This window comes from Manis pentadactyla, chromosome 7 (assembly GCF_030020395.1).
Source record: "Manis pentadactyla isolate mManPen7 chromosome 7, mManPen7.hap1, whole genome shotgun sequence".
Lineage (NCBI taxonomy): Eukaryota > Metazoa > Chordata > Mammalia > Pholidota > Manidae > Manis > Manis pentadactyla.
Genome location: NC_080025.1, coordinates 22,082,855 through 22,226,239, shown reverse-complemented (window position 1 = coordinate 22,226,239; position 143,385 = coordinate 22,082,855). Strand labels below are relative to the sequence as shown.

At 40.9% G+C, this 143,385-nt stretch overlaps 4 protein-coding genes and 1 non-coding gene across 12 annotated transcripts; 3 read left to right on the top strand and 2 right to left on the bottom strand.

Moving 5' to 3' along the window:
* Positions 1-6,135: 6,135 nt before the first annotated feature.
* On the top strand, positions 6,136-24,848 carry RNF122 (ring finger protein 122). Of its 2 annotated transcripts, none has more exons than XM_036894370.2 (6): positions 6,136-6,564; positions 11,354-11,510; positions 21,951-21,996; positions 22,304-22,345; positions 23,435-23,514; positions 23,758-24,848. In XM_036894370.2, the coding sequence occupies exons 1-6, from the start codon at positions 6,540-6,542 to the stop codon at positions 23,870-23,872; spliced, it is 465 nt and encodes a 154-aa protein (XP_036750265.2). In that variant the 5' UTR covers positions 6,136-6,539; the 3' UTR covers positions 23,873-24,848. The 2 variants fall into 2 exon arrangements, with proteins under 2 accessions (XP_036750265.2, XP_036750264.2); XM_036894369.2 differs by having other exon boundaries at positions 6,137-6,564; positions 23,432-23,514.
* A 19,438-nt stretch (positions 24,849-44,286) lies between these two features.
* Positions 44,287-55,891, top strand: TTI2 (TELO2 interacting protein 2). Of its 4 annotated transcripts, XM_036894149.2 has the most exons (8): positions 44,656-45,766; positions 46,846-47,032; positions 47,556-47,648; positions 49,346-49,533; positions 49,610-49,753; positions 51,475-51,637; positions 52,546-52,671; positions 54,314-55,891. In XM_036894149.2, the coding sequence occupies exons 1-7, from the start codon at positions 45,138-45,140 to the stop codon at positions 52,648-52,650; spliced, it is 1,509 nt and encodes a 502-aa protein (XP_036750044.2). In that variant the 5' UTR covers positions 44,656-45,137; the 3' UTR covers positions 52,651-52,671; positions 54,314-55,891. The 4 variants fall into 4 exon arrangements, with proteins under 4 accessions (XP_057361161.1, XP_036750042.2, XP_057361162.1 ...); XM_036894147.2 differs by lacking the exon at positions 52,546-52,671 and having other exon boundaries at positions 44,292-45,766; XM_057505178.1 differs by lacking the exons at positions 47,556-47,648; positions 52,546-52,671 and having other exon boundaries at positions 44,287-45,766.
* Positions 44,294-44,400, bottom strand: LOC118917010 (small nucleolar RNA U13). Its single transcript, XR_005026636.1, has one exon. It is a non-coding gene; the product is annotated as a small nucleolar RNA U13 (small nucleolar RNA).
* On the bottom strand, positions 50,617-61,197 carry MAK16 (MAK16 homolog). The gene is made up of 10 exons (XM_036894150.2): positions 61,083-61,197; positions 59,253-59,302; positions 59,053-59,162; positions 58,879-58,943; positions 58,537-58,688; positions 57,751-57,805; positions 55,085-55,159; positions 54,245-54,358; positions 53,406-53,471; positions 50,617-53,244 (listed from the first exon to the last, which is right to left on the bottom strand). The coding sequence occupies exons 1-10, from the start codon at positions 61,095-61,097 to the stop codon at positions 53,053-53,055; spliced, it is 894 nt and encodes a 297-aa protein (XP_036750045.1). The 5' UTR covers positions 61,098-61,197; the 3' UTR covers positions 50,617-53,052.
* A 5,771-nt stretch (positions 61,198-66,968) lies between these two features.
* On the top strand, positions 66,969-141,635 carry FUT10 (fucosyltransferase 10). 4 transcript variants are annotated; one of them, XM_057505175.1, is made up of 6 exons: positions 66,969-67,080; positions 80,228-80,579; positions 82,702-82,992; positions 121,738-122,573; positions 136,175-136,332; positions 139,878-141,635. In XM_057505175.1, the coding sequence occupies exons 2-6, from the start codon at positions 80,309-80,311 to the stop codon at positions 139,957-139,959; spliced, it is 1,638 nt and encodes a 545-aa protein (XP_057361158.1). In that variant the 5' UTR covers positions 66,969-67,080; positions 80,228-80,308; the 3' UTR covers positions 139,960-141,635. The 4 variants fall into 4 exon arrangements, with proteins under 4 accessions (XP_057361158.1, XP_036750238.2, XP_057361159.1 ...); XM_057505176.1 differs by lacking the exon at positions 66,969-67,080 and having other exon boundaries at positions 80,361-80,579; positions 82,698-82,992; XM_036894343.2 differs by lacking the exon at positions 66,969-67,080 and having other exon boundaries at positions 80,326-80,463; positions 82,698-82,992; positions 136,175-141,635.
* The last annotated feature ends 1,750 nt before the right edge of the window (positions 141,636-143,385 follow it).

The window sequence follows — 143,385 nt, the reverse complement described above, 5'->3', positions numbered from 1 at the left end:
GCGGCCTCACCACCAGGAGGGGCTCTGGAAGGAGCGCCAGATCCGCCCTCAGCAAGCAGGTAGGGGACCCGTTTATCTGCAGCAGCCGCTCCCAATGATCTGCAGTCCGCTGGGTGGCAACTCCCTTCCCCTAGGTAACTTTCCCTGGGGCGGGGAATTCCTGAGAGTGCTGAGGTTAATTTGGGTAGGGAACCACTGGAGAGGAGAGGCATAGGCCCTGGGGCTCACTCACAAGCTGGATCAGGGTTGGGCCGGGCCGCATGCGCGCCTAGGACCCTAGCTGAGCGTGAGCCTTCATCTCCGGGGAGGCCAGTGGCAGCCCAGGGGAAGCCAAGGCTAGCGGCGCAGTAAAGTATTTTTTACTCCGCCTAACCAAGGGCGGAGACAGTCCTCTCCAAGAATCCACGTCCCCACCGAGGGGTGGAGCACACGCTAAATTGTACCATCAGCTCAGAACAAGCTTGGCCTCTGGTCCAGGGATGGGGATCCTCGCTCGCATTAAGAGAAAGGAGAGATGTGTCACAAGATCAGGAAAGGGACACGAGATGAGCTGGACAGCGCAGCCAGGGCCCATTCCATCCCCTCCGCCAGTGGACGGCGGCACCACCCGCTCCCAGCTGCTGGCCGACAAGGCTGTGGTCCAGCCCAGCTCGGTGCCCACAGGTGAACGGTCACAGCCCCTAACGCGCCAGGCCTGGAAGGAACCCAGGAGGACTTCTCCTTGGGTGGTGTTCTGACGGATCTTCCCGGAGCCCTAGTAGTTCAAATACCTTTCCCTGAGGCCCTGATGCGGAGGGAGGCAGGGGAGAGAAACCCTGTGGAGACTCAAACAGAGCAGCTATTTTCCTCTCTCTTATGCATGCCCTTGCTGTTTTAAATATTTAATATTATAAAAGAGATTCTGCTACCAATGAAGAAGAGGTTTGAAAACCACCGGTTTTATCAAATCCTTCACTTCATACACGAGAAAGCTGAGCGCTGGAGAGGTGACCTGGTAAAGTCACAGAGAATGCAGCAAGGCCAGGCCTGGGGATGGGGAGACTGTCCCATGCCCGCCAGAGGCCATCCTCCACCTCTTCCTGCTGTTAATAGACGCCCCCTGAGCTGGAGTAGGACTCGTGACAGGTCCCATAAAGACCCCAGCCTCCAGCTCCCTTTGCAAATAGGACCATGTGACTTTGCAAACCATGTGACTAAGTTCTCACCAATGGAATGGGAGCAAAAAGAATGCTGTTTCCTACAAAGGAAATGCTGTTTCTTACTCTTTCGTACCCTCCCTGGGTTGGAACACAAGCCTGGTAACTGGCAGGCCAGCTTCTACCATATGAACAAGGAAAGAGAAAAGAACCTGAGTCTCTGTGTGGCTTTGTGGGGTTTCTATATGGCTCTTTGTCTTGCACCTCCTTTCCCTGGAATATTTATAAGACACAAATAAACTAGATTGTCTGGGATTCTGTATTTTTAAGTCTCATTACAGTACTTGTGTTATTTAACTATTGCTAAACAACAAATTAGCCCAAAATTCAGTGGCTTAAAATAGCAAACATTTGTTGTCTCAAGGTTTCTGTGGGTCAGGAACTCAGAAACAGCTAACCTGTGTGGTTTTTGCCTCAGGGTCTCCCATGAGGTCGCAGCAAAACACCTACTTCCACGCTTATCCACAGGGATGTTATCGGAGTCCTCCAGGCCCCACGGCACATGTCTCCATAAGCTGGCATCTTTGCAGGCGTTCAGCCCAATCTCAAGGCCGTGGTACTGAGGCTTCACATCTTAAAGGGAGGACAATCAAGGAATTGTAGTCCTATTTTCAAAACCACCACAGTGATTCAGCCTGCATTGTAATTAATACACTAGAGGTGCGGGTTTCTTTCTGGTCCAAGGCTGCTTCTGAGCCACGATGTTTCATGATGTCGTTTGATGATAATAAACATGAACATTTACTGGGGGCTTTTTGTATGCCAGGTGCTTATCAAACCTCTTGTCCCCATGTGACCCTCTGCAGTAGATTCTCCTACTGGCCCTCAGTTTCCCACCAAGGAACTGAGGCCTAGCATAGTTAATACTGCAGAGCCTTCACTCCTACCACTGCACTAGTGTTGGGGAAAGAGCATGTTTTGTGGGGAGAATTTGGCTAGACTTCTGTCACCAACAATAAAGAGCTCTGTGCTTTTGACTAAGACCTAACCTTCTTGGGCTTCCATTTTATCTGATCAGAAAGTAGAAAATACTAATACCTGGAGGCCTGTGATGCAGAATAAATGAAAATATGTGATGCATTAAACACAGGCTTCGGAATGCAGTGGGTGGGCACTTAAAAGATGGCTCTCTTCCCTTTGCTTGATTCTCGAATCTCCACTCCCACACATGAACTGGCTCAGCTCTAACCTAGAGTATGGCTTTGTTCCAGAAATCCTAAGACATAGCAGGACTCTGCAGAATTCCTGGGACACCAGGTTAGCCTGAATCCCATAGCCAGTGTTTCCTTCCAGCCTCCTCTGATACACAAGACAGGCACCAGGGGATGTGTAAGAGATACTTAAGGAAAAACCCCTGGCATCATGCCAGAACTGGCCCAATGTCCGGAGAGAGAAGGGAGATATGGCCCCAGAGCCCCAGCATTGCCTTCTCTCCTCCTGGACTTCCCCCTAGGCTGGAGCTGGGGGAGGAGGCAGGGAAAGTCTGCCTTACTTTCCTGGAAAACCACGCACCAGGACCTGGGGGCATTGCGGGGAAGATTTTGAACACATTTGGCCAAGAGTTGTGTCAACCTCTGAAGACCATCTTGGGACAGAGACCTGCAGGGTACCTGGGCAGAGGAAAGCCCGAACTTTAAAGAATCAAGAATCAAAAGAGGGAAGGGCCTCATTTGTCCAAATGTACAATGAAAGCTCTCAACCCCTTCAAACAATTGCCATGTTCCTCTCATGAAAACTGTTCTATTAAGAAATGAAAAGGTTTGGAGAAAATGTTACGACAGTCCATGTAATTTTGAAGTGTGATATGCTCAGTTGGGGTTGATTACCACTTTTTAATTGTCACCGTGGTTAGCATTCTTTTCCCAGTTTTTAGGGCTGGGTTTGGAGGCACATGGAACAGAGTCTCTTACCAAAGGTGAAATGGGGCAATTTTCACATCCAGGCCCCATGCTCCTCACGAATTAGCTGTCTCTCCCCCAGGCATTTCTCTGGCGCCTGCAAGGCTTAAAGTGAGGGGGGCTTGGGTGGGATGGGGGGGCAGTAACAGGATGTGGGGTGGGGGCCAGTGGAAATGAGGAGAATCCTGGCTCCTTAGAACTTTTCCTGGAAGCTTAGTATTTCCTTTCCCTCCTCCTATGGAAGATTTAGAAACAATTCTACTTCAGATTTCTCAAGTGACTTTAAATATACAATCCGTCATCTTTTTTTGACTGTTTCAGTGTCTTCCTCAATAAAATAGCCAGATTTGTCTTCCTGACTCACAAGAAGCGGGGACTTTAAACCGTCATCTGGTTGGGGGCCAGTCGGGGGAGACTTCTCTTAATTGTGTTGACATGATGTGGGAACTGAGCCTGTCTTTGACAGGACTTTTCAGTCTAGAAAAAGGCTGGGACTGAATCACCCTTTTCAAGGTTGCCCTAGACAGAAGCCCTTCAGCCTCATCCCCAATCTAAGCCATCATCGGAGGCATGGCTCTGCAGCCACACTGGCCAGGATGGGTGGTGGTGAGGGGGGAATATTGGGAAGGGACACGTGGGATTTTCCAAATTATAGTCCTTCCGTGCCTCAGGAGATCTTATTGAAGGCTTCATATGTCATCTTAGAACATAAATTGTTACAGAACATTCTGTCTGACAATAGTACTTGCAGGACCACGGACGTTCATGGTCCTGATTGTGCAGCTCCAACTCCATGAGAACCTCCACTGTGCCTACCTTCAAGGTGTCTTCCCACCTTGGGACTCTCTTTAGTCTAAGTTGGGGAGGTAGGTAATTCCTCACTTCCTGTCAATTTTTCCTTCAAAGTTGAAAAATGTGTGCCCTAGAGGCACTTAGCACCTGGCAGGAAGTCCTTAATGTTAAGTCCTCACCTATCAACTTTTCTCCTGAGCCAATGAAAAGAAAGAACAATTGGTTAAGTAACAATTATACACATTTTGAAATCCTCAACACTGTACCTAGACCATGGCTTAAACTGTATGGTAACTTATGCATATGCACATGCAAATAGCCATACCGAAAATGTTTCCTGAACCAGACATCGAAAGGACAAAAGTGGTTCATGTCCTGGAAAAATCTCTTATGAGGAGGGTTAGTGAGGAGAGCAAATTCAGGAAGTCATACAATTATAAACCCATAACGAACCCATACATTGTACATGAGAAATGTTGAAAGAGACACAGAAAGGGAAGCGATGACAATGGTGAGCCACTGAAGACGTGAATTTCTAGCCCAATGTTACAAAATGTCAGGCACAGAAAGAAAAAGGGCGTTCCAAATATAAATGATACCATGGACGAAATCACAGTCAAGAAAGAATATTATGTGTTCAAGGAACAACAAAACTTCCTGGCTGGCCAACAGTGTGTATGGAAGAAGAGTGCATTGGCGTTAGGGAGACAGGCAAAGGCGGGACTGAAAGGGTGGGAATGCCACCCTCCAGAGTTAGTCTTTATCCTGTAAACACCAGAGACCAATAAAAGTTATTCAGCAACATAAATAATGATCAGATTTATGTTTTAGAAAGACAACTCTGAGCCCTCAGAGAGGATTGATTTAAGAGTAAGATGAGAGCATTATTTCTCTCAACATAACTGCATGAGACTTTATGAAGAGACAGGGCTTGTTAGATTTAATGAGGCCCATGCTTTGCTTTCAGAATCTCGGGGCTGGAGGCCTGGGAGTCTGGGGAGGTAACATCTCTAACATAACGTGATTCTTGGGCTCTGAAGTCTCAGACTGACTCGAGTTAGAGGCCAGTTAGGAAACGTTTGCCACTGTCCAATTAAGAGATGAAATGAGTTGGGTCTGTATGTGATTCCAATCCTCCAGACTAGCTCACAAAGAAGAACCATTGTTTTAAGACAACTATCTAATTAAGTCCTAAAGTATGTGATACACAGACTGCTCTGTGATCTGCGCCAAGTTGTCTAATACCGTATCCATAATGCTTTTAATTGGCGAAGTACCATATCCCTAATGTTATTTGATGTCAAGGATTAGGGAAAGCTGTCACTCTGTTAACAGATTGTTTCACAGGAAGATGAGACCAAATCAGTCTCCTTTGTTTGCTGGCTTGTTTGCTGTTTCCCCGGGCACTGTAAATCCCTGGAGAGTAGAAACCTCGCTGACTCCCGACCGCGCTGATGTCTCCGGTGCACGGTGAATGCATTCTGAATAAATGAAAAAGGGAGAAAGACAGAAATAAGCAAAGGAACTTCAGGTACCAGAAAGCGCAGAGGACGGGCAATTAAGAGCTTCAGTCTTTCTTCCAACTACTATTTATTCGACACCTCCGCGGAGTTGGATGCTGAGGATCATGCCCTTAAGGCACTGCCTGCGTCGATTTCTAGTTTTGATTCCGCTACTCAGGAGCGTGGCGCCCTGCCAAATGTCTTAAGCTTAAACTTCAGGCCTTGGATTCTTGTTTGTAAAACAAGGGGCTGGCCAAAAATGAAGTGACAACTAGAGCTCTTTCCAGACCTCACTTTGGTGATTCATCTGCTTCCCCCTCCTGCTAAATGCCCCTTTTGCACCGAGCAAAGGAACATGCTGGCGGCCACCCAGGACCAAGTTCTCGTCCTCCGAGCAGAAATGCAACCCCTCCCCAGAACTGGTTTCTCTAAGAGCTGTAGAAATGCCAAACGTCTGGAGGTGGATAACAATGTGGCACTAATTGTTCGGTTTCCTCCGGGTCCCCCGGGGAGGCTGGCCCCCGCCTGCCGCGGACAGCGCTCGCGCGGCGCGCTTCTCGGGATCGGAGTTTCCCGAGCCCTGGGAAGGTGACGCGGAGGCGCCCCCAGCGCACCGAGGCTCGCTCCTCGGAGGGGCGGGCCCGCAAATGACACCGGAGGCCAGGAGGAGGCTCCCATTGGCCGGAGGGCGGGCGACAGGCGGGGACGGGGCTTCCGGAGGAGAAAAAGGGAGGGGCGTGCGCAGCCCATGTCAGTTTCGGAGCCAGTGGCCGCACACCTTCGCCTCCCGGGGCTGAGCCGCGTCTCCAGCAAAGGGTTCTCCTGCTCCGCGGACCACGAGCCGCTGCGGCCTGGGCGCCCCCGCCCCTCCTGCGACATCCGCGTTCCCCTCCGACCCCGGGGCCCTTCCTGCATTTACTCCGCGGCGCTTTGGGCAGGGGGACTTTCTGTTTGTTTTCTCCTCTTTCCTCTTTGTTGCTCTAAAACCGAAGCCCCCCACTCCGCAGGGAGCTGCCTCGCGGAGAAAGGCGCCGCTGCGGACTGGTACCACCGGCCTTTCCTGAGGACCCCGCAAGCCGGTGCCCCCACCCCGCCTGCCTTACTCGCCTCCTGCGTTCGTTCGCCTGAGGAAGGGTGCCGAGAACTCATTGATGCACCCATTCCAGTGGTGTAACGGTGAGTCCCGGGCCGGGACGCCGAGGGGGCGCCAGGTTTCAGACCGGACGGAGGGCTCGTGCCCCTCCTTGAGCCAAGTTTCTCGTGAAATTGGACTGGCGAGAAGGCGTCCCGGCGCCCGACTCTGTTCTATACAGCGCGGAATTGGGGTGGCGGAAATCCAGGTTTCAGTCAAGGGCCAGGAAGGGTCTCCGAACGCGCGGCGGGCTGGGGGCGTGAGAGCCGACGGGTTCGCGGCCTTTGTGTAGCTGCCTCGCTCTTCTACCCCCTTCCCCTGCCTTTGTGCGCTCAAACTCCCGTCTTTGTTGTGGTTGTTAGATGAGAAGTAAATCCGCGCTTGGGTTAGAATCTCCTAGAGGGAGCTCAAGTTCCCGGCCGAAACTTTGCAGGCTATTTAAAATATGTATACAATGTAGCGTGCGGGACGCGGCGCGGCGCGGGGGCGGATTCCCCTGTGTCTTTGTTGGTCTGCTTTGGCTGCCGGGCGGCTTTGTGCCTGCGCAAGACACCGCATTAAAGAGCCTGGCTTTATTGACTTGATAGAGCCTTGCAGATAGCTCGGCTCCCGGCTACCCTTGGGTGTATGGCTAACCCGGTGGGAGCTGTGCTCTGTGGTCGCCAGGCCAGACTACCGCGCTAGCTCCCCGGGCTCCGGCGTTGGCAACACCTCGGGACCCAATCGCCCCTCCCACCCTTTTTCCTACCCCCGCTTCCTGGCCTGGGTGATGCCAGATTGATTCATCTTACCTGGGGCCTTTTAGCGGTTCAGGTGATAAAGTTTGGGCGTGGGTCTGACTCCTCACCCAAGCTACTGAAAGGGCATTTCTGAATGGGTCAGTCCAAAAACCTGGACTACTAATATCCTTCAGTGACCCTAGGGTCAACTGCGTCCTAACGCTTGGAGAGTTTCTAAAGAAGGGGGTTAAAAGCAGCTGGCTTTATCCCTGAGTATGGTGGGCTGGCAAGTTAGGGGGGAAAATCCATGCTTGAGAGCAGACTCCTACCAGATCTTCGATTAATTATTTCAAGACGCTTGTGTTTTAAGGCAGAGTTTGGGCAGCATGTGTATGAGCGCCCCCCCCCCCCCACCTCTTCCTCTTGCTGGTAGGATCTAATTTCCTGAAAATGAACCAAGCTGTGTGTGATAGGAGGGCATTTGCGGGAGAGGCGGGGAGCAGGAGGGTGAGGAAGGACGGTGCCTGCCTGCATCTGGGAAAGATACCCGTTGGCTGGGAAGGAGGAGCATTTCCCAGATCCGCTGGTCTTTCTTGGCGGGCCCTTCTCTTGACGTCATTCCAGCTCCCAGGCTGCTGCGCTGAGATGAGACATTCTGGTGTCAAGTCTTTCATAGGTCAGCTGAAACAACGCAATGGACCCTTCAGGAGAAGAACCCGGGCAGCTGTCAGTAACCCTGGCCGTTCTACTGGGTGGCCCTCTTTCATATGAGACTTATGAACCCAGAGGACTTGCTGCTGGTGTTCTTCGCTTCTTGAAGTGACTGAGAGATTCTTCTCGTGTAATTCCGATGAGGAGCCAATGCCTACCCCTATCGCTCTGAAAAATGTTTGGAGCCCCTCTTTCCTGGGGTTGGTATTTTGTTTAAGGGGAAAAACTACATTGTCAGCTTGTGCCAATTCAGGTATTTTTTTCCATTTCTTTTTAACTGTAACACAAGCAAATAGATGGTCTCTTCTTGGCTACGGAGCTCTTCTTAACCTACACCCCCTCATCACATAAAGTCCCAAGCTCACTGACTCAATCCTGGAGCCCCAGGGACAGCTTCTATCAGACCAGATAAGCTGGTCAAGATAAACTGATCAGAGGGCTGCTGAGGTGAATACGTACACGTACCCTCTGCAAGGTCCCAAAACAGGAATCCAGATTAAGTTCCTTGCGACCCTAAAGACACCTGGACCCAGCTCCTAAAAGCTGCGCGCGGAACCAAGGCAGAGAGGGGGTTCCGCCCTCCTATAGCACCAAATGCTGCTGAGGCAGGCATGTGGAGCCTAAAAATTTGCTTCCCGTTGGCATAGCAAAGTTTAGTAGCTAATTGTTTAACTTTTTTCAACTCAATTGAAGCCTTTCACGATAAGAACTACTACTTTTATTCTTTGTTGCCCCACAATGTCTAGGTCAGTGACCAGGCCCTCAACAATACTTGCTGGTTGACTGGCTATTCATTAGCTGAGGGCAGTTTCTGGGCAGTTTTCCCAAACATCAGTCTCCTTCTTTTGAAGTGGGAACTTTTGCCAGGGGTAGCAGGTTGTCTTGAGAAAATTGAATTACTTATGTGTTAACTGGTTAACTGAGGACAAGCCGAATGCCAGGTGAGGTGCGGGAGAATATGTAAAAGTCCAAGCCACCATCCTCAGGCCTGGGAGCATGCAGGCTTGTGAGGGCTCTCATCTCATCTGTGGATGCACCTGCACTATGGTGCCTCACTTTGATGATGAAAACCTTTGTCTCTCTTCTTCCCTAGACCATAAAATAGTCCAGTCATTCTTCTTTTACATGTCCCATGTCTATCATGGTACTTGTTATATAATCAAGAATCCAAAATGGATTCTTGGAACAACTGAGCAGCGTTAAGACAATTACTGAGCGTGCAGGAGCCAGACGTGAGAGCCAGGCTCTGAGCACACTGTAGACGTCAGGGAGGGGTAGGGTCACTGGAGTATCACAAAGGCTTGATGAAGTTAGGGAGCAGAGAGAGAGTTTCAGGCAGGGAAAGAGGCGTGACCATAGGTACAGAAGCCAGTAAGGACACGGTTGAGCAGGAAATAGACTGGCCCACATGAGTGATGCTGGTGGACCCTGGACAGGGCAGTGGAGAGGAGTCCTGTGCGTGCATGTTCAGGAGCACTAGAAGCCGGCATGAGTTTGGGAAATACGTGATAGAAACTGAGTGGGCGGATATGTCAGACATGTCTGCTAAGTTAGAGGAGGGCCTAGACCTCAGTTAGGTGTCTGGGATACAGACTTGGAATAGAATTGGGCCCCAAATTTGTTTGGAATAGAGACTTGACAATAGAATTGAGCACAAAATCTGAACGAGTTTTGGAGGGACACTTATTGTACAGTCACTAGATTGATGTAGTGGATGACGAGTGACGAGGTGTATGGATGTCAAAGATGACTTCCAGTCATTCAGGCCAGCCACTCTTCTGCTGAGTTGTGGCAGCACTGATAATCATCATGTGGAATTCTGAAATATATTCAAGGGTTCTGGCTTCTAACCAAGATGTCAGGAAAGCACTTAAAACTCATGTTGAAGGCTTGAGTACCCAAGTCTTTGGACCAGGACTTCTTAGCCGTTTGTGGACAGGTTATTTCCTAATTGAGTCTTGTCCCCATTGTTGGGGAAAGTAATGTTTCATCGTGGCATTTCAAAGGTTAAATCGGTGGCATGAGAATGTGCTTGGAATGTAGCAGGTACATAGATGGTAAATTCTAGTTTTTCATCTCACCACTTTCTGAAATTCAAGAAATATCAGCTTATCTTTAGGATCACTATGATTTTTTTGCCAGCAAGCAGGAAAAAACACTCAACTGGCTTTTGTTTATATCCTGGTCTGTTTTATTCCCCTTATGGTTTAACATTGTAGAAAATGTAGTGCCCATCAGAACCAAGACAGAGAGTGGCTCCAGGATTGGTTAACCCAGCAATTTAACTGACAGTCTTCCCTCTTTTCTCCTTTCCCTGTGCCCTCTGCCACTGTCTGCCATTGACTTTCTATTGAACTGCTCTCCTTCCAGCTATGACTTGGCTGCCGCTGTTCAGGTGTTTCAGGGAGATGTGACCCCCCCACCCCCCTGCAGAAAAAAAAAAGAAGAAAAATCTTTCTTTGTCTAGCAGACCTGTTGTTTATTTGCCAGAACCGGGTCACATACCTACCTCAACACCAAACCCTGGCCAGGGGAACTCCCATGATTGGTAGACCATCAGGATTTACCCTGAGTCATGTGAGAAGGGGAAGCGTCTGCTGGCTGGCCCGTGCTTCCCACACATGCAGCAATTGCCGATCATACAGCAGTTTGCTAATGACCTCGTTAAAGTGTGGGTTCGAGTTCATTTCATCTGGGGTGTTTCTGAATTTCTAATGCTGTCACTATGGGACTGCACATCAAGGCTTTGAGCAGAAAGGGGGAAGGTGGGCAGTAAAAGGAAGCTGCAAACTCCCACCTCCTTGCCCTCCTGCCACTTTCTGGAATGCTGGCTCAGCTTTAGAGGTGAACAATTTCTATCCTGGTGAAGCTTGTCTTCTGGAGCAGGTGGCTTAATAATGACAAAGGACCTTTCTGACTGCACTTTGCAATTTACAAAGCATATTTCTCACACCATCATTTTCAGTCCTCTCTGTATTCGGCTTGTTTTCATATGGCAAAGTGATGCCTAGAGAGGTAATTTCTTAAAGGTCACATAGCCAGGGAAAGGGGGAAATTGGGATCCAAATACACGTGGCTGTTCATTTCACTGTTGGCACTATATGGGCTTCATTGGAATTGAATTTTCCATTTTCTGCCCATTGCCTGAATGTTGGATCCCCTAGATGGGGGTGCTGTTTTAAGGGCTATGTGTAGTATCCCATTTCATATATTGGTTAAGTAATTTCCCCAAGAACACATAGCTGGTAAGTGTTAGAGCTAGGAAATAAACTTAAGCCCCTGAGTCAGGTTTTGGAGCCCCGAGCCTGCCCTTTCTCTCTCCATCCTTGATGACATAGACTACCACCAACCCCCATGGTGAATTGCCAACTCTAAAATTCTTTTTCCTTCCCCTTTCTTGCAGGGTGTTTCTGTGGCCTGGGACTGGTTAGCACCAACAAGTCCTGCTCGATGCCACCCATCAGTTTCCAGGACCTTCCTCTCAACATCTACATGGTCATCTTTGGTACAGGCATCTTTGTCTTCATGCTCAGCCTCATCTTCTGCTGCTATTTCATCAGGTGGGCAGCTCACTGGCCGACCTGTGGTGGGGGGAGTGGGGAAGGAGGCGGCCAACCCACCAAGGCTCCCATAGCAGAGTCACCAGCCTCATACCAGGGCCACTGCTTTGAGAACAGAACTCAGCCTGCCCTCCGCTGGGCCGCTGAGGCCTGGGGTTTCTATTTACATCAGCCTATCAAGTTGTCCCAGAGCATATAAGGTCACCACAAGTTGGGCTGCATCCTGCCTCTTGGCCAGTTATTTTTATTCTAAGATTGTGTAGAATTACTGCCTGACCGAGCTACATCATTGGTGGCCCCCCAACTGTCTCTCTGCCCCCGACTCACAACCTCTGGGTGACCAGAGATGGGTGGGCACCAGTTAAACCACTGACGTGTTCCTCTGCTCTCCTGGGGAATCCTGTTCACCCTCCAGATGCTAATATTAGCCGGCTGGTATCTGGAGCGCTCTTGTTTATTCTGCCTTGTAAGCTCTTATTTTTGAGAGTCAAAAAAACCTAAAAATGTCATCTAATTCTTGCTGCATAGAGATCCAAAGAAGGACTTGAGCTTGGCAGGGCTAGCCAAGCTCCAGGACCTGTTACTTTACCTCCTGTTGAAAGACACAGGGACCAATGCCTGTCTTGTATGAAAAACTGGGGACATGACTGGTATTTAGAGTGGAAATTAAAGCAGTGTTTCTGACTAGGACTTGCTGTTGGTGTTACCAGTTCCCTTCGCTCAGGACTGCCCTGCACACTGGGGAAGGTTGAGCGTCCCTGGCTTGGTCCTTGGGGCCACGGTGATAACCAGTCCCCCTCCCCACCACCACACACATCACCAAATGGCTGAGCTGGGGTCCAGGCTATGGTCTGATCAAAGCATTTAAGATTAAATTCAGATGAAGGAGGAAGGGGTTCTGGCTCCCACCTGAGGTGTCCCATTGATTTGAGGGTCCACCTGGAAGGAGGCTAGAGGGAAGGCAGACACTTGTCCCTACTCCTGTGGCTGGAAGAGGAAGCTCCTCAGCCCCTGCTTCCCAGCACTGCAGTGGGCTGCCTTGAGCCTCTTCTTTCTCAACTTCAAAAAGTCCCTAGGACTGGAATTTGCAGACAGGGTAGTGGTTTATTTTCTCTTCTGTACAAATGAGTCTAAAATTTGCTTCTAATTATTTAGTAGGGGTGAGGGTAGATTTCTGGTTTCTCTCCACCCCTCCCTTTTCCCCAAGCCTAAGTTTCTTCCTGACCACAAGCCACCCCCATCTCCCCATATGAAGCGATTTATGCAATTCCCCAGAGACCAAAGATGGCCCCATACCAAATACCAAAGATTTATGTATGATTCTGGGAGGACTCTATAAAACCAACTCGAATACTTGGTACACACACACACACACAGACACACACAGACACACACGTGCGCGTGCATGCACGCCAAACTACAAAGGTAGTCAAGGAGGAAAAAATCTAGAAAATCACTCTGGGCCAGTAAGTGGGTAACCAGCGTTCATGCCCTGATTCTGCCACTAATAGGTGAGACTATAGGTTTTAACTGTTCTTTACCTGGCACACACCTTCTGTGTGCCAGGCATGAGGGTCAGCATTCTTAAGCTCCCTTAGTCCTCAGAACATGCAGTTTAGGTATTAGCCCCCCTTATAAATGAGGAAATCCATGCTGAGCAGCAAAGGATTTGCCCACAGTCCTGTTTTAGGGAAGATACGGAGGTGGGCTAGCCTGGTGACAGTCAGTGGTCTCCCAGCTGCCGTCGGTTCGCCTTCTCTGATTCTTGATCCGAGACTGGGAAGTGGAGGAGCAGCTCGCTGGCCAGCCCCTCACAGCTAGAGTGAGATAGGGGCCCTGTGGAAGGACAGGCTGAGGAGCTGGGTAAGGCCGGTTTATTTTTGTTTGTCTGGAGTAAGGGAACAGGAGAGTAACCACGTGACACCAGCAGCTTTCCCCACTGTGGGGCTGCTGGGCGCCACCTGTCCCTTCTGCAGTAATCTGCCGCTCACCCCCACCCTCTGTTCTGCAGCCTGCCCGAGCCAATGACCCCGGAGCCTCATGGTTCCAGAGGCCCACTGGTGTGTGGCAGCCTGTGGGTGTCTATATATAGAAAGACACACAAGCCCAGAAACCACTTCCTTTCACTGCCTCTTGGTTTCCTCCCCAGCCAGAATAGGACCATGACCCCCTCCCAGCCAGTGAGCTCATGGGCCAAGGCCAGCTTCGCCTCCCCAGCTCCCCCTGCTCACTCCCCTCTCCCCCAAGGAGCTGACCTCTGCCCTACACAGGATGGAGGGGCCAGGCAAGTATGAACAGGCAGGAAAGAAACAATGACTTTCAGGACCCAGCTGCATTGTTTGCTCCAGAAGGGAAAAAGAAGTCAGGGGTCGCTATTAGCAGTGGCTAGAAATGGTCTCATTGAAATCAGGTTATTTTTAGTAGCTTTGCTCACCCAGCAGCTGAGAAGGCCACCTGTCCAAAGTTGTAGGCACTAAATCCCCCACTGCGGTGGCCCTTGGTCTGAGCTTTCTGCTTTTGTTTCCCTTGCAACCTTTTGGCCCCATATTTTCAGGAGCTCTACTTCCCTGATCTGGAAATATACATTCAGCTAAGGGTGCAGCTCTGAAACCTGTCACTGTTATCATAGTCCAGGGCTCTGCAGGTCAGCCTTCTGGAAGATCCTTGACTCAGACCATTAAATGGAGCCCAGCAGACAAAAGGGACAAGAGTGGGGAAGGGCGTACCGTGGACATCCATGATACAGCAAGTAGGAAGTACACACATGCTACATAGTTATAGCCGTGTTGCAGGTGAGGTGGTGCCAGCTCAGAAGATGTGTGGCATCCCCTCATTCTGGATTAAACAGCAGGCTGCCCACTTCCTCATTCACTGCACATACCTGGTACTGCAACAGGGTCTCCCTGGGAAGGCAGCTGTGAGCACCCTGACAGTGAGAACACTTTCTTCCTTCCCCAGTTTAATTCCACATTGTCCTGGTTGCATGGTTCATTTAAGCTCTGGATGCTTCCTTCCCTGCCCATCTCATGTCGAAGTGAGGACAGAGATGCATGTGTATACATGAAAGCCTTTTTTAAAAAAAATTGAAATGTAGTTGATTTTCCAATGTTACAAGTGATTCCACAATTATATGCATTACAAAATTCTCATGAGTAAGTATAATCTGTCACCATTCATAGTTATTACAATATAACTGACTATATTTCCTATGCTATACTTTATATCCACATGACTTATTTATTGTATAAATGAAGCATGTACCTCTTTGTCCCCTTCACCCATTTTGCCCATGCCCCCATTCCCTCTAGTTTGGCAACCACCAGTTTATTCTCTGTATTTATGAGTCTGTTTCCTTGTCCATTTGTTTTGTCTTTTTTGATTCCTATTTCACTTAACATAATACTCTCTAGGTCCAACCATGTTGTGAAAGGCAATATCTTATTCTTTTTATGGGTGAGTAATATTCCATAGTAGATATGTACCACATCTTCTTTATTCATTCATTCATCAATGGACAATTTAGGTTGCTGCCTTATCTGGGCTGTTGTAAATAATGCTACAATAAACATAGGGGTGCATGTATCTTTTCAGATTAGTGTTTTTGTTTCTTGGGTATATACCCAGAAGTAGAATTACAGGGTTGTATATTATTTTCATTTTTAGTTTTTTGAGGAACTTACATACTGCTTTCCAGAATGGTCATTTTTGCATGTAGCTGTCCAGTTTTCCTAACACAATGTATTAAAGAGACTTTTTCTCCCATTGTATATTCTCACTTCCTTTATCATAATTGTCCATATAAGCATGGGTTTATTTCTGGGCTCTCTATTCTGTTGCATTGATCTGTGTGATTTCTTTTTGAGCCAGTACCATATTGTTTTGATTATTTTATCTTGTAGTACAATTTGAAATCAGGGAACATAATACCTCCACCTTTGTTCTTCTTTCTCAAGATTGTTTTGGCTATTTTGGGTCTTTTGTGGTTCCATACAAATGTTAAAATTATTCTAGTTCTGTGAAAAATGCCTGTGGTATTTTGATAGGGATTATATTCAATCTGTAATTGCTTTGGGTAGGTGGCCATTTTAACAACATTAATCCTTCCAATGGCTTAGTATTTTTTTCCATTTATTTGTGTCATCTTTGATTTCTTTTATCAGTGTTTTACAGTTTTCAGAGTACAGGTCTTTCATCTCCTTGGTTAAATTTATTCCTAGGTATTTTATTCTTTTTGATGCAATTATAAATGGGATTGTTAATTTCTCTCTCTGCTAGTTTGTTATTAGTATATAGAAACACAACAGATTTCTGTATATTGATGTTGCATCCTGCAGCTTTACTGAATTCATTTATTCAAATAGTTTTTAAATAAGACTTAAGGGTTTTTGATCTATAATATGTCATCTGCAAATAGTGACAATTTTAATTCTTTCTTACCAAGTTGTATACGTTTTATTTCTTTTTCTTGTCTGATTACTATGGCTAGACCTCCTAGTACTGTGGTACTGTGTTGAATAAAAGTGGTGAAAGTGGGCATCCTTTCCTTGTTCCTGATTTTAGAGGAAAAGCTTTGTGCTTCTAACCACTGACTATGGTGTTAGCTGCACACTTGTCATATATTATGTTATGTTCCCTCTGTACCCATTTTATTTTAAGTTTCACCATGAATGGATATTGAATTTTGTCAAATATTTTTTCTATACCTTTTGATGATCATATGGTTTTTATCTTTTTGTTAATATGGTGTATCACATTGATTGATTGGTGGATATTAAACTATCCTTGTTGCAGTTCTGGAATAAATTTGGTCCTGGTGAATCATTCCTTAATGTATTTTTTAATTTGATTTGTTAATATTTTGTTGAGGATTTTTTCATCTATATTCATCAAGGGTGCTCATCTATAATTTTCTTCATAGTGTCTGGTTTTGGTATTGGGGTGATGGATTTGGCCAGCCAGCCCCATAGAATGAATTTGGAAGCATTCCTTCCTTTTCTATATTTTAGAATAGTTTGGGAAGGATAGGTATTAACTTTTCTTTAAATGTTTGGTAGAATCCACCTGTGAAGCTATAAAGTCCTGGACTTTTGTTTGTTGTGAGTTTTTTGATTACCAATTTGACTTTGTTACTGATTGGTCTGTTCAGATTTTCCATTTCTTTCTGGTTCAGTCTTGAAGATTCTAGAAATTTACCCATTTCTTCTAGATTGTCCAAATTGTTGGCATATAATTTTTCATACTAATCTCTTATAATCCTTTGTATTTATGTGGTATTAGTTGTTATTTCTCCTTTCTCATTTCTGATTTTGAGTCCTTTTTCTCAATGAGTCTAGCTAAAATAAATAGTTATCAATTTTGTTTAATATAAAGATTAATAAAATTTACAATACAAAATTAATAAAAAATCTTTTAATTTCTTTGATCTTTTCTGATGTTTTATTTAGTCTCTATTTCATTTATTTCCACTCTGATCTTTATTATTTCCTTTGGCTTTGTTTTTCCCTTTTCCAGTTACTTTAGATGTAAAGTTAGACTAAGAGTTTTCTTGCTTCTTGAAGTAGGCCTGTGAGCCAAAGATTTTGAACCATTGTGTTTCTGTTATTCAGTGTCCTGGGTATTTTTTTTATTTCCTCATTGATTTCTTCACTAACCCATTTATTGTTTAGTAGCATGCTATTTAGTCTCCACATGTTTGTGTTTTTCTTATAATTGATTTCCAGTTTCATACCATTGTGGCTGGAAAAGATGCTTGATGTGGTTTCAGTCTTCTTAAATTTATTGAGACTTGTTTTGTGACCTAACATGTGATCTGTCGTTGAGAATATTCCATGTGCACTTGAAAAGAATGTGTATTCTGCTGTTTGGGGATGGAATGTTCTATATATATATATTTAAATCCATATGGTCTAATGTTTCATTCAAAGCCACTCTTTCTTATTGATTTTCTTGTCTAGATGATCTATCCATTGATATAAGTGGGGTGTTAAAGTCTCCTGCTATGATTGTATTAATGTCAAAGTCTCCCTTTATGTCTGTTAATATTTGCTTTAAATATTTAGGTGCTCCCTAGTTGTGTGCATAGATATTTACAATTATTATATCCTCTGGTTGGATTGATCCCTTTATCACTATGTTATGCCCTACTTTGTCTCTTGTTATAGTCTTTGTTTAAAAGTCTATTTTGTCTGATATAAATATTGCTACCCCAACTTTTTTTTTTTGCTTCAATTTGCCTGAAATCTCTTTTTCCATCCCTTCTCATTCACTCTGTATATCTTCAGATCTGAAGTGAGTCTTGTAAGCACCATATAGATTGGTCTTTATTTATTTTTTTCAGTCACCCACAGTCTTTTGATCAGAGCTTTTAAACCATTTTTCATTTGGAGTAATTATTGATAACTATGTACTTATTGCCATTTTTTTCACTGTTTTCTGATTGTTTTTGTAGTTCTTGTCTTTTCCTTTCTTCTCTTTCTTCCTTATGATCGATGACTAACAATTTCTTTAGTGTTAGGTTTGAATTCCTCTACTTTTTGTGTATCTATTCTAGGCTTTTGGTTTTTGGTTACCATGAAGTTTATATATAACATCCTAAGTATATAGCAGTCTACATTAAGTTGATGATCTCTTATATTCAAGCACATCCTAAAAGTACTGCCTTTTTATACTTTCCTCCATGTTTATGTGTATGATGATGTCACAGTTTACATCTTTTATTTTGTGAATCCCTTTACCTAAGGTATAATTGATGTTACTACTTTTGTCTTTTAACCTCAAACTAGCGTTTAAGTGGTTGATCTACTTTTACTATATGTTTGCTTTGTCAGTGAAATTTTTTCATTGTTTTCTTAATTCTAGTTATGGCCTTTCTTTCATGTTTAAAGAAGCCTCTTTAACATTTCTTGTGAGGCCTGATAGTGGTAATGAACTCCTTTCACTTTTGTCTGGGAAACTCTATCTCTCCTTCAATTCTGAATGATAACCTTGTTGCTGGGTAAAGTGTTCTGGGTTGTATGTAGTTTTTATTTCTTTGCAGCTCTTTGAATGTATCGTGCTACTCCCTTCTGAACTGTGAAGTTTCTGCTAAAAAATGAGCTTATAACCTTATGGGATTTCCTTATAGCTTCATGGTGTTTCCTAAAACTTTTCTTTTGTACCTTTTAAGATTCTCCTTATCTTTAATCTAAGTCATGTTAATTATTACGTCTCGCTTTAGACCTCTTTGGGTTCATCTTGTTTTGGGTTCTCTGTGCTTCCTGGACATGGATGTCAGTTCCTTTCCCACATTAGAGAAGTTTTTCAGCTCTTAGTTCTTCAAATAAGATTTCTGTGCCTTTTTCTCTTTCTGGGACCCTGATAATTCAAATGTTAGTATGCTTGATGTTGTCCCAGAGGCCCCTTAACCTAGTCTTATTTTTTTTTTACTGTTCAGCTTTGGTGCTTTTCATTACCTTGTCTTCCAGATTGCTGATCTGTCTTCTGCATCCTCTAATCTGCTATTGATTCCCTCTAATGTATTTTTCATTTCAGTTATTGTGTCCTTCAACTCTTACTGGTTCTTTTTTATATGCTTTGTCTTTATTGAAGTTGTTATTGTGTTTATCAATTCTTCTCCCAAGTCTAGTGATGAACTTTATAATCATTGCTTTGAACTATTTATAGGCAAATAGCTTAACTCCATTTCATTTAGTTCTTTTTCTGCAGCTTGATCATGTTCTTTTGTTTGGAGGGTATTCCTTTCTCCCCTCATTTTGACTTTCTATTCTTTCAGTGAATTAGGCAAAACAGCTGCCTCTCCAGTTCTGAAGGGGTGGCCTTTTGTCAGATCATGCACTGTGTAGACTACATGTGGCTGGTGGCTTTGGCTGGGTGGCTGGAGCTGTAGTGGGCACAGGCTGGGGTCCCTGGATGTCCTGCCCTGGGGCTGCCCTTGTAGGATGGCCAGGGCTGAAGTGGATATAGGCCAGGGGATCCCAAAGTGCTCTGTGCAGGGTTGCCTCAGTGGAACAGCTGGAGCCGAAACAGGTGTGAACGAGGGGTTTCCAGGGTGCTTTGTGTCTGGGTCATCTTGGTGGGATGATTCGAGCTGAAGCAGATGCTGGTCAGGGTCCCTGGAGTGCTCTGTGCCTGGGCCACCTTGATGAACTGACTGGAGCTGTGGTGGGTCCAGGCTGGGGGTGTCTTGGTGTGTGCCATGCTGGTGCCACCATGGTGGGACTGCTTCAGCTGGTGTGGACTAGGGGCAAGGGCTTGCTGATGCAGCAGGCTAGCTAGAGCGCCCAGACACTGTCCCATACCTCCCGCCCCCGTGAGTGTTCTGACAGTTCCCTGACTACTTGGTGGAGGGCTCTAATGTCGGTAACTGGGTTTCCTTTACTTGTATTCTAGTTGCCCTTTAAACCGTGGATTTTTTTCCTATGCCTCAGGGTGGGCAAATCTGTTGGAGTGGGCTTCCCGTCATGCTATGTCTCTGTCTCTGCTGCTGTTCTCTGTGTGGTCCCTGTATCCTTGCTATATGGAAGCTGTTCATCAACCCTTAGTTCTTCAAGAGGAATTGTTGTATGTGTAGGTGTAGATTCGGTGTGTCCATGAGAGGAGGTGAGTTCAGGGTACTGCTACACCAACATCTTGGGTTCCTCTTAGAAATGAAAGCCTTTGTTGAACCACAGAATTCTCGGCCACATTAAGGATGGGACAGTGGTAGCCCTGGTTAGGCCTTAGGCCCAACCCTCCAATAAGCAGAAATGAGGAAAAGGGAAGGGAGGGGGGCAGAGGAGGTGCTGTCCCAGGGCTCAACCGCGGGCCAGGAGTGCCCACGCCTGGCGTTCCTAAGGCTCCAGGCAGGTCCCTGACTTCTGCTAGGAGGGAAGGAGCTGGCTGGCAGCCTGTCCTACCATGGGGTTGTGTGGTTTTGCCCCACCTCCTGCATCTTCCGCCTCTGTGGTAGTGGGTCCAGCTTTGCAAGGCCCGTGATGCATTACCTCACTCCCCTTGACTTAGGCTCATGATTTTGAAATTGTCTTCTTCTAACTCAGGTCAGCAATCCTTTTCTGCAAAAGGAAAAATATTTTAGGCTTTGTGGGTCATGAAATCTGTCTTAACTACACAACTCTACTATACAAAAGAAGCCATAGACAATAGGTAAACTGTGATTGTGGCTGGCTTCAGTAAAATGTAACTGGCACTGAAACTTAAGTTTCATATAATTCTTGCATGACATGAAGCATTCTTTTGATTTCTACTTTGAGCCATCTAAAAATAAAAACCAGTGGCCTCTAAAACAAGTGGCCAGGTAGCTTTGGCCTGCAGGCCATAGTTTGCTGCCCCTGTTGTGACTTGATGAACTGCTGATGTTTCCTTCTGATAACCCAGATTTGTGGTAGAAATGATCAATGAGAGAGAAAGGCCCTGCACGCTGCAAAAGTTTCCTTTCACTGAAAAATAGAAAAAAAAAATTAATGCATAATCATGGTCCAGCCATTTGCATAGTAAGCCATTCAGAGAATTGTAGGCTTGTTGATAAAAAGGTGCTTCTTCCCATATTCTCAGGTTTAGCCCATCATAGTCCTATTTGGTGAAACAGCCCACATTATGTGTGATAGAGCTCAGGCTCTCTAGTCACATAGACTCTGACTCAGATCTGGACTCTGCTGCCAACTAGCTCTGAAGTTCGGACAAGTTACTTATTTGGACTTCATTTTCCTCATCTGTAAGGAGGAAAGTCTCTCCCTCTGAAAGCTGTTGGGAGTCATCCAGAACATACAGAATGTGTTCCTGCAGGGATCAGTGTCTTGCAAGTCCTGGGTAACTGCTGTGCTGTTGCCATTAGTCACAAGCTGCTGTGTTTTGGCCATTGAGAGTCAGGCTGCATGCAGGCCACCAGCTTGAAGCAAAAAGGAGGAAATGAAGAAGGGCTCACCCGTGTTTGCCCGGCACTGTGAGTGGGAGTGTGCTTTGGGTCCAGAGTACTCGTGTTCTCTGGGTAGAAAATTCCCCAGGGTTGACAGAGACTTATTTATCCTGCTACCCTGACTCAATGGAGATAGCCCTTTTAAGAATATCTAACTAATTCTTAGATGCAGTAAGCAGATTTTCGGTCTATATATTTTGGGAGCCTGAAGGAACTGACCTGCTGGGAAATGGCGGGGAGAATGAGTGAACTATTCAGGGTACTATGCCAGAGAATTCCCTCATCTGTGGGACCTGACAGTAAGTTTTGGGGTGGCTGAGGCTGAGTAAGAATCTGAGTCCTTAATCCATTCTGGATGATCTGCATGGGTCTAAAACCATACCCCATGGCAGCTATGGGATGAGACCCCTGTGGGGAGCACCCCATCCCCAGAGGAATGCCCCTTGCAGCTAGCCGGCCTCTCCTGCTTTGAATGCCTCTGTTTACACAAAGCATAGTAACCTCTTCTCTCCTTTCCCTTTCTCCCCCAGCAAACTGCGGAACCAGGCGCAGAGTGAGCGATACGGCTATAAGGAGGTAAAGGGCCACATCTTCCCTGGAGACCTCCATGCTTCTTAACTGTAAAGGGGGAGGTGAGCAAGCCAGCTTAAGAAGTCCCTGGCCTGGAGCTGCCCTTGGCCTCCCCTCTGGCTCTCCGATGCAAACTCCTTGCACTGCCGTCCTCAAGCCTGGCTGGGCACAGGCAGAGCCCAGAGCTCTCCCTGTTGACGGGAGGGAGAGGGAGGCACTCCCTCGTGGGACTGGGGTCTCCCTTCACTGGTCGATGCCCCTTGGCCTCTGTGGCTGTTTCCTTCTGACACCTTGCCTCTTCTTTTCTGGCCAGGTGGTGCTTAAGGGTGATGCCAGGAAGTTACAGTTATATGGGGTGAGTGTCCTGGGGCAGCATGTGGGAGGCCCCAGCAGGTAAGGCAAACAGCACCTTCTCCAGCTCCCAGCCTGGACCCTTTCAGCAACCCTTTTAGTCCCTGCCTTCATATCTTCACATCAGAGTGACTAAGTTCAGTAGGTTATCAATAAATGGAATTCTTAATGTCTGGAAGCAGTACAGGCAGAAAACACAAAGGGATCCCACAGGGGAAGTGGTGACATGTGGCCCTGGGAAGCCTGTTGTACTTAATCTGCAGGGAGAGGGTGGTCGCTCCAGTCCATGCCACGGGCAGATTGCAGCTACCTTTCCCGCGTTCAGACCCCATGTCTGACGTAGGCTGTTTCCTCCTCCTTTCCTACCATTGCCGCTGAGGTTGCCTAACTCATCTCCCAGGGCTTCCTTCCATGACCAGGGACCTCCTTCCTGCAGGGTGCTTGTCGTCTGTGAGCAGGGAGTATCTCAGATGTCACCAGGCACGAAACAGGAAACATGCCTTATTTTGTCCCTCTTTTTAATGTCCGCTATTCCATCTCAGCAAGTCAGGTGCTCTCCAAGCCCTCCTGGACAGGAGTAATTCAGCTGAGATCCAAGAGGCTAGTAAGAGGGACGTGAAGCTGGATTTAACTGAATGTAAACCATATACATACCCCCACCCTTGCCTCTAATTATGGATACATGCGTCCTTGCCAAATCCACCATATAGACTGGATTAGAAACCATTCTTCTAGCATAGCACTGCCCAATGGAAGTTCTGTGATGACAGAAATATTCTCTATGTTCACTGTCCAGTTGGAGGGCCTCGAGCCACATGGCAGCCGTTGAGCTCTTGAAAGGTAGCAAGTGCAGCTTAGGACTTAAATTTTTAATTTCATCCTATTTTAGTCAATTGAAATATCAACAGTCATGTGTGGTTAATGGCTCCCATGCCATCAGTACTATTTTATAAAACAGGACTACATCTCTGTGGCTGGTACGGAGAGCGTTCTAGGGCTCGGTCTCCTGGGGTGGGGGTGAGCACGGGGTGCCGATGAGTCGGGAGGGTCTGCCCGGCTCTGCTCTCACACAGCCCCCTTCCTTCCGCAGCAGACCTGTGCAGTCTGTCTGGAGGACTTCAAGGGGAAGGACGAGCTAGGGCTGCTGCCGTGCCAACACGCCTTTCACCGCAAGTGAGCATCCACTGGGGGGATGTGGGCGCAGGGTGCCTTTTGAAAGAAAGAAGAGGGGAGTTATCTTCTAGAACCTCTAGGCCCTGCCCTTTGCCAGCGATGCCCTACATCCTGCCTGGAAAGGTCAGAGTAAGCATAGAGATGTTCTTGGTCAAAGAAGCTGTTGGGCTTTGTGAATGAGAGACCCCTGGAGCAGGTTGGGGGATCTTCTTGGAAAAAAAACAGGTCATCCTTTGCCCACAGGTGTCTTGTGAAGTGGCTGGAAGTGCGCTGTGTGTGCCCGATGTGTAACAAGCCCATCGCCGGACCCTCAGAGGCCACCCAGAGCATTGGGATCCTGTTGGATGAGCTGGTGTGAGGGCTGCCTCCTCACCACGGCCTGAAGACCTCCTGTTGTGAGTGCCTGGTTCCTCTGCACAGCCACAGGGAACAAGACCTTGGGGTGGTGACGGTCATGCCTCACCTGAAGGCCGAGGCGGTGCAGGGCTGGTCGCTCACCGTCAGGTGCCACCAGACTTGCCCCTCCTTTCTGCTTCCTGAAGCCTCCTTCCCTGCTCCTCAGAACTGATGGGGTGGCAGGACCCCCCCCGAGGCCATTGTGTCCTCGTACCAGACCGTCTGCCTGCCTTGTCCCTGCTCTGGGGAAAGCAATCCACCCCACTCTGGCCGAGAACTTAAAGCGCACCCTGAGCCTGCCCCCGAGGAGGACCTGCCACCCTGACCTAGAAGGGATGAGATGGGCTTCGCCCCTGGTGACCTCCCCCAGCCCACCAACCCCTTCCAGAGGAAGGGCAGGTGGGAGGGAACAGGCAGGAGCCCAGTGCCCCCAGTGGAAGCAGGAGGCTCTGCAGGCAATCCGGAAGAGCAGGGCCACGCAAAAGAAAGTCGATGTTTACATGGACCTATGAAAACCCAGGCTGGCTGCCGCCACGGACTGCAGGGTGACAGGGGCAGATCCCTCCCCCTGCGAGGACTTGAGGTGCTATCCGTTCCTGTCTTGTTCTTCCTCAGCTAATCTCAGAGCCTCCTATTCCATCGTGGGGTTGGGGTACCCCCTAAGGAAAGGCTGGGTCTACACACAGATAAACTCCCAGGGGCTTTTTCTAAAGGAGCAAAAGGGGCCTGGGGATGGGGTGTCTTGACGGTTAAGGCAGCAACAGATACCCTCTTCCCCTTTGTAAATAGTATTTTTGTACTTCCCACCCCCTCAGGCTTTATACCTGGAATCCCCTGAATGGAGAAGATGGGGTTTTCCATTCCTCCCCCTAGTAGGTGAGGGTGGGAGAAAGGTATGTATTTAAGGAAAATTAAATTTAATAACAAGTTTCTCTAAACTTCTGCCTATTGTTGTGGCCTGTGCTATTGGCCTTTTTTTTTTTTTGCCAAGAGGGAACACAGTTCTCTCACCGCCTCTTCTCACATCCCCAAACTCAAGTCACATGTGCACAAACTTCCTAATCCTTAAAAAGAAAAATTGATATCACATTCTTTCCTGTATAGCATAGGTTAGGACTAACCTCTAAGTACTTTAAGACCTGATTAAGCCAGGCTCATTCATCTGATTTCTAGAATATTTTTAAGTTGATGGATGCCCATGCAGCATGTCATCAAATGCTGAAATTAATAAGACTTGAAATTAGTAGAATTCTACCTGTGACTCAAGCAGCTGTGTTCTTAATACAGTTAAAGGTCCAGGGACTGCCACAGAGGCTTGATCATTCCCTTATGACACCTTTTTTTTACCTACTAGCTGACAATCATGGATACATCCTACCCCACCCACGCCACATCTGAAAGTGTTGCTTCATTAACATTTCATGCACCTGTGGGCATTGTGCACCCATGCCTTTCAGCTTTGCTCAATGTCTCAGGGCCATGGGGAGTGCTGAATCAATAATGGGTATGCAAAATGGCTTGAGAGGGCTGGGAGCAGTTTTCTTGGCCATGATAAGCATGGAGCAGCTGGGTTGTGGGTACCCTTGGCTCAGTGGCACAGGGCAGTGCCAGTGGTCAGCCTAGGAAGCAAGGCCTGGCTGCTGGGCACAGTAGGAGTATTTGCTGAGGAACATATAGTGTAGTGGAGGGACAGAAATATGCATGAGATGCCCATGTACCCAGAGGAGCCAGTCTTGAAGTGCGATGCCATCCCTACCCTGCTGTTGTGCCCGGTCTGTTGGTGCTCATGCTGGACAGACCCGAGGTGCAGCTGGGCTCCCTGCTGGTCCTGGTGAAGTTGCCGGCAAATTTGGTGGGGTCCTTCGTCCGAGGGGGTGCCTGTTCTTGGCTCCGCCTTCTCTGCACCCCAGGGTTAACTCCTGAAAACCTCTCCCCCTGTTGCTGCTGTCAGCCCTACAAGGCCTTCTCTTCTCTTCACTGGGCACTAGTCTCCTCTGGCTCTGCCAGCTTGCTTTAGGGTGGGGAATAGAGTGCATTTCCTAAGCAAAGCAAGAGCCCCCCTCTGGCTCCTGCTGTGGCCCGTGGTGAGTGCTGTGACTGGGATGAGGTGGGGAAGGCAGGTGGTCTATAGATCGGTTTCAATATCTTTGTGCTCCTACCTTGCCATCCCCCTTTCCTCTTAGGGAAAATTCATCAGTGTTGGCTTATTCTGATTAAAATGTTGGCACTAAAACGTTTGTGTTTGCAGAGTTGAATAACATTGTCAAAATGACAGTAAAGATGCCTTGTGTTACTTTGAGCGCTTCAGCAGGGAGATGGTTCTCCAGCACACGGAAGGGAAAGTTGGTTTTTTTTTCACTGATTGGCAGTAGCTGACGACAAGTTAAATAGTCGTGAGTCCCAAATTCATAGTCATTAGTGGGGTCTTGTTACTCAGTTGTCTGTCTGCAGAGCAGCTGTCACCCGGGCCAGGCACAGTGCCAGGTGCTGGAAGACAGGCCCGCCCTCGCCTCGGGTTGTGGTACAAGCACTCTGTATTGTGGGTGAGCAAGCTCGTGTGGCAGGGAGACTCTGAGCTCCACTGGGGTAGAAGCGACAGCAGGGGTTTCTTTGGGGGGATGAAGCCTGGGCTGAGTCCTGGGAGTCACAGGGACAAAGGTCCCCAAGAACTAGCCAGCATGTTGGGTGGCAGGGTGCAAACCATTCAGTGTGAAGTCAAGGTGAGGAAAGGCTAGGGGTGAGGGGGTCCTTTGTGGGGCCAGGAACCTAGGACTTGAGAGAGAGAATCCTGATATTTTAGATCAGGCTTTTCAAAGATCTAGGTGCCATTTGGGAGCCAATGTTTCTCTTCTCTGTGCTTGAAATATTCATGGGCAGCTACAGTGTACTCAGTACTATTCCCATTACTGAAGAAGAATTTGTACCCTAAGTATGTTTCAAAGGGTAAAAAACTGAAGGAAGCTGGGTAATAATCATTCTCACCAGGATTCCAACTTTGACAATCCATGGTGAGCAGACGCCATTCAATCAATCAAAAGATAATGAGCCTTTAACCTACCAAGTTCTTTCACAAAATGTATTTTGCTCTCCTTTCTGTCTATACCTCTCGAGTTTAAGATAGGAAAAGAGTGTTGAGGAAAGTGAATAAATGGCTTACGCACAATTACACAGATAACAAGCATGAGGACCAAGGCACAGACCCAGACTGTACAGATCTAAGTTCGATGCAGGCTGCACCACAATAGTTTTGGAGGCAGGTTGCCCTCCGTGAAGTGCCATTAGCCCCTGGGCCGATGCAGTTATGGAGACCAACCCCAGATAATTTATGGTCAAATGATTGGTGTACTTGCCTTTATCTAGGTCCCTGGATTTTTTCTTTTAAGCTCTAGAGTGGATTACATCTTTTAAAGAAATCTTATATGGATCGGCCATTTACAAGATGTGTAATTGAAGTGGGGTGAGAGACATGGAGCAGAATTTGAAAATCACTGACTGATAAATTGGGGCAGTGGGTGCCTTGCAGCAGGATGGTGCCCACCTGTTGCCCCTTGTCCCCCATCGATTCTTCCATTCCAACTTTGCAACTTGGAGTCACCCATTCCCACCAGGGCCTCTTATGCCTCCCCAGTTTGCCATGTTTCCCCCCCACCCCCACAAGTCTAACCCAACTCTACCTTCGTTCTGCCACCCTCTTCTGCCTCTCCAGGCATCAGAATAACTTCTTGGATGTCTTTGACCATGTCACTCGCTCACTCAGGCGAATCTTCTGTTGAATCCATATGCACAGATTCAGAGCAACAGATGCAATCAAATTGGAGACAGGAAGGACAAATCGGTGCCTAGTCATGCAGGCTGTGTACAACAAATGCCATTCATGGAAAAATACCAATCTGTTTGCCATGCCTCAGACCTTCAGTGGCACTGGATTCCTACTGGTCCTGTTCTTTTTCTTTAAATCTTGCCCATTAATTCCTCCTTTGACAAACTGACATACTGAACAGGCAGAGAGGACATGACCAGTGTCACCTTTGTGTGTTGGCATGGCACCTGGTTCTGTTCCTATGTGACAGTCTCTACAACAAATTAGGGCTCTGTAGTTAAAGGAGAAACAGTACTGAGAGCTAAGAAAACATTTCCAATGGCTCCTGTGTGCTCTCTACATCTTTCCCTACGCTCTACCTCAGCACATTTTTCTTACCCATCTTCTCTCATTTCTTTTTCCTCCCTGTTCCTTTCTTTACCCATTTTTTCTTCATCCCAGCCTGCTCTCTCATCTTACTGAGAGTGTCCAAATCATGGGTAATAATCATTCTTACCAGGATTCCAACTTCAACGAACCACAGTGAGCAAATGCCATTTGATCAATCAAGAGCCCTCCTATTGGGTGGTGATTGCCGTGCATGGTTCAAACGATACACCAGTTCCTAAGTGTTTTTGCCCAAATGATGGAAGCCCCCCCAGGGACCAGCTCTGGGTTTCTAAATATTTAATGTTTATACATGTTCACTGAGTCTCGAAAAGGTGGCTGATATCCTCAAAGACAAGCATAGACTCCATGTGAGTTTGCTACATTAAAGACATGACTCAGTGTGAAAGAAGCAAATAAACTGAAACCTGAAGGGAGGAACAACCTAAAAGAAGGTTGGCGTCATTTGGTGTGAGAGACATTGACCTGGAAGCATGGTGGATGTCATGTTGGGCATCAGTCAAAAAAAAGGAAAAAAATCCAAACACATCAAAAGTGCAGTAGCACAACTGCACCCAGCTGGGGAGTCATCCTCTCTGCTTTCTTCAGTATTGACCACATTTCTCTTGCATTATTTAATTCCGATTTTATGTCTGCATAAAAACAAGTTTTAGAAAGTCCCATGAGGAAGAAAAGGAGTGTTTTAAATCTGGATGGAGAAAGACCCAGGGGGCAGGCTACTGAGGGGCAGTTGCCAGTATATTGCATGCATAAATCTTCATCATGAACTCTCGTTCCAGAAGTGGTGTTTTCTTCCCTTTAAATTGCCTTTGACCCTGAGCAAACAGCTTTTTCGCACCTGCAGTGCTTGCCTTCCTCCCCAGGTTAGTCATGATTCTCAGTCACACAGATCCACCCTCTACCCGCATCCTGTACACACTACTTAAGCACTGAGTTGTCTGTTCTCTGGGCCCTGAAGACACTGTGTCTGCCATTAGTGCCCAGTATGGAGTATGGGAAGCTTGCCAAGGTGTTTAGGGTCTGGCGTGCCCAGGTCTCCCACTGTCTTGGCCTCCACTGAGTGCTGCAACCTGAGAGCTCAGTGCAGGCCCCCACTCACCTTGGGACCTGCCACCTTTATCCTATTCAGGCGCAAGAGTAGTGGAAGGAACCACTTGCCTTCTCCAGGGAATATTTTACTGTATTGTTTTATCCCGTATCTATCCATCTACCCAGAATCAATGTATTTTTCAATGTACTTGAAAGCAAACTTCAGATACCAGAGCACTTGTTTTAAATTTTACAGTTCAACTTCTCTTTTTGCAAGTGTGATACAATGAGTCATAAGAAATACATATTTGGTCATTCATGTGACTGAATACATATTTCCCAGGTATATTTGGCCTTCATCCAAGGTTCCTGAAAACACCGCAGCCTTAAAGATGAAATGGTATTTTGTCATGTTAATGAGAGACTTTTGCACCCCCCACCAAAAGGCAGGGGCTGGAGGCTGAATCAGCCATTGGTCAGTAATTTAGTCAGTCATGACTATGCAACGAAGCCCTCACAAAACCCCTGAGAAGAGTTTATGGCTCTGCTCTGCTTGGTTGGATCCTTTTTCTCAGTCGGATGGAGCTTCTATGCTTGGGGAACCAGAATGCCTTCATGTGCCAGCCACCAAGCCAGGCCCCAAGCTCCATAAGGATAGATGCGCCCTTATTTGGGACCTTTTCCTATGAAGCTCTTCATTTGGCTGTTACTTGTGTCCTTTATGGTATCCTTTATTAAACTGGTAAAGGTAAGTGTTTTCCTGAGTTCTGTGAGCCACTCTAGCAAATTAATCGAACCTAAGAGGGAGGTTGTGGGAACCTCCACTCTGTAACCGGTAGGTCAGAAGCACAGCTAACTAACTGCCAGGGGCTTGCGACCAGCATCAGGAGTGTGGGGGGGTGGAGGGCAGTCTTGTAGGACGGAGCACTTAATCTGGGGAATCTGGTGCTGTCTCCGGGCAGATAGGGTCAGAACTGAGTTCTCGGACACCCTGTTGGTGTTTGAGAAATGCTTGGTGTTAATATGTGTGGGAAGACCCCCTTCCACATGCTTAAACATATAGGAATCGGGTCCAGGGACTCGAATAGTTATACTACTATTACTGCTGTGTATAATACTGTTATATATGTATGTAGCAAAAAAGGACACCATTGCGTTTGGTGTCAGAGGAGTGGGATTAGCAGCAGGTGAAGTGAGAATGACCAGAAATACGTTTAACTATGAAGAAGATAAGTATTTTATGATAATTTGCTGATAAAACAGATAACTTGCTGTTTTAGAAGTAAAATATGAAATCATGCTATATTTAAAATGTGATGGTGATAAAGAGTTCTTCACTGCCTGGGGTAACTTTTCTTGCTAAGTTATGTGTGTGTCAAGTTAAAAAGAGAAGAGGATGTGGAGGGAGGTAGGGGAGAAATTCATCAAGAGTAGGTTCCTCTAAAAACTAAAAATAGAAATACCATTCGATCCAGTAATTCCACTCCTAGGAATTTACCTGAAGAAAACAAAAATCCCTGATTTGAAAAGATACACGCACCCCTATGTTTATCGCCACACTATTTGCAATAGCCAAGATACGGAAGTAATCTAAGGGTTCATCAGTAGATGAATGGATAAAGAAGATGTGGTACATATACACAATAGAATATTATTCAGCCATAAAAAGAAGAAATCCTGCCATTTGCAACAACACGGATGGATCTAGAGGGTATTATGCTCAGTGAAATAAGCCAGGCGGAGAAAAATTGATGCCTTATTATTTCACTTATTTGTGGAATATAAAAGTAAAACAGAAGGAACAAAACAGCAGTAGACTCACAGACACTGAGAAGTGACTAGTGGTTACCAAGGGGGAGGGGTTGGGGCAGGGGACGGTGAGTGGGGGAATAAAGGGGCACAATAATTTGCAATCACAATATAAGTTGGTCACTGGGACAACAGTACAGCATGGAGAATATAGTCAATAATTCTGTAACGTCTTTCTACATTGATAGTAACTGCACTAGAGGAGCTGAGGATTTAATACTATGGGTAACTGTTGAACCACTGTGTGGTATATATGATGCCAATGTAAAATTGTATATCAATTATACTTTAATTAAAAAAAGAAGAAAAATGAGTATAGGATATCCTCCCCTTATGGCACATATTAACATTTGCACAATTACACACAGAATATTCTTGCTTTGGATTTTTTCCACACCCTAAATTTAGCAAGCTAGAATTATCTTTTAAGTATCACTTTAAGCAACCTTTCTGAAAGGAAGAAATGCCAAAGAAGGGGAAATCTACATTTCTTTGTGGTTTGAAATGCAAAGTCCTTAGTGTAATTATTCTGCAAAGAAGGAGATTCCTCCATTCCTCCTTTATTGTATGCTGAAGATACAGCAAAGACAATAATTCAGCAAATTCATTGCAGGTTTGTAAGATTACAAATGTATGTATTCTGATTGAGGAACAGGCAGTGCATTGCAAACATTCTTTATATGTTCTGACAATTATCCACAGTGAATTGAATAATTGCCTTAAGTGTGCCAAACAGATTTCATTACTTAAAGAATTCTATGTTTGTGTCCTTTTATGACTAAAAAAAGTCTTTAAAATGAGATCTAAGAACTTTTTCACCTTTTAATTTATAAACGGAAACACTAAAATCTTCATATATAACATCAATTTTTCTTAAAATGAGACGTTCCTATAGAGTAAACCTATTAGACATAATTTAAGCCTGGCTTACAAAGAGAAATGTGTGAAGCCAGCAGAGATGAAGAAAGAGTAGCTTTGAATGAATGATTTTTGTTCATAGTTCATAGTTTTAAAAGGGGGAAGGGCTCAGTATTTGAGAAACAAGTTTCACAGCGATGAACTGTGTCTGTGTTTGTTGGGAAATTTTTAGTACTTTCCCTTCTCATTATGAGGTTAATTTTACAGTGGAATAAGCAAAAGTCGCATCACAATCCAAAGAATGGGTTTTAAACCCAGCTCTGCCTCTAATTAGCTGGGAGCCCCCAATCTTGTTCCTTAATCTAAACCTCATTTTTCTCCTTTGTAAAATAGAGAAGATGCCTCAGAATGGAGTTAAGAAGAATATGTAAAAGAATGTAAAATAAAGACTCAGTGTCATATTCAAATATAAGCTATTTTTTTCTAAAGTCATAGGGATTTAGTTTCCCAAATAAGGAGACTATTTTTTCCTAAAGCCATAAGGATTTAGTCTCCCAAATAGGGAGACTAAATGAGAAGTCTGTAAGAAACAAGAGGCTTGTGTATTTCCCCTGACTGTCCTAATTAGTGCTTTATTGAACACTCGTGTCACGGGTGCAATGAGGATTTGCTTACTTCATTGTGCATAGCTGTATCCATTGAATATGCCATCTGCAGAGAAGTCTGCTGTGGATAAGAGTCAAATACTGAGAAATACGTATTTTGGACATTTTGAATTTATTCATCAGCAAATGCATATTAATTGAGTGCTTGCTACATGCCAGTCACTGTGCCAATGAACAAAAGCCAAAATGGGCCTACTCCTAAGATGTTTATGGCCTAATGGGAGAGAGAGGTACTAAAGAAACATACCCTGTGCATGTGCCATCCATGCTAAAGTATGCAATGCCCTCCTAAATTAAACTTTGGTTGTGGGGGAGTCCAGGCAGGCAGGGCCTTTCTGATTAAAAGCTGAAAGCAAAAGCATTTAGGCTGAAACCAGAAGAATGTCAAGAGTTGAGGAAAGACCAGACAGAAGAGCACACATGAGAACTTCAAGGCACATAGAGCCTGGATGACTGGAGAACAGAAAGAGAAGGGGAAGAGGTACAGGGTGAGGCTGAAGGAACACGGGTCAGAGCACATAGGCTTATAGCCACAGTAACAGTTTTCACTTATGATAATAGAATTGAGGAAGAGAAGCGACACTTTGAGTGAGGTTTTCAGTTGTGATGGGATGGTGGACGAGGATGGAAGCAAAGCCAATTGGGAGCATATTGGAGTGGTTCAGGTGAGGGAGACCTGGACTGAGATGGTGAGAGTAGTGCCAAGAAGAACTGATGAATTCAGGATGTATTTTTGGAGATAAAATTAATAGGACTTGCTAATAGTTTACACGTGTGAAGGGAGAGACTAGCAAGAGTGACAGATCTCTGGTTGAATAACCTGCTGGATAGAAAGGTTATCAATAAGATTGAGATTATAGGGAAGCTGTGAAGGGAAAGACTCAGATTTCAGTTTAGAAATAGGAAATTTACCCATGAGACAGAGAAAAGGAGACACTATGTGGTAATCTGAAGGCATGGTCCCCAAACTCAGTCATGGGCTGGGCTGGGTGTCCACAGTGGGGGTTGAATGTGTAGATGGGATCAAAGGCCATGGGAAGCATAAGATCACCTCAGGAGAGGGGGCTGGCAGTGATAAAAGAATCCATGAACAGCCCTGAGGAACTACAACGTCTCGAGACCAGGAGAAAGCAGAGGCTGTGGGAAAGGAGATACAGAGGTGGAAGGAGAACCAGGAGGGTGTGGGCTCACCAGAGAGAAGAGAAGAAGTTTTAAGGAGAGAAAGATTAAGAGTCAAATCATTAGAGATCAAATAAGATGAATAAGAAAATGTCCATTGACTATCTTACTACACTGATGGACAGTGACTTCAATGGGGTAGAGGAGGGACTTGATAATATGGGTGAATGTAGTAACCACAATGTGTTTCATGTGAAACCTTCACAAGAGGGTATATCAATGATACCTTAATGAAAAAGAAAAAAAGAAAATGTCCACTGACTTTGGCAATGAGGAGGTACTGGTGGCCTGAACAAAAGTAGTTTTGCTGATTTGGTAGTGGGGAGGCAGAACTGAGTGGGTTGAAAAGCAAATGAGAAGAAAGAAGGCATTCCTAAAAAACTGAAAACAAAAATAAGTGAATCTAAATGTATATCAAGTTGGTCAATAATCATAAAGAAAAAACATTTTTTTCAAGTGACTTGAAACAGAGACTGTGATGGCAGTTATTTACCAGGTGTATCCCAAAGACAAAAAAGAACAGCAAAGGAATTTGAAATTGTGTTCAATCTTAATGTTTAGTAATAACACTATTGCTATTTTAATACCTTTATGTGTATATTTAAGAGAAAGCAAGTATGTAATTATGTCAATGTTAGGAAATGAGAGTTTCAGTAAAAGAACAGAGATATGTCTCATATTTTTAAAGTATAAGCCTGAATCTTACATTTGAATTGGAAATATCAATATGAATTCATTATTATTTTCTTTTTCTAAAGAACACATATTTCCAAATATGTCTGCTAAGCCTGGAAACTTAAAATCAATAAAAACTCGGGCTCAGTGGCATCCCACTGTTTGGATTGTAGCCTTTAAATAGCATTTCCCCTTAGAAGGAACCATGGCTCTTTGGAGAGTGGTTGGTTCAATCTTGCCATTCCAGAAAGAGGAAGAAATCCAAGATTACTGGGTCATGTCAAGAAGACACAGGGGCCAAAATACATGTTCCCATTGGGCTAGGCGTGCATGAAGGCAGGAACATACGAGAAATCTCTGTACCTTCTGGTCAATTTTGCTGTGAACCTAAAAATGCTCTAAAAATTAGCTGTGTTTTTAGAGAAATTTTAAAGACTCTCTTTGGCAAAAGACAGGACAATTCAAATAAGAAAAGAACAGTAATAATGGAATAAAACTTATCAAATCCATAAAGTTCCTTGAGAGCGTATGAAGCTAACAACTGAATATCAGGTATTCATTGAAAGCTGCTAGGGCATATAGCTCATTATTCTAAAAATTGGAAATAACATAAGAATCAAACATTTTTCCTCTACAAACTGGATTTCAGTGTGATCAAATAACTAGTCACTGAGGGAAACAAAGTTCTATGCAATGCTGAGTTCCAGGTAAAAAGTGCAAAAGGAATAGTAGATTTGAAAAATTGCTGTTCTGTAACTCCTAATTAAGCAATGGAATTAAGCAATATTCACCTATTGTTCCTACAGCTGCCTGATTGATGGAAAACTTTATATCAGATCTCTCTTATCAATAAAAGTGGACATCACATGCCTCCAGGGATAATCAAAAGTACACCGCCCCATCCCCCAAGACTGATCCTGAATGTAATCCTGCCTCTAGATCTAACTTGCCTTCTGTAGGAGATGGAGGAGAGATCGAGAAACAAATCAAATGACACCAAGAAGCAACCTGACAAATCCAGAGTTTTAGTCCTTTTGCAGGACAAATAACCTTGTTTTTTCCAATGGCATTTTTAAAAAGAGAGGAGAGCTATTGTAAATGTAAGATAAATTCTAGCCGGAATAAGCAGGCAAAGAGAGGCAACAAAGGGCCAGGTAATTTATTTAAATACCCCCAGGTGAGGTTCTGTGGCCTTCTTGCCGGAGGCCAGAGAAGTCACACCCGGTTAGGGAGGTGGGCGCTTATAAGGGATTAGGAGGGGGAGGAGTGGGCAAACTATTTTAGGGGGGTGTTGAGAGGTATGATTGGCTAAAGGTGACATAATAGTCAACTAGAAACTTTTTTCTTTCCAAGAGGGAGGAGGCTGACATCCGGGTCTTAGTTGGCACATCAGAATGGAATTCAGGGAGAGCTGTCCCCTTTCCATATACGTCACAGACTTTGGGGTCTGGTCTATTCTCCCCCTATGGCATCTCTCTGTTCTGTTTGCATGTCCTTGTTTTTCCTTTCTCCAGCCTAACAGTAAAATTTTAAAAACTTAAGAGAAATAACCAGATGCAAATTTTGCATAATAAAAATTCCAAGTGAGTGATAGGTGGGGAGTTGGAGACAACGTGTGTGGGTCTGTAGTTTTGGTTTGAGTATGTTTTGCTGAGCAGAGAAATAGGGTGGTTTTGCTGCAGAGGACTGAGGTGTAAAGGAGGACATTTTAAGTGGAATACAGCGAGCCTTTTGGAGCACTGAGAACAATTGAGCACAGAACATGAATGTCATTGGAATGAGGGCTTCAAAGAAAAAAATCAGCGAGCAGGATCTATACCTCCTGTGGAAGCAATTGCCACTGGGTAAGATGCTTTTAGATCTGTACTACCTTAGTTACAAAATACTTGTAGAAATATTAAATTGACAGCACATACATGAAAGGGAAGCTAAGTGAACCTAGAATTTTAGGAGGGAGAAAAGGTATATTGGAGACCGAGCGGACTTCACACTGTGAAAGCCAGCTCGTTTGGTCAGATTTTTAACATGGCTTTGACTTTGTTATTTTCGTGGATATACCATGTATATAAGATTCTTTTATTTTTAGCTGTCTTGACACTGTTTCAAGGAATTTTGGTTCATTAAGAGCCATTTGGTACTTGTTCTACAAAGGTTACAAACATGTGAACCTTCAAAATAGTAGTCTTAGCCAAACAGCCTTCATAATCAGTGTTAAAATTTTATAGCCTTATATGCAAAAGGATCTAGTGATCACCTCCTCCTCCACAGGCCTTCAAAGATTGTAAATATTGTACTATCAGTTTTCCATTTGGTCTCTAATCAGAAAAATCACTCTGCTAAAAGCAGTAATAATCTTAGTGTGTTTCAAAATCCTATTATTCTTCATGTTTAGACCATACAAATCTTGAAAGACATAGTTGGGATACTGTTAGGCTGTAATCATGTCAGTTTCTACTCTTAAGAGAATGAAAGAGAACAAACACTTCTTTTTTACTTTTTCTCAATTTTGTTTTTCCTTATGAAGAGCTTTTCACCCCAAATCATTAATCATATGGTCTATGCTGAGAACCTGGGATGTGTCCTCCTATATCTTCTCCTAACTCATGTATTATTAGATCTACGCATAGGTATGTATCTGCATGTACAGGCATTGAGTTTTTAAAGCATTGTCTAATAAACAGGTCATAACGTCTCTTGCATCTTACATTCACCATTGAACACACTTGTGAGAGCCCCTCGCTGTCCCCTGGGTTAGCTCCACTGCATTCTTTTAATAAATGGCTGGAGGATTCCCCAGTGTCCATGAACCATTGATGAGCCTTCGCTTTGTTTTCAGGTTTCTGCATCGCGCAATGAGCCTACTTTTTATCCTTGTGGCCTTGAACCCACATCCTTACATACAGTTATTCATATTTGTTAAAGTGGTAGGAGCAGTTGCAGTGAACTCATTTATTCTTTTGAGAGATGGTGCCAGATTACTTCCCAAAAACTGGAGGAAGAGAAAGAGTCAAGCAGAGGAGGGCAAATATAGATGAAACATCTGCTGTATGAATTTTGGCTGTGTGGACCGAATGAGGGCCAGATGCACTGTAAAGACCAATCCAGCGGACATTAGTAGTTCCTCTTCCAAAGACTGGGGGTTCCCCAGGTCACCGCCTGGACCTCTTTTGAGGGGGCAGGTCACAAGGTACAGAGTGAGAGTGAGGTTCTGAAACCATGTCCCTGGGGGGTTTAGAAAGCCAGGGTAGATCTGTGAAGAGTACAGGCTTTGGGAGTCCAACAGAGCGTAGCTTTAAGTCACAGGTTTACCACTTCCCACTCTGAGGTCTTGGGCAAAGTAGTTAACTTCTCAGACCTTCAGTTTCCTCATCTGCAGAAGGGAGATAATGACACCAGCCTCTGAGGGTGGCTATGAGGAGGAAGGCTACGTAGGGCCCTGAGCAGGGGGCCTGGTGCTGGTTTAAGATGACATTCATTCTCAAATGCCTTCATTATAAGCTCTTTCCCACACCACCTACCACTGTGTCTCCAGGAGATGAAAACCTGTTCAAGGCAGGAACTGTACGGCTAATTCATCTTTGCATGTTTATTTATCAAATATCTAACTTGGTTTCCCTCCTACCAGCTGCCGAGAAGTCTTTTGCTCAGTTAAACCAGCATCGATTAAAAATAAGAGCAGTAACAGCAATTTGTTATTACGGAAAATTTTGGAATTACACTAAAGTAGAGATTAGTATAAAGGACACTCAAGATCCATCACCCAGATTCAACATTGTTAACATGTTGATTGTCTTTTTTTCATCTATCTCTAGATCATTCCTTCCCCCACCCCTCCCATGGAGTATTTAAAAGTGAATTCCAGGTATCAAATGGCAACTGTTAATATCTGTTTGGTATTTCTAATATCAGTTCTCAAAGTGTGATCTGGAGACCTTATCAGGAGGTCTGCCGGGTCAAAATGATTTTTATAATAATATCAGTATGTGGTCTTTTTCATTCTCTCATAAATGTGCAGTGCAGATTTCCAACACAGATTGAATGCAGCAGCAGATCTGAGAATCCAGCTATCTCCTATTAAATCAGAAACAAAACAGAGCTCCAAATTTTTACAAATCTGTTTACAAAAATATAAAACAATGCCACTCTTCTCGGTTTTTTTTTTTTGTCTTCGGAAGTATAGTTACTTTTCATAAAAAGTACAGTATTTAACATAATGGATTTGTTGTGATTTTTAAAGAATTAAATAGATATTTTTTAAGTTTATCAATTTTAATTTCTAATATAGGAAAAATCTATCTCTTTATCATATAAAGAAAGCTCTTTGGGGCCCTCAATACTTTTTTAAAGGAGTTTTTAAATTGAGATTTAATTCACATAATATGAGATTCACCATTTTAAAATTCTGATATAATTCAGTAGTTTTTAGTATATTTACAAGGTCAGGCAATCATCACCACTAGGCTAATTCCAGAACATTCTTATCATCCTAAAAGGAAAGCCGGTATCTGTTAGCTGTCATTCCCAATTCCCTGCTATCCCCATCCCCTGACTACCTAGCCTACTTTCTGACTCTACTGATGTACCTATGCTGTACATTTCGTATCAGTGGAATCTTTTGTGTCTGGCTATTTCATTTAGCATAATATCTTTACAGTTCATCCATATTGTAGCAAATGTCTGAACCTCATTCCTTTTTATGGATGAATAATATTCCATTGTACTTATATACCACATTTTGTTTGTCCATTGATCAGTTGGACTTTTAGGTTTCACTTTTGGCTATTATAAATAATGCTATGAATGTTTGTGTCCAAGTTTTTGCATGAATATATGTTTTTGTTCTCTTGGCTTTATACCTAGGAATAGAATTGCTGGTTCATATGTTTAGCTCTGTGTTACTCTATGTTTAACTTTTTGAGAAACTGCCAAACTGTTTTTCATAGCAGTTGCATCATTTTGCATTTCAACCACGAATGAGAGGGTTCCATTTCTCTGCATCCTTGCCAAAATTTATTATTTTCAGTGTTCTTGATTCTAGCCATCCTTGTAAATATGACTCAATTAATTTTTAAGAATGGGAAGGGTTCTGAAACTAAAAAGTTTGAGAATAGTTTTGCTAACAAATAGCTTCAAAAAGTACAGACTTGAAACAGAACAAAAAAACATTCTTAAAAAGAAAAGAACTTACAGATACAGAGCAGAGGAGATTGGTTTCCATAGGCAGGGGTAGGGGATGGGTGAAATGGTTGAAGGGGGTCAAAAGGTACAAACTTGTGGTTATAAAATATTAAATGTGTCCTGGGGATGTAGTCTACAGCATGATGACTATAGTTAATAACACTGTATTGCATACTGGAAAGTTACTAAGAGAGTAGATCTTAAAAGTTCTGACCACAAGGAAAAAAATTATAACTGTGTGGTGATGGACGTAACTAGATTCTTGTGGTGATCATTTTGCAATATATAAGTATATTGAATCAGTATGTTGTACACTTGACAGTAATATAATGTAAAACAGAAATAAACATAATCAATTTCGAAATTACACAATAATTCTACAAAGTGTATAATGCCAGAGTAATAAAGTTTGCCTTTTAACTCTTAACAGGACTCTCTTAGATGACAAATTATATGAACACCCTAATAATGGATATATGTTCAAATTCCCCCCCCAGTTGTTTTAAATACCTTTTTAAAATTTGTTTATTGAAAACAAAACCCAACACTGCAGTTGGTTGAGATATCTTTAAACACTAAATCCCTATCAGTTCTCGATGCACTCTATTTCTTTCATGCTAGCTATTTATTGAAGAAACCGGGTAATTTGTGGAATTTACCACGTCTTGAGCTTGTCTGATTATACTGTCTTGGTGTCTTTTCATTTGTTTCTTTGTCCTCCAAATTTCTTGTCATTTGGTAGTTAGATCTGGAAGTTTGATTAGATGTAGAGTCAGTTTCTGTGCAAGAACATTTCATACGTGGTATGTACTCCCTACCACATTGCACCACGAGGTACATGGTATCTGATTGTCTCACTTTTAGTGATGTAAAGATTAATCAGTGGGTTCAGGTCTGTGCTAGCTCAATCCAGCCATTATAACATTTCCAGCCCATATTCCACCTCATAATCCCAATGACTATGGGTGGTTGTTGCCCTGTCCTGCCTAGTGATTCAGTAGGAGTTGTGGATAGTGACTTTCTAATTCTACCAGTTCTGTTGCATTTATTACCCTTACAAACTATTTGGGTACCCTGAAATATATACCAGAATATATGATTGATTCTTTGCTTCTTATTTGCCAATTTTCAAAATAAAGAGTTCCTTAGATAATCCAAGGGTGAATGACAAGGGTTTTCTTTTTTTAGCAGTATTATGAATTCGTGGATGTGTATATATTTAATACATTTAAATCCATTAGTCATTATTATTTTTAAAGCCCAATTGTTCCATCTTTGGCCAAAGGGTGCCCCTTCATCTTTGCTCTTGGGTTTTTTTTCTTTTTTTTTTTGTTTAGTACTTTTTATTCTTTGGGTAGTGAAGATATTATAATAGGGTGGAAAGAAAACATCTAAGTCCCTTTGCATACTTTTTATACACATTTTATTTTATTTTATTTTATTTTTATTTTTATTTATTTATTTTTTTTGAGAGGGCATCTCTCATATTTATTGATCAAATGGTTGTTAACAACAATAAAATTCTGTATAGGGGACTCAATGCACAATCATTAATCAACCCCAAGCCTAATTCTCAACAGTCTCCAATCTTCTGAAGCATAATGAACAAGTTCTTACATGGTGAACAAATTCTTACATAGTGAATAAGTTCTTACATGGTGAACAGTGCAAGGGCAGTCATCACAGAAACTTTCGGTTTTGATCACGCATTATGAACTATAAGCAATCAGGTCAAATGTGAATATTCATTTGATTTTTATACTTGATTTATATATGAATCCCACATTTCTCCCTTATTATTATTATTATTATTATTATTAATAAAATGCTGAAGTGGTAGGTAGATGCAAGATAAAGGTAGAAAACATATTTTAGTGCTGTAAGAGGGAAAATGTAGATGATCAGGTGTGTGCCTCTAGAGTAAGTATTAATCCAAGCTAGACAAGGGCAACAAAACATCCATGGATGCAGAAGATTTCTCTCACAACAGAGGGGGTGAGGTTCTAAGCCTCACCTCTGTTGATCCCCAATTTCTCACCTGATGGCCCCCCTGCAACTGTGCCTGTCTTAGGTTGTTCCTCCCTTGAGGAATCTCATGCTCTTGGGTTTTTTTTTACATAACCTCAGGTAGTATTTGATAACAACCTTGTTTCCTGGCATGATAAAATGCAATAGGCTCATCTTACACAATGCCTGCCCCATTTCTGAAATCAGTAATTTCTTAAGGAATCTTGGTTCCTTTTAGTGGACAGTGGCATTTAGATTATGAATTTGGATACTAGGGCTGCTTATAGCTATTGGATTGTCATTGCTTCTAATCCTTTTCAGTGGATATAGTTAGGATATACATTATGTGGTGTATACATATATAAGGCATATATATATCATATAGAAAGAGAAAAATTAATTATAAATTAATACTGCCATTGCCAATATAAATTTTTGACTATAGAATTTATACCTAACTTCATTGATTTGATACTTGTACCTATTACATTTTTCAGTGATAACCTTTTCTAATAATATAAAGATAATTACTTATTTGCTGCTTTATACACACACATATATGTAAAATATATATAATACATTCAATAACATCTAAATAACAATACCAGTATTACTGCAAAGAAACACTATTACCAAATGCACTTTGATTGCTTTGCCATCTTTTTTGTCCTTAGGATGTGTCACACTAATGGTATACAGTCAAAATAATGAGTTTTAATGTTAAGTTTCTTATTTTTCCATGCAGTTGTGCCAGTAACTCAAAATATACTTTGTTTTTTTAAGGAAATTCTGTATTGTTTTCTTTCATAAAATAATTATGTAAAACATTTATGTGATTCCAAAGTCAGAGTATAAAACACAGTATATGAAAAGATATCTAGGTTCCATCCCCTATCATCTTGTTCTGTTCTTATACATAACATTTTTATAGTTTGTAACTTAACTTGCATTGCTTCTTCTTTAAAATGTAAGCAAATACACTCATCTTTCTTAGAAGAAATGCAACATATACATGGTCTCCGCCTTGCTTGTCTCAACGATATATCCTGGCTTTCCACAGAGATGGTCTTCATTCCTTCACATAGCTGCACAGAACTGCATTGTGTGGCTGTACCCTGGCTTATTCAGCCAGCTCTCTGTGGGTGGACATGTGGGTTCAACAAACATTTATTGCATGACTAAATTGTGCCAGGCACTGAGGACAAAGACATGGTCTCTGGCTTCAGAAAACAGTGCTGAGGAGGAGACCTCTGCAGGACAAGTGCTCTCCTCATAAGGGACTGAGATCTTGGATCCACTTAGGGTAAAGGGTGTTGTGGAACCGGGAAGACAGACTCACATACAAGAGGGATACAATAGCTCTGCTGATTAGCACCTTGCTCCCACTGGGGCCTTAAATATGGGAGAATTCCCTTGGGAGATGTTTTTTTTGTTGTTGTTTTGTTTTGTTTTGTTTTTGTCAATGTTTGAAATTGCTTAGAAAATCACGAGCGCCACCAGTTGGTCAGAAAAGGCAAGGCTAAGTGAAAGAGGTAGAGAGGAGGGTTTCTAACAACAAAGTTCCCCTGAATAGAGGAAATGTAACTAATACAGAGACTGGGGTTTAACAATAAGAGCTAACACCTGTATAGAATTTACCAAGATCGCTCTCAACGGATTACATATGTTTAACTCCTTTATGTCTCATAACAATCCTAAGAAGTAGGTAGGGGCTACTATTACCCACATTTTACCGTTAAGGAAAGTAAAGCACAGAGAAGTTACTGAATTTTTGCCCCAGGTCACAACGTCAGCGAGGGTGGGAAGCATCAAGGAAGGAATCCCAGGACACACACACAATATTTGCAAGCAGGATCCTCCCTCAGGTTGGACAAAAGTAAATCTCTGCACCAAAACCAGCCCCTGCGAGGAGACCTATTCTTTTAACCCCCTCCTACGCGCTGGCGCACACGCACATCGTAAAACCCTGCCAGGCTTTCTCTGGACTCCTTGGGGGACTCGGAGACCTGAGAAATTCCAAAACCAGGAGGTGACCCGCTGGACACACGGCGGAGGCTAAGCCGGCACGCGGGGCTTCCCGCTGAGGGTCCCTCTGAGAAGCGGCCGGGCGGGCTCTCCCACCCTCTCCCACCCTTCCCGGCGTCCGACGCTCTGCGCTCCAGCCCACGAGTTTGCTACCCCGGGCTTCTACGACACAGTGGACGATATATGAAGTCACAAACTCCCAAAGATGGCCAAGCACCACGACCGCCCCTGGGGAACCCAACGTCAGTTTGACACAATTTCACCCTCAGAGAGCCCCCAGTGAAGGGGACAAGCAATGCCGACGTAGCGTGAGACGGGCTTAGCCACCGGGGTCACACAAAGCAGTGACTTTCTCGCCGCCCGCTGAAGACCGAATCAGACCACGGGCAGTGAGTCAATGACACTACCCAAAATGCAGGCAGTAGACCGCAGGCTTGCTCCAGGCGCCACCTGCCACCTACACACAGCACCGCACAACCCCCCTCGGGAACACCTAGCACCACTTCTGCCAGGGTAGCCTCTCGCGGAGGTGGGGGTCAGAGCGTTTCCAACTTCGTTGAACAGTAGTAGTGTCTTTGTAAACTTAAATACTAACGGGACAAAAGCTAAAACGAGTTCAAAAAGCCCCATATCAACAACAGCTACACCTCTCAAAGAAGACAGGAGAAACCAATTAACTACAAATGGTGTTAAACCATGCGGCAGTAACACCGTAGCTTCTCTGTGAAATAAAAATGATCCTTCAAGTTCAAGTCAGACGGGTAATGTGCCAACGTCGTAACAAAATTAAAGGGAGACACATATCACGCAGAAAGAACGTGAAAACCCAATCATCATGCTTTTGAACTACAAAAGGATCAAAGAACACGGCTTCCTAAGGAGCCACAGATATAGTCCACTAACTTTAAAGAAAGGGTGATACATATACTTTGTATATAAAATCTTGACATATAGAATGCTGTACACTTAAAGGATATCACAATATTTTGTGATTTTCCTTTTGTTTCTACCTTAATAAACGAAAACAGAAACAAAATTAGTGAGAGGATCGCTATATATGCAAATATTTCGCCCTAGTTCCACCCTTTTTTGAACCTCAAGTTCAATTGCTTTACGATAGTACGTCGTGAAATGAGGCGGCTTGGCCGCAGTATTGGCGGAAGCTAGCCTTGTGCTTTGCGGCAATGGCGTGAGCTTGTTACGGGGCTGCAGGTACCAGTGGTGGTGTTTGTGTCAGGCTTTAGGGGTTTCTTAAACTCTGGATTTTTGTGGGTTTTTTTCTTTCTTTCTTTCTTTTTGTATTGACCCTGCAGAAAGGCAAGTGTAATTTCTCCACGTCGCTGTTGGAAGTCAGATTTTCTCCCAGAGAGGCGCCTTTCCTTTTCCTGCGTCTTTTCCACACATTTTACTCTTATCCCGTTAGACCCTCCCCACCAGCCCCTCGCAAAACGACTCGCCATCTTATTTGGTTTTACTTCTGTGCTTTGGGCGAATTCCAGCCTCTAGGTGATCACTCCTTCCCTCTTTAGCGGATCCCCGCCCGCCTCCATCTTCGTCCTCTGGGGGAGAGCAGTCCCTCGCGGCTAGTCTGAGGAATGCGGCGTAGCAGCTCTCCGCAGGACTCTTCCTTGCCTGAAGAGTGGCCTTCCTCCGCCCTCGGACAGGCTTTCTCCCAGATTTTACACCGTTTTACCAGCCAGGAGTCCCTAAGGGACAAGGAAAGAAATGCAGCTCTTCGGGACCTCAGCGCTCTAATGGAAGGCACAGACTGTGATAGATTATTTGAGGGGAGTGGCACATCACTCCGTGGAATGCCAGAGATGCTGGGGCAAGTGGTTAAAGTCCTGGGGAAGTATGCAGCCCCACCCAAGGAGCAGGAAGGTAAAAGTGCTGGTTACTCTGAAGTGGCCGAGAAAGCGGCAGCTGTTGGGTTGCTATTTCTTAACCTACTGAGGAAAGTTGAGGCGGCCAAGAATTTGGTTTACCCTGCATGGAAGACAAGCCTACGTCACTTGGCAGGGCCCGTCTATATCTTTGCCATCACACACAGCTTGGAGCAGCCGTGGACCAGCCCAAGATCTCAGGACGTTGCTGGAGATGTGCTTGCCTTACTCCTTCAAGTTACTGAGTGTAGTTCTGTGGCGGGGTTTCTACACGGAGAAAATGAAGATGAGAAAGGGAGATTTATTGTGATAATGGAGCTTCTCAAACCGGACTTGAATAAGTGAGTATTACCTTACCCATGGGGCCACAACTTGAGCTTCAGTTTAATGTTTTAGAATGTTAGAGCTCAAAGGGATCTTAATTTCTTCATCAGTAAGTTAATAGCACTGTTGTCATAGCAGATCTCTTAAGGCCCAGAAAGATTGCAATTTGCTATAAATGATGTAACTAGATAGTGGCAAATTCTACATTAGAAGCCATGTCTTCAGGTGTTCATTCCAGCCCTCCTGACAGCTGTCCTGGGAATTGGATGTTGTCTCATTTATTTAGACTGGACTTTCTTAAATTAGGTAGGGATGGGGATTTGGAGAGCATTTAAACTTAGGGATCTTGAAATGCAGTGCTAGTTATTAGGTATAGTTAGTAGACATGGAAGCAGTATTTGGGATGAAAAAATAAAAGGTCTACAGAGAATGCTGTTACAGTATTTTCTGTGAGTTCCACTTGCCGCTTTGTATGTTAGTATTTGTAGCACTGGAGTGATGAGAAAGAATTGTGTTCATGAGTGTTATTTTATCAAGAACTTGGAGTTATAAGGCTTAGCACTGAGGCACTCTGGTGCTTCTTTTTATTGCCTTTGAGTAGGCCCAGCTCAGACAGCCTCTCTGACTCTCAATTTCATTGTAATTTAAAGATGTTACCTGTTACACAGTTATTTTTACGATTAGTTGAATAATATGTATAAACTCACATTTTAAACTAAAAATTGCTGTTCAAATACTGATTTGCTTCTTTATAATTATGTTGAAAACATTTCATTTGCTCCTCCTTTCTCAACACATCTTCACTGTAATAACCACAACACCATCACTACAGGCCCTTTACATAGTTGTAGCTATAAACGGCTACCTCTCATTGGATAAGCTTTAGAGCCCTGGATGATTGTTAAATAAATTTAGTGTAAGGTCTGGAAGTTATTTTGATCTAAATCTTAAAATATATGTTACAACATCAAGGGTTACCTTACATGAGATGTAATTTTTTCAAGGACAAGGAAATACTTTATCTTGAAATGGTTAATTTTCTTTGCTAGTTAACACCATGTCACTTTGCTTAATATGGTTTCACCTTTCCATTTAGGGAATCCTGGAAGAATAACCCTGCCACCAAACATGTTTTCTCACAGACTCTGCAACAGGTCACTCGACCCTGGCTGAACCAGCATTTGGAAAGAGTGCTTCCTCCATCACTGCTCATCTCAGATGACTATCAAACTGAGAACAAAATCCTGGGTGTACACTGCCTCCACCACATTGTGCTGAATGTGGTAAGCCACCTCTGCTCCTTGTCATCCGTATTGATAGGACAGACTGAGGCGTGGCTGTTCCTCATTCATATCACATCACTATTTTATTGTTGCCTATGATTACATATTTTATTAACTGGCTTTCTGTTAATGCTATTATGTCACTTAATTATGTTTTTCTCTTTGTATTTTTCCTCTGCCAACCTAGTAGAGTTTGTATCTCATAGGTAATATATATGAGAAACATGGGCCATTATCATGTACATGAGGCATGGGCTGTTGCCAAACTGAATAAGCAGACCTTAAGTAATTAACAATTGATTTTCAGGGGGCAAAAAAATAAAAAACTGAAAGGTATTATACTCACATGTGCAAGCTGTCACTCATGGAAACTTGTTTTTAAAATTGTATTATGAAACTTAAAAAATATATAGTAGAGTGGTTTAATGAATCCTATATACCCATAATTTAGTTTAAAAAATTATCAACATTTTGCTGATGCTGGGAAACTTTTCTTTTAATTGGATAATTTGTCTGATTGTAGCCAGCTGCTGATTTGCTCCAGTATAACAGGGCTCAGGTCGTATACCATGCCCTTTTCAACCACCTGTACACACCAGAGCACAACCTCGTTCAGGTAATTGTAAGATTTGTGAGTAACTGAGTCTGAGTTCTCAAATTTGAATAGGACATGACATGTGAATAAGAATAGTTGAGAGACATTTTCTTCTCTTGGAAAGTGAGAATGATAACTAAAGTCTTTGCCAAGTTGAAACTACAGTGGTAGCAAATGGCTAATGAAATATCTTAATAATACCAAGCAGGCATCCATATTCCTGAGTCTTCACAGAAAAGCCAGTGTTTTCTGTCCATCTGGGTCAGTTATGTCTTGCCTGAGAGTTTCAGCCCCGGGCAATGGATTCACTGAGACTGAGAAATGACAGTAGAATGTTCTTGGGGTAAAAGGGTTGATACCCAGCTTTATTCTTCTGGCAGTGGGTTGAGCACTAGCATTAAGTCTGCATTCAACAGTCTGCAGGTCCATAATCCACCTCTGTCTCTGCCTCTGCCCAGAGCGCTGGGCAGAGCTCTTTATATAGTGACTCAGTAATAGCTTATTGCCTGCCCGTGTGGAAGCAGTAGCCTAGTAGTAGGCCAATTACATCATCAAGTAGTTTCAGGTCAGATGAGGATCCTGGTCATAGGAACTTCCATTTTCCCCACATTTATATATCACTTTGGGGCAGCTTTATATCTGAAAAAGTTCTGTTTTATTAATTCCAGTGTCCTTCCTTCTGTGCTGCTTAAAATCAACACATGTGAAACTCCTTGTATGTTGCATATTTTATGTGCCATTCTTTCATCTAATAAGCATTAATTGAGTACCTACTGTGTGCCAGTAACCATTGTAGGTTCTAAAAGTGAATCTGATAGGGTGTCTAGCTTTAAGAAACTCTTTGGAGAGACATTTGTGTAAATGTATGAATATTTATACATATGTCTACAATACAGAGTGATAAATCTGTTAAAGGAGACTTTGTATAAAGTGCACTGGGTGTCCAGCAATAGGCAACCAACCAGTTTGGTGGTGTTAGGATTCAGGAAGGTAATTTGCTTATGAAGGATGGAAAGGAGTTTCTTAGGAGAGGGAAGAACACTCTAAAGACAGAAGAAACAAGTTACATAAAGTTCAAGGCAGAAACCTTGTTTCTTACTTTATGCCTGCCCTCCCTCCCACGGCCTCATCCTGCCACCTTTCTTTTTAAAATTTTAAAGTATTATTTTAGGTATTGAGAACCCAAAGCCCTAACAGACAAAAAGGTTAGGGCTCTTAAGAAGGTGGTTTAGAAAAAACAATAACAAACAAAATACTAAGAGAAAAACTAAAAATCCCAGGAGAGCTAGAAGAGAGTGCCTAGACAGTGAACTTCAGATAGGGTGGTCAAATTGGATACAAATGAGGACCACCTTAGGTTTTACTTGGTAGAGTTTATTGTAAATACATGTAAATGCCACTTTGAAATTTCTTGACAGTAGACTTAGATTTCTAAAATTTGGGTCAAAGTCCCAGCTCTACTGTTCTTCTCCTTTTATAGCTTTGCAAAGTAGAGTTCAGAGAAGATATTAGCTTATTTCAGACTGTCAGATGCAGATAATGTAAACAAATTTAGAAATATAATGTACACTTTATGTATTATTACTAGTATTTTTAGAATTCTATGACATGGATCCTAAGGATAGTAAATTAATAAACCTACTTAATCACTAAAAAATCAGTGAGTGTTGTGAATGCAAATTGATGAACTAGGGTTCCTTTCTGTTGCTTCCTCCCAGGCTGTACTCCTCTGTCTGCTGGATTTATTCCCAGTCCTGGAGAAAGCTCTGCACTGGAAGGGTGATGCGGCTCGACCCCGCACACGCTGTGATGAGACACTGCAGCTGATCCTGACCCACATGGAGCCAGAACACCGCCTCCTCTTACGCAGGACCTATGCGAGAAACCTGCCAGCTTTTGTGAGGAGGCGAGTGCCTGGGCTGCTGGGCTGCTGTACTCTCAACTTCATCTCTTTGGTGTCACATTTCCTCTTCTCTTTTTAGGTTGGGCATCCTAAGTGTCCGGCACTTGAAGAGACTGGAGCGAGTCATCATTGGTTATCTGGAGGTTTATGATGGACCGGAGGAGGAGGCTAGACTACAGATACTGGAGACCCTAAAACTTCTCATGCAGTATACCTGGCCCAGGTATGACAGCCAGGCAGATGGGCATGTTGAGGGGCAAAACTCCCTTTTAGAACTTGCCTAGATGTACATTCAGTACAGAGTATTAAGAACATGCCATATGTAATTGGATTCACATTTTACATACCTGTTGGAGTTTGAACTGAGAAAACAGCATTGAAAAGATAAAACCCATGTAACCCATGGTTACTTCAGGTGTGTATCTTTCTAGATTCATAATGCCTCTTAGAATTTTAAAGGCCATTTAGAAGTGCTGCAAGAGACACGCTTAACTTTGTTCACCCTGACATTTCTTAAATATAATTGAGAACAGAGCATTTCAGAGCACATTATTGAACATATGCAGAGCAGTGATCAGGAAAATACTAATGTAGGATATGGTTACTTAGAAAGCATTCCAACTGTGGCTTGAAGTGGGTGTCCAAACAGTAAAGTGGAATCCAAACATGTTGAGTCCGCAGAAGTTTAATTCAGCTAGAGTCCAGTGCCCTAACATACATATCTATTCTGATCCTTATAAATTACCTGACCACCTTGCCCTTGGTCACATTTATAACTAGATTGAGTTTGCTCAGTCTTTCTCCCCTACTGAACTATAAGCTTCAGGAGGATGGAAGACCACTTTAGTACATTGAATATATGCAAGTTTACTCAGTACTTAGCAAGAAGTTCACAAATATTTGAGGAATGAATGGATTAGAATAGAATGGATGGATTGGTGAATGAAATTGAATCAAATACTGTCAGCCTTTAAATAGCAGAGACCAAGATTCCAAGTAGGAGATCGGCAAGCAAATGTAGGCAGGTTTGAAAATGTCATGTATGAGGTGAGAGGTGGGCGTAAGGGAATGGAAAACAATAGATGATATGATTAATGATAACAGATGGAGGGCTGAGTAGCACTCACATTATAGGAAACTGTTTAATATTTTTTTAGATCAAGGTAAGGGATGCAAACTTTTCTTCTCCCACTCACATTTCTGTCCAGAAATATCATTTATTGTGTTTTCACATTACAAGTTTAATTACTTTTCAACTTTCACTAAAGCTTTTAATTTTTGTGTAAAAAAATTATGTAAGATTTTTACCATTTTAAAGCATACAGTTCAGTGGCATTAAGTACATTCACACTTTTGTGCAACCATCACCACTATCCATTTCCAGAACTTTTATCAAGCTAAAAACTTTTAGAACAGCTAATAAGTAGAAGTAAAGAGGTTGGGCTTATTGATGGTAACCTAGAATCTGGAATTAAATGGCAAAATTCAAACTGATACTTACACGAAGCTTAAGTGTCCCAGAAGCCAAGGTTATTTCTCTCACAAACTTCCAGGCTTAAGATCACATAAGTTAAAGCACTGTGGATCATTTCCTCTTCTCTGGGCCATAGTCCCTTGGTTAGCAGAGATCTATTCTTCCAACTCCCATAATAGGAGGGGCTGTTTCTTCCCTGTAGAAGCAAGCTTCTGGAGGGAGCAAGGTATTCTTACGCAAGTCCAGTTGTGCATATGGGGAGTATATACTGTAGAGGAAAACAGGACTTGAAGTTAATCTGGAGATTGGACTCTAGTTCTGCTTCCAGCTCTGTGGCCACTGTTACTAACTTTCACTCAAGTTCCTCCATTTATGAATGAGGGCTGTACATTTAGATGGCCTTTGAGTTCTCTCTCAGTTTTAATACCTGATTTAGAGTGTGAAGATAGTTTTTTTCTTCTTGCTTCCAGAGTTCCCTGTAGGCTTGTGGTTTTATTGAAGGCTCTCTTGAAACTGATATGTGATGTAGCAAGGGATCCAAGCCTTACACCTGAGCCTGTTAAGAGCGCCTTGTTAGAGGCAGCCACGGAATGCCTCATTCTCCTGGATCACTGCTCTCAAGGACAGGTGAAGGTAAGGGAGAATCTGCAACTCAGTACAGTTCTCATTATTCTTAGCTACTTCCTGTGATTGCTTATAATTTACTATTCATAAGCTGGACCAAGTCTATAAATGAACATGGAAGGTTCAGGTCTCCACATGCCAACCCTTTAGCCATCAATAGTTTGATCAATACCTTATTCTTCCTTTAAAGCTGTTCAGTACTGTTTAGGTCACAAGGCAAGAGGATCAGATGTCTCTGGGAGCAGGACAGATGGGCAAAAGGATCACGATCAAGAGTTTGTAAAATTTAAGTTCTATTCTACTCATCTGAATTAAAAAAAACAAAAATAAGAGATGAAATAATAGGCTATAAGCCACCAAGGGGTAATACAGATAAATCCAGATACCAGAAATGTTCCCAGTTTTTCCGAGGCAACTGTTCTTCCATATTTTTATTTATCCACGAGAATACTTCCTTTGGTATCATATTCCACAAGTTAACTTCTCAAAGCCACAGCAGTGTAGTAACTATATGCATATTTATATGTAATAAACTATTGCCTTTTTCTTACACCATTTAGGAATCTTGCATTGAAAATCACAAGGCAGCATGTAAAGAAATTCATATCTTAAAAATATTTACAAATAGTATAGTCTGTTCTTTTCAGTTTATTCAAATGATTTCATCTTAGCTTTTTAATCTCAGGCAGTTTTAAACCCTAGATCCACTCTATTTGCCTTGGTTGGTATTAAGTTGCTTCTTCATAAGCCAACAGGACATTTCCAAACATGCCAACAGTTTTTAACATTACACCTGTCCCGTGAACTGTCCCCTGGTGTCCTTCCTTCTTTTGAGTGTGGTCCAAAAAAGAACAAAGGTAAAAGGAGAAAAATAATTTTTAAAAAAAGTTCAAATCCTGTTTGGTTTCATGTTTCAGGGTCTCCTGGCCAAAATTTCCCAAAGCTGTGAAGATAGCAAGGTTTTGAACTGTATCAGGAAAGTGCAGCAGGCTTCTGAAGGTGCTCCCTACGATGGAACTTAAAGACATTTTCTTTCCACTCAGGTGTATACATGGAATTTTTTTTTTTTACTCCTAAAGAAGTAGGGAAAGGAGAACAAGGAAAAACTGATGTCTGGACCTGGTTAAATGAAGTCAGGGCAGGGAGGGAAAGAACAGCAAGGAAATGGGTGGGTGGCATTTAAAACTAAACTTCTTGGGCTGAAGCTGTTAACTTCAACACATATGCCAATGCTATAAAAATACTCTGTTCACAATTTAAGGCTTTCCTCTGCTTTCTTCTAGATTTCTTGCCTCACAGAAGTGGCATAAATAGTAAAAACACAAAAATTGTGTTAAACAAAATATAAAAGCAAAAACTGGTGGTGTGTGTGCTTAAGAGAAGTTCGAGATGTTCAGTCCTGTTTATAAACATCCGAAGGGCAATCACGTGGCTTTGGCCTTGGCCACAGGCTCTGTCTCCTGCTCATACTCTATCTCTACATAGGCTCGTTTTCTCTGCAAAGGTCCTTTCAAGGGTGTTTTGCCTTTGTGTTTGGCATCAAGGGCCTTTTCTTCTTCCTCACTGGAGGACTTATCCTGATCTTCATCACTGCTCACATCTAGTTTATCCATATCCTAATATGGGGAGGGAAAAAATAAGAGGTCATTAGATCCATTCTCCCAAACTCCCTTTATTGTCCTCAAAATTGAGAACATACCTGCCTCTGTATGTTCAGCAATCACCCCCTCTTTGTTTGTAAAGGCCAAAGGGAAATTTTTTAACCCATAAATCTCACCTCAAAATCACTTATGTCACTCTCATCCATGTCATCATCTTCCACAAACTCTCTTTTTCCCACATCCTAAAATGAAACAACTGTTAGGTTCAAAATACATCAAATTCAGCTTAGACATCCAATTTTCTTCTTTGATAAGTAAGTGCATAGATAAGCAGAATTAGTCTTTTACTAGGCAGCCAAGATATACTGACTTCCAAGTTTACCACTTCTGAATTGAACATTCAGGGGAATTTTAGGAAAAATCAGGAAACATTTTAGGGATATCAATTCTCATGCCTGGCATCTTTAGAGGTAAAACATCCTCATTTTAATTTGTTAAGATCAGTATGTAGGAAAGGGTTTACAAACAATTCTTTGTACATTCCACTAAAACTATTAACATTAAATATTAAAGTTTAATAAAATAATCTGTACCTATGTGCGTGTACCATGTAATTAAGCATCTGCTTGCTAAATGTGCTCTTTTATTAAAAATACTATCATTCAAATACCTCTTCTATATTAATAGTTAGAAATAAAATCCTTTGCAAATTTCAGTAGGTTCCTTAATGGTATGTTCTATGAACAGAAGAGGATTTTTCATTTGTCACCTTCCAGGAAAAATTTTAGAATGCTAGTAAGATTAAAATTGTCAGTGCATAAATAGTTTGTTGGCTGAACCTGGAAAACAAAGCAGCTACTGTTGAACCAAAATTAATCTCCTATGATAGAAAAAATACCAAATAATTATTTTTGGTTAGGGGACTGAGGATGGTTATTATATTCTCTCAATTACATAAAATTAGACATAGTTCCACAGATTGCTGCTTGGCAAAGCAAAACCAAACAAGGCTCACTTCATCCTCGTCGTCGTCATCTTTTTCCTCAGCATCTGAAGAGTCACTCTCTGTCTCCTGCTGTTCTAGGGCCTTATCGAAGGCATGAATGGGGAAGTTGTAGATGTCGCCATACTGAAGAACATAAACACAGACTGGCTTTTACTACATCTGGATCTTATGCTTAAAGTCTACTGTTCAATAAGCATATTATTTTCCTCAGTGTAAAGGAAGAATACTTTGATGAGTAATATTTCTATACTATTTTTTCAAGCCTAGAGGTGGCAGTGTCTTTAAAAAGTCCATTTTGACATTTAAATAATTTAGAGGCTAATATCAAACAGGTAAGTCCTATAAGGGAAGGAAATGGATTACTTAAAATTTTTATAGTCTGTAAAATCCTTGAATGGAACAAATTAATTTTGCTGACAAAGGGTGAATAGTAAGGAAAGTAAATTTTATTCATGTTATCTTTGTAAATGACACCGATTTTTTTAAAAAGAAAAAATTTTAAAGACCTTTTGAAGACTAGGGTAATATACAGGAGGATCAAAACTGTGTGGCTTTTGTACAGAGATCTGGAACTGCTGCATTTGGAAACAGGCATTGAGGATAATGGAAAAAGGGAAAGGTCTCTTACTGAACAGAGTACCGAGAGTAACCAAAGTATTTTATGTGCTTGCTTCAAAGGAGTAAAGTGAGGAAGCCAGGGCCTGCTTGGTATTTACTTATTCTAGGAATAAAACCAAAGTGAAGATCTTTCTAGTATCTCTGAAAATAAAACACATTTCCCATTGTTTCCCAGCATGATGTTACCACCTAAAAAATAACTTTACACCCCAAAGTTCCTAGCTTTCTCACCGTGTCTTGTTTCAGTCTCTCCAGCAATTCCTTTTCAATGGCATTGTCCAGCTGAGCAGCTATCAGTGCCTTTTCCTAAATGAGAAAAAAGTAAACCCATGTATTTCATTAGTACTCATTTTTCAGTACAGACGTGGGTGAAGCTATCAAGTTTTTACGAGAAAGACGTAATCACTTTTTCCCTCCTGCTATTACTGGCACTTTGGCAACCAGATATATTTCTTCTTTCCCTCTCAGAACTGGGGAACTTTTTCATTTAAAAAATTATTAGGGTTTGTAAGTAGCATTCTAAACAACTAGATTCTAACAAAGCCTTTGATAGAAATAAAAACCATGTAGGTCTATGTACATTTAAGTGTCTCAGAAAATGAGCAATCGTGAAGCAGTCTTTGTGAAAGCTGAGAAGTGGAAACAGAGATGAGACCTTAACTCTTTTACATTTTCTAAAACCCTGTTATATTCCATGTGATAGATTGAAAAGTAGATAAAAAAAACATAAAATTCTTAACCTCAGTGTAGTCTAAGACTGTACATTAATGTGATAGTGAAGGTCATAGAGGATTTTGAAATGTTACTGAACTATGTGAGAATATCACGTGTGCTTGGTAAATTACAGTGCAGGAAGACTGGGGCCATGTGGACCAGTTAAAAGGTTACTGTGATGGTTTACACTGTCCTCTAACCTGGGTGCTTATACCTCAAGGGTGATCCACTGAGATGTAGGAAGAAAATACTCAAAACTTCTGTGTATATAAACTTGTACGTAACTTAAAGAAAAGCATTACAAATATCTTCTATGCATAACAACACTGGTGCCTTGTCTCTGTCCAAAAAGCAGACAGTTGTGTGTCAGATACAGTGAGCGAGACATCCTGAGAGGAAAATACTGCAGAATGTAAAGTGGTGAGTGGTCTCCTTTATTATTATTACAACATACAGCTGTTGATAATTCTTGGGTAACTGGATTTATAGATGATACTCAGTTTACAATTAAGATAGGGAGTGGTTACAAACATATGCCAGTGATTTAACAGTTTAGTACTTAAAAAACACCTGTAGAACTTACAGAACCATTCATTTTTCACACACAAAAAAGTGTTCCAAATTTGCTAACCTTTTCTATGATGACAGTAGTATGTAATGGAGCAGAAGTTTTAAAAAATAAATACACTTGCTTTTTTTTTCAAGAGAAAGATTATATTAACAGTGAGCTTCTAAAATAGTTTTTTTGAAAAAAACCTATTCTGTGGATTGAGCAATTAAAGAAGTGATTACATCTGTATGTGATATTACTAAAAATGTGTCTCCTATAAAAACTGCAACCACACACTTAGAAAATTTGGAAACACTTTTCCAACCTATTTAAAAATCTTCCAAACCTACATTTTTCAGAGGGCTTCAATCTTGTTTGGTAAAAATAGGAAAATTTAATTTCTCCTGAAAGATTTGCAAAAACAGCTGTTTAACAATCAGGGAAGAAAACTCACTAGCTGGATCTGAATAAAAACTTCTGCATAATGGGTGGTAGAGAATGAAAGTAAAGAGCAAGTACTTAATGCAAACAATCAACAAGACATTTCTGTGTCTTTGAGGTATCTATCAGTTATAAGAGCCCTTTTAAAGACACTTTTATACCTAGAACCAGACCTTTTTGCTACATCACAAAGAATTACTTATTCCTATTAGTATGCATATTATACAAACATAGTATTTATAATATATTGGGGAAGATGTTCAAAAATTTTATTGATGGGTGAGTAATCAAAAAAATTTGGACACCAATGATTTAACAGATTTGAAATACAACTGTGATTAATGGGAGCAAAAGCATCAAGATCATTAAAGTTATTTCTTGATAGGATCAAGTAAATGTCTGTTGGTGGAAGGGAGGTAAGGAAAATTAATACCTAGAGTGACTAAAAATTTGAACTTGTCAGGAAAAGCTAATTATTGGGTCTTGAAAAGCTTAAGAAAATTCAGCTTGAGTGAGGTACCACTGAGGTGGACAGGCTGACTGCTTGCTCTCTGAGATATAAGTTAGAGCTGCCTGACTAGATTTTCCATGAATAGCACAGTATAATGATCACTATTTATTATTTTGTAATCAAAGCTGCCTAGTTTACTTCAAAGAAACAAATAATCTTGATCAATTCCTTATCAGCAAGTTCAAAACCCAAAAAACTCAATTTAGTGACCTAGTAAGACCTTAAGTGACATGAAGCTACTTAAAAATAGTTTTTAAAACTTCCAGGTGTTAACATTCTTGTGTACCACTGCAGAAATACGACTGATTAGAATGCTCAAACCCTGCTGACAGCAATATGAAATATCTAGGATCAGCACCATACCAAATTCAGATTTCTGAAACACATAATCAAGAATTTCAAGAACTAGGAGTTGCGGATCTATTTCAGGTATTCTTTTTGTTCTCCATTACATGTATCCCCAAAGCATCCCCTATTTTAACCTGCCCCCAAAGTCATAATCTTAAGATATGGAATATCAGGTATCTTGTGGAATTAATAATATTATCCATTAGTGACCCATTATTCAGTGACTGAACAATTTATTGACAGTGGTGACTGAATCTTTCTCCTGAGCCCTAGTTACACAACCCTACCTTCAATGAAAATACAGAACCTATGAATAGCAGACCAATAAATTACCTCTCTTCTTTTCTCCCTCCGCTCCACCTTTTTACTCAAAGGAACAAGTTTCCTCCTATGGGGAATAAAACACGTTATAAGAAAACCCAAGCACATGATCTTCCTTTTAAACAATGAGAAGAGAAAGCTATTGGAATTGATTTTGTAGGGCTCAGCTCTGCAAGCAAGATTATGTACTTAAGTTTTCTAGAAAATACTATAAAAAGTCAAGACATTTTTACTATATTTGAACATGCTGTGTCTGTTTTCTTTAGGCATTCTGACACTTTCAAGGGTACTCACTATGGTAAGATTAATACTTCAGTGAAGTAAGAAAAAGGAATTTTTCAGAAGACTGACATCTTTAGCATTCTCTACAGATCATAGTGAAAAAGAATTAGAGCCTGTCACTCCTTAAAAAGGTATTCAGTTAATTCTGTGGATTTCATATCACTTTTTAAAATTAGTTTTCAATGAACCCAGAGTAAAGTTCTTACATTCATGTTTATTCACATTTCTGGGGTCATTTTCAAATCCCTAATTTTCAGATTCCCTCACAGGGTTTATAAAGAAAATTTTCTGAAGCTGATTTTCAGACAGGGAAGGGATAATCAAGTTGTACTATACTGCAAAATCAAAGGGCACAACTTTAATCTGAGGTAACGTTTCTTCTTAGCATATCATAAAAGATTACCCAAAGTCGAGTTTAATAAAGAGCCCTATGAGATTCATAATCTCTCAGCTGTATAATATGACCCATGGAAAAATAGATTTAAAAATACATGAACGAATGATCTAAATACTTACTGTCGCTTTAGTGTAAGTTTTCGGATTCGAATTAGATACTGGGTGATTTTGGTGAATCTCTGCTTACATTTGTGTCGAATGAAACGGGGCCAGTAAATGAGATTTTCATCTATTTGCTCCAGTGCTTTCTCATAGTTTTTATGAAGCCGTACCTATCACACAGAAAAAGGAAGCTTGAAGAGCAAGGGTAAATGGTTAGGTCCCCACTGTTAGTAACACCTACAGAGCCTAGTCAGTCTGGCTTCAAATGTTTAATCTAGCTGCAGTCGAGGAAGAGAGAAAAACACATGGCATTTTTTCTCTTGATCAATAGTCACTGTAAGTTTATGTTCTAGGTCTTACCCGTTCCCAGAGACGCCTAGGAAAAGCTGCTCTTTCTATAACCTTCATATACAAATAGCACTGTCCTGCAAGATAAAGTAATTATCTTTAGTGTTATTTATAGGAGACTAAAGGACATAATTTTAAAAGCTGTTGTGTAGTTAATTCTCTTGGAAGTTAAAATGGAGGAGTTACCTTTCTCTTCTTTGATAGTGGCATACTGACTGTTTGCCAGGGGACAGGATGACCGATTACACAGTCCTGTCAGGCTGTATTCATTTCTGCAAAAACTCTGAGTTTTGGTTCTAGAATTGGAGGAAAAGAGCAATAATTATAAAATGGGTTACCAAGAGGGCAACTGAAGGAATTTGTTCAGGTTGCAAATCTAGACTCACCTTATTTTGAAGGAACAAAACTGCTTGTTCCCTAGTGTATCCCAGATAACCTGCAAGACAAAGCAAAAACCCATTTTAGTTGCTCAGACCCAGTAGATGGTGTATTAATACAAGAGAACAATGCCCTAGGCAGTGCCCTGCTTTACTGAGGAAAGGAGTCTTAGAGGAATGACAGGAGGAAGAAGTGGTTCATAAGATGGTTGGTCTTCTTTTCTTTACACAAATGACAGATCCTTATAGAAAAAGTAAATACAAATTAGCATTAATCATAAACCCCCACTACCCAGAGATGAAATTTCATTAGTATTCTGTAAATATTTTTGAGCTTTTTCTATGTGTGTACATTCCACAACTAGTATGCCTGTGTTTTAACAAAAATGAGTTATCATATATATTGTGTAACTTACCTTTTTAAATATTCGTTGTCCATAGTAAAAGGCTGCACAGTACGAGGTTTATGCATATACCATAATTTTATCTCATCGAGGGCAAGAAAAGTCACCTATTGCTATCTTTCCTAATGGGCTCTTTATTCATTTAGCATTTATTATATATTTGATTTATGCAAGGCACTGACATGCCTAAGTTTTGACACACAGGAGCCTCTCAAGAACTTGTTAAATGAAGGAAGGGTATAGTTCTTAAACAATGTTATCTATCTAGTTAAGGAGAAAGATATGTAAACAAAACATTCCAAAGCAACAGACTAAGTGCCACAACTGAGGTGTGTAAGAGTGTGAGAGTCTTTGAATGAACTGCCATGAGGAACTGAGAAGGGCTTTAAGTAGTTAAAAAGAAAAATATAAAGAAGTGTAAAAGAATAGAACACTTGGAATTTTATGATGTGTGTGTGGTGGGGGACAGTAAGAAACAGGTAAAAGAAATTGAAAGTTTAAGTGTAGGAGTTCATTCTGTCTATGGCCTTAAGTATCATCTCTAAGTTGATGACTCCCAAATTGTTATCTCTTGGTCAGGCTTCTCTCCTGAGAGAAGACTTGCATATATATCCAGCTGCCTCGACATCCCCACCTGAACGTCTATAAACGTTAACATATCCAAAGGGACGTTAACATATCTAAAGGGAGCTCTCAATTCCACACCTCTCAATAACGTGTTCCTTCCCTATTCCTCCCTGTTTCCATGAATAAAGCCACCATTGAACTGTTTGTTCAAATCCAAAAATCTTACTGCTACCTTTTCTTCTCAGTTAGATCTGATAGAACAGATCTTAAGTTCATCTACTTCTGATCTCCATTACTACCGTGGTTGAAACTACTTTCATCATAATCTAGTCTCGTTTTCATTCTTTCCTTCAAAAACCTTTCATACTTTTCACAAACGTCAATCAGATGTCATTTTCCCATTAAAAGCCACACTTCTACAAAACACTACATGATCTTGCCCTGCAAGCTTATCCAATTGCATTACCTGTCTCTTACCTTGATTCCTATTATTCAGTCACATTGGTGCCCTTTCATGTATTCCCCCTCTCACCTCCAGATCTTTATACTTTACGGTTCCCCACACCCCACCCCGCCCCGCCCCCCAAGTCTGGAGGGACCCCACGCCGAGTCCCTCATTGCTAGGCACCAAGGGCCGGACACGCCGACCCTGTGAACAGAGGCGGCGGAATTCTGGCTCCTTAGCCAGAGGGGCAGAGGGCTGGAAATCCCGCGAAGACACGTGAGATTCCCCACCCTCGGAAATCGGGCTTCTGAAAGCCTTGTCTGAGGAGCAACACGAGGTTAATGAGCCAGGTGCCTTCTGAGTCTCCTAAAGCAGAGGAGACACCTGCATAAAACCCGGGTGGCACAACTGGGGGAGACTCACATCATCTGACTGCATGCTATCAGGCGATTCAGCGCGTACAGCCCGGACAGATCTGGGGAGAGATCACGCTGCTTCCGGAGAATCACTTCCGGGAATCTTCGTCTCACCTATCGCGAGAGTTCTGATTTCTCGCACTTGCCCAGCATCCCCTGACGGTGTGACTTTCGCCCGCTGTGTCTCGTCCTTGTCTCCTATGGACTGCTTCCGCTCGCTATCAGTGGTTTGGCTTCCCTTGGTTACTCCCGGGCCGTAATTCCCTACTAATGGTTCCTTTTGGAACCCCGCACGGGAGTCGGCCAAAGCCCGGAGCGCGGAGATCGAGGACACTGGGAGCGCCGTAGTCCCAAGCGTGGCTTGTAACTGTTCCTCGGTATTGGCTGTGTACCCCGGGCGCCGGCCGGCGGTGCGCTGGGGGAAGACGCCCACGGACGGGATGCGTCGTTCTTATTCCTCGCCCGGCTTGTGGAGCTCCAACTTGGTCGTGTTTAACCTGAGACCCTTGCTCTGACTACTTCCTCACCAACCCACAGACACTATTGTTTGGTGCGACACAAGGTCCTGACTTTTGAAATGGATGTATCAGATAATACTTTAAAACGTTGTTTAAAAGACTAACAGCTTTCCCCGCTTTTTATTCTACGGGATGGGGAGGGACCTTTACTAGCTCATACCGTTTTTCAAAAGGAAGGCCATTTTAATACCGAAAGAATAAGGCACAATTTCTGACTAAGGATGGGCTCTTAAATTGCGAATCACATAAAATAATTCATCTATCATAAATAATTTTGCAGCATGCAGGTGAAAACTAACTAGAACCACCCTGTTGGAAAGCAATGATTTGGTACTGGTTTTTGGAGCCAAATTAGGTTCTAAAAAACAACTGCCGTTCACTAAATATCTTTGGGCATTTAAGTCACATAACCGTTAGCAAATTTTCCCATTTGAAAAATGGGACTATTGTGAGGACTTGAGGTATGTTACATGCATAGTTTACAGTGTTAATTTTTTTCATTGTTACTGGTCTACTTTACTATAAAAGGCTGGTTTAGAGATCTGGAGGAAAGTCATACATGCACATGCCATTTTCTGTTAGTAAAATCAATTTTAAAATAATGTGCAAGCAATCAAGAGCTAGACAATACCACCTGCACCACACCACACTTTCAGAATTGGAACGCAAGTGATGTATTTTTTTCAGTTTGATTTAGTATAACACTGCTTCCCTGCTCACCACCAACAGGTGAGTCCTGGGAGTCATTTTTTTATTTTAATTGAGGTATAACTGACACATAACATCATATTAGTTTCAGGAGTACAACATAATGATTGAATATTTGTATATATTGCAAAATAAGTCTAACATCTGTCACCATACGCAAGTTACTAAATTTTCTTGTGCGAAGAACTTAAGATCTATTTCCTTAGAAACTTTCAATTTTGCAATACAGTATTTTCAACTATAATCACCATGCTGTGTATTACATCCCCATGACTTATTTATTTTATAATTGAAGTTGGTACCTGTTGAACCCCCTTCACCCATATCATTTCACTGTCATCCCCACCCCCCAACTCTGGCAACCACCAGTCTGTTCTCTGTTTGAGGTCTGTTTTGTTTTATTTTTTTCAGATTTCACATATATATGAGATTAGATGGTATTTGTCCTTCTCTGTCTGATTTCACTTTGCGTAATGCCCTCAAGGTTCATTCATGTTCTTACAAATGGCAAAATTTCATTCTTTTTTATGGCGGAGTAGTAAATTCCATTGTACATATAGACCTTTTCTTCATCTATCAATAGACACAGGTTTTTCCATATCTTGACTATTATACATAATGCTACAGTGTACATATGCATACCTTTTCAAGTTAGTGTTTTTGTCTTCTTTGGCTAAACATCAGAAGTGGAATTGCTAGATCATATCATTGTCCTAGTTTTAATTTTTTGAAACTCCATATATTTTTCCATAGTGGCTGCACCAATTTACATTCCTGCCAACAGTGCACAAGGGTTCCCTTTTCTCCACATCCTTTTTTTTCTCCATTATGTTTTGCTGTTTTTGTAATTATTAGAGCATTATTGATATATAATCTTATGTTGGTTTCAAATACACAACACAGTGGCTCAACATTTACCCATATTATCAAGTCCTCACCGCCTCCAGTGTGTTCACTGTCCATCAATGTAGTCAGATGTTACATAATCATTAACGGTATTCTCTGTACTACTGTCCCTGTGACCAACCTATATTGTGATTCTCCACATCCTTATTAACACTTCTTACTTCTTGTCTTTTTCATAGTTGCCTATCTGACAAGTAAGCGACTGTATCTCAATGTTGTGAGGTGATATCTCAACCTTGAACTTGTTAAATTTAAAATTCCAAATTGGATATTCAAGTGGAAATGCCAAAAAGGCAGTTAGTATACAACCCTGGAGTTCAGGAGAGCAATAGCATTATAGATATACATTTGGAACTCATTAATATTTAAAAACATGAACATGCATGAGATCACCTGGAGTTGTGACATTGAAATTTTTTTCTGGGGCACTCCTTAAAATAATTCTGGAGAACTAGATGCTCCATTTATATTATTAAACTGAATCTAAGAATTTTCATAATAAATTGAAATAGTTTACATAAAATCACATAATTTATGGCTTATAACATTGCCATTTTAAAGCTTATTATAACATTGTACATTAATGATAGCAAAATTAAAAAATTAAAAAAGAGATTATTATAACATTCTTGGAACCTAAATGTCACAGGGATTTGAAGACCAGAATTTTCAATATTAAAAATGAAATATCTGTGTTGTACACTTGAAACTAATGTAATGTAATACTGTGCGTCAACTACCCTTCAATAAAAAATAATTATCTAAAACAAAACAAAACAAAACAAACAAAAAAAGAAATAAACCCTAATAGTTAAAAATATATAGTTTCCTTTTCTTCTTGAACAAAAATATACTCCCTTTCCCAAACAGAATTTTATCCTAATACATTTTTATTTTTGAGAAGTTTTATTGATTATCCTATCATATCCCCTACCAAAAAATAATGTTATAAATTAAAGTAGTTTTTTTTAATGCCCTATAACATTAAGACTGTATATTGTTAGAAAAAAACGTTATGGAATAAATTATTTCAATTATTATTAGTAGGCAATTGACTAAGACACATTAGAGCTTTTCAACATCTCACGAATCTCCCAAATTTCATCCTCAATTATATGTTATTATCCTTTTTAATGGTTCTGGAACCAATATCCTTTCCCACAGAACCATGAAACTGTTGAAAGCTCTCTCCAGTATCTCAGCCTTTCAGCTACATATTCCTGCTCAGCTTCTAGGCCTCTGGGCTGCCACTTTCAGATTGGTAAATTCCTTTGGCTATAGCAAAAATGTCACCTCTCTGGCTTCCCTTCCCTTCAGGATGTAGGTCTGGTAAGTTATCATATTTTGTCACCTTTTTCTCATACATGGTCAGCTTTCACAATTGTTCTTATTGATAGGGTTGATCAGAAATAAATTAGACTACTTTGTTTCAAGTGGAACCTTCTTGGATAACTTTTAACATGGCAGTATCAACTACCTTCCAGGGAGGTAGCTAGTCTGCTTCAAAACACCTAATTGTGAGGCAAAAAGCAGATGAACAAGGTGAACACAATTTCCTGACAAGATATTAAGATACAGAGCTATAGTATTTGCAGCTATGTGCAATGACACCCCAATATAGAAGCAGAATAATGGGACAGAATAGAGAACCTGAAACATTTCCACTCAAATAAGGAAAGCAGATACATGACAGAGGGTCTTGCAGATCAGTGGAGAAGGGATGAGTCATGAATAAGTTGTGTGGGAACAATGGGTTATTCATGTGGCAAAAATATTAAATTGGATCTCTATATCATAAACAGAAATTCTTTTTTTAGGGGAGAATAAAGACCTAAATATGAAAACAAAATGTTAAAAATATAGGAGAAAATCATTATGCTCTTAGGGTAGAAAGATTTCATAAGTGGGATATAAAGAGCACAAACCATGAAGGAAAAGATTAATAATTATGACCCCATAAAAATGAAAGACTTGTGGACATTAAAAGTCATAAGAAAAATATAGACAATAAGCAATTTGCAATGTCTATTACTGAAGAAACATCCGAATCCAAAATCCATGGTGAAGGTTTGCTGTGACTGGGTGTGTCTGAGGGGCAGCAAAGAAGCTAGCGTGGGTGGAGAGCAATGAGAGAGCAGAAGAGTGCAGGGTAATGAACCTGGAGAAATAACCAAAAGCCAGATCATATAAGACCTTATTGTTCATGATTTTACTTTAAATGGATATTTTTGAATGGAATGTTGGCATAATCTAATTTATGATTGGAAAGCATCATTCTAGCAGTAGCATAGAAGCAGGGAGAGCTGTTGGGAAGGTTACTGCACTAGATGGGATGACATGACGGGCTGCAGTGGTGATATTGGAAGTCATGAGAGGTGGTGGAATTCTGGATATATTTTCAGGCTAGAGCCAGCATTTCCACATCTATTGGATGGGAGAAGTGAGAGAGAGGAACCAAAGCAGCTCTGAGGATTTTGATATGAACTACTGGGTAAAGAGTATACATATGTACATCAGAAAACAGGTATACTGGATCATAAAATATTAACATATGTGTGCATGTCTATTAGGCATACACGTAGTGGTGGAATTTGAGTGTCATAAAGCATAGGTACAGTCAGTCCTAATAGATACTGATAGTTTTCCCAAGTGGCTGTATACATCTCCACACACAGTGAATACAAATTCCATGTGGTCCAGCTTTGCCTTTACTGTATATTGTCAGTTTTAAAATCTGTAGCCATTTGGGTGGATATTTGGTGATATATCATTGGTTAATCTGCATTTCCCTGGTCACTAAAGATTAGTTAGGCATTTTTCACATATTTATTGGCTATTTGGATTCCTCTTTGGTGAGGTACTGTATAATAACCCTTTGGTTCCTTCTTTCCATTTTTTGTTGGATTCTTATTGCATTGTAGGAGTTCTTGTTTTATTCTGGATATGAATTCTTTGTTAGATAAATCTAATGCAAATATCTTCTACTCTGTGGATTATTTATCATTCTCTTAAGAGAGCCTTTTAAAGATCAGAATTTATTTTTAATGATATCCAGTTTATCATCTTTTCGTTTTAGTCTGGTGTTTTCTAGAGGTTGATACCATTATTATCAACCTGTTTTTACAAAGAAGGTAATAGAGGTGCTTGGTACGGGAACTCCGGGGGCCAGGACTCCAGTGAGGGAGCCTCAGGTTCCCGCGTGTGCCCAACGCTTGCGTGACTCTGAGACTCACTCTCTCTTCAGATTTTGAGCTCTAGATGCCATACTTGCCTCAACCAAGTCCCGGCCCTCTCAAGATCTTGAATTACCTTCCTAGGTTTATCACTTCCTGTCTTGATAGTGAAAAATAATTTTAACTGGGTTCTCTGAACTTGGAAGTCAGTAGCTTGAAGTCAAGGTCGTTTTGGTTCACCAGTAAAATACAACTAAATGATCATCCCGCTCAGTCTACCGAACACTGGTACCTGATTAAAGGTACCCAGGCCTCTGTTTTCCTTAAGATGTTTTCAATTTTCCTGAATAGGTGACTAAGAATTTGCTGCAGTTTTAGAAGAGTTTGAGAAGCAGAAAGTGTCCGTGAGCTGCTTAAAAAGAGCGCCTCAGGAGATTCCCACGAACTTTTACGAAGGGCTGTGCACCTCCGGCTTGCTAGGGAGGGGCGTGCTGTGTTCCCGGGACCCGGGTCCCACTTGCCTTTAAACGAGGCACCGTGAAAACCTGGATCCAGGATCCTTCGGGCTGGACGCGATGAGAGTTATCCGGCCTTTCCCGAATCCCTTTTCCGAGTCTTCACCCGAGCTCCGGCGGGGCGCGGGCGGAAAGTGAAACACCGCCGGCGGCCGTCCTCAGAGCCTGCGTCCTTCCCGGGCGAGGTGAGTGCCCAGCTCGGGGTCTTTTCTGGCTTGAGTGATAGATTGGGGGGTCGGTGGGGTGGGGTGGGGGGCAAGTACTTGGTGCTGAGAAGCGAAGAGACTTTGCTGGGACGCTGCCCGCGGAACCGCCGCCGAAGGAAAGCTCCTCTTTGTGGCCAGAAGGGAGTTTGCGTGAGGCAAAGACGGAGCTGTGTGCTGAAAAAGAGTTCAAGTCTGTTTTGGGAAGCCTTGGGCAGCGCTTTGCAGGCGCTGCCTGAAATTTAAGCCTATCTGGCTGCTGGAAAAAGCACAGGTGGGAGGCAGGTGATGGGTAAGAGCCTCGGGAGGCAGATGGACTCTTGCCGCCGCCATCCGGGACTGAAGGGTTTCGTTCCTCGCCGCTGCCTCCGCCTTTCGACCCCACCATCTCGAGAACCTAACTGCCACTGTGTACTATGAATTGCTTCGTTCTTGCCCATGTCTTCTCGGAGATTCACCTGTTGCTGTAACTGGTGCTGAAGTAGCGGTTCTGGCAGCCCCGCGCTTCATAGCGTTGTGCACTGAATGGAGATGACCCTTAGAGCCCTCAGAACTCTCCAGGCTTTGATCATCAATGTGCAAACCATTTCTTAGGAATTCTTGTACCCGATTAACGTCATCAAACTAGAACGCATTTGCGTAAGAAGCAGAAATAACCTTGGTGTGATTTTAAGACATTTTCTAGGAATCGTTTATGATTCTGTAATAGATAGCAAATGCTGTGCAAAATGTTTTTAACACCACAGCTCAACGAGGCTGCTCCCTACTCCCTGCCACAGCTCCCTGAAGCAGTTGGTTAGAGTATTATGCATGCAAGGCCTGACCTGGATTGTTTATTTCATTTGTGGAATGCATGTATTCTGGTTGGGTACAGCTTTTAATATGGTAAATTGGTCTTTGGGACCTTTTTCTCCTTTTCTCCTTGTACATCCTTCCTTCTGTCAAGGTGAAACACCCCAGAAATTCATGACTAATCTTGGGCTTGCTGGAGGACTCTCAGGTGGTTCCTGGCTGCTGCAGTGAGTAAACACCCCAGGTATTTTCATAGTAAGTGGCAGATCCACCAATTTACACAGCACCCTAGCCTCAGTTTTAGAACTTTCTTCTCCCTGAAAGCTAGAGGCAGTGTCCTGCCATCAGAGGGTCATTAAGGTCCGCTCTATTTTTGAAATTGCTCTAGTAACTCGTCATTTACTGGCCACCTGCTAGATGGCAGTGTGTAACAGGGCATCAAAGCCACGATCTCAACTGTTACCGTCAATACGGCTTATCTTTTATTTTTCCATTAAAAAAAGTAGTTTTATCTTAACAGTACACTTTTGAAAAAAATTCAAAGTAGTGCTAAATTTAGGAAGTAAACATAGTTTGGACAAATAATGTTATTCATATATGTGTAATTATTGCTCGCTATGCAGATATTTCCAACCCATATTCAAAAACCTTTCCAATTTTGAATGCAAAGAGTTGATTTCAGCAAGAAATGCAATACCTAACTCAACTTTCAGTATTCAATGATTCACACTTGTTCAGTGTTCCTGAACGTGGTTTTTTAAAAATCAAACAATTATTTTTATTTACAATGTTTTTCAGATATTTATTTCTTTGAGAATAAAATTTGAATTTTCAAAAGTAATAATTGCTAAAATAATCTAAAATTTCTTTATAGAAAGATTTCTTGTTTATATTTCCAGAAATCTTAGTTTGTGATGACTCAGATTGTCTTGATTATTGTCTCTTTACTTGATTAATTTTTCTTCATGGAGAGTTTTTGCTCCTGGACCCTGTTCATGGGATTAGAGATCTTAATTTTGGGGTGAAACATCAGAGGATAGTCTGGTCCAGCCTCTTGGCTTTAGGCATGTGAAGTATTAGCCACATTTTGTCAGTGTTATTTAACCAGTTCCTCATTCATGATTACATAGATGATCAAAGGAGATGAGAGATTTTACTTCAGGTCTTATGCTAAGTAGGAAAGATGTTACTGATTAAAACAATAAGGCTTTCCCAGAGAAATAAACATTACTAATATGAACTTAAAGGAATATGGTGAGAAAGTCCTGCTCTTGATGGGTGGGCTTGTTTTTAGAATGACACACAATCTTCAGTCATGTGCTCCCACCTCCATTTAAAAGGCCTATTCCTTTTGAATGCTTCTATTTGGGGGCTTTATATCAGTTTATTTTTTTATCTCAGTATGTTTTTATTTAGTTTCTACATTAAGTAGAGGAACTAAGTGAGATTGTATTAATAGTGCATAATTTGAGTGCTTCAACATGTGTCTAGAATTTAAGAATTTAAGAATGGTGTCACCTGTTCTCCAATTGAAATATGAAGGTGCTCAGAGCTACATTAATCACGTCTTGATTCACATGGCTGCCAGTATCTCTGTCTTGCTCATTATTTTCTATTTGTCTTGCCTGAAATGTGTGCTGGGTTGAAAAGGATGACCTTTCTAAATAGAAATCTGCAACCCAAAGCACTGTACCTAAAAATAAATGCTCAGGAAAAAATGAAGTCCACTAAAAAAGAGTGAGGAACACTAACACAAGTCCATATAAATAAAGAAAATTGGTTGGAGGTGGAGACTGTGGAACCATCACAGCATGTTGGTCACATGCCCAAGGAACTGCGGCAGGTATCAAGGAAGGCTTCTGCAAATTAATACAGTGAGTCACTTTTAACTTTCAAGAATTATTTTATATACACCCAATAAGGCAGCTGTAGAAAGTCTCCAAGCTGCTGTGAAAGAAACAAGCACAGTGAAGTGGATCTCAGTCTCCTGACTTGGTGATGGTGCAGAGTAAGGCTCGCCAGAGCAGGTAGCTTTGGAAGTCTGGGCGGATGGCTAGGGTAGTGAAAGAGGAATAGATGTTCTTTGTGGGACCAGAGCACAGAAAGGGAAGCTACATTCCAGGAGCAGCTGGAACAGTGGTATGTGTGGCAGCTAGAGAATTAGGGTGAAGTTCAGGGAGTCTTGTTTCCTAAGCTAATGAGCTTGACTTTTATCCTGAAATCTTTGGGAAGCCACCGATGGATGGTAATCAGAGGAGGGATAGCCAGTCTGTATTCCAGAAACAGCTCTACCTGAGTGGAAAGTGCAGGGGGTCACGCGGGTAGGAACACCAGTTAGCAGGCTTTTGGAGTAACCATGTAGGACTGGAAGACAGGGTGGCAGAGGAGAAGTGGAGTAGAAGGGGTGAGTTAAAAAGTGCCTGGAGAGGTGTCCAAAGGCCCTTCGGCCTTCCTATCAGCCTGCCATCATCTGTCTTTCCTAGGACAGCTACCATTTAATGGATTTTCTGAGGATTTGTACATCATAAAATGAAAACACACTTTGGGAGGAATTTGAACAATTACACTTTAGTGTGAATAATTTAAGTTTGGTAATTAGATAACATTCCTTCCAAAGACTCTCCTTGGTATAACCTTAAGCTCGGTGAAGACAGTTGCTTAGTTACTTAATTGGCTCACCAATTACTGGAGGATGGATGAGCAAAGGAGTCTTCCAGAGCTCCCTGCCAGTGAGGAGAGGGAGGGAAAGGTACAGACACACGATCTGTCAGGGTCTAGAAACCCCTTGTGTCACCTTGGATTGCTTTCTCATCTGACATTCAGAGATGCAGGGCAGAAATCATCTCTTAGTCCCATTTCGGAGACCCTTAACCTTCACCTTGGCCTGGGGCTGCATGGCTGAAATTTGAAGCAGGCATGCACAGGCTGCTAATTCACTTCAAGATATTCGGTTTCTCTTCTGTGCATTTTAGTTCAAAATAAAGTGGAGAAATTTGAAATTAGGGCAAAACATGTTGTTGGCTTTTATGGAACAGCACTTGCAGGAGGATGAGGTAGTTGTGCTCAGCTCCAGTGCCCTCTCTGGGCAGCAGACAGCTAGACCCAGGCAGTGCACAGGCCATACAGAAGTACCCAGGCCTTTCAGAAGCTCAGCTCTAAGCTCAAGAGGGTTGGTTAGTGAGAGTCCATTTCACATGTTATTTAGCATGGTTGTCTAAATACGCATCTTGCCTCACCCCAGAAAGGAGCGTTCTGGGCACCCTCTTGGAGGACTCTGAGATTCACCCTGTGGGCAGTGATGAAACAGAAGGGGGCTCTTCTCCGGAGACCCATTGCTTCGAAACTTGTTGGCCTTTGCGGTGCTCCCTGCAAGCCCACCTGTCCACCAGTGGGGGAACTGCTGACTTGATGACATGTTCCTGGGTAATTAACACCATATATTAGATTGACGTGCCCCAAGACCTGGTTGATTGCTGCATGCTGTAAATCATAAAGCCCTCTCCACTAGATGACTATTCTTCAGTGGTGGGTATTTAAACACAGCTTGGTCCTTGAGACCCTACTATCCTTCTGGCTTTGGGAATATAACCTAATTTGAGACTGCTTAGGTGAAAGGGAATTTGTAACTTAAATTCTTCTGTCTTGGTTCATACAGCTGTGTAAAGACTTAAAAGGGACCCAGGACAGGCCTGAGCTCTGTGGTAGCTTTGGGACATAAGTGTGTCCTCACAGTATCTCTCCATTTTTTGTTTAACCTTTATTCCTGACTTGTTTGTACTTTTAGCAAGCTATCACTGTTTTCCCCATCTCTTACCTTTCCACTGATCTTGGCATCAGGAGACCTGATTTCTAGATCCACTTAAGCCTTTAAAAACTGATATTGGGCAAATCATTTAAAGTTGCCAAGGCTCTGTTTCCTTATTTGTGGGAACTGAGAATAATACACACCTTGCTTACTTTGCAAAGTGGTTCAATAAGATTCAGTGGAGTGATATATGTAAAAATCTTATGAAAATGATATCGTTTTATACCATTTAAGGTTATAATATAATTTCATTACCTAATATTGGTTACATTAGTTATAGCTACAATAAATTGCTTTTACGTTATAAAATGAAACTTTGATAGCCTTTCTGTTATTCAAGGGAAGGAAGTAATGATAGTTAATATTTATTCTTTACTATGAAGAAACTGAAGCTTAGAAAGATTTGATAACTTGCCCAAATTTATATTACATATAAATGTTAGAGCCAGGATTGGAGCCCAAAGTGCCTGCTTCATATTTTGTGTAGTTAATAGCTAATAGCATCTACTGAGTAGAAGGAAAGGCACTTTTCAAGTTTTTACAGAATTCTGTTAATTTTTTCTCTATATACCAACTGACAGAGAGCTATTCTACACAGGCCTTTTTTCCTGTAATTCAGGTAGATAATCTGTGAGTGTCAATATCATTTTGTGGGAATTTTATAGTCTTAGGGTTAAAAAATATGAAACAATGTATGAACTTCAGAGTTTGACTAGTTTCTGTTTGTAGTATTTACCCAGGTTACAGGTTTGAGCATTACATCCTTCAAATTCAGTTTTCTCACCCTTAAAAATGAGGATCGTAATTGCTACTTTGTGGAGGTCTTGGGGGTGTCAAATGGACTCATGCATGCTGCATACTTAGGATGGGCCTTGCTCATAATAGGTTGCCCTATACATATTAATGACCTCCTTTTCTTTGACAAAGTGAGTATTTCTCCTTTTGAAATTCCAATTGATAGAGCAGCAACATACTTTATATGAATTCAACTTCATTTTCCACTTAGTTATAATAAAAGTTATAATTAAAGTTTTAAAGTAGAATAGCAAATAGTTATTGGACATCTATGAGCCAGACTCTGAAATAAATGTTTTTGACAGTCTTATCTCATATTCTCAATAACTCTCTATTTAAGCACCGTTATTGGAAATCGAGATATCGAGAGGGTAGGTGATATGAGCTGGGGAATTAAGATTTGAATCTTGGCAGGCTGAATCCAGAGCCTGTTTTTATATCACTGTGGATTGTGGGAATTCCATGGATAAAGAAGAAAAATGCACTTTCGGTAATTTCTGAGACCAAGAATAATTTTGTTGCTGAGGGAAAAAATATCTTGGACTTAAAAGTAAATCAAGGAAGATGCATGAGAGGGGAGCACCCTATCGAAACCAAGGTTTTTAATCAGCATTCTACATCATTTTTGTATTTTTCATTATATCTTCTGTATCTGAGTTGTACACCACCAAATCTTAGACCCAGATCTCTCAGGAATGTTGATCTTTGGTCTGTTCTGAACAGTGTCCTTTGACCAAGACATCTGATGACTTCATAGAACCCTGGGAATAAAAGGCATTCTGTGAGACTATTTAGTTCATTTAAAGAGCTTTTTGAAAAAATTATCCCTTTTAAGTAGATGAAAATCTTATTTCAAAGCTTACAGAGAATCATAGTAGCCACATGACCCACTGCTTTATTACACTAGCCAGAAAAGACTACACAAAAACCAATAATCAGAATTTCTTCTGTTGTGGCTGAAGTTGTTTTCCTAGGAGAAGTTTGGGTCAGTTGATCATTATACATTTTTTTAATTAAGGTATTATTGATATACACTCTTATGAAGGTTTCACATGAAAAAACAATGTGGTTACTACATTTACTCATATTATCAAGTCCCCACCCATACCCCAATGCAGTCACTGTCCATCAGTGTAGTAAGATGCCACAGATCCACTACGTGCCTTCTCTGTGCTACACTGCTCTCCCCGTGATCCCCCACACCATGTATACTACACATAAGACCCCTTAATCCCCTTCTCTCTCCGTCCCCACCCGCCCTCCCACACCCCTCCCCTTTGGTAACCACTAGTTCCTTCTTGGAGTCTCTGAGTCTGCTGCTATTTTGTTCCTTCAGTTTTGCTTCGTTGTTATACTCCACAAATGAAGGAAATCATTTGACACTTGTCTTTCTCCGCCTGGCTTATTTCACTGAGCGTAATATCCTCCAGCTCCATCCATGTTGCTGCAAATGGTAGGATTTGTTTCTTTCTTATGGCTGAATAGTATTCCATTGTGTATATGTACCACATCTTCTTTATGCAATCATCTACTGATGGATACTTAGGTTGCTTCCATATCTTGGCTATTGTAAAAACTGCTGTGATAAACATAGGGGTGCATATGTCTTTTTGAATCTGAGAAGTTGTATTCTTTGGGTATATTCCAAGGAGTGGGATTCCCGGGTCATATGGTATTTCTATTTTTAGTTTTTTGAGGAACCTCCATATTGCTTTCCACAATGGTTGAACTAGCTTACGTTTCCACCAGCAGTGTAGGAGGGCTCCCCTTTCTCCACATCCTTACCAGCATTTGTTGTTCTTAGTCTTTCAATGCTGGCCATCCTTACTGGTGTGAGGTGATATCTCATTGTGGTTTTAATTTGCATTGCTCTGATGACTATTGATGTGGAGCATCTTTTCATATGTCTGTTGGCCATCTGAATTTCTTCTTTGGAGAACTGTCTCTTCAAATCCTCTGCCCATTTGTTAATTGGGTTATTTGCTTTGGGGTGTTGAGGCGTGTAAGTTCTTTATATATTTTGGATGTTAACCCCTTGTTGGATATGTCATTTACAAATATATTCTCCCATACTGTAGGATGCCTTTTTGTTCCGTTGATGGTGTCCTTTGTCGTACAGAAACTTTTTAGTTTGATGTAGTCCCATGAGTTCATTTTTGCATTTGTTTCCCTTGCTCGAGGAGATGCATTCAGGAAGAAGTTGCTCATGCTTATATTCAGGAGATTTTTGCCTATGCTATCTTCTAAGAGTTTTATGGTTTCATGACTTACATTCAAGTCTTTAATCCATTTTGAGTTTACTTTTGTGTATGGGGTTAAACAATAATCCAGTTTCATGCTCTTGCATGTAGCTGTCCAGTTTGGCCAACACCAGCTGTTGAAGAGGCTGTCATTTCCCCATTGTATGTCCATGGCTCCTTTATCATATATTAATTGACCATATATGGTTGGGTTTATATCAGAGCTCTCTAGTCTGTTCCATTGGTCTATAGGTTTGTTCTTGTGCCAGTACCAAATTGTCTTGATTACTGTGGCTTTGTAGTAGAGCTTGAAGTTGGGGAGTGTAATCCCCCCAGCTTTATTCTTCCTTCTCAGGATTGCTTTGGCTATTCGGGGTCTTTTGTGGTTCCATGTGAATTTTAGGACGATTTTCTCTAATTCATCAAAGCATGCTGTTGGTATTTTGATAGGAATTGCATTGAATCTGTAGATTGCTTTAGGCAGGATGGCCATTTTGACAATATTAATTCTTCCTGTCCATGAGCACAGGATGTGTTTCCATGTATTGGTGTCTTCTTTAATTTCTCTCATGAGTGTCTGGTCGATTTCAGAGTATAGGTCTTTCACTTCCTTGGTTAGGTTTATTCCTAGGTATTTTATTATTTTTGATGCAACTGTGAATGGAATTGTTTTCCTGATTTTTCTCTCTCTGCTAGTTCATCATTAGTGTATAGGAATGCCACAGATTTCTGCTTATTAATTTTGTATCCTGCAACTTTGCTGAATTCAGATATTAGATCTAGTAGTTTTGGAGTGGATTGTTTAGGGATTTTTATGTGTAAATATCATATCATCTGCAAACAGGGGCAGTTTAACTTCTTCCCTGACAATCTGGATGCCTTTTAATTCTTTGTGTTGTCTGATTGCCGTTGCTAGGACCTCCAGTACTATGTTGAATAGAAGTGGGGAAAGTGGGCATCCTTGTCTTGTTTCCAATCTTAAATGAAAAGCTTTCAGCTTCTTGCTGTTAAGTATAATGTTGGCTGTGGGTTTGTCATATATGGCCTTTATTATGTTGAGGTACTTGCCCTCTATACCCATTTTGTTGAGAGTTTTCATTATGAATGGATGTTGAATTTTGTTGAATGCTTTTTCAGCATCTATGGAGATGATAATGTGGTTTTTGTCTTTGTTTTTGTTGATGTGGTGGATGATGTTGATGAACTTTTGAATGTTGTACCATTCTTGCATCCCTGGAATAAATCCTGTTTGATCATGATGGATGATCTTTTTGATGTATTTTTGAATTCAGTTTGCTAATATTTTGTTGGGTATTTTTGCATCTATGTTCATCAAGGATATTGGTCTGTAATTTTCTTTTTTTGTGTTGTCTTTGCCTGGTTTTGGTAATAGAGTGATACTGGCCTCATAGAATGAGTTTGGAAGTATTCTCTCTTCTTCTACTCTTTGGAAAACTTTAAGGAGGATGGGTATTAGGTCTTCACTAAATGTTTGATAAAATTCAGCAGTGAAGCCATCTGGTTCAAGAATTTTGTTCTTAGGTAGGTTTTTGATTACCAGTTCAATTTCATTGCTAGTACTTGGTCTGTTTAGATTTTCTGTTTCTTTCTGGGTAAGTCTTGGAAGGCTGTATTTTTCTAGAAAGTTGTCCATTTCTTCTAGGTTATCCAGTTTGTTAGCATACAATTTTTCATAGTATTCCCTCTTAATTCTTTGTATTTCTGTGGTGTCCATAGTGATTTTTCCTTTCTCATTTCTGATTCTGTTTATGTGAGTAGACTCTCTCTTTTTCTTAGTAAGTCTGGCTAGGGGTTTATCTATTTTGTGTATTTTCTTGAAGAACCAGCTCTTGCTTTCATTGATTCTTTCTATTGTTTTATTCTTCTCAATTTTATTTATTTCTTCTCTAATCTTTATTATGTCCCTCCTTCTACTGACCTTGGACGTCATTTGTTCTTCTTTTTCTAGTTTCATTAATTGTGAGTTTAGACTGCTCATATGGGATTGTTTTTCTTTCCTGAGGTAGGCCTGTATTGGAATATACTTTCCTCTTAGCATGGCCTTCGCTGCGTCCCACAGATTTTGTGGTGTTGAATTATTGTTGTCATTTGTCTCCATATATTGCTTGATCTCTCTTTTTGTTTGGTCATTGATCCATTGGTTATTTAGGAGCATGTTGTGAAGCCTCCATGTGTTTGTGGGGTTTTTCATTTTCTTTGTGTAATTTATTTCTAGTTTCATGCCTTTGTGGTCCGAGAAACTGGTTGGTACAATTTCACTCTTTTTGAATTTACCAAGGCTCTTTTTGTGTCCTAGTATATGATCTATTCTTGAAAATGTTCCATGTACACTTGAGAAGAATGTGTATTCTGCTACTTTTGAGTGTAGAGTTCTGTAGATGTCTGTTAGAGCCATCTGTTCTAATGTGTTGTTCAGTGCCTCTGTCTCCTTACTTATTTTCTGTCTGGTTGATCTGTCCTTCAGAGTTGGTGGAGTGTTGAAGTCTCCTAGAATGAATGCGTTGCATTCTATTTCCCGTTTTAATTCTGTTAGTATTTGTTTCACATATGTAGGTGCTCCTGTGTTGGGTGCATAGGTATTTATAACGGTTATATCTTCTTGTTGAATTGACCCTTTTATCATTATGTAATGTCCTTCTTTGTCTCTTGTGACTTTCTTTGTTTTGAAGTCTATTTTATCTGATACAAGTACTGCAATTACTGCTTTTTTCTCCCTATTAGTTGATGAAATATCTTTTTCCATCCCTTGACTGTTAGTCTGTGTATGTCTTTGGGTTTAAAGTGAGTCTCTTGTAGGCAGCATATAGATGGGTCTTGTTTTTTTATCCATTCAGTGACTCTGTGTCTTTTGATTGGTGCATTCAGTCCATTTACATTTAGGGTGATTATTGATAGGTATGTACTTATTGCCATTGCAGGATTTAGATTTGTGATTACCAAAGGTTCAAGGTTAACTTCCTTACCATCTAAGAGTCTAGCTTAACTCACTGAATATGCTATTACAAACACAATCTAAGGTTCTTTTTTTTTCCTCCTCCTTTTTCTTCCTCCTCCATTCTTTATATATTAGGTATCATATTCTGTACTGTTTGTCTATCCCTTGATTGACCTTGGGGGATAGTTAATTTAGTTTTGCACTTGCTTAGTAATTAGCTCTTCTACTCTCTTTACTGTGGTTTTATTACATCTGGTGACAGCTATTAAACCTTAGAAACACTTCCATCTATAGCAGTCCCTCCAAAATACACTGTAGAGATGGTTTGTGGGAGGTAAATTCTCTCAGCTTTTGCTTATCTGGGAATTGTTTAATCCCTCCTTCAAATTTAAATGATAATCTTGCCGGATAAAGTAATCTTGGTTTGAGGCCCTTCTGCTTCATTGCATTAAATACCTCATGCCACTCCCTTCTGGCCTGTAAGGTTTCTGCTGAGAAGTCTGGTGTTAGCCTGATGGGCTTTCCTTTGTATGTGATCTTATTTCTCTCTCTGGCTGCTTTTAATAGTCTGTCCTTATCCTTGATCTTTGCCATTTTAATTACTATATGTCTTGGTGTTGTCTTCCTTGGGTCCCTTGTGTTGAGAGATCTGTGCATCTCTGTGGCTTGAGAGACTATCTCCTTCCCCAGATTGGGGAACTTTTCAGCAATTACTTCCTCAAAGACACTTTCTATCCCTTTTTCTCTCTATTCTTCTTCTGGTACCCCTATAATGTGAATATTGTTCCATTTGGATTGGTCACACAGTTCTCTCAATATTCTTTCATTCTTAGAGATCCTTTTTTCTCTCTGTGCCTCAGCTTCTTTGTATTCCTCTTCTCTAGTTTCTATTTCATTTATCATCTCCTGCACCCTCAAATCTGCTTTTAATACCCTCCTCTGTGCTCTTCAATGATTGGATCTCCGACCGGAATTCGTTCCTGAGTTCTTGAATATCTTTCTGTACCTCCATGCACATGTTAATAATTTTTATTTTGAACTCCCTTTCAGGAAGATTCATGAGGTTGATGTCATTTAAATCTTTCTCAGGAGTTGTATTAATATTTTTACTTTGAACCAGGTTCCTTTCACATTTCATATTTGTATATGGCGCCCTTTAGTGTCCAGAAGCTCTACTCTCTGGAGCTGCTCAGCCCCTGAAGCAATGTCGGGGGTTTCAGGGAGTGGTATTGGTGCCTGGGGGGAGGAAAGAGCTGTTTCCTGCTTCCCGGCCACTATGCCTGTCTCCACTGCCTGAACCAGTGGGCCGAGCACACAGGTATAAGCCTCTATGCTTTGCGTTTGTAGTTGCTATAGACAGATCTTCCCTCTGGCTGGCCTAACGCCAGGGCAGGGTTTGCTGGTTTATGAGCCAGGTGGGGCTGGCCAGGAGGAAGGTGCAGTGGGCTGTGTATCATGGAGGGGGGCCTTGCAGCTGTGTAGCCAGCCAGGGAACTGGAGCACCTGAAGGTCATGAAAGCTCCCAACCTGCTGGTCAGAGTGCACCCAGACAATTTTGTCTACCTGTCCTTTCTCCTGAGCAGTAAGCTCTGTGCAATTCTTGCCCCTTTAGCAGCCCTCTTGCTAGGGACTTCCTTGTTAGGAAGTCTCTCAGACTGCCCACCTTTCTTTTGTCCCAGAGCAGCCGGATATGGATCCCTGCTTTCCACAAGTGGCTGGAATCTCAGTCTCTCCAGGAATTGTGCCTGTCTTAGCTTTCCAATCCCCTAATCACTAGAGTACCATGCAAGCACCATGAAATGTGGGTTTGTGCTCCCAGAGCAGATCTCCGGAGCTAGGTATTCAGCAGTCCCAGGCCTCCACTCCCCCCGGCTCTGTTTCTCTTCTTCCAGCCAGTGAGCTGGGGTGGGGGAAGGGCTTGGGTCTCTCTGGGTCACAGCTTTCGTACGTTACCCTGTTGGGTGAGGTCTGCTCTTTTCTCTAGGTGTATGCAGTGTGGTGCGGTCCTCTTTCTTGTTGCTCTTTCAGGATTAGTTGTATTAATTATGTTTTTGTATTATATGCAGTTTTAGGAGGAAGCCTCTGTCTCACCTCTATTGCCGCTATCTTTTCATCATTATACATTTTTGATCAAAGCCTGAAACATTTATTTATTTTCCTAATTGTTATGGGAGTAAATAGGTAATCTGGTAATTTCTACTCCCCTTCTCTTCTCCTTTGGAACCTAGACAGAGGAAGTGACTATGTGTAAATGACTTCTGGAAATCAGTCTTCTAATGGCACAGCAAATTAAATGGAAATGGAATTTTAGACTCAGCACCTACGTTTAGGCTTGTCACTTTCCTCTAATGGGCTGTATGACCTTGAGCAAGTCACTTCATTTCTCTGATTTTAGTTTTCTTATTTATGAGTAAAGTTTTAGGACCACATGATCTCAAAGGTTTCTTTTAATTTTAAAGTTTTGAGTTTCTACATGATAATCCTGAAAGGCTACATTTATTAAATCTTCTCTATGGCTAAAAGATTATTCATTTGTTACAGATTTTTTTGATGCCTTCTGGTTTGAAGAATGTCCAGCTGCTCTGATGATAGCTTAAGAAGACTGCATGCTGCTCCCTCTTGATGCCCAGCCAGGCCCACTCGGAACCTTGGATCTTAGTCCTTCATGGAGACCAGGTCCCAGCAGGAATGGCAGTGGAAGAAATTAGCACCCAGATGGTTCCTCTGCATGAAGTTGTCTTGGGCTGTGGGCCGACTCAGGAACACCTGGTAACCAGGTCAGCCCTCTGTCAGTCACCCAGGCCAGGGCAGCATGGTGTGCATCCAGAGGAGGCGGCTTTTGGCATCTTGCCTGTGCCTCACAGCTGCTGTCTTTCTGCTTATCACACTCCAGGTACCAAGAATTGGGTCGTGTGGTGTTGATTCCTGGGTCCACCACCCCTGCCCCTACCCTGTTCTCCCCACCTACTTTGCTTTTTGTTTAACCTCTCAGGATCAGGGGTTTTCTATCTAAGGCAGGGAAAATACTTTTTTTTTTTAACAGATGAAACAGGTTTAATGAATGGTGTGTCAGGTAGAAACAAAATCACTGAGATAGGGGGTCAGTCTGTGACTCCTGTTGGTCCTGCTTTTAGAGGAACATCAAGGGAAGCTCTGTCTGTTTTACTGGGTCAAAAGTGGCTGGCTTCCTCAAAGTCTTCTCTCATGATCACCTCTGAAAGATGGCATCCTTGAAGAAGCAGTGACTATTCTGAGACCAAGATAGCCTATTCTTCTGAAACAAGCATCTGCATTCATAAATCTGTCATTCTTGACATATGCTCTAGACCAAGGATGTGTATTCAGGTGCATGAACTACAACATTTCTTTAGTCCTTCCGTTTATTTTGTTTAGTCAGTTAATCTGACCTTCAGTTGCTAATTTCAGATTCAAGTAAAAATTACACAGTGATAGTGAAAATATATATATGAATTTAGATATATTTTGCACTCATTCAAGTACCAGCTGTCCATTTTGAAATCCAAAGGACTTTTTACGATTATTTGTAGATGTGAGTGGTTCAGGTGGGTTGGTAGAAACAAAGACGTTGTCTGGGCTTTTTCACTCTAGAGTGTGTCTTCTCCTTCTCCTTGATTAGGATTGAATGAGATAATGCTTAGAAAGCACTTTAGCAGACAGTCTGGAGCCGGACTTCTGCCACTGGGATTCTGGTCAGAGGAAACACTTGGCTTCTGTCTTGGAAGTATCCAGGACCTGCTTGAGCAGGAGGGGCTGGAGATTTTTGCTTCTTTCTATGGGAATTTATGAGAGAGTTTTGATCTTACTATAGACATTTACTTTGACACTTTTTCCATTTATGAGGAATGCCTGTGTCTAAGATAAGAGCTTTCCCTTTTGATATCTGAATAAGTTACCTTGTTTTTGGTACGCATGTCATTTCTAAGTTTCTAGCGTATGAGAAATGGTATGATTACTGGAGCTAAGGCTTCCTCTGGGTTTTGGTTTCAATAAGTTACCAATAGTAAGGTTTGGGCTGTTCCAGTCCACACTGATAGATTGAATGCTGGAGTGTTCAGAGTTGCAACAATGCTATTTTTTTTTCAAGCACTATAAATGAAAAAAAAAACCAGCCTATTTAGGACCATTCCTGTTTTCGCTGGTTTACTGATTAGGCAGATAAAATAATTTGCTACATCAATAGTATAAAGGAAGAATAAATTGAAAAGAATAATGTTATGGGCAAATGTTATGATTTCTTTAATTGTAATAAAAAAACCAATTGGTGATTTATAACTAATTTTTCCTAGAGTATAATATGTAGTAATAGCCAGATTTATTATTGATTCTCATAGTTTTCATTAGGAGATAGAAACGTTTCTGGATATTATATATGTGCCTATGAAATGGGGGAGAAATATACCTGTTATGTTTCATAGAATTAAGCATCCTTATTAGTGTGTATTTTAAAGGCTATGTCCACGCCGTAATCCCTAGATTCTGTGGATATGTTACCTTATGTAGCAAAAGGGACTGTGCGGATGGGATTATGCTGATACACGTTGAGATGAGATTATCCAGAATTATCTGAGTAGGCCCGGTATAATCACAGCAATCCTTAAAAGCAGTGATTGTTTTCTGGCTGTGCTCAGAGAGATGTGACAACAGAAAAAGAGACACAGATGCAACATTGCTGGCTTTGCTTGGATCCTGAGAGCCAAGAATTGTGGGTGGCTCTAAAAGATAGAAAAGCCAGAAGATGATTCTCTTCCAGAATTTCCAGGAAGGAATATAGCCCTCTTGACACCTTGATGCCAGCCTCATGAGACCCCTGTTAGACTTCTAATCTCCAGAACTATGCAGGAATAAATGTGTATTTTCAATCGCTAAGTTTGTGGTAATTTGTTGAAGCAGCAATAGAAAACTAAATGAAGCTAAACCATCAAAATGAAAGGGAGAAGTGCAGAAGGAAGTTAGATAGCCTGACTCTGATAATAATTATCTTCTCTTTTAGGTAGTGGTTGAGCTGGGAAAATTTGAAAGGAAGAAGTTTAAAAATTCCATTTTGCAAGATGGACATGCAAAAATGGAGGAAGAGTCTACACATCTCTATCCATTCCCTAAGAAAGAAGCATTGACCCTGAATAGGGGAACGAAATTGGGAAGAGATAGCTACCCCATTATGCTCTGGTGGTCCCCACTGACTGGGGAAACTGGAAGGCTCCGCCAGTGCGGGCCAGTTGCTTGTTTCTTCACCATGAACCGGACCTACCTGCATGAGCCCATGACCAGGGCCCTCCTCTTCTATGGTAAGGAGGCCTGTTGCCTTTCTCCCTGTGTTTGCCGACACCCTATTCCAAAGCGGAGGTACTGCTTACCTCCCAAGGGAGAGGTAGTGGAGCTCACCTTCAAACATTTTGGCATGCCTGATTTGCCTTGCTATTGCTCTGTGGAAGGCCTGAGCTTTTGGCAAATAGAATAAATAAACAAGCTTGACCAATGTATCAGTGATTGGCTGGTCCACTTGGTATTTATGGAGGAGGAGAGTATTGTGCTTACTGAATCTGGTATTCAGGGAGTTGGGTATTGATTATATCGCTGATATCAATTCACAATGTCACCTGGGATGACAGCCAGGAGATGTTGATCACCACGCCAGATGTTTAATAGGGCATAAACAAAACACACTTTTTAATTTTATTAGATTAATCAGAAGTAAAAATAAAATGATTATTTAGCATCAGCTTCCAAGAACAAGTTGATATTCATCACTTCATGAGGCTGATTATATGTCATGCTGGGACTGGCCCCCAAATCCAGCTAGGTGGAGTTAGCAAGATGCCAGCAGCAGTTGATAATCCAGAGCTCCTGGGTGATGAGTGGTAGAGGGGGATTACAGATGAGCAAAAGATAAGCAAGGTCAGTAAGTTAGGAAGACAATGAGAGGGAATCTGCTTTAGAGTGGTGTGAATGTGTATACTGTGTTTGTGTGTATGTGTGTGCATGTATACCTACACAATAACATAAATGATATGTATTTTAGATGTTCTAAAAATTATATAACTAGTGTATGTTAACTTTCTATCTGTAACTTGCTTTTTCTCCTACATGGTTTTTGATGTTTATTAATGTTGGATCCTTATAGCACCCACCCATCCCTTTTCGCTATTGTATAGTACTCCATCATAGTTGTTTGTGTCGCACTTTGTTTAAACATTTTCCTGTTGTTGGACATTTAGGTTATCTTAAAACCTTTATGACAAACTGCTACAATAAACAATCTGTGGGCATGTGTGACCTTTCTTGAGGTCTCATATTTAGTAGTGGAATTATTTGGTATGAATTTACATTTACTAGATATTGGCAATGCAATATCCAAAGTGGCAGTATGACAGTCACTGTCTTTTAATCATTTAAAACTTTTAAATATGTTGTACATGCACATATATCTCCTGTATTTCCAAATAACTTGCTTAGATTGTTACTTCTTGATTTTTCAGTTTTAGATATTATAGATTTGATTCTTAGTGCGGAAGATGACTTTTTAACACTCCTTCCTTACCCCTACCCCCTTCCCCATGCTCAATTTTCATCCCCTTAGCCTTCCCAAATAGTCATATCATTTTTGAAAGATTAATATTCAGTGTCTGCACAACTTACTGTTTGCCCTGGAGCAGCCTCATTTATTCTTAAAGAGATGTCTCCCAGAGACCCCCGGCCTGCTCCAGTCTAGAGCGATTGTCCTTTTTGTCAGGTGCATGGGCGCCGTCCTGGCTCCCCATCATTCAGTGGATTCCCTGTGTCTTGAAAATACATATAAAAGAGATTTTATATCTCTTTCTTGTCATTTAATTGAACATCTGCCACATGCCTGGCACAATGCCAGTCATGAGCAATAACAGATAAATAAGGTAACTGACATTTGGTTTTCTCCTGTTTAATCTTCCCTATTAGAGTATAAAGTTGATGATGGGGCAACATCAATTCATCTTTGTACCTCTCTGTGACTATGACTGGCACAGTACCTTGTACATGATAGGTGATCAGGAAACATTTGTAAAGATTTAGGGCCATAAAGAACATGAGAGAGAGTCTAAACTCCTCTTCATAAAGATGAGAAGGACCAAGGCTCAGGAAGGTGCCAAGAGTACATTGGAATTAGCTGAGTTGGGCAGGGCACTAAGCTTCCTGACACCCGCCCCAGGACACTTTCACCTCTACCGTATTTTGAATGTACACTCATGACTGTAATTAAACGTGGATATTTGTATTTTGCTTAAGCTGTAGTTTTTTAAAAGATTTTTTTAGAAGTATCATATACAATCTTGTGAAGGTTTCACATGAACCACATTGTGGACGTTCACCTATATTATCAAGTGCTCCCCCCACCCCATTGCCGTCACTGTCTATCAGCATAGTAAGATGCTATAGAGTCATTACTTATCTTCTCCATGCTGTACTGCCTTCACCATGACCTACCGATATTGTGAGTGCTAATTATAATGCCTCTTAATCCCCTTCTCCCTCCCTCCCCACCTACTCTCCCCAACCTCTTCCCCTTGGTAACCACTAGTCCCTACTTAGAGTCTGTGAGTCTGCTGCTGTTTTGCTCCTTCAGTTTTGCTTTTTTTTAATACTTCACAAGTGAGTGAAGTCATTGGTACTTGTCTTTCTCTGCCTGGCTTATTTCATTGAGCATAATAATACCCTCTAGCTCCATCCATGTTGCAATGGCAATGGTAGGATTTCTTTTCTTCTTATGGTGGCTGAATAATATTCCATTGTATATATGTACCACATCTTCTTTATCCACTCATCTACTGATGGACACTTAGGTTGCTTCCATGTCTTGGCTATTGTAAATAGTGCAGTGATAAACATAGGGGTGCATCTGTCTTTTTGAAACAGGGACCCTGTTTTCTTTGGGTAAATTCCTAGGAGTAGAGTTCCCAGGTCAAATGGTATTACTATTTTTAGTTTTTTGAGGAACCTCCATATTGCTTTCCACAGTGGTTGAACTAATTTACATTCCCACCAACAGTGTAGGAGGGTTCCCCTTTCTCCACATCCTCGCCAACATTTGTTGTTTCTGTCTTTTGGATATTGGTCATCCTAACTGGAATGAGGAGATATCTCACTGTGGTTTTAGTTTGCAATTCCTGATGATTAGCAATATGGAGCATCTTTTCATGTGCCTCTTGGCCATCTGAATTTCTTCTTTGGCAAAATGTATATTCAGATACTCTGCCTGTTTTTTAATAGGGTTATTTGATTTTTGGGTGTTGACGTGTGAGTTCTTTATATATTTTGGATGTTGACCCCTAATGGGATAATTTGTTTATGAATGTATCCTCCCATACCGTAGGATGCCTTTTTGTCTGCTGATGGTGTCCTTTGCTGTACAGAAACTTTTTAGTTTGATATAATGCCATTTGTTCATTGTTTATTTTGTTTCCCTTGCCTGAACAGATATGTTCAGGAACAAGTTGCTCATGTGTATATTCAAGAATTTTTTGCCTATATTTTCTTCTATGAGTTTTATGGTTTCATGACTTAACATTCAGGTCATTGATCCATTTCAAGTTTACTTTTGTATATGGAGTTAGACAATAATCCAGTTTCATTCTCTTACATGTAGCCGTCCAGTTTTGCCAACACCAACTGTAGAAGAGGCTGTCATTTCCCCATTGTATGTCCACGACTCCTTTATTGTATATTAATTGACCATATATGTTTGGGTTAATGTCTGGAGTCTCTATTCTGTTCCACTGGTCTGTGGCTCTGTTCTTGTGCCAGTACCAAATTGTGTTGATTACTGTGGCTTTATAGTAGAGCTTGAAGTTGGGGAACGAGATCTCCCCCACTTTATCCCTCCTTCTCAGGATTGCTTTGGCTATTCGGGGTCTTTGGTGGTTCCATATGAATTTTTGAACTATTTGTTCCAGTTCGTTGAAGAATGTTGTTGGTAATTTGGTAGGGATTACATTGAATCTATAGATTGCTTTGGGCAGGATGCCCATTTTGACAGTATTAATTCTTCCTAGCCAAGAGCATGGGATGAGTTTCCATTTGTTAGTGTCCTCTTTAATTTCTCTTAAGAGTGTATTGTAGTTTTCAGGGTATAGGTCTTTCACTTCCTTGGTTAGGTTTATTCCATTTTATTCTTTTTGATGGAATTGTGAATGAAATTGTTTTCCTGATTTCTCTCTCTTCTAGTTCATTGTTAGTGTATAGGAAAGCCACAGATTTCTGTGTATTAATTTTGTATCCTGCAACTTCACTCAATTCCGATATTAGTTCTAGTAGTTTTGGAGTGGAGTCTTTAGGGTTTTTTATATACAATATCATGTCATCTGCAAATAGTGACAGTTTGACTTCTTCTTTGCCAATCTGGATTCCTTGTATTTCTTTGTTTTGTCTAATTGCCATGGCTAGGACCTCCAGTATTATGTTGAATAACAGTGGGGAGAGTGGGCATCCCTGTCTTGTTCCCGATCTCAGAGGAAAAGCTTTCAGCTTCTCGCTGTTCAGTATGATGTTGGCTGTGGGTTTATGACTCCATTTCTTTAAGGAAATCATGCTCTTCAATATTCGTGACTTGGGAGAAGTTGAGAATGTCTCAGGATGTATCCCTTGCTGGTATCAGAGTCTGTTCTTCATTTATGCAACTGGCATCTAAGAAACATTTATTACATGTATAGCCTGTGTTAGGCACCTGGGTTATAGTGGTAAACACAGCAGTCTGTGCCCTCAGGGATGGGTTTGATGGGACAGAGGGTCAGGAAGAAGGGTACTGTGGCAGGAACACCATGGCAGGAACAGGGTGCAAGAGAAGATAATGTGAGATGAAATTTGAATGGGAGATGGGCGCAGTGATAAGACAGCCTAAGGGGTTTGAATACATCAGAAAGTTTTAAGCATGGGTGACAGGACCTGATTTTTGTTTTGTTCTGTTAAAATTTATATTTTAAAAAAGATCCCTGAGGCTTCTCCACGGAGAATGGATTGGAATGCACAAGTGGAAGCAAGACACAGTTTCTATTAAAAAAGTGGAAATGATGGTGCTTTGTGTTAGGATGGGAGGCAGAGTCAAAAGAAAAAGGTAGATTTGAGGTGTGATTTGAAGATAGAATTGCTGTCTTGATGTCTTAGTAGTGTCAGCTCCATATATGCAGGTGTCCAAAGAGAAAAATTAACTGTGGATATTCATTTAACTCCCCGGCCTCTCAGACACTTAGTTCAACCTCATGTTACCAAATTACCACAACTGCGATGCATAAAAAACATATTTGCTGCTATTCATTTCCTTCTTGATGGGTAAAAAAAAGATGTCAGTAATTATTGATCCCTAGATATTTTGCTTCCACAGACTTATAAATATTTAGTCCTTATGGTTCCTGACATCTGCATATTTTACTTTCTGAATATTAGACATCTAAATTTGATATCCTCATCATTGGTAACTATGTGTTTCATTAAAATCTGAGTGTACAACTGGTAGTCATATAATTCACTGCCAAAAACTTTAACATCTATAAATGTGAATGCAGATGCCTCAGACTCATTTGTTTACAGCGATTGAGCCATTGGTATTTAATCAGTGAATCTAGAAGAAAAACATCTAGTGTCATTTATATGAGTCATCTACCAGAATTCTTTTGTATCACCTGGAAAAATTAAAAGAAAAACATGGCGTTTGCTTCCCACCCCATACCAAGTCAACACCTTGGGAAATGAGGTCTAGGAATCCATGTTCTTTATCAAGTGTCCCAGGTAATAATGATGTGGCCAGTCTGGGGGCGAGAGTGGTGGGGACTGCTCCGGGCTGGCCTCTTCAGGGGGCTTCCATCACTAATGTTTTATGACTTAATATGAAATCTCTAAGTTCCGTCATGGGAATTTGTAGCTGTATCTTTGGTTTTATATCCTGTTGTTGCTTATGTATGACTGTGATTTATTTATGCTTAGTCTTTGGTAACAGAAATATCCAATTATAACATTATGCCTTTGGGAAAATAAAATCATCTTTAAGACATCTGTCTTGTGACAAAGTTTCCAAGAATGTTTTATGTTGGAATTGGAAAACTATAATTGAAAATGTGAATTTTGATGATTATTTGAAAGGACTTGTGCAATTAGGGTATTCTTTCGGCCACATGGGCACAATTTCATCTTTCAGAAGCACTTCGTTACTGGGCTAATAGAGCATCTGCTGATAACTGAAAGTCTGAACCAGGGACTTCTGCTTAGAATAAGATTCTTACTACTTAGCTGTTGCTGAGAAAAAGCCTGGGTCCGGGAGGAATTAGGTAGCAATGCTTCTCTGCTGTCTCCACCCAGCAGTGGACAGACCCACAACGCACATTCTCTGGGGGGAATTGGGCATGTTGCCATAAAGCTGTAAAACTATTGAGGCCTGAGGAGGCTTTAGGGTCATTTGAGTTGCTGTCTACCACAGTGCACACATTCCTAGATTCCTTTAAATTCCCCTATGATTAGTGACGGTAGAACTCCTAGTTTCAGAGACTCATATCCTGATACATGATTGACTAGGGTGGCCCCTATCCTATTTATCTCAAGGCAACTAAGTTCTAGCTTTCATTGTTGTACATGATATCAAGCAATTTGCAAGCTTCCTCATTAAGTTGTCCCATAGTTTGAAGTGAAGGCAAATAGTCACACTCCAGTTTTCCAAGTTGTCTACTTTCAGCTTCTGCTGTCAGTGTTCCAGGCGCTCCCTGGTCAGGCACCTGGAGAGCAGTTGAAAGCATCAAGATGAAATGAGTGTTTTTGTTTTCCATGGCAACCAAGTTAGTTCTGCTTTTGCTCATCCTGTAACTTTGATCCCCTTTGCCACTCCTCTGTCTTACTCTTGACATTTGGTACCAGGGACGCCATTATGTTCATACAAGTTGTTGATTTTCTCAGACACAGTCAGTGTATGAAATGGTTGGTAATGGTTTTGGTGGCATAAGGGGTGGTGAGGTTTGGCACATGGGAAAGATTTGCTAGGTTTAAATATGAACTGGATTATTTCTTAAGATCAAGTGTTTCTCCTTGTTACCTGTACTCATACCTGCTCAGCCTTATATACTGCTCAGATTTTTGTCGTCTCTTCCTCCTCTTCCATTGCTTCATGCATTTCTGTCATGAATTATAGGAAGCATGTATCTTCTTTGTAATGTCCCATTATGCTCTAGTTTTACATCACATTATCCCTTGGAAGAAAGAAGCTGACAGTTGTTTTTACTTAGCCAAACTATTATTAAATACTCAGAATACAAAGAACTTCTCTTCATGAACAAAGGCAGATCTAATTTTATACATTTCCATCCTTTGCAGAGATAACGGTGGCATTTTTTTTGGCAGAGAGAGGATATGGTCAATCCATACCATAACCAAACTATACATCCCAAATTGCTTGAAGCACCCAGTAGTGTAATGGAAAGATGGGATGTGAAAGTCATTAAGAGGTAGGCTAAATTTATCTCCACCACTTGTTAGATCTGTGACATTAGCACTGTTACTGAATCTCTTTAAGGTTTTTTTTCTCATTTGTAATATGAGGATAATTCTAGTTTCCTAGTGTTTTTGTGAAGTTTTAAGATAATTCATGTAAAGTGTATAACATACTGCCTGAGGCATGGTAGATGCTCAATAAGTAATGACAGGGAATTATTAATGTAACCCAAGAGTTAACATTGTATTCCTTTATTATCCTTTGATGTCCATGGGATCTGTGGTGATGTCTCCTTTTCATTTCTGGTATTAGTAATTTGTGTCCTCTCTTTTTTGCTTACTCTGCCTAGAGGCTTATTGATTCATTGGTTTTTTTCATGGAACCAGCTTTAGGTTTCATTGATTTTTCTGTATTGATTTCCTGTTTTCAAGTTCATTGATTTCTCTAATTCTTATTATTTCTTTGCTTCTGCTTACTGTGATTTAACTTGCTCTTCTTTTTGTGGTTTCCTAAGGTGCAGATTCATGTTACTGATTGTAGAGCTTTTTTTCTTTTCTAACATATGCATCCACACAGAGGTATAAATTTACCTCTAAGCATTGCTTTCTCTATATCCCACAAATTTTTGTTAAGTTATATTTTCATTCATGTCATTCAAAATTTTTTAAATTCCTCTTAAAGTTTTTCTTTTGATTCATGCATTACTTAGAAGTGTGATGTTTAATATTTTGGGTTTTCTAGTTATCTTTCTGTTTTTGACTTCTAGTTTAATTCCATTGTCTGAGAATACACACTGTATGATTTCTATTCTTTTAAACTTGTTAAGGTATGTCTGTGGTTAGAATGTGGTCCTATCTTGATGAATGTTCCACGTAAGCTTGAGAAGACTGTATATTTTATTATTGCTGGATAAAGTTGTGTATACATGTCAATTATATCCAGTTGATGGTGTTATTGAATTCAACTATATCTTTGCTGATTTTCTGCTTGTGGGATCTGTCCATTTCCGATAGGGGTGTTGGAGTCTGCAGCCATAATAGTGGATTCTTCTGTTTCCCCTTGCAGTTCTCTTCATTTTCGCCTCATGTAATTTGGCAGTCTGTTGACAGGTGTATACATATATAGGATTGTTGTCATGTTTGTATTCAGATGTGCTAATATAAAGTTAAAGAGCAATGGTAATAGGATTATAATGGGGTTAAAACTGAACCAGTAGAGATGGTTTTCAGATAAAAAACATGGCTTCCCTTTTGGGTAGGTTTCTGTCTTCCCTGCTGGTCTGAGGCATCCATCTGTTTTGGGGGGAGAGTAGGACTATTACAGAAGAAAAGTTTGACATTTATAACCAACTTTGACATTCATATCGGGTGTTTCCTGTGAGGTAATAACAGCCTTCTCAAGTCAGATTTCTCCTGAGGGGATTTACTGCATTTCTTTAGCTCCTGCTTTAATGTAACAGGAACTAAGACTGGAGTACTCACCTCCTAGGTGTTTCCTGTTAGAAACGTCTAGGCCTGGTAGAGTATCAGATGCAGGGTGATTATACCCTGTACTTCATCCAGCATGGCCCTCACCTGCACTCCCAGAATCCTCTCCATTTAATGCCCTCTGCCACTCTTAAAAGAGTCTCAGCTATACCATAAATGGTGTGGGTATCCTCAGAGGTGAGCAGTGAGGGGTCCTCAGTCATCCATGGAGCAGCTCTGGGCCTGGCCATGCCCGTGGGGACCAGATTACAAGTTACACCAGGTGCCGATATCAGCCCCAAAGCAGCAGATGTTCACTGGCAGATCAGAGAAATCAGAGGGAAACCACAGGAGTTCCCGGACATCTCTTCCATTGGCAGATGTGGTTATGGAGAAGAGGTAGGGAAGGAGGTCAGATCAAGAAATCCCACAGGTGTTTTTACCTAGAGAGAAGGCATGGTACCCGAGAGGATTGCTCAGGGTTTTTGTTCAATTGGATTGAATCTGTTGTTTTTCCTTTATGCCCAGTGGATGGGGATTTATGAAGAAACTGGATTAGTTACACAGAAGATACACTTCATTTCCTCTGTAGAATCTGAATTACACTATGTGAGCAAACTTTGCAACCTGTTTACTGAACAAAGAATTGCCTTTTTCTACATCTTGGCATCTTTTCTGTGTTTCCTTTTCAAGGTCTCAAGCTGTTAGACAAGATTGCTTATAGCTAGTGATCAAAGTAGCTAGTAAGCCTCATAGCTAATGGTCAAAATTTTTCTAAAAATGTTTAACGCCAAAATGGAATCCACACAGTCCCCATTTTTCCCTGTCATATTTTCCTACTCATTTAGTACTGAGCACAGACACAGGCAATACTTCATGTGTGGTCAGAGCCAACCTTATTCAGCAGTCCCTTTGAGAAGTGATCTTCAGGGACACAGTGTAGTATTTAAAATTTGGGAGTGCTTGTAGTGTATGTTTTAACTTTTTAATTGAGGTATAACATTCATATATTTCACTAATCTTAAGCCATATGTTAAGACGATTGACTGTGCAGATGATTTCTGTGTAGTGTTTTCGAATGGCCTCCTTTCTGTCTTGGATGCAAGATGTGAGAGCAGTCTTTCCTACTTCCTTTTCTGTTCAGCTGCTTATAGGAAGCTAGACTGTAAGGGATTACTTCAGAATTCACGGAGTTGAATTTAATTTCTTTTTTTTTAAATTAAAGTATCACTGATACACAGTCTTATGCTGGTTTCAAATACATAACAGAGTGGTTCTGCATTCACCCATATTATCAAATCTTCACCTCCAGTGCAGTCACTGTCCGTCAAAGTAGTAAGATGTTACAGAGCCATTAACTGTATTCTCTATGCTGTACTTCCATCTCTGTGACCAACCCATATTGTGATTGTGAATTATTGTGCCCCTTAATCCCCTTCTCCCTCCCTGCCCCAACCCTCCCCAACTCCTCCCCCTTGGTAAGCACGAGTCCCTTCTCCATGTCTTTGAGTCTACTACTTTGTTCCTTCTGTTTTGCTTTGTTTTTATACTCCACAAGTAAGTGAAATCACTTGGTATTTGACATTCTCCACTTGGCTTATTTCACTGAGCATAAAAGGTCCTCTATTATGGACCTATCATAATAGGACCTCTAGGTCCATCCATGTTGTTGCAAATGAGAGGATTTCTTTTTATGGCTGAATAATATTCCATTGAGTATATGTACCACATCTTTATCCACTCATCTACTGATGTACCCTTAGGTCACTTCCATATCTTGGCTATTGCAAATAGTGCAGCAGTAAACATGGGGGCGCACGTGTCTTTTTGAATCAGAGATCTTATTTTCTTTGGTAAATTCCTAGGAGTGGAATTGCTGGGTCAAATGGTATTTCTATTTTTAGTCTTTTGAGGAACCTCCATACTGCTTTCCACAAAGGTGCACCAATTTACATTCCCACCAACAGTGTAGGAGGGTTCCCATTTATCTGTATGCTTCCCAGCATTTGTTGAACTTATTTTCCTAAGAGCCAATCGGGTGGTTTGGGGGCTCTCTGAAATGCTGCATACCATAAGAGGGCGGACAGTCTGAGTTCTGGCTCCAACTCCAGGTGCTGCCCGTGACCCATGTCTGCCCTTTCTTCTCTTGCCGACTTCAGCCTACCTGAGCTCCTCCGAGTGGAAGGAGCCTATACTATCAGTTGCCACTGGAGAGACCAAGGTCATATTAACAAATATATGTAAGCAAATCTTTCCTTTAGACAACAAAGCAAAATGAAAAACTCTACTCACTTCTCATCACCGTTTATCGTTTTTTCTCCACAACCTAAAGTCTCCAAAAAGCACATCACAGCCGTCCGCACCTGCTCCAGCCACCTCTGCTTACTTCTCAGCTCTCCGCTCTGGCCACCTCACTGTACTGAAACAGTTCTTGCTAAAGTGCCCCTGCTGCCAAATCCCCCATGTTGCTAAGTAAGATGAAGGCATGTTCCAGTCTTCATCTTTTGACTTTGCAGCAACATTTGACATTTTAAACTACATTTTCCTTCCCTAAATAACCTTTTTTCTTTGCCTCTCCAATCCTGCATTTCTGGTGTTCCTCCTTATAAAGCCTCCCTTCTCTAGCTGTCTATTAAGTGTTAGAAGTCATCAAAACTCAATCCTGTTTTTCATTCTAGACTCTCTCCCTGGACCAGTGGTTCACAGTCCCATCAGCATAAATACGCACTTGTTATAACAATGTGTAATTTAAAAAAATACACTGTCTTGTCTGTGATAGAAAAGAAAATGGTTTATGTTTAGTGGGTGTTTCAGTATGTGTGTGCTTGGCCGTACGGAAGGCATAATGAAGCAGCCAAGTGCTTGTGACTGTGTGGAATCATAGGTTGTGCATGTGGGTGTCCTTCATGTGGAGTCTGACACTTTAGACTGATAGATGTATGGGCACTGTCACCATGAGCAGCGATGCAATTTTCTGAAATGGCAAGTACACTAGAAAAATACCAAAAGCAGTCAACTCTCCCCTAAGTTTACATTCCTGGAAGAGTCAATGTAAATTGAAACTAGGCAAGAAATACAAGACTTGGTATTTATATGAAAGATGAATTTATATTCCAGGCTCAGATAATTAAAAGCAGATTTTTAACTTTCATGACATGTGAGACATGGGACATTTCTTCTCAGTGAGCTGTGCTCTGCCTTTCAAGATGTCTAGCATCTTGGGTTCCCCTCCTACTGAAGGGCGGTAGCAATTCCAAATCACTGCAAGACACCTGTTCTCATCTCCCCACACCTGGAAAATTTGAAAAATCCTCCTGGGTCTTACTCAGTAGTTGAGAACCACCACCCTAGGCAGCTTCCTCCTTGACCAGAGCTGCAGCCCAAATGCAGATATCATGCACGCACTGGTATCTTCACTCCAAACCTCTCTTCTGAGCTCTGTAGCTGAACAACCTGGGGTCTGTGTAGCATCATTTTATGGATCACAAAGTCACCTCCAAACTTGGGTCATGGCTGCAGCGTCCACCTGTTTATGTGTCTGTTTATCCATCAGGAAACTAGACAGCATTCTTGGAGCCTTCCTGCCCCATCCCCTCCTTATATATCCAATCCACACAAAATTCTTTTGATTTTGTTTCCTAAATACTGAAAATATTTTCTAAATATTTTCTCGAATGTTTGCACTCTCCCAGACTCTACCTTAATGCCTTTAAACTACCATAACTCTTATGTGGGCCACAACAGTGGCCTCTGGCTCACCCAGCCACTCCACAGCCTCTTCTTTGCCCTTCTTCAGCTCTCCCCCTTCCTCTGGCTACATGGGTTTTCCTGGTCCTTTCTAGTTGCTGTGCTCCCACATAGATCTTAGAACATGTGTGGCCTCCCCTCTGGAATGTTCCTCCTTCATTTTCATTGTTTATTCTACTTAATCTTCAATCTCAGCCTGTGTCACTACCTCCAGGAAGCCTTCCAGGACCTCTCTGAGAAGATATTCCTTGACCTTATTTTGATAGGCTCTTGTACTTGCATTTCATAATACATTTGAGTTCTGGCATTACATTTACTTATCTGATTAGTTGATGAGTGCCTGCCTTTCCCACTTTACTTTATTACTTCATGAGAGCAGGGACATTTTCTTATTTTGTTCTCTATTGCATATCCAATATTTAGCACAGTGCCGGGCACACAGGAGGCCCTCAGTAAACGTTGAGCATTCCTGAAACTTAGACTTTGGTTGGAGAGGAGACCTGTTCCACTTTTTGACGAGAGGGGGCAGCAGAGAGCTGCCAGAGGCGAGGCCTCTGGTTGTGTTCCAGGTTAGAAAGTTCAGTTTGTCAGCCTGTTTAATCAGGGATGAGGAAAGGGAGAGAAAAATGTCCAAGTGGAAACTGAGAAGCAAAAGAACAGATTATCCATTAGGAAAATGGAGCTAGAGTGAGGAACTTGTAGCTAGAATTAGGTTGAAGAGGCTGGAATCTCTACTGGACTTGGGCAAGTTTGTGGTGATGCACACTGCTTCTCACAATGCCTCTCTAGGGTTAGAAAGAATCCTGCCTGTTTACCAGAAAGCTATAATGATGTAAATATGGCTCATAAAGGAGGGGAAGAAGCCCATTTCTTCTTTTAGCACAGCTTTGTTTTGGAAGCTCATGGCACAGCCGGTGGTGGTAGTTCTAGGGGTAGTGTGGGACCAACACATTGGGTGTGGGACCCTGGGACGAAGGGAAGGAAACTAACATTTCCTAGGTGCCCTATGTGTTCCAGCCACAATGTAGTCCTATAAGGTCAGGGTTTTCCTCATTTGAAGATGAGGGTTCTGTGGCTCAGAGAGTGACAGTACTGGGCTCCAAGATGTCTTCATGTGGCTAACCTGAGTTTTTAGCCCTAGCTCCCTTGGCTTAGAAACCCATGCTCTTTCTCTAATACTCAGGTGACTTCATAAAGATTTTGGTAATCGCAGTGTTTTAAATTGCTTTGCCCAAGGAGAAACATACCCTTCCAGTTATGTTCCATATTGGTAGATGGAAATTTTGTACTAGAAATTATTACCCCTGTTTATGGACTCGTTGGCTCTTGGGAAATTCAGTGTAGTGTAAATATAAAATACTGCATCTTCAGATAACAGTTATGATCTCTGATTGCCAACGAAGACTCAGAATTTGAAATGGCCAAGTTTTATATGACATGTTTGTAAGGGTCAGAAATTGCAAGAATTGTCATCCTGATTTGATATGAAAGGACAAACTAATTGTGAGGTTTTCTTACTCAAAGTGTTAATCAGGTGAATACTCAAGGAGGACATAGCATCCCTGCTCACAGATCATGAGCCACAATTAAAATGACCTTAGCCTAGTTAAAGAATATTTGAGAGATTTGAGCTTGAATATAACTACTGGGAAGGAAAATTCATGGGAAATCCTCTAAGATTAGAAGACAAATCCACACAGCTGTAGGACCTGATGTTTGTATGACTTGAGTACTCCAGTCCAAGCCTGTCTCTTCAGCTTTAGCAAAGCAAATGTCAGACTGGAGGCCTGGGGCTGGGGAGAAGCAACTGACTCCCCTGCAAATGGAAACCACCGAAATCAGGGAAGCACGGGGCTCTGCCCTATTATCTAGCAGAGGAAAAAATCTTGGAACTTGTGTCAAAGTTCTGGCAGTGACAAATGTGTCATTTTATCATACAGTAAATAATGCTTAGGAAGAAAATACATTCTTCTCATTGCAAGGAAAGGGGTGTGGTGAAAAGCAGGTTTTAAAATTTTTTGTTTCCTTTCAGGAGGGGATGAAGGTAGACATTTCCTCATTTAATCTCTGGTTTCTCCTCCAGGAATGTTTAGATTCCATTGTCTGTGTTGCCTTGTCCATATTCATTAAATAATTTGGTCTATACATGTATTAATAACAGTGATCACTTTTCTGTGTGATACTTTATCACTTAAAAGAATACTTCAGATTGCTCACTAAGACGCAAAGTAAGTTCTGAAACCAGTCACTTGTCAGATTCAATGTGTTTTGAGCATGTATGTATCAAACATATGTCCACCACCACCATATTTGATTTCATGGGCATATACCCTCAAGGAATTGCGGAAATGGCAGACAAAGGAGTTCTTTTCCCCAACTGAATGCAGCGTTTAGAACTCTGAACATGTTTTCCCATTAATCATGACCAGGTTCTAAGGCCCTCCCATCAAAACCTTTCGAATCCATAATGAAACCATAGTACAAAACTAATAGTCCAGGTCTGACTTCTGGCCCCTAGAAATTGTAGACTGACTACCTGGAGAGGATAGAAAAGCCAAGATAAAAAGAGAGTGACATTTGAAGATTGAAGTACCTTTCTGGTTTACAAAATTTAAGATGCTTTCCCATGAGTTGACACTAGAGGGCAGTATATACAGTAAAATCTTACGGAGCTGGCTGCTGAATTCTTAACATTTCCAGTTATGCCCTAAAATGTTCAAATGTCACCCCTTAATTCTCTTTATTTAATCACATAAATGAAAGGAAAGGTACATTGAAATTACCTACCCTCGTAGCAAAAAATATGTTAAAAGAATGAAGAATTTTGTTAATTTTTATAAAAGTAAAACCTAAACTTAATTTAAAAAATCAAATAGCGTTAAAAGGTATTTTTTGATTAAAAAAATCCTACTTCTCTTTCCCTCTCCACAATACCTCTCATTCCTGTAGCTTCTTCTGTTTATAAATAATATGTACATACTTGTATTTCTTGAGACAAATGGCTATTTGTTTTTTTTTAATGAATTTCCCCAGACACACATTATTTATGTTCTTCCCAAATCTGTCTTACATAGTCAAGTCTTATTACATCAGAAATCATTGTTTACTATATAACTGTTTTAATTTTAAGTTTTCATCGTGGGTTTTTGTAACTAGCTTCAATAACCATCACTTTTGTCCTGTTTGTTTGATTATCCCTCCCCCTAATTATTTTCAGCAATTTCTAAGCATCATATCATCTCACCAGCACTGTTTATTATGACTGTGAACTGTTGCTCAACACAGAGCCAATTGTTACATTTCCTTTTTTGATACTTCATTTACCTAGAGGGATTACTTGACTTTAAAACATTTCTTAGGCTTTATTTAGTTCTTATCATTAATTTTAATGGTATTTCATCAGATATATCAAATACCTATATGTATGTACATAGATTTTTTCTGTGTATGAAATAAATAAGTTTTAGATACATAAATAAATTAACTGGTCTGACATATCAGATCTGTCAGTTTTATTTCCCACTGTAGGATATTTGTTTCCAGGCAGTCCCCCCTTTAAACTGGACTTGTTGCGCACTAATCCTGCTCCATAGTCTCATCCTGGAGCTTCACACACCCTGAGGATTCTGTGATTTTGTTGTTGCTTTATGATGGATTCCCTATCATAGGTCTATTTTCTGCTAGCCTTACTCCCCAGAGTGGCCACAGCCCATTTTCTAAGTGTTGCCTAAGAAGGGTTTAAAGGGAGTTTGGAATTTGAGGCCAAGCATCTTCTTCCCTTAGAATTTTGAAGGTCTTGCTCCATTATCTTCTAGAAGTCTAATATCTTTTCTTTTTCTTTGTAAGTGAACTTTGTGACCAGTCAGTTACATGGGCCAGTTTAATCAGCGGAGATTAGGTTGCTGATTTTTGTTAGTGACTAGACTGCTTCATGTCTTTGGAGGAAAGGTGCCATAAATACTAACTAAAGAATACTGGTGTCTGGGATTGGATTCATCTTTAAATTGGTCACTTTTTGTATATGGTAGTGTTTTGCTTCTCATTCCTTTGCAAAGAGCCAGTTTTCTGGAAATTCATGATGACCTAACTTGGTGTGGATCTTTATCTTTCATCCAGATGAGTCCTTAGTAACCTTTCAGTTTGGAGGCTTGTGTCATTCAGCTGAAAATGTATCTCAAACAATTAATTATATCAGATCTCTATTAATCATTCTCAGATCTCTATTTCTGAAATATTAAGTGGATATATATATTTTTTTTGGCTCTCCTAGATTAATTTTCTACATTAAAAATTTTTGTCTTTCCGATTAATGTCATTTTATTCTGCCTTCAGGACATTTCTGTTTTATTTTCCATTTATTCTATTACACTTAAAATTTTTGTTACATTACTTTTACTTTTCTTTTACTGTTGATTAAATAAATTATATTAAAGTATAATACTTTAAAAATTACATTCTGCATTTTTTAGGTCTTATTTTTGTTTAATTCTCTCTAGCTGGTATTAGAGGTTTATCATATACATCGTCTTATGAGCTTGATTGTTTTTATTTTAGAGTCAAGCATTAAAAGCTTGACTTTGGATTGGAAACACTGAGGGGGAGATGGTTATAAGACATGAGGGTTTTGCAGAAGGCTGGTTGAACCTGTTTTTTTCCCTTTGGGGACCACTAAATGTTAGTACAGTAAATGTGGGTCATTTTTCTAGAGCTGCTCAGTTTCTGAAGGCAGTGTCTGAGGAATGTAAAACCTGCCTGTCAGTGTCCTTGGGGTAGGTCTTGGGACTTCGTTCCCATTTTCCTTTAATCCTCCCATTCAGAGCTTTGGATGCCACCCTGCCTTCTATTGTATCTGATGTGACCAAGTGTGGACACTGTCATTTCAAAAATATTGAGAGACTAACTCTCCAGTCTCCTGTCAGGGACTGTGTTGGTCACTGCCTACATGTAAGAGGGTGGGGACCTGGGATTGTACTGCCCTGTAATGGGACTTTTCATTAATCCCAAGCTTTTCTTCTTCATCCCTGCTTCCACAGTTCCTGTCACTTCCTGGTCCTGTGCCGCAGGTGTCCTGGGCTCAGGCAGCTCCCTCCTCCTCCTGCACAGCACTCTCCTCCCGGGGGGCTTCCAGCTCCACATTTAAATCCTGAGTCTTCCGACTCAGCCTTTTCTCCAGTCATGTGTCCTTGTAGGTTTGTACCTTTTTTTTTTTTCCTTGTCATTTTAGTGGGTTTTGAAGATGGAGAGGAGATCAACTGGCATTTATTTAGGGAGTCAAAGCATGCTTAACTTAATGGACCAGGCACTGAGCCCCCTGCTTTATTTATCTTGCCTGTGAATTTAGGTGTTGCTGAAGAGAAGATGATTTATGACATGTGCTAAAGACAGTAAGGAGACTTTATTCCAGGAAGGACTGTCAAGATAGGTGTAGGGACCTTGGCAATGGGGTCTGACAGTGAGGGAGAGAGTTTGGGCTCAGCTCCAAATACAGCATGGCAAGTAGGGACCGATAGCTGAGGAGCAGGGTGGGCAGTTGGTGGAGTAGAAAATTACTGAGTGAATGACGGGTGAGGCGAGGGGTATGTATTCTGGCTAAACCAACCTCATAGGATTCTTGCTGAAGGTAGGCAAATGTGATCAGACATCCGTCACCTGCGGGAATGGAGTGGAGGCTGAGGAACCCAATATCAAGGGTAATAGATCTGGAGGGTGGGGGATTCTGGCTACACTGACTTAGGGTTCTTGCAAAACTAGACAATGCAGAGACAAACGCAGAAGCTCAAAAGTCAGAGCCAGGTTTAAAAAGAGCTCAGGGGAGCCTGATTGGAGTTTGGTCAAGGAGAGAATCTTAGTGTCCAAGTCAGCTTTTGGGTATTTTTTCTTAAATAGGGAAGGAAATAAGGTAATGTGTTATTTGGGAATAAAAGAATATATCTAAATTAAAGAAGATTTGTTAGATTTTGGTTAATACCTACAGAGCTTATGTTCTTTGAAGGAAAGATACTTACTAAGCATATCAAATTATGTAGCTCATTTTAGAGGGTGTATATGTATATATATATATATAATATATACGTCGATAACATGTATTAGAACCTGCTTTATTTTGATGGGCTGTTCTGGCAGCATGTACTAGTGCCTTTAATATACAGCAGTACTGTGACATTGTGCACTTAAATTCTCCCTGACTTATTTGATGCAATTAGTACGTTTGCCAGAGTGACCAGAGAAGGACATAGGTGGTGGAGAAGAGACACAATTGATAGTTTTCCAAGACAGGAGTGCCGGCACATTTTTTTTTTCAAAAATAAATAAAAATGAGTAAACAAATGAGTAAATAATATAAATAAAACTCATGTTCTTATATTCCTGGGAATATGATTTTTGTGAAGTATTTGTGAAATATGTGAAATGTTTTTTGTCCTGCGCTTAGTATACTGTCTGTTCCCTTGGGCATGGACCCCTTACTTCAATGCCCTGGTGCTCAAGGCCTCCTAATATGATGAGTGAAAGGAGAGAAGTTCTTTACTTGAATGGAGTCCTTCCTAGTGGTTGCTAGTTTGATGTGCTTCATGCCAGCGGGTCTACTGAGACTGGAGCAAAAATAATGGCCTGGGTGTGAGCAGCTCAGCACGCTAAGCTACTGCTGCAAGGCAGATGCCTGTGAATGACGGGCCCAGGATTTTCAGTCTTTCCTTGTGTGGCTCTGTAGTTGAATAAATGGACTGGGTCAAATTGTAATTCCAGTTACATCATTTTGTTGAGGGGTCAGTTTTTGAGGCCTTTTTAAGTTTTCACCCTAGCTTACTATTTACTCCCAGTACTTCACTTTTGTTTCCTTGGCTCTGTATTTAATGTCTTTGAGGACATTTTGATACCTTAGGCAAAAAAGTAACTTGGTCATGTTTTCAAAGGTTGTGAGTTTCACTACTACCGAGGATGTTGCTGTCCCAGTTCTTTACACTAAACTTGATGAAAGTGTATTTTAAGTAAAGGTGAGTTTATATACAATGCATATATTTTTTATTAAGGTATTATTGATATACACTGTTATGAAGGTTTCACATGAAAATACAATGCGTATTTAATCAGTGCTCCAGTCAAAAGGTTTGTGTTGCCTGTATGATGTACATGAGGAGATATGACTCTGGCTGTCCAACCAGTGAATGAGAACTCAGAAATTGTCAACTGCCTGTTCCGAGCTGCTAATAGTGAATACCTTGGCAAGTACAACAAGTTTTTGCATTTCGGGGCTCTCTGATGCTGCCCAGTGAAATTCCCATGTGCCTTGTTTAGAGCTCGTCCGAAAATGGTGTTTCAAATAGTTTCCTCTTAGTTTGGCATATTGTTGTTTTAAATCCAAAATTATGATTATTTAAAGATCTTTTCTTATTAAGAATGGTCTTATGCAGTTTTTCACTTTGAGATAGAGCCATACAGTAATGTTGAAACCAGCATACCCTCTTTGGTGTATCTGCTGGGGAACAGATTAATAGAAAATGAAAATATAACTCCGTGGTTCGTTTTGGCCTCATTCCAGCTGTGCTGTAGATTAAAACTCCTCCAGCATTTCCCCATCGCCCTTCTGCATCCTGATTCTGTGTTATTCTATCTTAATTTTCTTATGTACCTTGGATCAGTGAATGTGCTATTTTTCTCATAACGTCATTCACCAATTCTAATCCTCTAATTCTTTTCATGCAAGCTCAAAGATATCTCAGTGGTGCCATTATTTTTCCTCAGCACTAGCTCCAAGTTACTGGGGGAGGATTTATTTTCAGGGCTTGGCATCTGAATGGCTTGGACCATAACACCCAGCAGCTATCCCCTGCTCATTATTAGACAGAGGGGACTTTACTGATATGGTAGGAAACCAGAGTGAAGTGGCTGTTAGGGGTGGTCAGAGCAGGCGGCTTGCCTGAAGGGTCTGGCGTGGGCAGACGGCACTGCATTGGGGCCCCTGCGTGCCCACTCAGCTCTCAAGTTGCAGAGGGTAGAATTGGCTCTGATGTTTTACTATGTACTAGACTTCACTACATGCCATTAGATGGGAGAGTCAACCCAATAATTTTCCATTTCCCAGTTGGGAAATAATTCTGGGAAGATGTTTGGCTCTATTGGTGCAGTGCAAGAGCTGCCTTACTGGCTAACAGGAACCAGCAGTCATTTGGCACATGGAAATGTACACGCATGCACACACCCAAAGGCTCATGAGTCTTATGCCTTGCCAAATATGTATCAAGTGGGAGACTCTGGATTTGCACTTGAGAAATTTCCAGTGCAGGTTCACGGGCACATCCCTATCGGCCTTTTAAAGGTTGGACTGCTTTCTTCTCCCACAGTCACCACCAGTAGGCAGCATCTCCCTCCCTGTGGGTGCTGGACTTCTGTCTCAGGTCCATTTAGCAACTAAGCAGATTCCATCCGTTCCAACCTCAGATGCCAGCTATTTGTAGAGCATACCAGTCCTCTCTGGGCAGGGTTAGAATCATGGAAGTCAGGGAACTGAAAAATTATGGTTTCCTTGGATCAGGACAAGATAACACTCTAAAAATCTATGATTCAAGGACTCTGTTCCCTATTGAGGGGTCAGTTAATGATACATCAAAGGAGGTCTATTTGGGTCCTCTGATCCCCTCCCAGGTACTTCCATCCCGGAAGTCTGTGCCTCTGCTCCCTGGTATCTAGCTAATTTCAGACATTTCCTTGAAGTAAGTAAATAAGGCATTCAGGTCAGAACGGAGCCTACCTCCTGAACCAAAGCCACTTCACACATTTTTATTAGATTAGGTTCCCCCCTGCTGGGATTATCTATGTACTAAAAGCTGTTTATGTTGGGCTGCTCTGTTGCATTATTCAGAGGTGCTGAAATCTACACTGCCTCCCTTTCTGACATGCCTCTGGTCTTCGTGTCCTTTGATGAGTTCATACTTATAACAATAACAAAACAATGTAAAATGGGAGAACATTCAGTATGTTTTTCTTTTGATATTTCCGGAGAACGAAACTGAACAATTTTCTGAGATAAAGGATTGAGTAAATTTTACATGTATTTTACATGAGGGAGTGGGGTGATGGACTGCCTCCTTTGGATCCTACGAGTGTTAGAGTTGAAAGGGACCCTAAACTTCCATCAGCCCCAAGCCTCAGGAATCCCTCCAATGGCATCCCTAAAGGATAATACTCCAGTCTGTCCTGACTATTTTAGGTGATGGAAGATCTTACTCTTGTTTTTAAAAGCAACTCTGGAAAGGTGATGTTTACATATAATAAGTGCACACATTTTAAATGAGCAGTTGGTGAGTTTTGACAAAGGTATCAATCAAGATAAAAAGCATTTACCCACCCCAGAAAGTTCCTTCTGCCCTTCGCCTTTGGTAAGTCAGTCTCCTTTCACTCCCCACCCCCTCTGCACTCCCGACCCCAGGAAACCACTGATCCTATTCCTATCACCACAGGTTAGTTTTGCTACTTCAGGGACTTCACATAAATTTAATGCACTCTTTTGTCTGCATTCTGTCCAAAGCATATTTTTGAGATTTCTCTATTTTCTAATCAAGAAGAGACAAAACTGATTTTTAGCCCACATTGTAGACTTATATGATGAGGAATAAGGCCTGGCTGAGGCATAATCCTTGCCTTTTCTGTCCATGCTGAGGTGGCTGAGGGACGGAACACTTTTTTCTTTGCTAGGAGTGTGACCTCTGGGATGATTAAGTGTCCTGAGTTGCTAACTCAGGGCGTTCCTGGGAAATGGGTTTTCAGTGGTAAACTGAGCAGGTCTCAGGCAACCAGGGACGAACTGGTCACCCTAGCTCCTTATAGTAGGTACTGTAAAGAACATCAGGCCACCAGAAGTATTATCTTCCACACAGTAGAGAAAGGGCAAGAAAAATAGGCATTTATGTTCCTTTACCTGGAGGCTGTCAGCTACAAGGGGCCTGACTGGGAGAATCTCTCTAGAAGCCATCCCAATCTGGGGAAGGAAATAGTCTCCCAGGCCATGGAAGTGCACCAATCTCCCAACACAAGGAACCCAAGGAAGACAGTACAAAGACATATAATAATTAAAATGGCAAAGATCAAGGACAGGGACAGAGTATTAAAAGCAACCAGAGAGAAAAAAAAGATCATGTACAAAGGAAAACCCGTCAGGCTATCATCATACTTCTCAGCAGAAACCTTACAGGCCAGAAGGGAGTGGCATGATATATTTAATGCAATGACACAGAAGGGCCTCCAATCAACAATACTCTACCCGCAAGATTATCTTTTAAATTTGAAGCAGGAATTAAACAATTTCCAGGTAAGCAAAAGTTGAGGGAATTTACCTCCCACAAACTGTCCCTACAGTGTATGTTAAAGGGACTGCTCTAGATGGAAGTGCTCCTACGGCTAAATAGCTGTCACCAGAGAAAATAAAACCACGGTAAAGGAAGTAGACCAGTTAATTATTAAGCAAATTCAAAATTAAATTAAGTACCCACAAAGTCAGTTAAGGGATACACAGAGAGAACAGAATATGACACCTAATATACAAAGAGTAGAGGAAGAAGAAAAAGAAGGGAAGTTAAAAAGAATCTGCTGGAGGGTGGCTGAGGGCTTGCATCACGTTGGTGGTTTCAACTGCGTTTTTTTGTTAAACCTACCTTTTTTTTTTATAGTTTGGTTCCCTTTTTTATTAAGAGCATATTATGTTTTATTACTTTTCTACTTCCCAGAATACTATTTTAAGAGCTCTGACATGGCCAACGTTTACTACTTCTAACTGTAATCAAGATTGTGAAGTATGTATTTGGAAGCACTAAGCTTAACAAATTAATAATTATTATTATTTCAAGGTGCTTGGTTTGATGGACTCCAGCTTGACTATTTTGATGTGTTTAATTTTCAAACCCCCACCCATTTTTCAGCTGAATTACAAAGCATTGTTCTAACATGACTTTTCTGAGGATGTGTGTGCTAATCTCTCATACACATCTGAAATAATTCATTAGTTGGATGTTAGCAGAATACATTCACCTGTTGATGTTCAAATCTGCCAGATTTCCTTTTGAGGTGGAGGCAATCCCTGGCAGTTAACTGTGCCATATAATTTTCCACATAAATTCTGAAATGTGATACTCATACAAGCATGCAGGAGTCCAATGGCAGTATTTTCCAAATAGCACTGGGGTGTTATGGCAGTTTGGGAGTGTATCTGTGAGCCTGTACGTATTATACAAAGTTAGTGAGACTTTTGTATGCTTCTCTTCAGTGAGGTGGCTTACTTTTTCCTTTAATTAAAAAAAATTTTTTAAGTTACAGAAGTAATGCATGAATATATCACTAAGGCAGAATTTAAACAATAGAGAAAAGCCTGCTAAGCAAGAAATGAAATTTTATCTTTCCTTTCTCAATCCCTGACCCAGTCAGATTAATGGCTATTCTTCCTGAGTTTTTATGTATAATTGAATTCAGCCTGTCCCTTTTTGTCTTTTTTTTTCTTATTTTCTTAACTGAATTATACCATAGGTATAAATTGGTTTTTCCATTTAAACATGTGTTTTAAAGATTTATTTCAGGTCAGAACATATCAATTCACTTCATTATTTTTAAAGCTATGTTGACTCAGTAGTAGGAGGTACCTGAATTTATTTAACCATTCCCCTGTCCATGGTTATTTAAGTTATTGCTGTTTTTTTATTATGTTACCATGAACATACTAATGCTTCTCTCCTAATACACACAATTATTTCTGTAGATATCTGAGAATGGAATTGCTGTGTCAATGGAAAAATTAAAATTTTGGTACATACTGCCAAATTGGCCTTAGAAAGGCTGTACCAGTTGCCCCCCAAAGTTAGCATTTTTTAACATGTGAAAAATTTGAAACAAAGGAAAAATGGATAATTAAATTTTACAAGGACAAACAGCAAATTGGGAATTTGCTCTGCTTTTAATAAAATCTCATTTTTACTCACTTATACATTTGATTTATATACAACTCAGAAAAACTTAAGACACTTGGCTTGATTTATGTGCCAGTTATAATTTCATAGATGTCACATGAGCTCAGAATTAGAATGAATTTTAATGTTTTTCCATTGCTGACTGCTAAGATGTTTCTGTATAATAAACACTAAAGAAAATGTGATCAGCATGGAATAGTTGAAGAAATTATATCCCCCGCTAAAAGACCTTCCATACCAAAGCTCAGGTTAAGAGTTTGGTTTTTAAGTATTTTCCTTAATATCTCATTTTCCAGTTTTGTAACTCATAATTCTTTCTGAAATCATTGACTATCAAAAATTTTTTTTTGCAAATAATTAATAACTGGATGTCAAAGGGCTGCTAAAATTTCATTATTTGTTAGGAGGTGGTATCACTTCCTAGTCTAGTCTACCATGAAGTATTGTCATAAGTAATTAAAATAAAATTGCTGTACTTGTCTGAGTAAATGAGGCAGGAGAAAGTTCCTAAGATGATATAGTGATTTTCTCATCAATTCATTTCACCTGTCTCTCCCCAACTTACTACATCCTTTTATGATTATAGAAACCTATTGACCTCGTTGGGTGGAGATACAAGTCATGAAATCAAACAGCTAGGAATGTAAACTGAAATTCCTGCTTATTTTTTATGGGACTGATAGAACTCACAGATGACATTCCTATGAAGGGCTTTTAATGCTCTGATTTAATTTTAAGACTGTTTTTTTAGAACTCCCTTGGGTCCACATTTGAGTTCTACTCCTTTGACAGACACTTGCTGTTAGCACCCATTTTCTACTTTTTTAAAAATTGAGGTACATAAAATAAAATGTGCAAGTTTTAGTGTACAACTTGATGAATCTTGACATGAAAATACACTATGTAATCATTACCCAGATAAAGATATCAAACCTTCTTGCTAGTTTGATTCATTTCTTCCATCCTTTCTCTTCTTTTCCTTCTCTTCTCTTCTCTTCCCTTCTTTCTTCCTTCTTCTCTCTTTACTTTGTATTGAAGTATAGTTGATACACAATATTCTGTTGGTTTCAAGTCTACAACATAGTGCTTCAATAGTTACATACATAATTAAATCCTCCCCCCAACTAGTGCAGTTACTATCTGTCAACATAGAAAGATGCCACAGAACTATTGACTATATTCTCTATTCTTATTTCTTGCTCTTTCTCTCTTATTGCACACATACACTAAGGTCCAACTTATGTGAAATAAGGTTTAAAATGCACTTGTTTATTTTCCAAATATCTTTGAGGACCTGCCATATCCCAGGCAATATATAAGGGTCCTTGAAGGTCTCCCTGTCTGGTGTGGGGCTAGACACGTGCCTGTAAGTTGCCCTTGAGTACGATAAATGCTGTAATTCAGATCCACATGAAAAGCCACAAGGTAACTGAATGGGAAACAGGGAACATGCCGAATTGGACAGCAAAGCTGTTCCAGCAAAGTATTTACCTCCTAGAGGTCCACTGGCAGTAGCAATTTAGCCTGTTTTAGACAAAAGGAAAGGTCTGGTCTCATCTACAGCACTGCTGCTCAGTACCCCAACATACAGTTTTCCCGGACATCAGGCCACAGACTCATGCCATCACCATTCAAATGCATTAGGCTCTAAGCATCAAAAACCTGACCAAAAGTGGCTTAGCTATCAAGGCATTTATTTGTTAAATCAGCCAGAAACCTGGGGTACATAGAGTGCTTTTTATTCAGCAGTTCCACTTTGTCAGTGAAGACATCCTTCCCCTCTGCCGTATTCCACATGGTCCGAGGCAGCGGAAAGCTGTGTGGCCCCCTACCTGAGCATGTCCATCGTCACCCCCACCCTGGGTAGGATGATGCCCTTGCCCGGCATCCTCATTTTCTCACTCATGCCTTGTGCGTTTGATCCTGTGCCCTCCTCACTTGCAGGCTGTCCGCTCACATGCACTGTGGCCTTGGAGGGCAGGGATCAGCCGAGCCAGGAAGCATGGCACCTTGTCTAGTTGGTTTTCCTTCTTGGGATTAGAATATCTGAGGGGATTTTCATTTCTAGTTTGGGGCCCATTCTGTTCTTTCTTTGATCTAGTCTCTATAGGATTGGGTGTTTGGGACAAATTCCATCTTTCTTTGAGTATGAACAGTATGGCATAAATTAATATCAATATTTCTTTTTTTCAAGACATATCAGTAGTGACTGCACTGGAGAATTGTAAGAAATATGTTCTTATTTGAATCTTATGCATGCACTCACACACTGACTCACTGACACACTTCTACACACTCATATACTCCTGATGTTAAACGTTGCTTTTCTTTGGGAATATAAGTGATAGATGTTTCTCTTCCTCCTCTTCCTCCTCCTTCTGCCTCCTGTTCATTCTTTTTTATTTTTTAGCATAGTAGAATTTCTTGTTTTGAGCCTCTATTATACTAGAAATTTGATGAAAAAATTTAAATAAAAATTATAGGAAAATATGTCCTTTGTTTTATGTATTTACTGTCTCAATCTTTTTGACTGCCATAAGAGGTGGATCTTATTTGTTCATAATATTAAACTTGGGTCTTAAAGTATACAGCTGACGCTTGAACAGTGTGGGGGCTAGGAACCCCAACTTATGCAGTCAAAAATCTTTGTGTAAATTTGACTCCCTATAAACTTAACTACTAATACTGTTGACTAGAAGTCTTACCAATAACACAGTCAATTAACACATATTTTGTATGTTATATATATATTATGTACTGTATTCTCACAATAAAGTCAGAGAAAAGGAAATGTTTTTTTCAAATTGTCACAAATATCCAACAAAGTTTCCAGTATATGTATTCGAAAAAATCCACATATAAGTGGATACCTACAATTCAAACCCATGTTGCTCAAGGGTCAGCTGTAATTTATACATTGTATTGCTAAGGATTCTTAATGTGGACTTAAAATCCTTGGCCAAGTGTGTTGTTTTGTTGTTTCCGTGAGGAGACATGTATGTTGGAACATCAAGCTGGGAGTGTGCTGGACACGATTACGTCTGGAGGACAGATTTACTCTGCAGTTTCTCTCATCTTAGAGAGAGACTCTAAGATGATTAAACGGAGTGGGGCACTGGAGGTATTGAGAATCAGAAGAGTTTATTTTTCCAAGTCATAGCTTCCAGGTCAGTTGTGACCTAAAGGCAAGTGGAATAACACGATTCGGCAGTTCCGTATCTGCCTGGTAGATAACCTTGCTTTGGGAGAAGCACTCAGTTGTCTTGCTCATTGGTTTCAGAGGATATAATTAGCCTAGAGATGAATGTATTCAGGTTTGACTTCTGTAAAGTGTCCTTCCTACCAGGAGTCTAAGACACATGGATGGTGTGCACTGAAATTTTATCTGCTGTTGAAGAAGTCAGCAGCATATCAAGTGCCTGAGGATGCAGTTCACCCAGCTTATGAAAACTGGTGTTTTTTGACCCATTTTTCAGAGTTTAGATTTTTGTCCCACAAAGTGGAAAAATTGGGAGAATATTGAAATGACTACATGTACTCAAGAGAATAATCCTATGTGATCCTTAAAGAGAATAAGACAGCATTTTATGCACTGACATGAAAATATCTCCATGGTAGTTTTCATGGATAATGCCAGGTTCACAACTGTATGTTTTCATTTATGTGAAAAAAATCTCCTTAAGGTTTTTTTTCCTTGTTAAATTTTAGGCTTTCTGAAGTCACCATGTATTTTGCAGTTAATGGCCTCTTTTCTTGTCATTGTCAGCCAGGACTGTTGACTCTTGAACAACATGGGTTTGAACTGCACAGGTCCACTTAAACATTTTTTTTTTATCAATAAACATACTGGAAAATTTTTTTGGAGATTTGGGACAATTTGAAAAAACATAATTACATATCTAGTTTACTTTATTGAAGAATAAAGTAATAATATGTGTAACAAGCAAAATATGTATTAATTGACCGGCCAACAGTGAGCTACTAGTAGTTAAGTTTTGGGGGAGTCAAAAGTTATATGTGGATTTTTGACTGTGTGGGGGATCAGTGCCCCCAGCCTCTGCATTGTTCAAGGGTCAGCAGCAGTTGTGATTGCCGGGGCGGGCACGAACCAGGTTGTCCTTCCATCTGGTACAATGAGACAAATGCAGCCCTTTGATGTTTCCATCAACAAACCATTTAAGGGCCATTTGAGGAAAGAACATGAATCAAACTGGTGTCTGAAAGCTTCTGGTAATGTCAAGAAAGCATCAGCCCCAAAATTGGGGAAGAGTGTCGGTGGTTTGGAAGAAAATTTAGAAATGGTGATGGAGCATGCTTTTAAGCAATACTGTATTGCTAACAGCCTTAATGGCACAGAGCAATGTATAGAAAAACACAGACATCAGAGATTAAAAAGCAGTTCAGAAGAGTTGGACTCTGTGAAGACATTTTAAATACTTTAACAAATTTAACTTACATGTTGTTTCTATGTATTTGCAAGAATGATAAGCAGAAATCTACAAGAGCTCTCGCAAGCACTGTATCTTACTTAGATATGAAGTTTAATTGGAAATACTTTTCTTGGTGACACAGAAAAATAATGGTATATCTGATAATTTATTTTTCCTAGATTCAATTAATGTGGTATCATCCCTCATTTCCTCCCTTCCATCCTCCCTACATTTACCCATTTTTTAAAAATATGCAGAACATAAAAGACACTGTTAAAAGAGGGGAGGGACCTGGGTTTCTGGTGCATGGGGGAGGGAGTCACTTTTCCTATATAATCTTTTGTTCACTTTAATTTTTATCAAAGCTTTATATGTTTTGGGTTGAGCTGGTCCTCCTTGGTTCTTGTACCTGCCGAAAGCAAGAATTGAAAGGCAGAGACACAATAATGAAGCAAGTGAAAGTTTTCTTTGAATACACTCCAAGGAAGGAGTGCACCAGAGTCAAGGTAGACAAAGGCATCAAACTTTTAGGGGAGGGTCTATTTATCATGTCCTAGCTGGGAAGCACCTCTTTGATTGACAGGGTAAGGTCATTTGATTGACAGCTCTAGTTATATGCCCATTCTTCTTGGTGTACGTGTCTTTCCCCAAAATGCATATAGAAAAGCTCACAGGGACAGATGGTGAAGGGTGGTGGTGGGAGGCAATGCAAAACCACTATTTTATTTTAACGAGATTTGAGTGGTTCTCAGTTTTGTTCAATGTGCCTGCATTGGGATGTGGTTGGGACTGGTTGGGCCTGGTCCCAATAGGCAAGGAAGTTATCTCCCTGCAAAATCTTCCTTGTCTTCAAGTGGGACCCCCTACCTGAATGTTTTTTTCCTTGAACCTTATACTCCCCTTCCCGGGCTGCTCATGACTATTGTTCTACCTAACATATATAGTCCCAGTTTACAAAGCAAATACTTATCTCCTGAGGTTACCATTCCTGACTTTTACGTGACTTCATGTTGAGATCACGAGATCTCTACATAGCGTGGTGATACTACTATTTCATGATCTTTTCAGTGTTAAGTATTATCTAGTGACTGTCTTAGAAGATGAGGATGTACTCTTTTACCCTCTCTTTCTCAACACACACTCACCTTCCTTACACTTGGCATTTTTGATAGATCAATATTCATTCTGCATTTTTATGACTATGCAAATGATATTCATAGATGAACCAGATAGTGCACTGATTACTTTTCTTGTTTGCCCTGAGTTAATAATTGAGTCTTATTTTTTTAATTGCTTTTTTTTAAAACTTATTTAGAAATTCAGCCCCATACTGTTAGGCCAGTCAGAAATAATTATTCCTTTCTTTCTTCTGCCAGAGCTATTTGCATTTGTGTTATTCTACTTTGAATTTCAGCTTAAGGTTGAATATTTACATTCATAATCATAAGATCCTTGGGGTTTATTTTGTTCATCTTTGAAGCCCCAGAGCTCCCAGCTTAATGCTTTCCAAATAGGACTCAGTAAAACCTTGCTTCTTAGGAGTAGCTGCGCTTCTCTGAGTGGTGGTGTGTCCTGTCTCCAGGTATGTTGACTGCAATAGAGAATCAGAATGTGAGATGTAGAAACACCTTAATGTGGCTTTTAATGAGGAAGAACAAATTCTTCACATTCCTTGAGAGAAATATCACAAACTCCAATCAAAGGTTCTGTAGCCTTGCCATGAAAGTTTCATGTTGGAATTTGGCGGAACATTCTAGGACTCTCTGAAGTGGCTTTGCTAACAAGCCCTTGGTGACATGAGCTCCTGTCTCCCCAGGGGAGGGCAGGGCCTTAGGCTGTACCAGAAGCTGTTCCTCTTGCTCTGGTTTCTTCTTGATCTTCACAACACCTAATACTCACTTTTTCTAATTATTACTGTGGAAGAAACTGAATTTCCTTTTGTGTTTAGATTTAAAAACTCTCAAGTACTCTAATTTGCTGTTAATCTTACTGCAGACTGCTTGCTGTACCAGGGAAGTAGTAATGTAATAGTTCTCCCACATGCTGAAAGTTGTTTGAGCTTTGTGAAATCAATGATTTAATCCAAGGTGGGACATGAGAATAAACCCAGTGAGGTCACTGTGAGTTTAGCTATGGCTGAGGTGATTAACAATAGGTGTGATTTATGAACCATTGCTATCTCCTACAATTGTGTTTTTCCCATTGGTTCATAGGCTTTAACATTTTTTGGCCAGAGGTTTTCAATTCTGTTGGGTAAAAGGCTCTGTAGTAGAATCTTATAGGAATTGAGAAAGTCTTTATCTTTTTTTACATTAAATGTCAATAAACACAGTGGAGTGGATTTGTAATTTGTGATAAAACTAGAATGTGGTCAGAGACAGTTTTACAGGAGACCTTCACTTCTACCTCATCATTCTTCGTAGCTACCTGGGCCGTCAGTATTCTGTATATTTTAATAAGCAGCTCACAGAAGGATTTTACATCACAGGACCTGAATGAGGGATGTGCAATTGGTTTCAAGTAATTCAGTGGTTTCTTTCTTAAAGGGAATCTCTTTTTGTGATTTTTATATTTTCTCTTCTTGAATAGATGGCAAAAATTTTTCTGCTTCCATGTTCTCACCAGATGGACTAAGAGATAAGCAGAAAGACGAATCTCTGAGGGACAAATAGAAGCCTGGGATGAGGGTAACAAGACAGGAGAGTAGTGAAGCAAATAGTATTAGAAAAATCAAGGAAAAAGAGCAAGAAAGAACTTGCAACAGAACTTGGATGCTAAGTTGCAATCAGATGGAAGACGCATGCCTTTGAAATGGGCTTCTGTATTAATCAGTCTGAGAGGAAAACATTATTCTAGGTGTTTCAAACAGTGGAAGTTTATTATAGGAATTAGTTACAAAGGGGTTGGAGGGCTGATGAAGCAAAAGAAGGACGGGAGAGGTTACACAAAATAAATGACAGGAAACCGCTACCAGCCCTGGGCTGGAGAAGCACAGCGGGGAAATCTCTTTGCCCAAAGTGGCAGCATGGCTGGGAGGCTCTGCTGTCGGAAGTGAGCAGGAACCCTCGAGCTGGACTCTCAGGCCACTGCCCCTGCCGCTGTGGCTCTCACCTCTGTCGGCAGGGCTGGTGTCTCCACTACAGCTGATGTGCTCACCGTCCCCGGGGCTGCTGCTCTTTCCGCTACACGGGAAGCCTTTAGGAAGGGGTTCCTTCTCCCCACCCCCACCTTCCTGTCTCCCTGCAGTGCTGCCATGATGGGACCTCTTGCAAGCTAGTTGGCAAGGGATGCTGAGAACTGAAGTTTATAGTGTCTCAACCCATACACTATAGAGCATAACATACAAAGATGGGAGTGGAGCTGAGAAGCTAAGCCAATGACTAAAGCAACCTCCTTTTAATAGAAAAGCTCAAGTCTTTCTGTATTCTTCATGAACCCAGGTTTAGCTGAGAGGGCTGTAATCCTGGACAAAAAACGATAGTAATACTAAGGCTGGTGTTTAAAGTCCTAAAAGAAGGTGTTGGGGAATATTGGTGTATCTGGAAGAAATTAGTCTCCACCAGAGGAGGGGTTCCTGCTTTAAATTCTCTGCTTTCTTGATGGATTTATATAAAGCATTAGCCTGTGGATTCCATTTTGGTGGAAGTTGTTTAAAAAACGAAAAAGGGGAAAATCTTCCATGCACGTGATGTTTTGTTCTTCATAGAAATTTGGAATTGGTGCCTTTCAAGTTACTCCAGGAGCAAAATGAACGTAAAAGCAACTTTTATCTGTTTGCATAGGTGTTGGTTCAGCATGTGAAAGCTTTAGGGTCTGCTCAGATCTCTGGGGCAGTGTGCTCTGAGCGGCAGCTCTTCTAAGTATTCTCAAGTATGTTGGAATTAGGATTCCAAATACCTGTGACATACCTGTGACATAGAGTTTCTGTAGGTTTATACTCGGCTCATTGAAGTGGGTATGTCATGTGCCAAAGATTATGATTACCCCAGTTCTGTGCACTTGAGATCTTTTTTAGAAAAGAAAAAACAAAGAATCGTGCTCAAAGGTAGAGAGCAGCTAGCTTACTCTAAGAGGTTCAGACCAACCTTGGTGGTGATATCAATAGAAAAAAGGAAGACATGAGAAGAATTGGGTTTTAGGAGAAGACAGCTAGTTTAGTCAGGGCACGGTAATTGGTAAGTGTCTTGGGGCTGTCCAAGTGGACATTGCTAGTGTGCCATCAGATAATCTGGTTGAATTTCAGGAGAACAGTCTGGGTAGAGTATGAATTTAGGATCCATCAGTAACTAGGTTTAGTCAAAACCTGAGTGGGGATGGAACAACAGTCATGTTAGCATGTTTTAGAATAAGTAATTTAAAAGGAGTCATCTGGGGGCTATGTGCTAAAAGGAAGGAATCATCCCTCCTACAGCTCTTCCTGCTCAACCATATTAGATACCATTCATTGTTCAGAGGTCTTAAATCTTAATTTTTGCCCTTGATTTTAAGGAATCAGAAAAGATACATCAGGCCCCTGTTTAGTTCAGAGCATGAATTTGAACCTCCAAGTAACTGTGCTTAAAGAGGATGATTGGCAAATTAAATTCAGACAATGGGACTCTCTGACTCTCTTCTGGCCTTCCACCAGCTGTGCCCCTTCCTACAGGGCAAGGAGTCCATGGGCCAAGATCACATGCCCACCTCTATGGCCACAGAGCCCTTAGACATTCAGACTCCCAAGTACCAGGATCCCAGAACTCAAAGGACCCCAAAGTCCAAAGTGGCCCCACTTCCAGAGCCTGCACTGGCTGCTTCCCTGGTTTATCCTCCCAACAAACTGGGCTGTTGATATGTACCCCCAGGCTTGAAGGTATGAAGTGTAAAAGGGAAATTTTGGACTGGACACTTGTTAAAAATGGTAAGACAGATTTTATTTGAGCTGTTGTAGTAGAGGAGAGAGATTTCAGTGTATAATTGAGCTCAATTCTGAATACAGCAAAGACAACTGGGGTCGTATAGCCAAAAAGCAGATTGAGGGAGTTAGTGGATGGAAAATTGCTAAGAGTCAAGGCCAGGAAGTTTCTTGCTGAACTGGTCTAACAGGATTCTTGCTAAAGGTCAAGGACTTAGACATCAGGTGTGGGGGATGAGGAACTTGATCAGATATCAAGGGTAGAGGGATTCTTTGCTGAAACTGGGCTCTGGTGTCCAAGAGCAGGATGGCAGGCCATGGCTGAGGTGTGGTGAGAAGAGGGATCAGAGGAGCCTGATTAAAGTTTGACAGGAGGTCAGGACAGAGCTCGGATGTGCAAGTTGAAATGTCCATGTCCACGGACACAGTGTGGGACAGAGCCAGGGTGGAAGGAAAAGGGGGCCAGGCACCAGTGAATTCTAGCTGGGAACTTGGAGGAATCTGAGATCTCCAAATCTAACCCTGGCTTTCCAGCCGCAGATTGCCCGGAGGGACTTGAAAGGCTGATGCCGGCAGGGATGGGGCAGAGATTGTCTGGTGGGGACACTTTCAGCTGGGGAGAAACCTTAGAGACAGCATCTCAGGTGCTCCAAGAGGTGCGTGTGCAGTGCGGGCAGGGAGGGCAAGACCCAGCAGAGGCCGTGAGTGAACCTCTACCCTCATCCCACAGAGGAAGAGAAGATAGGTGTTTCACCTGGGGTGGTCCTGGGTAAAGGAAAGGGAAGGTTTGAGGGACTGAGTGAGGGAGGTTCCTCTCCCCTCCCTTTGCACTGTGTGCCAAACCCCAGAGAGAATCATGATTTGTGCAAGAAAATGATGTTAATTCTGAATATGTGTTATCCAGACTTGGTGTGAACTGTAGCTTTGCACATTGAAAAAAGCTTGTGAAATTAAATATGTTAACGTAGAAGAATAAAACATTTAATAGCTTGTTAGGTTGATTTATAGCCTTTAAATATTTAGGTCCATGGTATCTGGAACTCTGTTTGTCCTCTTGCCTCAGGCCCTGCACTGTTAAGAAGGGAACTGCTAAGTTACTGACTTGCCTACAGCACAGGCTCAATGAGGGGGTGAGAAACTTCCATGCCCAGGGGTAGGATGGACAGATGCCTAACTGAACATGTATAATTGAGAGAGCGCTATATGACATAGAATTGATTAAGAGGCAGGTAAGAGGATCCATGAAGACAGATGATGGGAGCAGAGGCAGGAATATGGGTCTAGAAGTTCCTATGAGAGCATTTTGAGTCCAGTGCCCTACTAATGTCCCTCTGCATTGGCCAGAGCCGGCTCTCTGCAGAGGTGCATGTAAGGCTTTATTAGAATTTAGCCTGAGGTCAGATGGGTCATTTCCAGTTACCAGCACCATTCTTTCCCATTTTTAGTTAACCCTCAGAACTTAAAGAAAGAAACTAAATGACCTAAAGGTTTGCGTGGCTAAGTGGGGAAAATTTATGTGAAATGGCTTTAAAAATAGCAATGAGCTATATGCAAGTGATTGATGATAATAGCTGAGACAGCCCCTTGGTCTCAATTGTTTATCCTTAAATGTTTTAGTTCACTCTATTGGGGTATTCTTTGTGGAAGCCTGTTATATGGGACACACAGTTATATGGTACAAGTTCCTTCTAAAAACAGAGATTGCCTTTGGAGGACATTTTGTGGGAGCATTTCTCCTTTTTGAATTAAGGCATGCCGTCTGGGTTAAGGCAGCGGACTGGGTTTAAACCAGGTGCCCAGAGTAAGTTATTCAACAGAATCAACGTTATAGTAACTGTAGTGATCTTTCTGCTTCTTTGCCATTAGCCGGTCTAAATGTTCTGGTCCCCACCAGGGGTTTTCTGCTCCAGAGAAATGACTCAACCTTTGTTAGTAGAGTGGGGTTATCTGTGATGCCTTCTGTTTTCACCAGGTTGTGTGGGAATAATAAGAGTATAAGCCACTGCAGAGGAAAAGGAGTACATAAACACATATAAAGTATTGTCACTCTTCTGCTTGGCTGCTGTTTCAAATTCAGTCTCCATGGTCCACAATCTAGCATCATTTGCCAGCAATAATTTTACTCCATTTATATGCCAAGTTGCAATTCCCTTTATAGTGCCCTGTTTGTCAGCTCTTATTTAAAGGAATAAATTGTCAATATTCAGTAAACACAAAATAACCCAGAGAAATGAAAGTTTTGTTAACTCTACGAGCCAGTGAAGATGACGGCATAAAACTAGTGAAGCAATCACATGCATGTTAGTCACATTTTTTATGGATTTACCATAGTTTAATTGATTTTCATTTCTTTTAAAGACCCCAGTTCCAGCAATTATTACAGCAGGCATTGCCCTGGAGTTAGAGAGAGCTAAATAATTCAGTTATTTCCTGAGCCACATCCAATACCTTTTAGAAATGTCTCAGCATCACCACGCATATTCAAGGCCATGACAGGTGTCTGTGGTGAAGTTTCTTAGGTCTGCCATTGTTCAAATTTCAGGAGTCTTGGGTGTTTACCATCTGAAGCTCTAAATTTAGGGTAGGAGCTCACTGGGTAAAATGACATATATTTTTTAATCTTTTCCAGAGAATTTTGGTTTGAAAGACTCTGATAGGAAAAAAAACCTATTTTAATATGATCTCGTGTATGTGTCTGTGTGTCGTGTGTGTGTCTTAGGGGAAGTAATTAGGAAATACTTTTTAAGGTAGCAGATAATGGGAAATGTTTCTGTAAAGTTAAGCCCCTTAAACTTTACTGTCTATTAAAGAGAGGTGCATTCCTACAAACTAAACAGAACTTAGATGGATGTGTGAGAACCTCATGCTCTCATTTTTAAAAGCTGTGTTGCTTTTTAGAGCATGACTATGAATTAAATTAATATTAATATATATACATATATAAATCTAAATTGGTATTCCTTGCCTAGATTCTGCAGGCATTTTTTCTCCTACAGACTACATACATAAGGAACCGCATGCCGTCCTCTCATTCCTTCCAACATCAAGGTTCTAGTAGCAGCTCTGCTAAAGGTATAATGAGCCTGCTAGCTCTTATCTCCTAGTTAAAATGAATGAAAGGCTCACTGTAACTGGTACCGGTTTCAAGTCCCATTCCTATTACTGGTACAAGCTGAGCATGCCTAGATATTGGCATGAAAGGGTCCAGATATATCTATTTTTAGTTCCCCTTATACTTGACTGAGGGCAAGCAGAGGTGAATCTCAGGCCCCTTCCATTCTCCGAAGCCCCGGAGACAGGCAGTCTTTCTGCTTCACTGCTCTGCGTTTTGGATCTTTGCCATCATGCACCCACGGTGGGGCAGGTTGGAAGTCACCCAAGTACCCCGTAGTAGTTAGCAGCAGGCAGCCACTGGTGTTCGAGTCACTACCTCAAGACACCTGTGCCTGATCCCCCAGGGAATTCTAGAACCACTTTTGTTTCAGTCGTATCTCCTCCAGTCTCTAATCTTCCATCTTGATCGCTGCCTCTGACTGCTATGGATTGGACTCCACTTCTCTGTCCCATGCAAATGGCCTTGATTCTCTCTTGACCGTGGTGGAGACTTTATGTTCTAACTCATTTATGGGTTCCAGTTTCCATCATTGGCCCCTTGACTAGCCTAGGACCTTCTTGAGGAGCAGCCACTTCAGTGCTATAAATTGCCTTTCTTCCAAATTCTCTTTTCTGTCATCATGTTTGTCTGTTTACCTTTGCTCACCATCCAGCCCTATATGCCGTTAAACTTCAGGTGTGTGAATGAGTATGCTTTCTGACCCTGAAGGTCAAATATAGCAAATGCCAAAGTAAACAAATATATAACCATTTTTCTATGTCAGTCTTTCATTCCTGGTCATTGAGAATATAGCCTGTTATCAAAACAGTAGTACTTTCTTCAGCAAATTCTCTGTGCTCAGTAAATGTCCACCATAGAATCAGATCAAATTAGATCAAATCTAATTTGATCTTTAATTGTTTAAAAGCCTTTCCTGATTAATTGATTTTTAGTGATGTGTTTTTGGTACCAAAGCATATTTATTTATCTGAGAGAGTGCACACTGGCATCAAATAATTAATTTTTATGAATTCTTCCAGAGAATATGTTTTATTTGGCTGGAAGCATTTATTTGGTGCTTTTTTTCCCCAGTGGATACTGGAAATGGTGTTTTGTTTGTTTGTTATTTCTTTACATTTAACACTCCAATCAGGAGGCCCAAAAAGTCCAGCATCAGGAACACTTTAGAAACACTGTATTATATTGTCCTAATTCTTCTTTCTCAATTATAGAAAGAACTTCTTCCTGACTGGGTCTCTACCCACAGTCAGGAAACAATTGCTTACCACATCCATCACTTCTGTCTGCACATTATCAAGTTTCAAAGGCTTCTTATAGAAGGTTAATCCTGTGGAAGCTAGAATCACTCATAATTATAATCCTGTTATGCCTCTTTATTTCTTGATGTGCTTGTTAGTTCATGTCCATCCTGCCGTGGTCTGTGACATAGTGCTATTATCAGCTGTTTTTGTCTTTAAAAGCCTTGTGTCTCCCATTTTGACTAAGATTGATTCACTATACGTTGTTGAAATCGATCATTTTGGATTTAAAAAATCTATCCTGTATATTTGTTCTGGCTACTTTTGCACAATATCACTTTTTTTTAGTTAATCAATCTGCCAAGTTGGTTACTTTTCCCCTTTGGCTTTCTCTCTCTTCCTCTTTTCTTTTTAAAGAACTATCTATTTCTTTATTTCTCCTGCCCTCTCTTAGACAACACCTCTGAGAAGAAAAGCCAATTGCAGGAGGCAGTGGAATAAATGCTCCCTTTAGAGCCAGGCTAGACCCTTCTCCCATTTCCCTTTCCATAAGATGAGAAAGAGGGTCCCTGTCTTTGGTGGCCCTCTCCCTGAGTAGTTTCTAGATCGAAAGCTTCATTATTGCTTGCCAAGCATTTTGCAGACACTGCAACATGCATCTTGTTTAGAGCTTCAAATTCTTCTGTATTCTGATCCTACCATGTGGACTCAAACACCAAAATTCTTTTGGACATCCTAATCTTTTTTTTCTTCTCCTAGGTACTGACTTTAACATAGATAGCTTACCTCTGCCTCGGAAAGCCCATCACGACTGGGCCCTTTTCCATGAAGAGTCTCCGAAAAACAATTATAAGCTCTTTCACAAGCCAGTAATCACCTTGTTCAACTACACTGCCACGTTCAGCCGGCATTCTCACTTGCCACTAACTACCCAATACTTGGAGGGCGCAGAAGTCCTGAAGTCACTTCAATACCTAGTCCCTTTGCAGTCCAAAAACAACCTTCGAAAAAGACTTGCTCCCCTGGTGTATGTACAGTCAGACTGTGACCCACCGTCAGATAGGGACAGCTATGTTCGAGAGCTGATGACTCACATCGATGTCGATTCCTATGGTGAGTGTTTACGAAACAAAGATCTCCCTCAGAAGCTGAAAAATCCAGCCTCCATGGATGCCGATGGCTTTTATAGGATCATTGCACAGTATAAGTTCATCCTTGCTTTTGAGAATGCAGTTTGTGAAGACTACATCACTGAGAAGTTCTGGAGACCTCTCAGGCTAGGGGTCGTCCCTGTGTACTATGGCTCCCCCAGCATCACAGACTGGCTTCCAAGTAATAGAAGTGCTATTCTTGTATCGGAATTTTCTCACCCTAGAGAACTGGCACGTTACATCAGACACCTGGATCACGATGACAGACAGTACAAGGCCTACATAGAATGGAAGCTGAAGGGTGAGATCTCTAATCAGCGACTTCTCACAGCTCTCAGGGAGCGGAAATGGGGAGTGCAGGACGTCACCCAGGACAACTACATCGATGCCTTTGAGTGTATGGTGTGCAACAAGGTGTGGGATAATAGTAGACGCCAGGAAAAGGTAAGCGAGCCTGTGTTTGGGACAGAGGCACTAGCATGGCCATTCTGATGGTCTCTGCCCTTATGCAGCCGCAGCGCCAGAGCTCCGCATTCCTATCAGAGAGTCAGGCTCTGCAGGGGGGTTGAGGATTACTATCCTTTAAGGATTGTCGTGAAGTTTACTGGATATGTCCTTGTTCCTGAAGGCCTTGAGTTGTTCTAGTTTCTTCTAGGACACCACGCTGCAGATGGTAGGCGGCGCCAACTCATCCACAAGTTCAGTCTTTTCACCTTTCTGTCGGTGCTGTGCTTCCTGCCACACTCCTTCCACTCATGCTCCACAGGCTGTCATTTTGGAACTTACTTTCATTTCTCATAATCATTTAACCCCTTTACCCCCACCCCAATCCTGATTCTTCTTCCTTCTCTTTCTGGCACAGACACATGCTTATTAATCTATAGAGAATATTCAAATATAATGATAGGGATAATCCTTAAAAGACTTTTTTTCTTAAATTATTATAAACAAAGTTCTTAGAAATGTCTTCAGATTTGTAGCTGCGTTTAATGTTGGTTCATCTGCTTACTTTATTTATATCAGGAATGGTCCCACTTTATATATAGCTGAATTTGTTAAAAGGTAATGTATTGAAAGAAAAAAGAAAGATTAGTTTCATCTACTTTTTAAATTTTAAACAATGAGATGGCCCACACATGCTACTTGGCTGTCAATCATCATTCTCTTTTCTGACTCTTGTGTACTCCTAATGTTTTATCTAAATTCTCCAAAGGCAAACAATTTTTGTCAAATATTAAAATGTTTATTGGAGAGGAATATTAATTTCAGGTCAAATATAAACCTAAACAGTCTGTGGTATTATCATTATGTATTGCATGTATACTATGTAAGGCTTTCATATGTTATACGTGTGTATATATTCAGGCAAATTTGAACTGTTTGAAACATTTTCCTCATTTTAATTCTTATGAAAACTTAAATTCTTTTGTCTGGTTCTATGTAACACATTTTTACTCCTAAAATCATTTATTTTAAGCTGAGTGTCTTGATTAGCAAGAGGAACACTAAATACTACATCATTCTTCTCAGAGAATACATGATTTCCAATGACTTCCTTTATAACCAAATTGATAGGACCACATTACAGCAAAGACCAAAATATACACCCTACTGCAAAAACGTGAGAAAGTAGAGATCACATTAATTGCTGGTGTGATACCAATTATTTATTCTGAAAATATATCAAAGCAGAAAACAGGACTCTGAGGCTGATGAACTGGCTGGGCTATAATGATCCTTCCCAGGCTTGGGGATCACATTCACAGAAATTGGAAAGAACTACAGAAACCCTGGCTTCTGCACCTCACAGACACCCTATTGGAATGATGACTGGGGACTGGAAGAGAGGGCATAATGACATTGGTATATAGCTTTTTAAAAGATATAGGAGAATACATATATTTGTGCATTTCCAACAGACATGGCAACTGTGGTACTGCAGAGTGCCTGGAGGTGATGTAACTGAATGTTCCTCTCTTTGGACTCTGAGGAAAAATAGGCAGAGTAGGCTGCCTCTCATGTGCTCTCATTCCTCCCAGAGGGGTGGTCAGTGAGGATGATTAGAGGAGTTTGATGGCGTCTCAGTGAACTTGCCGCAGTTCTCAAATGCTAATGTGCTCATTACTGAAGTAGAACAGAACATGCCTTCAAAGTATATGAAGGGTATTAGACCAGTTGTTTTCATTGGCATTTATTTTTTAAGATTGTTACAGTTTATAGTATGCTTAATGTAAGCTACTTAAATGTAAGTGTCTTCATTTTTTTCTTTTAGCTGAAGAAAAGCTGAAAGAAATAATTTGACTTCTTCTCACTTGATTATTATTTACCTTGCAGTTGATAATAGCTTAAATCATTATATTTAGATGTAGAAAATGCTGTTAGACTATCAAATGCATTTCCCCTTTCTTCCTTGCTTCTTCTCTCTTCTCTTTCTCACTATAGACCTAGTGAATTATTTATTGCTCTGTAAACAGTATTATCACAAATTTAGTGGCTTAAAACAGCATACATTTGTTACCTCACAGTTTCTGGGAGGTAGGTCATGGCTTAGCTAGGTCCCTAGGAGGCTGTAAATCAAAGTGCCATTCAAGGCTGGGTTCTCATCTGGTGGCTCACCTGGGGACAGGTTGGCTTCTGAATTCATGTTTGTTAGCAGATTCAGTTTCCTGAGGTTATAGTTTTTGAGGGCTTCAGTTTCTTGCTGGATGTAGGCTGTAGGCTGCCCTTAGCTTCTAGAGGCCACCCACAGTTCCTTGTCATGTGCGGATGCTCAAGCATGGCTTCTTACTTCCTCAAAACCAGCCAGGGAGTAGGAAATTTCAGCAAGACCAGGACTACAGTCTTATATGTGTAATCAGGTTCATGTAATCACCTACATTCTCTCACCTTTGCTGTATTCTGTGGTTAGAAGCAAGTGACAAGTAATACCTGTGCTTGAGGGGAGACAATTACACAGGGCATGAACGCCAGGAGGCAGGGATTGTGGGTGCCGTCTTGAGTCCGTCTGCCACACCTCCCGCATCTGAGTAGGCTTGTTGTATGTGTTGCATGCTTTAGGGGAAGTCAGTACTGAGGAAGCCACCTCATCAATTAATTTTATTCAGTTAAAGAGCATTTATTGATAATGATTCTATCTTCAAAGAGGCTGTAATAGTGGAGACTACATATAATCATCAGAAATACAACTTCATGGAATGGGGATAAGCTTTTAAAAAGTTAGCTTTATTGAGATATAATTTAGGTACAATAAAATATATATTTTTAAGTGTACAGTTTGACTAATTATGACATAAAGCTGTGAAACTATTTTCGTGCCTGGTTTCCTTCATTCTGCATGAAAATGTTGATATTCATCCACAGTTGTGTGTATCAGTCATCTGTTTCTCTTTATTGCTGAAGTTTGGACATACCAAAATTTCCTCATCCATCCATCTGGTGATGGACATTTGATTTGTTTCCAGGTTTTGGCTATTACAAATAAAGCTGCTACGAACACTCATGTCGAAGTCTTTGTATAGACATAGGCTTTCATTTCTCTTCTGTACATACCTGAAAGTGGAATGGCTAGATTGTAGGGTGGATGTATGTTTAATGTTTTGAGAATCTATCAAACTGCTTTCCAAAGTATTCTATCTTAAATTCCCACCAGCATTGTATGAGAGTTCCATTAATAGTTGGCATGGTCAGTCTTAAAATTTTTTCCTTTCTGGTTGGTATATCTCACTGAGGGTTAATTTTCATTTCTGTAGTAATTTTAATGATTTTGAGTATGTTTTAATGGGTTACTTGCCATCAGTAACATCTTCAGTGAAATGTGTCTTCAAATCTTTTTGCTCATTTTAAAAAAATTCGGTTGTCTGTTAATCTTGAGTTGTAACAATTCTTTATATACTTTGAATACAACTCTTTGTTAATTATAAAATGAGTAGATGTTTTCTTCCAGTCTTTGGTTGTCTTTTCATTTTAACAGTATATTTTGAAGAGTAAAGTTTCTACTTCTGATGAAGTACAGCTCATCAATTTCTTCCTTTTATAGTTTGCTTTTTGTGTCCTGTTTAAAAATCTATGTCTAGCTCAAGGTCATTAAGATCTGCTTCTATTTTATTCTAGAAATTTTGTAGTTTTAACTTTTACATTTAGGTCTACAATCCACTTCCAGTTAATTTTTGTCATGTCTGATATAAGAATTGAGATTTGTTTATTTGGATGTCCAGTAGTATCAGTACCATTTGTTAAGAAGATTCTTCTTTCCTGATTGAATTACCTTGGCTTCTTTTTTAACAATCAATTGACTGTGGATGATGGGTCAATTTCTGGACTGATCAGTATGTCTGTATTTGAGTACTGCTGCTTTATAATAAACCTGGAAATGAGGTAGTGGCAATCTTCCAACTTTGTTCTTTTTCAAAATTATTTTCACTATTTTAGGTCTTTTGCTTTTCCAATTAAATTTTAGATTCAGTGTCAATTTACACAAAAATGCTCAATGGGATTTTCATTGGGATTGTGTTGAGTCTGTATATCAATTTGGGGTGAATTGACAATATTGAGACATTTAATTCATAAGCATATATCTGTCCATTTATTTGGCTCTTCTGTAATTTATCTACACAATATTTTGTAGTTTCTTCTGACATTTTGTAACTCTTCAGTCAAATTTATCCCTAAGGAGTTTAGTTGATACTATAGTAAATGGTATTTTTTTTAAACTTAATTTTCTAATTGTTTGCTCCTGGTATAGAGAAGAAAAATTGATTTTGTATTTTGAACTTGTACACTGCTATCTTGTTAAGCTCACTGATGAGTTGTGGAATCTTTTTTTGTAGATTTCTTAGGATTTTTCTACAGAAGTGATCATGTCATCTACAAATAAGACAATTCCCCTGACCTCAACCTATTTTCCTTTTATTTCTTCCTTTTTTTCTCCCACTTACTGTACTGGCTAGGACTTCCATTACAATTTTGAATAATATTGTTGGGACCATATGTCTTCATCTTGTTCCCAGTCAAAGGGAGAAAACATTTAGTCTTTCATAATTATGATAGCTGTAGGATTTTAGTAGATGCTCTTGATTAGATTGAAGAATTTCCCTTCTATTCTTAGTTTGATGAGGATTTTCATCATGAGTGGATGTGGAATTTTGTCAGATGGTTTTCTGCATCCATTGAGATGATCATTTGGTTTTTCTTTTTCAGTTTGTTTAATGGTGAATTACAGTGATGACTTCTGAAGGTTAAATGGACTTTGCCATTTAACCTCATTGGTCATAATGTGTTTTCTTTCTTATTTATTGTTGGATTTGAATAGCTAAAATTTTTGTAAAGAATTTTTGTGTCTACACTCGTGAGATATAGTGGTCTATACTTTTCTTCTAGTGTCTTTGTCTAGTTTTCATAAGTGGTAATGCTGGCCTCAAGGTCCCTCTTCTCATGTTTTCCAAAAGAGTTTGCGTAGTCTGCTATTATTTCTTCCTTAAATATTTTCTTGAATTTACCATAAGCCATCAGTACCTAGACTTTTCTTTGTGGGAAGGTTTTAATTATAAATTAAATTGTTTTAGTAGATATAGAGCTATTCATGTTACCCATTTCTTTTTGAGTGAGCTTTGGTAGATTCTGTCTTCAGGGAATTTTTTTTCCCCCACTTTATCTAAGTTTTCAAATTGGCATATTGTAGTCACTGATACTCCTTTATCCTTTTAATGCTGTAGTATTCATGTCACCTCTGTCATGTCTGATGAGGCTACTTTGTCTCTTCTCTCTTTTTTCATGGTCAATCTGAATAGAGGTTTATCCGTTTCATTGATCTATTTAAATAATTAGCTTTTGGTTTCATTGACTTTGTTCTTTTCCATTTTCTATTTTAGTGATTTCTGCTCTTTATTTCATTCTATTTAATTTGGGCTTAATTTGCTCTTTTTCAAATTTACAGTGGAAATCTGGGTCATTGATTTTAAACCTTCATACTTTTTGAATATAGATGTTTAATGCTATAAATTTCCCTCTAATCATTACGTTAGGTACTTCTACAAATTCAGATTATTCTAGTAATATTAATTTAGTTTAAAATTTCCATTTTGATTTCTTCCTGGACCCATGTGTTATTTATTAATCTGTTTTTTGGATTTTGTGTCTTTGGAGATTTTCCAGAAACCTTGCTGATGTTGATTTTTTCCCTGTGTTGTAAGAAATACTTTATTGAATCACTTTAAGTTTATTGTTTTATGGCCAGAATATGGTCTATCATGGTAAAGTTTTTTGTGCAGTTGGAAGAATGTGTGCTCTGCTCTTGTTGGGGAGAGTGTTTTATAAATCTCAGTTTGTTCAAGTTGGTTGATGGTGTTCAAATCTTCTATATCCTTTGTGATTTTCTGTTTACTTCTGTTAGTCATTGAGAGGAGTATTGAAATCTCCAACCTTAATTGTGGATTTGTCTTTTTCTTCTGTCAGTTCTATCAACTTTGCTTCAAGTATTTTCAAGCTCTGTTATTATATATAAAAGTATCTAATATTGTGTCCTTTTGATGACTTGACTTATTTATTGTTTTGTTTTTTTAATCTCCTGCCTGGAAGGTGCTGACTTGGTTGTAGTGTTTGTTTGCTGAAGGGGAAGAAGAAAGCTGAGCCTGCCAGTGTGCAGTATTTAAAGTTGCATGTAATCAAGTTTAGTGAGAGCCTTCCTATGCCCCTAGTGGAAGAGATTCTCTCACTCCCCACTAGCCAGGAACCAGGGACCTAAGAAAGCCTAAGGTTGCAGGGATGAGAAGCACAAAATAAGCAACTGTGTCCCTTGGGATGACAGTGAGATTAGTCAATCCTATTTCTACTCCTTGGTGTCCATAACTGTCTAGTTCAGCTGTTTGGAGTACAGTCCCCTATTTGGATCACAGGTTTAAAAAATCCATGGAGTATTATCCCTGAGCTGGTACTTGAGTTGAGCCTTAAACAGGCTTTTCCATAGGTCTTTTAGTGATGGGATACATAGTAAAACCAATAAATCCTGTGCCCACTTTCACATTGTCCATTGTCATAGTGTCGTTTGTCCATTTCAGTACCTCTTTCACCCTACAGTGTGTCACTAGGTCTGAGTCAGTGTGGTTGAAGAGATCATGTTGCTAAAGAAGGCATTCTGCAAACCCTGGATAACGTTGCTGGGTAGAGATATGCGGGAAAAGGAATCAAACATATATCTAAAGTAAATGTCATCTTCACTATGAGCAAATTGCTAGTCTTTCTAGGGTTAAAAGTTTTCAGTGTATTCAGCCAGTCTTAGTGACTAGATAGTCTCCTCAAGGAGTGGTGCCATATCAGAAGCCTCAGCATTGATGACTGCCGCTGGTAGGTTCAGTATTCAACAGTGACAGTCATGAATTCAGTCAGAGCTTTTGGGTTCCATGCATTGCCTTGATCATTGCTAAGATGTCTCGGTTCATGGGCCCATGAAACCAGTGAATGAGAAAGGACCAAGGCTGGCTAACATCAAAGGATAAGTCATATTGTTTACCTGCTTGATGTGAGCCCCATCTCAGTGGATGCTTATTGTCAGTCATTAATATAAAATGTTAATTAGAGCAGTATTGATCTCCTGTATAGGTACCAAATTCAGCAAGGCAGCTGCAGTTGGGTCTATTGTTAGGTTAAGTTCATGGTAATCTGTCTGTAATGATTTAACTTGTTTTTGTGAAGGGTCATAAAGGTGCACTAAATGGGGAGTGGGAGATACAACGGGGATGATAATCCCTTAGTCTGATGCTGCAAAGGTACCTGCAGGTTTTCCAAGGATATGATATTGCTTCAAGATGTACTGTCTTGAGACCACCCAATAGCCAGAGCAGTCTTGGAAAGAGCAACAATGTTGGAGGTGTCGTGCTCCCTGATTCAAATTGTATTACAAAGCTGTATTCATCAAAACAGTATGGTATTGGCATAAAGACAGACACATAGATCAAGGGAGCCAAATAAAGAGCCCAGAATTAAAGGCATACATATATGGTCAAATAGTTTATAACAGAGAAACCAAGAATATACAATGGGGAAAGGATATCTCTTCAATAAACGGTGTTGGGAAAACTGAACAACCACATGCAAATGAATGAAACTAGACCATTATCTTACACCATGCATAAACATTGACTCAAAATGGATTAAAGTTTTGACTATAAATATTGAAACATAAAATTCCTAGAAGAAGCATATGAAGTCATTGACATTGGTCCTGGCTATGATTATTTGGATTTGATACAGAAAGGAAAGACAACAAAAGCAAAAATACACAAGTGGGACTACATTCAACTAGAAAACTCATGCATAGAAAGGAAACCAACAAAATGAAAAGGTAGTCTACTGAATGGGAAAAAATAGTTGCCAATCATATATCTGATAAGGGTTAATATCTAAAGCATAAAGAATTCATACAACTTGATAGCAAAAAGAAATCAATCTGATTAAAAAATGGGCAGAGGATCTGAACAGACATTTTTCCAGAGAAGACATACAGATGGCCAACAGACAAATGAAAAGATGCTCAACATCATTAATCATCAGGCAAATGCAAATCTAAACCACAGTGAGATATCACCTCACATCCATTAGAATGTTTAATACGGAACAGACAAGAAATAACAAATGTTGGTGAGGATTTGGAGAAAAGGGACCCCTGTACACTGTTGGTGAGACTGTACATTGATGCAACCACCGTGGAAAGAAATATGGAGGTTTTCCAAAAAGTTAAAAGTAGAACTGCCCTATTATCCAGCAATTCCATTTCTGTGTATTTACCTGAAGAAAACAAAAGCACTAACTCAAAATGACATATTCACCCCTATGTTCATTGAAGAATTATTTACAACAGACAAGATGTGGAAACAACCTAAGGGTCCATCAACAATTGAATAGGTACTGTATGATCTTGTTTATATGTGGAACCTAAAACAAAACAAAATGAAACAAACCAACAAAAACACCCCAAGCTCTTGGATACAGAGAGTGGATTGGTAATGACCAGGGGTTGGTGTGCAAAGTGGGTGAAGGGAATAGAGGGGTACAAACTTTGAAATATAAAATAAACCGGTCCTGGGTATGTTGTGCACAGCATGGTGACTATAGTTAATAGTACCATATTGCATATTTAAGGTTGCCAAGGGAGTAGTTGTTAAAAGTTGTCATTATACACACTAAAGTAGTCTGTAATTCTGTATAGTGATAGATATTAACTAGATTTTTTGTGATCATTTCACAATAGACAAGTATTGAAGCATTATGTTGTACACCGAAACTAATATAATGTATGTCAATTATACCTCAGTCAAAAAAAAAAAAGAAACTTAAAGGGAAATTTAAGGGTAGTAGTACAAATCTTTAATGTAAGAAAGCATAAAATTGCAGATTTTACTATTAGCAAGCAGCTATATTTGTTGAATGGAAGCTACATGCTTCTGACTCTTCAGTTCGGCAGGATACAGCCTTGCATCTGTACCTGTCAGTCAATACAGGTGAGCAGTGGCCTCTCAAAACCTGTTTTATATCACTTTGGGCCCTTCTTACTTGATTCTATTCTGCTCTTGCTCCAGATATAGTCTTCATCCAGCCATAAACTCTGGCTAACATAACCCAATTTTGAGTCTACCTCTGGTCCTTTGAACTTTGTATTGTTGTTGAGACTTCCCAGACTTTGAGTCTTAGCATTTCCACCTGGTTTGCTCTTTGGATTTGTGTCTGGTTTTCAGCGCTCAGTGCTATCTTGGTAAAGAATCCCTGCTCTAGTTCCAGATCCTTGGGAGCCAAGCTCTATGACCATTTGTCAGGGTTCCCAAGAGGAGAGAGGATTTGGACAACTCTCTCCTGCACACTCTACCAGACAAGTTAATTCACTCTTCTACTTACAGGCCCTTGAGGACAAGCTGTATGTGCACTCCAAGCCTCTTCTTGTGGCTGCACCATGGTAGCTTCTTAAATTTCCTGTGGGAGTTTTAAGGAAAAGAAAATAGGTTAATCCAACTATAGATAGGCAGTCAGATTATTTTATTTCCGAATTGGTTTTTTCTGCTTTGCTTTCTAAATTTGGGGTGAATGGCGATTCTAATCATTACAAAACCCAACACATTGTAAACCCCACTATCTTCACTAAAAGCTTTTTCTTTTTTGTAAAAGATACATGTGTACATAGCTGAAAGTATCAAATAATTCTGCAAAGTCAGTAAACAAAAAGAGCCGTCTTCTGTTTTTCTCTTTTCCTCCTCCCCAGAAGCAACCACTTATCACCATATTTAGCTAATTTCTGTATTTTCTCAATGTTTATAAATAGCATTCTTATACACTAATTTTTTTTGATATTCAATATTTATGTGTTATGACTGTGTGACTATAATCAAAAGGTGAGCCATATAGTATAAGATGATTTCATTTCCCTCTAGTTAATAACTGTTTTCTCTTTTGACTGTTTTTCTATGTTCTTATCCTAATTCAATCCTTGTTGATCGTTTAACTCTCCTTTGAAGGCGTTCAGATGTGCCAGGCGTCCGGTTCATTTCATCTCGCTGTGGAAGCCCTCACGGAGCCTTCTGAGCCACTCCGTGCGTGCTGGTGGCCCTCTGCACTCAGTGTGGAGCATGAGCCGGAGATCTCCCTGCCCCAGCATTTTGGGAATTTCCTTTCTTGTCTTTTTCTCTTGTAGTGAAACCTCTGCTTTCTTGTATGCTTTTCTCCCTTTTTCCTTATTTTGCTCTGTGGTTTTGGTTGATCATTCTTTCATATAGCTTCTGGAGAAGGGGTGCGTAGGGATGTCTGAGAATGTTTTTATTCTGCTCTAACATTTAAGCAATAGTTTTTCCAAGTGTAAACTGTTAAAATGGACATCAGTTTTTCTCAGAATTTTGAAGGCATTTTCCCATTGCCTTAAAAAAACAACTTAATTTTGAAATGATTTTAGATGGACCGAAGAGTTACAGAGTTCCCGTATGCCCTTCACCTGGCTTTCTCTAATGTTAATAACATCTTACAAAACCACGGTATATTTGTCAACATTAAGAAATTAATATTGGTACACTACTATTACCTGAACTACAGACTTCAGTTCATATTTCACCAGTTTTTCCACTAACATCCGTTGGCTCATACAGGAGCGAATCCAGGACACCAGATGTAATCAGTGATCATGTCTCCTTGGAGACTTAGGCTCAGCTGATCTGGGACAGTTGATCCTTATTTTTAATAACTTTTATTCTTTTAAACAGTATTGGTCAGTGTTTTTGTAGAAGGCCTTTCCATAGGGTTTGTCTGGTGTTTTCCGTGGTAAAGACTTGGGGATTTGGGGAAATAATATGACAGAGACCAAAGGGCCCTTCTCAACACATCATATCAAGGGAGGCGTGAGATCAGCGTGACATGTTACCAGCCGTACTAACTTTGATCAGTTGGTTAAGGTCATATCCCCTAGGTTTTTCCACTGTGAGGTTACTAATTTTCCCTTTCTATGTAGTGAGTCACTAAGTCCAGCCCACATTCAAATGGAGGGGAATTATGCTTCACCTCCTTCAGAGAAATACCAGTTTGTGGACAAATGTTAATACCACCACAATTACCAATAAATATTTGGGGGGAGACATTTGGAAGCTATGTAAATATGCTTTTTCTCCCTAAAGTTTTCCCCACTGATGTAAACATTCATCAGTGAATTTCACCATTGCTTTTTAACTTCAGTGTTAATGTCAAGAAGTCCAAAACTGTCCTAACTTCTGATCCTCAGGATTGGACTTTTCCTCTCACAGAGCCTGTAGAATCCTGTGTTCAGAAATTTCACAAAAATGTACATTGGCAAGAGACTGAATTGCTGAGCTGTCAGTGGGCCTGTCTATCTGAAACTTTGGTCCTTCAATCTGGGGAGAAGTTCTTACATTGTTTCCCTTGGTATTTCTTTCCTTCCCTCTCTCTTTTCTGGAATTCTTAATATTTAAGAGATTGGTCCTCTAAATGAACCAATCCTGGAGCTCCAAGATTCAAATGCTTTTTCTGTTTCTTTATCTTTCTTCTCTAATTTATGGAATGTATCTCAACTTTCTCTTCCAACCCCTCTATGGATTGTTTCGCCTCTGCTATTACATATCTAATTTCTTTTTTTTTTGGTTCTTTTAATACTTCTTTTCTAGTATCTTATTCTTTTTTTCATTGATCTTCTTTCATCCTCCTTTCTTTTCTTGAAGTTCTCTAAAATGTTCCCCTTGCCTTGTGTTTTTCACGTAGGTGACTTTTCTTGGACGCTCTGTGGACTTGGTGGCCCGCTCATATTAGGGTGGTTTGGTTGGCAGCTCTGTGCGAGGGGGACATGCTGGCTGTGAGCTTCGTCACAGGTGATCCGGCTGGGTAGTTTCCTTAGGGATTCCTGAGTTACGTCCTCCTGGACGTCTCACATTCTCCGGAGAAGGGTGCTTCACTCTCCTGACTGGATTTTGAGGCCTGGCTGCTAGCACTGTGGGAATGGGGTGTAGGAAGACGGAAGAGGGTCCTCCTCTCCGGTCTTCATATGCTCACCGACGCCTTCTGTTTACGGCACCGCACTACTGCCCTCAGCTTTGCCTCATGCTCTCCAGGCCAAAGATCCTGTGTTTTACTTCCACAGATAATAAACGTCTCATCTTTGGTCAGGTAAGGGAAGGGAAGACACCTGGTCCTGAGAAGGAAGGAATCTGAGTATCTGACTGCTTCACAAACAGACTTGCTATTAATTCTTCTCAATTTTTGTTGTGGCTCCACTTCCAGGAGTATCTGGTGCCTGCTGAGCCTTTAGGAGTTCTTCAGTGTGTTACAGAGACGGACTCCCAGCTCATCCTGCTACCCTAGGATTTGGTTTTTAAAACAAATCTGTGAAGTGATTTATTGCTTTTCCATCTGCTTTCTAATCTCTAACATGTTGTTATTTTTCTTCTCTCTTCATTCTCCTAGTTCTTACAGGTTAATATCTTCTGAGAACAGTCCTTTCACTCTCATTTTAATGGTGTTTCAGGAAGGAATGAAATTAGATGGTTGGGTCCAGTCTGCCATTCTGGAGCTTATGTGTCTTGCTCCCTCTCTTCTTTCTTTTCTCTCTTACTTCCTCCTTCTCTTAGAGTACTTATTGGAGGGCCAGATCCTGAAAGGGTCTCCTGGTCCACTGTAAGGACTTTGACTTGAACATGCCATGCAGATAGCTGCTGAGGTTAGCCTGCAGTGGATCACAGGTGGAATTGGGGAGATGAGCTAGAAGATGATGGAGATAAAGCAAGACAGGCTGGGACCAAGCTGTAGCAGTGTAGGTCCACGTGAAAGCATTTGAAAGCTGGGTGGTCTCCTGCAGATGTCAGGGATTATTGTCTGGTGGAGGTGTCTTGGTGTACAGACAGTTGAGTGCAGTGGAAATATGTTAAAAACAAGGAATTAGATGTACATGTGACAACAGGAAAACACGTAAAAACAATGTTGTAAGAAAATAATGAGCAGATTGAGATACATAATGTAATAACATGCAAGTAAACTTAAAAAGATGCCAAGAAAGTAAGGACACATTTTCTAAAAAGACACTTGAACAGAAAGAACTGTAGTAAACACATTCAATGTTTGCTGAGGAAGGTAATGACAATGGGATGTAAGAGAAATGGAAATAAATACATAAGCTCCCAAACAACTAGCAAGAGGGAAGGGCTAGCTTTAGAATCTGAAGAGAACTGGGGTCAATCTTAGGTGTTCTGTTTGCGACAATTTACATAACATTTTGGAGCCTTAGTTCCCAGCTGTATAAAAACTCTCTATTTAATATATTCACCATAAGATATAATAAGACAGTTCACATAAATTGCCTAGAAAAGCATCTAGTGCACAGAACAGTCTCAGTAAGTGCTAGGTATTTTCTTTCTCCTTCAACTACCCAACAGTGTAACTGTGGGAGTGAACTGCGGCGTGAAGATAATTGCTTTAGGGAGAGTGTTGCTGGGCTTCGTTATTGCTGGGCAGGAACACAGGACTGGTGCTTCCTTACTGTTTCTTTATAATTCTTTCTCTCCCTTCTCTCAATGCAGGGTTTACCACCCAAAAGCTGGAAGGCAGAAGCTTCCCACCTGAGTTGCCCGGAGCCTACAGCGTTTGCTTTCTCCCCTGTGGCTCCACGCAGGAGCTCTTTGCGAACCATGTGGATACCAAGCTTTGAACAATCCAGGAAAGAAGCCCAGGCACTAAGGTGGCTGGTCGATAGGAATCAAAATTTTTCAGCTCAAGAGTTTTGGGCCTTGGTATTCAAGGACAATTTCAAAGAGTGACAGGATGTTGGAGACTAGAGCCATCCCAAGGTTTATTTTCTAGGTTGCCTTAAGGTATGAATATAATAGCTACTTTGTTGACTATCCTGTAGGGTAAGAATTCATTGCTGCAGTACTCATAATGAGCCCTATCAAATAATAGATGTGAATTACCCTTAGGGGTTTCCTGTACATTTTTTATACTAAAATTTTAAGTATTTCTTAGGGACACTGGTCACCTTCCGTTTACATGTCTGGACCCACATTCCTGCCGCCTTTTGAGGAAGTTCACCTAATGTAGAGTGAGTGCCTTCCTCCCTGCAAGGGAGGCAGGTGTGCAGCTGTGGATTCTTGATACGCACCTCACTGTCAGCAGCTTATTGGTATTTGGCAGGCCCAGTGGGCTGATGCTGAGCGTGAACACGAAACATGTTAGAACTTGGCAACGAGAGATTTCAAGGAAATCTGTGGGTTTCCAGGGATTAAGTGAGTAATAAAAGCTGTGTATAGTTTATCCGCTATTTATTCCTCAAGTCAGAAGGTCATGTGCTTGTTTGTTTCTGCCTTCTCCATGCTCCCAGCTACCTCTCTAACTTCCTTTTTATCATCTTGCTTCGTGTCCTCCTCCAAAGCAGAGTGTCTTACGATGTGCCTCCTGTCTGTGTGTTTTGATCAGTGAGATGTTCCCAGTTGTCCTTATACTGCTGAGCAGAATGATAATCATGTAATTCGGCTGGACAGCTCATGCATTTTGATCAGTGTGAGAGTGGGTGAATGCCCCCAGGCTCTCGAATGTTGTTGAAGGTGATTTGTCTCTTCTTAGGGTGAGGCACAGCCTGCTGTGGTGGGCAGCCCCCCAGGTTTGTGAGTGTTCCCTGTCATTTCTGATCCCGTCACAGAGAAGGTGCAGCTGCTTACCGGAGCATCTGCTGGAACTTCATGAAATGCAAGGAGGACACATTGGCTCACGTTATCTTTCCGTGCGAGGGTCAGGAGGCTTCTGGATGACACCAAAACCTGTTGCCCCTGCTGTGTCATGGCTGTGGTATTCTTTATTGTGGAAAGATGTGACCTCCAGAGGACAGGAGAGTCCCTGATACTCATGTCCCTGACGTGGTGTAAGGGGGAAACCTCGGAGAGCTTTTTTTTTTTTATAATCAAACCACATCATTTTACTGTGCAGTTTCCTTCGACCAGAAAATTTACTAAAAATAAAAATATAAAGTCTCTAGAAAGTACTTAGAACAGATATGTAATCTCCTTCCTCCCCAAACTGGGCCAACCTTTGTTCTTTGAGTGTTGTTGGATTACATGCAGGTTTGTCTCCCTGTTAGCCACACACATAACACAGATACATACAGTCCCCTTTTGTCATAGGCCAGTGCCTTGATGTGACTGCTGTGAGCAATCTCTCTCCCTTCCACAGCTCTGTCTGGCTTGTGCCAGAGAAATGGGGACTGAAACCAGTACCTATCTTTTAGCAGCCTGAAGGGTCACATTGCTGGGTGGGAGAAGGTGTCTATGCCTGCCTTCTTCTCAATCCCAGCTCTGCAGTTAACTAAATAATGATTTTTGTCCATGTCCCTTAACCTCTCTGGGCCTTACTTTTTGTTCCTGAAAAGATGTGATGAGCTGGTCTCTGAAATTCTTTTCTGTGTAACATTGTTGAGTTGTTTATCAAAATTTAAGAAGTTTAACTTTTTAGGTGTTTTTATTAAGACAGTAACAAACCATTTCAAAGCCACTGTGTTTTTCAGGGGAGGCACACTCTTCTCTGGAGGAAAATGCCTACTTACTGGGTAGTTAATGAGGATAGAAAGCAGCAACCTCTCTGCACCTTATCCGATACTGTCAAAAGAGAGAGGATGGAAAAGGATGGTTTGTTGAGACCAGATTTTAAATTGTATGTTCAATGACATTTGTAGCTATTGTACTCATAAAAGAAAGCCCAAGATATGATTTGTGCCTCTGTGGAGAGATATTGTCAGATAGCTTCAGTTCTCTTCCATAAATGCCTTAAATAAGTACCCAGTACTTATCTGCTGCATGTATGTCTTAAAACTCAACATTTCATGTAGTTTTGTCCTATCTGGGTCCTTCATCTAGAGTCCATAGATAAAATTCTCCCTAAGCGTTTCTCAAGTATGTAACCTTGAACAAATTTAGTGAAGTAGATCATTGATCATGTAATGTGGTATAAAAATTTTATGGGGGCAGAGGGTAGAGGGAGGGAATTTTCATGTGCTTAAAAATGAGGTATATTTCAAAGAGGATAAATCAGGGTTTCCTTGGGACTCTTTAGGTACCCAAGACTTAAGACTTTTTTTTTTGCTTAACATATGTGTCTTCTGCAATAGAATTTTCATCAGTAAGATGATTTCCTCTTATCTGTGATGATTGCTGTCTTGGAGTGAGGGGGTGTCCCTGCTCTATGTAGCATGATTCTTCTCTGCAAAGTGGGGAGTATGCTTTTTGAGTTCTGTATACCATCCCTCAGCATTTATCTGTGTTGATCACAGATTGTATCTGTGTTGATCCCATCATACCACACCTTTCTCTTTACCTCACTGTCTCCACTTTTGAAATATCATTAAGAAAGTGTCCTACCTCACAGGGCTGTTGTGAGGAATGACCCGTGGTTGTGAAGGGACTTTGTACAAGGCAGCATTCTGTGAGTGCTTCGGCATGTCTTACTTAGATTGTTTGCAAAGACTCATTTTCAACGTGGTGTGGCAAGTGGGTAGAGACCTTTGCAGAAATGCTGAAGAAAATGAATACTAATACTAGTCAATAGTTTTCACTTTTTTACCTGGAAATGGAGGCAACTTTGACCTTTGATCTTGTAGCAAATATAGTATTTTAGAACCTGAACACTGGCATCTTTGTTGCTGTTAAGGACTAGGTTCTAGTAACTAGAATATCAGTTGAGGTTCTTATCATTACTATAACAGATTGAATGCATACAGCAGAAATTAAAGACATAAGTGAAAAATGAGCATGATTCCTTTGGAGTCACACAATGTACATTATATGTAGGAGAACAAGCTTTGTGTCTATGAGATGCTGTGTGGACCTAAGCCCAGTACAGACCTGAGCTTGAAATGCCCATGATTTTTTAAATCATGCATCTAAAGATCAGTAGCACATAATTCCTGCTGAATGTTACAATTCATTAGGGGAATGCACTGTAGAGTTGATTTCTAGTGAATGATAATAATTATCTAAAGCAACATGATACAGTTCTACAGAAGTGACGTGTCTTTCTTAGAATCTTCAAAGTACACAGTATAGAAGTTCACAGGCCAAGAATAATAATGGTGGTTAGTTTATGTTTCTAGTAACTTTGCAATCCTGACTATTTTATAAAGAACTTCCTTACCCTTCTTTAGGAAATTTCTTTCCTTTGTATTTTTGTTGTCATTAGTAGTACTATCTTTACTGCATAATTCTAATATCAACATATATCTTTATTTTTTTCTGATTACAGAAACAAAATATGCTTGCAAAATTCAGAGCACATACAGAATTACAACTTTGTGATTTCTAGAGCAAGAAAGACCTGGTTTTAGCCCCTGCTCCAGATACCATCGTTCTTACCTTGATTGAGTTATTTGGCCTTTTGAAGCTTCAGTTTGCCCATCTGTGAAAGTATATTATAATTTCCACCCTCCCTGGACATTATTGTGAAGATTAAATAAGCTACTATTCATACTTAATAAATGCTAGCTTAGTTGTTACAGCTATCTGTGGCCATTCCCCTTTTGTTTGTGAAACCTTGATTGAGATTTGTCCAGGAAAAAGGAATGACTAATGACAGTAGCAGGGACAGTACCCTTTTGTTCTTCATTTAGCTGTTTGATATGTATTTACTGTTATGAGGTAGGCAGTGTGCTAGGTGCTAGCAGATAGGAATTGGATGTAGGGGAGAGATGTGAAGGGTTCTGGGTTGGGCTTTGTGATATGATGATGATATTAACACCGGGGACTGAGGAGTGCTCAAACTGTGCTCTGCATGTCTCTCCCCACCATGGTGTTTCTGATGGAGTTTTGCACAAAGCTCCCAACAGCATAGTGGGAATCAAACAACCTGTTTACAGTAGCTTTGCAAACCCAAATAAACCCAGAACAGTGTTCTCTGATAAAAGCTGGATTTGAACACATGGTTTAAACTTAAAGCCTAAGTAGGATCGTTTACTGCCTTTCTATTTCTCCATTCTCAATCTTGGGACCAGCTTGTCCAATGGGCCTATACCAAGAAAGAGGAGAGGAAGATGGCCAGGTCAGTAGGTTCTGAACCTACTTACTTATTAACTGAAAATCAGAAAAGAAGAAAAGAGGAGGCACCTGACCAGGTCTTCTGCTAGGGGACAGCCCTGGATTGCTCTGCGTATGCATGGATGCAAAGATACAGGGTGCAAGGTGTGGGGCCTCACTTTTAAGTTACAGCAATTTCTCTAGCTGATAAAACGTGGCCTGTCAGTATCCTGGGCCTAACCCATTAAGTTAGCACCCCCACTGGTGCTGAGGATTATTAAGGAGCTGGACAAGAGGCCGAGATGGGGGGCAGGAGGGACGCTCCATGGTTTTTGTCTTCTCAACCTCACTGGCCTCCCAGCCAAGCCTGTGGGCACTCAGAGGTGTGGCTGTACCCCTAAGGGTGTGGCCAGCCATGACCACAGAGACCTCCTGTCCTCTTCTTGGGCTTCTCCCTGAGTGCTACCCTTGCTCCTTCGTCCACCTGGGACCAGTGATGTGGGCGGTTCAGCTCTTATCCCTGAAGCTTCTGAAACGAGTCAGAACTGGACATTGATTAATGCGTCCAGGGCGTTTTGAGCATTAAGCCAAAAGTACATTCTCTATTTTATTTCCCACGCAAACCCTGACCACATCATCCAGCCTCGTTCACCAGAGGAGGTCATACAACCAGCCCATAGGCCATTATGAATATTTGTGATTTTACTGTCATGAACTCCTCAATTTTTAAAAAACTGATTTGAGTCGGTAATTAGAGAAACTTAGAGGTCGTCAGTGTAGTAGGGGGTGGTGTTAATGGTTTGGAGGCAGGGGCATTGTCCCAGGAGCCTTTGGAATGAGTCTCACAGAAGTTGCTTCTTACACATACAGAGCGACCCAGACTACAGAGCCTCATCTGATGAGTTACACTCACAGGAAAAACAAAAGCCAGTTTTACTTAGCAGTGTTGAAGAATGATGAAGCAATAAAATGATCAATTTTATTAAACCTCGGTCTTTGAGTATGTCTTTTTAATATCCTATGTAATAAATGGGGTTTGTATGTAAAACACTTGGTTGCACACCCAGCACAATGAGAATCTCAAGGAAAAGCATTGCTGTGATTGTGGAAGTTGTGAGCTGAACTGGCAGCTTTTCCACGAAATGCCATTTTCACTCGAACATCTTGCAAACTGTGGATATTCAGGCTTCGATTTTTTGTCAATCATCTTGAAAACAAAGTGGGGCTTTTTACCTTAAAAAAACTGACACAGTTTGTTACCTAGGACAAAATTTCAGCTTTCAAGTGAAAATTCAAATTTTGGAAAACTAATTTCTACTGCTTTGAGCTTGACAACTTCCTGATAGTTTGAGACTTTCCTAATGAGAGTGGTGGTGAGGTCAACACATTTTCCCAGTTAAAACAATAAATTTTGACATGGAAAGAAAACAGAGATGATGATATGTAAGGGTGTTCTTAGTTTGCATATTGGTTTGTTTTTTAATTCTAAGGAAGGAAAGGACAGTGTTGTAAACTGGAGAGAGAGAAATTTTTTTTAAGTTAAGTAATTTTTTAAACAAGAATTACATAATGAAAATGGAACTTCCAATGAGAGATTTTTAAATTGCTGATTATTTTAAAATTGGGATAAGATGAAAGATAATTGGAGCTTTCAATGAAGGAGAAGAAGCCTTTGTTAGTTGGGAAACAGAAAAATTTATTAAGGTACAAGAAAAATATTTTTTAAATATATCATTTCAGTCACTCAGAATGTCAGGCTGCCTGGAATTTATCAATGTACGAATTAAACTTTTATTGAGCACTTACTGCATGTCAGGAATCATTCTAGAACATGGGGTTACAGCAGTGAATGGGACTGACTAAATCCTACCACCACAGATCCCACGTTCTCATTCTAGTAGGGGAAAGAAAAACAGAAATGCTTTAGCAAATATATACCACTTCCTGGAAGCTTTTATTTCTTTATTTTGTAAGAGCCTTGTGAGCTGGAATTTACCTCCTGAATCCCTACCACTCCATTTGAAACAGATATGATAGAAATGGGTTATACTGATAGAGTTTATTAAATGTGCTATATGGACAAAGATGTGTTGAGAGTACTAAGAGTTCAAATCTGTCGATGTTGGGTGATGGACAGTGACAAGGAACAGAGAGGTTATGGACAATGAAGATGTGAAAAATGCACTTCCTGAGGAGGTGTACAAGTAGTTTAAGTTGATGAGCCCAAACTATATAGGTGAAGCTGATGGACACGGTCAGATAGTTCCAGAGAAAAAGGCTTCCTACGGGTTTCTTTACAGAGGCCAAACCTCCTCAGTTTCAGGAAATTCCCAAGCAGGAAATAAGATGTTGCAAGCTTTGGGCTTTGGGGACAGACCCATGAGAGAGACAAATTTCAATAACCTAAGAGTTGCTGGTGACTTCTTGGCTTCTGAGGACATGTAGCTGAGCCAAGGTGAAGCCACCCTTCTGCCCTCTGTCTGCAGCCAGCTCAAGTGCCCGTGGTCTGGCCGCCCATCACCCATGAGAACCAGTGTTTCAGGAGCACAGCCATGTTCCCCCCTCTACACAGGACCTCCACTCAGATTGCACAATCCGTTAGCCAACTGCTAGAAGGTCATTCGTGAAGGGCACTGAAAATGAGAAAACAACCTCTAATCTTGTGTGCAATCAAAAGAATCTGTTTTGGCGGGAACAGGATGGGGGCCTCCTGTGGAGTTCATTCCAGTAGTCTGATCTCA

What these genes read in the sequence shown, in the direction of transcription:
- RNF122 (XM_036894369.2), top strand. Translation starts at nt 6,540, where the DNA reads ATGCACCCATTCCAGTGGTGTAACG. An exon ending in CCCATTCCAGTGGTGTAACG is followed by an intron (nt 6,565 to 11,353) that starts GTGAGTCCCGGG and finishes CCTTTCTTGCAG; the next exon opens with GGTGTTTCTGTGGCCTGGGA. An exon ending in AGCGATACGGCTATAAGGAG is followed by an intron (nt 21,997 to 22,303) that starts GTAAAGGGCCAC and finishes TTTTCTGGCCAG; the next exon opens with GTGGTGCTTAAGGGTGATGC.
- MAK16 (XM_036894150.2), bottom strand. An exon ending in CACTATCAAAGAAGAGAAAG is followed by an intron (nt 58,944 to 59,052) that starts GTAACTCCTCCA and finishes TTTATCTTGCAG; the next exon opens with GACAGTGCTATTTGTATATG. An exon ending in ATGACGACGACGAGGATGAA is followed by an intron (nt 53,472 to 54,244) that starts GTGAGCCTTGTT and finishes GTTTCATTTTAG; the next exon opens with GATGTGGGAAAAAGAGAGTT.
- TTI2 (XM_036894147.2), top strand. Translation starts at nt 45,138, where the DNA reads ATGCGGCGTAGCAGCTCTCCGCAGGACTCTTCCTTGCCTGAAGAGTGG. An exon ending in ACCACATTGTGCTGAATGTG is followed by an intron (nt 47,033 to 47,555) that starts GTAAGCCACCTC and finishes GTCTGATTGTAG; the next exon opens with CCAGCTGCTGATTTGCTCCA. An exon ending in CAGAGCACAACCTCGTTCAG is followed by an intron (nt 47,649 to 49,345) that starts GTAATTGTAAGA and finishes GCTTCCTCCCAG; the next exon opens with GCTGTACTCCTCTGTCTGCT.
- FUT10 (XM_057505175.1), top strand. Translation starts at nt 80,309, where the DNA reads ATGCCCAGCCAGGCCCACTCGGAACCTTGGATCTTAGTCCTTCATGGA. An exon ending in CAGGGCCCTCCTCTTCTATG is followed by an intron (nt 82,993 to 121,737) that starts GTAAGGAGGCCT and finishes TTCTTCTCCTAG; the next exon opens with GTACTGACTTTAACATAGAT. An exon ending in AAAGAAGCCCAGGCACTAAG is followed by an intron (nt 136,333 to 139,877) that starts GTGGCTGGTCGA and finishes TTCTGATTACAG; the next exon opens with AAACAAAATATGCTTGCAAA.